The sequence below is a fragment of the Arvicanthis niloticus genome, chromosome 12 (genome assembly GCF_011762505.2).
Source record: "Arvicanthis niloticus isolate mArvNil1 chromosome 12, mArvNil1.pat.X, whole genome shotgun sequence".
Classification (NCBI taxonomy): domain Eukaryota; kingdom Metazoa; phylum Chordata; class Mammalia; order Rodentia; family Muridae; genus Arvicanthis; species Arvicanthis niloticus.
In genome coordinates this window covers 10,533,675-10,677,853 of record NC_047669.1, presented here as the reverse complement: position 1 = coordinate 10,677,853, position 144,179 = coordinate 10,533,675, and the positions used below count along the sequence as shown (strand labels likewise).

Below are 144,179 nucleotides of genomic sequence, written 5' to 3'. Positions count from 1 at the left end.
AACTGTCAGTGGAATCCATAGGAAGTTGAGAGAATGGAATAGAAATCCTCCATAATTCTATTTTAGATGGTGGGTTAATGTCAGGAATAAATAAAGAAGTGCAAAAAATAAAAATAAGAAAATCACAGATGAACTGAAAAGACTGTTCTTAAGACAAGAAAAATAGATGACAAATTATGTAAAAAATATGCAACATGTCTAACCATCAGGGTGATGCAAAATTCATCTACCTTACAATTCTGCCTCACCCTTGTCTGGATGTCTATCATCAGGAAAGCGAATGACAACACACTCTGGTGAGGCTGTACAAACGAGGAAGCCCCACTCGCTGCTGGTGGAATGTGAACTGTGCCATGGACAAAACGAACACACAAAAAGTTTTAAAAGAGCCACTCTTGGGCATGGACCCATAGGACTTATTATCCTATCAAAGAGATATTTGTGAATCCACGTTTACTGCTATTCTGTCTTAATGACAAGAAAATGGACTCAGCTTACAAGTCTATCAACTGATGGATGGATAATAAAAACGTGTTAGATATACGCTGGGAAGATTATTGAGCCACAGAGGAAAACAAAATAACGAGACGTGTGAAAATGGTTAGAACTGGAAAATAACATATCAAGTTAGTTAACCGGTGTGTTGTCAAGATTTATGTCAACTTGACATAAGCTAGAGTTGGAAAGAGGAAACCTCAATTGAAATAGCACCCCACCAGACTGGCCAGTGGGACATTTTCTTGCTTAGTGATTGGTGTGAGAAGGCCCAGCCCATTGTGTGTGGGTGGTGCTGCCCTTGTGCAGGTGGTCTTGTATAAGAAAGCAGGCTGAGCAACACACGAGGAGTAAGCCAGTAAGCAGCATTCCTCCATGGCTTCTGCATCAATTTCTCCAGGTTCTTGTCTTGACTTCCTGCCCTGACTTGCCTGGACAATGAACTACAAACTGTAAATAAAAATAAACCCTTTTTCTCCCCACGTTGCTTTTGGTCATGATCTTTTATGACAGCATTGGAAACAGCAACTAAGTCACTTAAGCTCAGAAGACCATGCCAGTGCTCTCTCTTTCATATATGAACCCTGGCTACACATTTTTATGTATGTTTATTTATTTTGGAGTGAGTGTGTGTTAAGTTTCATAAAACTAGAAGCAGACTATGGAAGGAGGAAAAGACTTCTGGGGAAAAGGGGGGGAGGCTTGGAAACATATCTAACGTAAACATAGAAAGAAAAATACTGGGTCATGTGTATGTGTGTGTGTACAACTAGGGAAGGGTAGAAAATGAGAAGAAAAGTATGAAGGATGATCTAATAACACAATGTATCAAAATGCCATGAGAAAACCTATTAATTTATATGCTAATTAAAAATAACATTAAATTTTAAAATGAAATATTTCTGAAACTATGTCTCTAGGCATTCAGATAATCAATTATAACTCTTGCAATTAAATCTTCAGGAAGGTTATTTTCAACTATAAAAACCACATGTTGCTGCATCTTCATATCTAAAGAGTTTCTTTTCTATCCTACTCTTTTCTTTCAAATCTTAACATTTTTAGTAAAACCTTAATCTTTTAACATAAATTTTGATAAATTTTATGCCTTGAAGGGACATATTTAAATATCAAAGTTTTAAATTTGTTAAACATTTCTTTGTTTTCTGTGTGTGTGGCACCAGGACAACTGATAGGAGTTGCCTCTTCCCTTCTACCGTGTGGGTTTCAGTTCCAAGCATCAAACTGAAGCAGAGGCTGGAGAGCAAGCATGCTGAGCCCTCTCCCCTACCATAAAACATGAGTCTTTGTTTTGCTTTGTTTTCCAACAATTGGCAGTTTTGAATGACATAAATCAACACAAAGTTTTTAAATCAGTATTCTGCTCAGTCCGAAAAATAAAATAAATACTCATGTACATTTATCTTCCTATTTCATCTGTTTAAACTTCACATTTTATCTCCGGATGTATCTGGAGTTTATCTTTGCAAAGGACTTGACCACAAATAAGTTAAATGCATGGCTTTTAAAATAGTTAATTATTTCTACAGTATTATGAAGCTCAGTATCTAACTCTTGTAATAAGGGGTCTTTTGGGGGTGGGGCACAATGCTTCCCATGGTCTCCACAGTGTGGAATAAAGCGGTAGGCTAGGACCACAGTAAATAAGCTAACCAAACCCAAGGACCCAAGTTCAGATCCCAGCACCCATGTAGAAAATGAGCAAGGCAATGCAAGCCTTAGACCCAGAGCTGACAGGCAGAGACAGAAGGGTCCTCAGACCTCATTCTCCAGTCAATTTAGTCCAGGCATCAATCTTAAGCTTCAGTGAAGACCATGTTTTAGAAGTAAGGTGGAGAAGGCAGAGAGCAAAATAATCCGATGTCTATGTCTACCTTCAGCATGTGCTTGCTTTCATATGTGATCGCAGACAGTGTGTGTGTGTGTGTGTGTGTGTGTGTGTGTGTGGAGAGGGAGAGGGAAAAAGAGGAAGGGAGGGAGGGAGGGAGGGAGGGAGGGAGAGAGAGAGAGAGAGAGAGAGAGAGAGAGAGAGAGAGAGAGAGAGAACATGTTCATTGCTGCCATCTTTAACTCTTGGCTTCATAGCCCAGATTCTCCTCCATCATGACTCCAGCACAGGTATCATAGAAACCATAGCAATCTCCCCACTGTTTTCCAGTGTGTGCCCTCCCAAAGAGCAGACAAACAATAGCTCCTCGTGTACACTTCCTCCCTAAAGTAACAACTCTTCCATGTTTAAAATTCTGGGGTTTCATCTAACTGAATCACAAATTGCACCGCCCTAAAGCTCGGTAGGAAGATTCTCCATTACTCATGTCTGAAATACTTGTGAGAACATCATGTTATAAAAGAATGTAATAGTTTCATCTTTATACATTTTCCCAAATGCTACTTCTGCCACGGTTAATGGCAGCAGGTACTTTTTACTGTTACTACATTTTTGGTGATCACCACATTCAGTTGTGTGACCCTGTATGGGGCAGCAAGGAACAGTTTAAGAAGCGTGCTTTCCTCACAAGGTAAGGCTGAAGACGAAGAGTGGATCCCTGTCATCAAACAGGGTCACCTGAACCTGAAGATTCAGTGTCTGGAAGAGATGTACTTGTTCTTCCTGCCCATCAAGGAACCTAGGATAATCACCTTTTTCTTGGGTGTAGCTGTAAAGGTTCTGAAAATCGTGCCAGTGTAGGAACAGACTCGAGCTGGCCAGAGGACAAGATTCAAGGCTTTTTTTTTTTTTTTTTTTTTTTTTGCTATTGGGGACTACAGTGGTCACATTGGGCTTAATGTTAAGTGTTCCAAGGAGGTAGCCACTGCCATTCAAAGTACTGTCACCTCAGCCAAGCTTTCCATCATCCCTGTGTAGAGAGGCTACTGTGGGAGCAAGAATGACAAGCCACACAATGCTCTATGCATGTGACAGGTCGCTGTGGCTCTGTGTTGGTGCATTTCATCCCTGCCCCAGGAGCACTGGCATCACCTTTGTTCCTGTGCCCAAGGAACCACTTCTGAGGGTCGGTCAGTACTGATGACTGCTGCACATCAGTCAGGAGCTGCATTGCCACCCTGAGCAGCTTTTTTAAGGCCACCTTTGATGCCATCTCTAAGACCTACAGATACCTGACCCCTGATCTCTGGAACGAGACTGTTCACCAAGTCTCATCAGGAATTTGCTGGCCATCTTGTGAAAACCCACATCAGAGTCTCCTTTCAGAGGACTTCAACTGTGGCTACCACATAATAGTCTCTATACAAGAAAAATAAGGTGAATTAAGTCTGTTAAAAAGAAAGGAGGATAAAAGCTATGTTTGTTGGTCTTGACAGCTCAGACCTTTAATTGCATGACTTAGGAGGCAGAGGAAGTAGATCTCTGTGAGTTTAAGGTCAACATGGAGATCCAGGTGAGTTGGGGCTACATAGTAAATGCTATCTTGGGGGGAGGCTATGTTCTAGTACAGTTGTTCTCAACCTATGGGTTGTGACCCATTTGAGAGTGAATGAGTCTTTCATAGGGGTCGCCTAAGACCACTGGAAAACACAGATGTTTATATTACAATTCATAACAGCAGCAAAATTACAATTATGAGGTAGTAATAAAAATATTATAGTTAGGGGTCACCATAACATGAGGAACTGTATTAAAGGGTCATAGCATTAAGAAGGTTGGGAGCCACTGTTCTAGCAAATGAATTAAGATACTGACTATGCTTGCCTCATGCCTTTCCCCTATCCTTTCCAGACCTTAGGAATACAGACAAGCAGCAGAAAACACTGTAAATTCAAATCTTGTCAGCCTTCCAATATATGGACAAAGGTAGCTAAAAGGTCAATAAATAATTCTTAAATGATCTAGACTTTCCCAGTGTCTGATACTGGAAAAGCGCAGATATCTAGAATCACAGTGACAGCATCCTATTGAAATAACATGTGTGTGTGTGTGTGTGTGTGTATTACTCTGATGAAACTCTAATGTGTGTGTATATATACATATGTGTGTGTGTATATATATATGTAAAATCACAGCAAGAGCATCCTATTGAAATTACCAATAATTCATGTATATATGTACATATATATTATTCTGAGAATATGAATATCTCTGTAAGAAAAAAATGCAGTTTTATACAGCAGTGTCTGAATACAGTGAATGCCACCCACAAAATACAAAAGAGGATATAGAAAAACAAAGCTGGAAATAACACATAAATTGTCTCTCAAGTGGGCTGAAAAGCTGCCAGGACATAAAAAAGAGAGGAGTGACTAGAGGTCTAAGAGAAAGGAACACAATGAAGAGAAACAATAAAATAAAGAAGTTGGGAGGGACTAGGTTTTAGTTTGAATGGATTTCGGAAAGCAAGTGGAATGATTTCAAAGAGGCACATCCATATACATTTGGATAATTGTCTTAAAATATGGACTATGGATGGGTGATGGAAAACCCCATGTGTAAGTAGGCAAAGGTGGCATGATACAGTTTACCTACAAAGAAATTGAAATGAGATGATTTCTTATTAAGTTCAGAAGAAAAGGATGTGTTTGCAGAGTTTGATGGAAAACTATGCAAGTGTGGAAAAGTTGCCAAGCCGAGTTCACTGCCCTGCAAGAGGGGAGAATTCTCATCACGCATTCTCCAAACTAGTTCCCCGGAAACATTGAAATGTGCTTTGAAGGATCATACAGAGGAAAACTCTGGAATCAGGAAGTCTTTATTTCTTTAACACTTAATATACGTTGTGCTATTAGCATCTAAAGTGTGTTACTATATTTAGGATATTGTAATATTCACTGTTAGACCAGTATATGCCTTTAATCCTACTACTGGGAAGGCAAGGCTCTGAAAGAGCTTTCTGAGTTTAATGTTAGCAGGCCATCCAGGCGATCCAGGGCTACATTGAGCTTTAGCTACTAATATGTGTACCCCACAAGGCAGAATGGCCCTGGTTACTGTTCTAGTCAACCTAGAAAACTGTCTAGAAGGAATTGGTCAGGAGATATTGTCAGAAGAGGAATCAATTAACTGAGCAGAGGCTGAATCCTCTCTCCCAGCACTGGTTTCTCGTTTTTGATAAATTTTTATTTGAATCTGAATTTTCTAATACTGAACCATTAATCCTTCCCTGGAGTCTACTGGGAGTACTTGGTTTCATGGTCACAGTAAATGGTCTAGTGATGCTGTAGGAGGCTAGTAGGGTCAGCGAGCCCCTCCCAGGACTTGAACTGGAGCTTCGTTCTACTGGAGCTCAAGCCAAAGGACACTCGCCCCTTTCTTGGCAGACCGCTTGCCAGAGCCAGGCTAAACTTGCTAGAGAACACAAGTGCACAGGGAAGCTTTAATAAGGACACCAAAGCCCCCTGCCATGTTTTCTAGTAACATGAGTAAGCAAACTCCTTTTCCTGAAGTTAGTTTGGCAGGATGGTTATAACCATCATTAATCAGAACTATCTCTGCCTTTGTCCTCTGTTCTCATTGAGTTTTAATACCAGGCTAAGCTAGCTCCACAAAACAATTTAGAAAGATTTTTCACGTCATCACACTCCAGAACATACTGGAAAGTTGTTATTCATGCCTCTGCCACCCATGTTCAGACATATTGACAAATAGATACCCAGCCCAGGAGGAAATTAAAAACAATATACTCTTTATTATTAAAAACAATATACTCTTTATTACTGCTGGCCTGGAGAACAACTTAGACGCCACAGGCACTGTTCTTTCCATGGAACTTGTAAGGGGTTGGAAGGTTCTGGAAAGTTGTGCCCCTCCACTACTTCCCCCACCTGCATGGAATGAGGTGGGGTCTGGAGGAGGCCTGGAGGATTTTCTTGAATTAACTTTGTTTATTTCACTTTCCTAAGGAATTGTATAGTCTACTTAGATTTTTCATCTAGTTATATCATTCTCATTCCTAAGGCTTTATGTTGTCATTTTCTTCTTTAATTCAAAACTCACATTTCTGGTATCTTGCACATACCATATACAAAAATCAGAACAGGTTAAAGACCAAAGCGTGTGAACCTGAACTTGTAAAACTTCAGAAGAAAACAGAGAAGCCTTGAAGCCCCAGAAGCACAGAGAACAAAGCCAAAGTTGGCTAGATGGGGCTGCATTTTGTATTGTCTACTGTGTACTTCTGCAAATTCGGCTTTCAACCTTTTGCCATGATGTGTGAATTTGTTGAAGTTGCCTATGTAGCCACCTTGCAGTCCTTCCACGAGCTAGCGTGTGCATGCGTGCGGCGTGTGAAGTCTGTGTACACCTTTGTGCATGTTCAGTACACACATTTGTACACAGGGATATATGTGCTAATGCATGTATGGACATGTATGTGGAGGACAAGGGTTGAGTCAGGTGTCTTTCTGGGTCACCCGCCACCTTATATTTTGAGATGGGGTTTTTCACTGAAGCTCATCAGTTAGATTTTACCAGGCTGGCTGGCCAAGAGTCTCAAGGGATCTTCCTCCTCGGGCCTTCCTGGTGCTGGGGATACAGGCATGCACCCTGCATTGGGGTTTCAAATGTGTGCCTTGACCTGCTCCGCATAGCTTGCTTTTCACTTCCCTCTTCTTACTTGTGGATTTGTTTCTCTCTTCTATGCACTTGGTTTTACTGATGGCTCCTTCTGAACATTTAACAAATGCAGCTCAACCTTTTTCAAAAACAGACATTAGATCCTTGCTTTAGGTTGCCTCAGCAGAAGACTGGGCGCTTGCCCTGTTTTGTTTTTCCAATTTGCCTCACTAAAGTAGGTCTTTTTGTACTTGTTTCTGATTTTGAGACACATTACTTAGTTGTCTCCTCTGCTGTGCTGCTCAGTGTTGGTGAACTTGACACAAACCAAGGTCATCTGGGAAGAGGGAACCTCAATTGAGAAAAGGCCTCCATCTGAGGTAAGTCTGTGGGAAATTTTCCTGATTAATGATTGATATGTGTGCATCAGTCTACAGCGGGTGACATAGTCCTGGAAGGTGACCTTTATCCTTTAAGAAAGGATGCTGAGTGAGCCATGAAGAGCATCTTGGGTTTTTCTGTAAACGCCATATATATATTCATAGTCTCCACTTACATGTTTGGAATATTGCCCAACTGTTGTAAATATAAACTCATGCTAAAAATCACATTTTTTCCCCCTTGGAAGTAACCTAGTCTTCCTTATGAAAGCTTACAAAACATTCTCTTTAATTTTTTTTGAAATGAAAATTTAACCACACATTTTCATTCCCTCTAAGGATATATATAATTTCAGATATTACTTCAAAATTATATTTTCTCATTTCTTAGAATTCCTTTTTAATATCGTCTTTCCTTCATGTAGTGTTTTCCTGACTCTGAGTCTCTTCATTACTGTGTTCTCATTTCTGCCTTTTTCTTCCTTTCATTTTGGTTAAACCAAACCTATTTTATTTTAATTTGCAAATATTAAGTCTCTCCCTTTAGGCCTCTCATTATTTCACATTTCCAGTATTTGCTACATAACATTTCAGTTTCATTTGTACAATCCTTCTCATAAACACAGATGTAGAGCCACCCATACCAACAGCAATGGATTTCAAGGGACTTCAAGGTTTTGCAGGCAGATGAACAGACTTGGAGATGGATAAACTTGGATGTCTCAACTTATTAGGTAAGACGTCATTGAATTAATGAACTGCCTTCAGCATATTGGGAGAAAAATGGGCCATGAAAAACAGCAGTGCCTACTCCACAGTTCTGATCTCAAGCAAGGGGACTGGCACCGGTCAGATCAAGTGCCTCTGGGGCTATTGATTACCACATACTGGAAAGCCAGGCTTTCTGCAGGCTCCATTGTTACCTTCTAAGATGCAAGCTGTCACACTCAGTCTAAAAGCAGATCCCAGGCTGTGGCCTGGATCATCTCCGTGAACTTGAGGCTACAGACAGGTAGGCACCTCTTCTTAACTCCTTTCTTCCTTGGGCGTTAGAGAGGTTTAGCGGTTTAGCTGCTTTCCAAGGACTGCTGACCAAATGAGATTTCACATAAAGAAGTTACTTTCTTTCCCCCATTTGCTGTGGTAGTGAAACGACCTCATATAAAAACTGAAAAGTAAAAGTTATCATTATTTTTAAAAGGGATACTATAGCTTAGAGCCAAACAGGCCTATGTTCCTCATCAAAAGCACAGGTTAAGCCCCCTTCCTTCCCAACAGCCTCATGAAAAACCAAGCAGTATTATGCAAAGATGCTTTCTGGAGCTCAGTTGCTGCAAGGATGAAAGTAATGCCACTATTAATACCAGTAAGAATTAGAGTTAGGACGCAAATGGAATGACGGCCTCACATAGATCCAATCCTCCTGCCACGGGAAGGACTCACAAAGTCATACAACCTCCTCTGGTGATGCATAGAGCGTTAGCATCATTAATCTCGGAGCCCCATTTCAATTTTTTTTTAAGTCTGTGATTCATCTAGCACTTGGAAATGTCATAAACCCGGGAACAAAATTTTCCCCAAACTTAAATTCAACTTTGTGAATTTGAAATCAAGTAGGAGCAGACATATAAAATGCAAACTGGGGTAAAAGATGGCCATGGTGTGCGGCTGATGTCTGCAGACTTCTTCACTAATGACAGAAAAAATACAGCGGGAATTCTTTCTGTGAAATAACAAGCTGCAGCCCATTGGCATCGCCCTGGCAGGCTGAGGGAGCAATGGATCCCAGGTTTAATTAGTAAAAGTTGCCAAATTATTTTTCTCTTGCCTTAGGCTGCAAACCCACCTGCACCTTTGCAGCATCAAAATTCAAAAGTCTCTAGTCCGTCCCTACATGTGGTATGACTTTACAAGCTACAAGTTATCAGGAAAATAGACCTACCCAGGTTCAAGTGAAATCTAAGCAAAAATGGCCTCTTTGTCACGCTTCAAGTGCAATTTGTCCCAAGTAGAAAGGAGTCCAGTGTGAAGACTTCCACTGGATGGTGAACAGAGCCCCTCCTCCTTTAGCCAAAGACCAGAGTCTCAGATAAATGGAGAATCAATTTGACTTTAAATGTCTGTTTAATTTACTTGAGTCAGTAATTCAATCAACATTAACCAAATGCCCTTTATATGTTGAAGCACTTGACCTAGATCCATAGAGGAGATCCAGAAGGGAACTGGTATTTTTTTTTTGCTGAAGATAGATAGATAGATAGATAGATAGATAGATAGATAGATAGATAATAAGGAGATGATAGATATATAGATATGAAATATAGATATATATGAGATATATGTAGATATGTAGATAGATATATGATATGAAATATATGAATATAGATAGATATGGGCTAAATTGATATGAGAGATAGTAAGTAGATGATAAATAGACATTAGATTGATGATAGATGAATGATAGATAGTAAGTAGATAATAGATATAAGATTGATAAATAGATGATGGATAGATAAAGATTAGATAGATAGATAGATAGATAGATAGATAGATAGACAGGCAGACAACACATAGATAGTTAGGTCAAGTGCCAACAAACTATGGAAGAGGAGAAAATAAATGCAATAAGCAAAAATAGGAGGTTCATCTAAGGGGCAAGTGAAACACACAAAGGCTCTTTCTTACTTTTAGTGAACACAGACCCTCCAACTTGAAGATAACCCACACACCTCATATAAAAGACAGGTTAATGTGTTAAATGTTCGTGGGACAAGGAGCCAACACTAGACATTTGTCAAATGCTTTACCAGATGTCAAGAACTATACAAGATGCCTTTTTTTAAAATTAGGAAAGATGAAGCATAAAGGGTAGGTTAAACTTTTTACTTGAAGTCACATAGTTTAGACATGAGATATAATATCAGGTGATGGTTATTGGAATGCAAACGGATGCACACGCACGTGCACACACACACACACACAGGCACTAAATCAAGAGGTGATTATTGACAAGCTCAGGAGGCAAGTGGGCCTATCTTACGAGTTATTCTTTGAAACATGTGTTGGCAAAAAGACTCATCATATCTCCTACTGGTTAACACTCATCAAATTGTTAGTCAACTTTCCATTACTTTAACAAAATATCTGAGACAATCATCTGAAGAAAAGATATTGTTTATTGGGTTCATAGTTATGGAGTCCTTACTGACTTGGGCCCATGGCGAGGCAGCAGCATGACAGCAACAAGTAGGAAAGCCCCTCACTTCATGGTCTCCAGGAAGCAACAAGAGGCTGGAAATACCTGGGTCCCCATATCCTCCTGCAGAGCATGCTCCAGTGACCAGACTTTCCCAAACTAGGTCTTAAAGTATCATTACCCCTGGTAGCACCAGGGTTGAGCATCAAGCCAACAACATAGGGGCCTTTGGTGGACTCTTACCCAAACCACACCACAGTGATTGGAAAACCTGGAAAGCACAGACTTGTCTGTGAGAGTGGAAGTGATCAGCCTTTGTCAATTTCTTCACCATACAGTCCTCATTTCTGAATTCAGCAGAATTCTGGGGCAATCTAAACAAAGCATGTTTTAGTTGGAAGCCCTCAACTGTGCAAAAGAGGGAAGTGTAAGGGGTTGGTCTGATGCTGCTATGTATTCAAATGCAACGCACCAGCTTTTGTTGTATAAACCTTGCCCTCCAAGTTATTCCTGGTTGGTTAATAAAGATGCCCACAGCCTGGGCTGGGCAGAAGAGAGGGGGTGGAACAAAGGCACACAGGCTTGGAGTCTCAGGCAGGGATGACAATGATAGGGAGGAAAAAGAAGGATGAGGAGGAAGAGGAGAAAGAGGGAAAGAAGGAAGAAAGAAAGAGAGAGAGAGAGAAGGGAGGGAGGAATAGAGGGAGGGAGGGAAAAGGAGAAAGAGGAAGAGATAGAGAGAGAGAGAGAGAGAGAGAGAGAGAGAGAGAGAGAGAAATCAATCAGTAAATCATTCAATTAATCCCCATGGGGTAGTGTGGATGGTGAGCACATGGCCATGAAGGATGGCCTGATGCTGCAGGAACAGCACAAACAAAATATGGCAAGTAATATCTCAAGGATTTTAACAGGAGTAAATAAAATAGCACAGAAGGTTGACTGCTCAGCTCGAATGCCTAAGGCTTATTAGAAATCTAAAGGTTTCTGTGTCTTTTATTTGGGAACTAAATGATTTAAGGTAGGGTAGAAACCCCAAATAATATTTACCACAACAGGGTAGAGGTGGGTAACTGGCTGACTTGGAATGGAGTCCCCACTATCTGTTTCAACCTGAGAAGAAGTTTAAGTCCTGTTTGCTGCGGCACAGTGAGGGAGTGGCGACTGTCCCTTTCTATTACCTATGTCGACTGGCCTGCTCCCTGTCCTGATGATCTTCCTCCCTCTCGGGCTTTTACAGTTCAGTGAGGGCAAGGGCAAGCATGACTCTAGGGGATACCGAAAGTAAATATAGAAAGGAGGTAACATGTTGGAAGATTCTCTAGGTCAAGTACCATACGGGAGGCAGAGACAGAGACAGAGACAGGGAGATAGAATAGGGAATATAAATGAGTTAGGGGTCACAAATCAATCAAATTTTTTTCAAATAGGGAAGATTTTGGAAATGGAAAAATGGTTTGGTTTTATTATCTAACAGTTACAAAATCTTGAAATTCAAATGTCAATTGTGGATCCTCACTGCCAGACTGAACCCAACACAGAACCTGCACCTGAGCACCTCATAGACACTCTGAGAAATCCTCCAGCTGCTTCACGTTGGTGTCTAGGAGTCGGGAGGAGGGTCGGGGCTACCTCCAGCTATCTCAGTTGCTAGACATTTCTTTATGTTAAGATAGACTAGTGGATTTTAGCTCTATCTCCACATATATAGAGTAAGTAAGTTTCTTTCCTTGTGTTGAGTCTTAGGGCACTTACCTAAGGCAGTCAGATAGGCTTCCCACTTTTCTCATAATGATGGAGCAGGGTAGATGGATAGAAAGCTGGGCACTGGGTCTTTCAGATGTGTACATGTATGTATGTGTTGGGATGTATGTGTGAGAGAGAACCAAAGCAGTGTGGAATTACAGTAGTGTTAGACACTAGGTACAAGAAGTGATGGAAAAGAGGCAGGATGTGTCATCTAGAACAGTGTGTGCCAAAATAACATGGTTGGCATTTGAGTAGCACAGTGACAAGTCTCTACTGAAGAGAAAGATTTCTCTGCTTATACAACAGAGGAGAACCCCACAGGACCAGTCGGGGGAGGTTCATTAGGGAAATGCTATAGAAGTCCAAATGAGAGCCAATGAGGACTGAGCAAAATCAGAGAACACAAAGATGGGAGAGAGAACTCTCCAGGAGGGAATGCTGGCTTGGTCTGATATCCAGTCTGATATCCCAGAGAGAAGCGTGGGATGACACTGAGGGCTTTGGCTTGTGGTGATGGGACAGCAAGCCGATGGACTGTCTCCAAGAGGTTGTCACTTGTAGAAACTTTTATTTCATGGCCTCTTTGGAGCCTGTTCCAACTAGTTCTCTGCAGGGAGAATTGCTGCATTGACTGTGGGAGCTGGCAGTGATAGAAGCAAAAGGAAGAGCTAATTACAGGCCAAGATAATTAACCAGCCCTGGGATCAGCTGCATGTAACCTCAGCTCATCTACTCCTGGAAATGGCCAAGGGAGGGCGGGAAGGAAAAGGGTGGGTGGGACATTTTGCAAATGCTAAGGGAGCAGCTGAGCTCAGACCTTGGTGACACTTGCGTTTGATGTGTTTGGCACTCTGGCTCTGGTGTCTGGAGTCCTTGGGGTGCCAAATGCACTGTAACCAGCAGGGCAGTTGTCCAAATGTCATTCATGCCTATGGGCTGCTAATTACTGGGGTCCCCTTTAGCCTTATTGCTACACTCCATTAGGGTGACAGACACAGGAAATGGATTGCAAGCCATTAGACCATCCAGGTTGACAAAAGGTCAGGTCTTGGCCCCTGGGAGAAAAGTCTAGGTTTCAGCTTTGTGATTTGGTGCTTAGAGCCGAAAGGTCTCGGGATTAGGAATGAAGAATAAGTTCCTGATGAGCTCAGACATCCAATCTTGGGGCTGCACATCATTTCGCTTCACACAACCTTCCATTGCTTCTCCATGGTTGTGAGGATCAGATGATGTTAGATGCATAGAAGGGACTTAGAGATGGTGAGGGAGCTTAAGGAGCTATTGTGACCATTAATGTCACTTCCTAATGTGAACATTTGGGTGTATTGGACTGTAAATGAATAACACATGGCTCAAATCTCCTTGGTGCCACTGATATTTCTATGACCTCAGGCAAGTCACTTTCTTTTGTGCCTTAGGATCCCCATCTGACATCCGAGAAGATCAGTGCAAAAGCCATTCTCACCAGTACTACACTGGAGATTTACTTGTAAGGTTTCATTAAAATGGATGCACCCTTGGTATGCTGGACTGAATCCTCAGGGAAATTAGACTTGCCTGGCTACAGAGAGCCACTGAAATTGAAGTTCAGGCCTTACCACCTCACCATTCTGCACACATGCTCACTCAGCACGTAGACACCCTTATCGCCACAAGCCCACGATAGAGCCAGCCAACCAGGGACTGAAATCTTTGCAAAAATGAGCCAAAAAAAACCCTCTTCTTCTTCAAGTTGTTTTTCTCTCACAATCAACATACAGCTAAGGAGCAAACCACCTACCAACTGAACCTTCTCTACCTTGTCCTTCAGCCTTAGGTCTCAGGCATTGCTCTGTGGTAGTTTGTAGTGGGCTGGTCTGATGCTGCTTGTATTCTAATGCTAAATAATGGCTTCTCAGACCATGGTTGCCCCTGATGAATAGATCCCCACATACATCAAATGATGTGATATAACCTTGCTCCTTAATTTGAAACTTGGCTAAACAAAGATGCCTAGAGCCTATAACTGGGCAGAAGAGAGGTAGGAGAAGCTTCAGTTCCCGGGCTTGGGGTCTGAGACAGAGACCATAAGGAGAGAGGAAAGGGAAGAGGATGCCATGGGGTAGGTGGATCATGAGAATATGGCCATGAGGGCTGGCCAGTTGGAATAGGAGCAGCCCAAGTAGGACATAGCAAGTTATATCTCAGGGTTAGTGACAGGGAAATAGACAAAATAGCACAGAGGGTTGATACCTACCCAGATTTAGTACTAATGAGGTTTATAATCATGGTTTGTGTCTTTTGTTTGGGAACTAAATGATCTAAGGAGGGTAACAACCCTCCAAAAAATATTTACCACAAGAGTAGTTCCCGCTTCAATATTCCATCACTACTATTCTGGGCTTCATGCTCACCTTCTGCATCACCTTATACTGTAATAAATTGTTCATTATTGGCTAAAAGTCTTTCTCCAGATCATAAGCTATATAAGGTATGAAACTGCTTTGTACATTACTATTGAATTTCTATGCCTGGGATATTAGACCTTATGGTCGTTTGAATAAAAATGGTCCCCATTTTTAGACTCATAGGGCATTGCACTATTAAAGGGTGTGGCCTTCTTGGAGTGGGTGTGGCCTTCTTGAAGGAAGTATGTCACTAGGGATGGGCTTTGAGGTTTCAGATGCTCAAGTCGGGCCCGGCATCAGTCTCTCTTCCTGCTTCCTGCCGATCCAGATGTAGAACTCTGAGCTACCTCTCCAATCCATGTCAGCCCAAGTGCCACCATACTTTCCACCATGACAATAATAGACCAAACCTCTGAGCTGTAGGCCAGCCCCAGTTAAATGCTTACCTTTATAAGAGTTGCCATGGTCCTGGCATCTCTTCCCAACAGAATCACTAACTAAAACAGGCCTTCGATATACACTGCTGGCAGTGAAATACAGGATTTCTTCAACATGCAGCAGCAGCCTCAGTGAACACTATTCTTTCCTTTCCACTCTTGGAGAGCACCAGTAAGCTGGTCCCAGGAGAAGAACGCCTAGCACAGGCAAGCACAGGGCAGACACCAGCAAGTGCTTGAAGCTCGTGCTAGCCCTCCTCTGGGCCCTATGCACTTTCCAACCCAAGCAGGAGCCACAGCAAGCAGACTCTGATGGCAATGGAGCTGGGCCAGCACTATGTAACTGCTGAGCCATCTCTCCAGCCACCTGCTAGGGCATCTTTTTAATGGATAATCTTTTTTAATGCTGAGCCCTGGACCTTAGAGATTTCATTGAATGGTCTTAAATACTTGTCTGGGTTTGGTGTTTTAAAATAATTCCTCTGGATGTTCCCAGTGTGCCGGCCTGGATGGGAGCTATCAATCTCCATTTTCAGATTCAAAGGCTGAAGCACTGGAGGGAAAAACATTAGCACAGAGCAGAAGCTTGGATTTAGCAGACCTGACTCCACCCACAGCTGTGTCCGCTGCACAGCAGTGCATGACGCTCTTGGTCCAGAGCAGAGGCTGCTTTCCTGGTATCAGACAAGGCTGGGGGCAGAGAACTAGCTCTTCCCACCCTAGAAAGTCTGTGATTAAAAGCCTGTTTACAGAAGAAAGGTATAGTTATAAGAGAGTGAGTATAATTCCTTTACCGTGATGAATATTAATTAAAAGGAAACACAGCGTCAGTATTCATTTGTAGGGAAAAATTGAAGCTAAAAGGAAGACTGCTCTTACTAGGGTTGTCACTCACGTTAGAAATTAATGAGCTGACAGACCCCCCCCCCCCAGCAAAATGTGGCTCTGTTTCCTCACTTCCTCTTGATTTAGAAATGAAGATCTCCTAATGGTAAGCCTGTGCGTCTGCTTGCCACTTGCTCAGGACATAACCTCCAAGGGCTTTAGGTCGTAAAGACTCTTCCTTACATAGGTATGGGACCCTGTGGGGAAGCTAGACTTTTCAGCCCTCCTAGAAGCAAAGATACCAAAGAGGTCCAGTCGTCTGTCCTGTTGTTCCAGACTAATGTCAAGGAGAGGGCAAAGGACTGACATTTCCAAGGCCCTGGAAAGAATGCACGTGCCTCAGCTTGAGAAGGTTAAACATTGCAGGTTGCAAGCCTTACCCTAACCCTGCTGACTCAGAATACCTGGAGCTGAAGTCTAGACTAGTATGATTTCTATTCTACCTCAAGGTTTGTTTGGCTGAGATGGTCAGCTGTCCTGGTTAGCCTTGCTTGTCGGTTTGACACAGCCTAGGGTCACCTGGAACCTTAACTGAGGAATTACCTAGATCAGATTAGGCTGCGGTCGTAACTGTGGGAGATTGTTTTATTATTATTAATTCATGTAAGAGGGCTCTGCCCACTATGGGTAGCACTATTTCCTAAACTGCATGGGAAAGCTAGCCAGGTGTGACCTTGTGAGAAAGACACCAAAGAATGTTCCTCCATGGCTTCTGTTTAGAGTTCTTGGTTGAATAACTGCCCAGACTTCCCTCAGTGATGAATTGTTTACTTGAATAAGTCAAATAAACCTTTTTTTCTGCTGCTTTTGATCATCGGAGTACCTTAGTACAGCAGCAGAAAAGATACTAGACAGGGATTTTATTGTACGTGGGCACTGTGCTGAAAACAGAGACCTGTCCTCTAGTTTGTTGCGGTCCATCTAGAGAAATGAACCTAAAGGAAATGGAATTGTATCACAAAGCGATGGCAACTGCACAGAGGCAGCAGTGCGAGGGAGCACAGCAAGGAGACACACTTAAATGTGGTCCAAGCAGCTAGGTGGAGATAACGAACAGAGAAATTGATGAGTAGCACCGCCTGTTGGCAGTGCAGGGGCAGAACCTTGGAAGAGAACTCTATTCATGTGGTACACTGAAAAAAGCAGCCATGGGATCTCATTTACCTTCCTTAGATTGGTCCTCAAGAACTGGCTCCTCTCTAGTGAGGCGCCATACCAATTCTCACAGAGACAGAGGCTGGCACAGGAGCTGGCGCTGTTATGGCCGCCTAACCCCCCGCTGTAACATAGCCTTCTTTCTTAAACTCCTGGCCTCTCCCCTGCTTGACAAAGTCCACTACACACCGGGATCACTTGGAGCATTTTAAAGTGGGGTGCGTGAGCCCCATCTCCAGAGAGTCTATGTTGAATAATCTGGAGCTGGGTGTTGAGAGGCCATTCTCACTCTGGGTTAGATGATCAGTGAGCAGGACAGGACTTAGAAAGAAATCAAGGAGTCATTCACTCAGATGTGGTGACACTTAACCGGAATCTGAGCTTAAGGCCAGACTGAAACACACGCTGAGCTCAGCATCAGGCGGGGCTATGTAGGCAAAGCCTATTTCTAAAGAAATTTAATCAAGAGTTATTCAGCAATTAAGGTTTCAGCTAACATGCGATTGTTTCCCCTTTAACAGGAGTCTTCTCTGTGTGAGCACATTTTGTCAGTTTCCTCTCACAGTCAGTCCATAGTTAACATTGCTGTAGCCCAAATCATGTGCTAAACTATGTTTGAATGCCCTAAAATTGAACTTTTATATCCATTTTATTACCTTTTTCTTTTAATTTGGACATTCATGTGACATTGGTCACCACACACATCTGAAGGCCTAGCATGTTGGCAGGAAATAATCAATAACTGAAATAAAATCCTTGTACCGCCATCTTTCAAAAACAAAATAAGCAATGCTGTTTAAGGTGGCTTTTAAAAAAAAAACACACATAAAAGTTAAATAATCTGTACATTTTCAAACTGAAAATCACAATTGAGTTGAAGTTTTAAAAGTACATTTTAGCTGCTAAAATATCTTACTGATGTCGTTAACACAGGGTTAAATACACTGACCTGACAGGATGCTGACAACAGCTTAGCGACTTCCAGGATATGTGGGCATGCCCACTCAGAGCCTGCCTCAGCTGTCCCCTCACACTGTCCCCTGTGGCTAGACTCTTCCTTTCTCTTCTCCAAGAGTAACTTCCCCAAACAAAGGGCTCCTCTAAGCTGGCCCACATGCTCTGCTCTGGGTCCAACCTGACTTAATTCATATCTGCAGAGAGGGAGGCAAGAGTCCTGTCTCCAAAGACTGACCTGTCTTAGTCCTTTGACCTCACAAGCAGAACACGAACCACACCGATTCTATTTTGTCAGACTTCTTTGGACAAACTGTCAATAACAAACAGCAAGCTTTTCAAACCTAAGGCTAAACGGTTTCTGGCAAGCAACCTGGGCTTGTTTTTTGGAAGGAAATGGGGAAGAGTTCAAGTGTTCCGGGAACGACTGGAGAGACAAGACAAAAGCAAGCTACGTCTCAGCACCTGCTCCCTGCAGCTCCAGGGTATTTTGAAATGAATTGACTTTGTGCATGCATGTGTGTAAGTATGGGACACGTATGCCGCAGTGCACATAAGGAGGTCAGAGGATAACTTTCAGGAATTGGTTTTCTCCTTCCACTGTGAGGGCCCTACGGGTTGAACTTGGGTCATCAGGCTTGGCAGAGAAACCCTTACCACTGAGCCACCTTGTCAGCCCCAGCCTCCAATTTGTTATACTGTGTAATTTTCTCACTCACCATAACAAGGAGGTTAGTCTCTGGCATGCCATGTCCCTCAAAAGGATCGCTTGGGTCTCAGATCTACCAACAATTGTTTTAGATTTCATCATAAGCTTCGCATTTTGCTTTTTATTCAGGGAAAGTTTCTCTGATGGTTTTCCCTTTTAGTCCCAGCTCCTTTTGACAGCTTCTGAAGCTCTGGTAATTAGCACTGCTGTCCCAACCTCATGTGTGTGAATTGCGCTCTCTTTGACCTCCCAATTCAGTGACCCTGTGGGTTAGTTCAGAATGATAGCTATTGCTCCATTGTCTCTGGTCTCTTATTGACCGCCAGAAGCCTGTAACTCATTGTCATTAGAGATGAAAACTCCTCAAGTTTTCTTTGCAGAAGTTTTTGAATTATTTTTCTCCTCTTTTTTTTTTTTTTGCAAGATTTTTCTCTAGGTTTGATCTCTCTCTCTGTCTCTCTCTGTCTGTCTGTCTCTCTGTCTCTCTCTGTCTCTGTCTCTCTGTCTCTCTGTCTCTGTCCCTCTGTTTCTGTCTTTCTCCCTCCCCCCCCTCTCTCTCCTTTTCTCTCTGTTTTTCTCTTTCTCTGTCTCTGTCTGTGTGCATGTGTGTGTGCAGGCGCATATGTGCATGCACTCACTTACACTCTTTTAATCTAAGTCTTAGACTATAAGAATTCCATGCTAGAGTATTTATTTATATTTTATCCATTTTCCCCTCCCTTTCTGTTTGTTTTTCTAACAATTGTTGTTTAGTCAAATTTTATCTTGGGTCTTGGGCACCTTGTTCAAAGAAGTGAGGAAGTACAGGCAAATATCAAAATAGCTAGGACTTTTATTAAGAACTGAAAATACAAGAGACACACACAGCAAGGGAGCCGTGAGTCAGACAGGGGTCAGCCTTGGGTCAGCCTTGGGTCAGATGTGCTACCCGATGTAGCACCAGCTTTCTCTGATGGTGCAGAGAAGAGCTGCTTGCTCTGTGGGCTATTGGTGGTTTTCTACTGATAAACTCTTGTTTGTCAGACAGAACAAATGGCTTCCGTGCAGGCATGGACCGAAGTTTCTAAGAGTTTCGGTCATATGTATGTCAGTCACACAAAGATGTAAAACAGTAGGTTGGGTTTTCCCAGAGGTCACTCTGAGGACACAGATGGCCTGGCTGGACATCAGGTCAGGCTGCATGGGCCCACTTCTAGTTCCAGACTATGTTTGACCACAAACCAGGCACACTGGCTTTTTCCGCCCTCACATCCAGTGTACTGTCAGCCATTTACTGAATTCTCTTTTGACCTTGCTTGCCTGCCCCATTTCTAGTATCTTTAACTGGAATATTCCTGATTGAAATTATTTCGAAGATGTAAATATCAGTTATATGTTACCCAACTCATTAAATGCTGCACCTTGCTCTCCTGCTGCCCACCCCTGCCTGTCTTCTGGTTTTTGTTTGTTCATTTGGTTGGTTGGTTTTGTTTGTTTGTTTCATAAGATCTCTTTATTATGTATTCCTGACTATCCTGGAATTCACAATATAGACCAGACTGGCCTCTACTTAGAGAAATTCTCCTGCTGCTGCCTCCTGAGTTCTGAGATTGACTGTGTCTGGCTGTTGTATACTTTACTTCCTGTATCTGTATTATTCTTGTAAATTTTGGCACTGAGATATAAAGGGATTAGAGAGTATTTGTTAAAGTTTCTATACCATTGTGTTTTAAGGTTAGTTGATGCATAAATGGTTTAATGTTACTAAGATTTTTACACACAGGCATGGTGGTACACACCTGTAATCTCTTAAATTTTTAAATTTTATTGTCTCATAGATTACATCCTGACCTCAGTTTCCTCTCCCTTCTCTTCTCCAAGTCCCCCACCCTCATTCATCTACTCCTTATCCATTTCCTTTCAGAACAGGAATCCCTCCCTGAAATATCAGTCAAACATGGAATGTCAGGTTGCAATAAGATTAGCACCTCCCCACATATTAAGGCTGGATGGGCCAGCACAGTGGGAGGAAAAAGGTCCCAAAGGCAGGCAAAAGTGCCAGAGACAGCCCCTGTTCCCACTGCTAAGCCAAGAGGATCAAGCTCTACAACCATAACATAAGTGCAGAGAACCTAGATCAGACCCATATAGGCTCCTTGATTATCAGTTCTGTTTCTCTGAACTCCTATGAGCACTGCTTCGTTGAGTCTGTGGGGTTTCTTGTGGTGTCCGTGACCCATCTGACGCCTTTAATCCTTCCTCTCCCTTTTCCACAGGATTTCAAGCTCCAACTAATGTTTGGCTTCGGGTCACTGCATCTGTTTCCATCGGTTGCTGGATGAAGCCTGTCTGGTGATGGTTATGTTAGGCTTCTGTCTATGAGCATAGCAGAATAGCATTAGGAACCCTTCTCTCTCTCTCTCTCTCTCTCTCTCTCTCTCTCTCTCTCTCTCTCTCCCTCCCTCCCTCCCTCCCTCCCTCCCTCCTCAGGAATGCTTGCTTCTCTCCTAGGTCTCTGAGCTCTCCAGCCTCTGATTCCTGGCCCTCCAGGCAGTGTCAGAAGTGGACCTGGATCTCATGCTGAACCAGTCATTGGTCATCCACACCCACAGTTTTGAGCATCTTTTCCCAGCACATCTTGCAGGCAGGACAAATTGTAGATGGAAGGTTTTGTGGTTGGGTTGATGCCCAAGTCCTTCCACTGGAAACTTTGTCTGCACACCAATAATCTTAGTACTCAGGAGATAGAGGTAGGAGACCTGAGTTTCAGGCCAGCCTGAGCTAGTTCCAGCTTGGAGTTACATAGTGAGATTTTTGACTCAAGTAAATAAAGGTAAACAACCAAACAAAAACTCCAACATACTCTTTGTAGAAGTTGTGAAAAGTACAGGAAACATAAAATAATATATTAAAGAAAATATATTAAAATATCCACAAACTCATAGGATAGAGACAACTAACATTATCAGTTCCACACACTGCTCTAAGCGGGATGTCCCAACAAAACCTCTCCCCTCACAGCTGAGAGACATATCCAGAAGAGGATCTTGAAAGATTGTTAAGAGCCAGAGGTGATGAATGACTCAAAGAAAGCAGTGTCTTCCAGACACAACAGGACTGATGCACACATGAACTTACAGAGAGTGTGCCAACACAAACAATACCTGTACATGTTCAACCAGAAGAAATCTATCTCAGCACCCAGGGGTAGTCTCTCATCCACAATCAAGAAATTATCATCTACAACTGACACTCACTTCAACGAGAAAAACAGCTTTCTCCAATGATGTCTCACTGGGTATATTAACCATACCTCAGGGCAGGCCTCATGCCTAGGAGTAGTTGGCCAATAGAAAACAAACTCGATAGTATTTTTGTACACATTTTGTCTTATTTGGTTTTGTTTGAGCATTTTTTTTTTGGTCTTATCAGTCTTTTGCTTACTTATTCTGACTTTCATTTTTTTTTATAGTTTTGTGGATAATTGTTTTATGTATTCATTTCTTGATTTTGTTTTGTTTTTTCATCTTAAAGAGAAAGCAAAGGCATAAGTTAGGTGGGTAGAGAGGTGGGAAGGACCTGGGAGGAACTGGGTAGAGGGAAATGTGGTCAAATATATTGTATAAAAATATTTGTGTTTTGTCTTCAATAAAAAGTTTTAAAAGAATGTAAAAATAATAACTTCATAACTTAGAAACTGAAGCTGAGGGAGGAGATGGTAGGCCAATAAGTGAGCAGGAGTAGAGAAGCTGGTATTTGATCACCTTCAAGTTAGTGTGACATTTGTTTGTTTGTCATTATAGAGGTGGGGTTCATGACAAAACCATTCTGGGACACAGAACTTTAAGAGTTAGGCAGATGCTATAAATCCTCTGTGCTGTAAAAGGCTTCCTCCATCCAGGAAATTTGTCCACCTCTCCTCAGTGCTTACTGGGTGGGCAGTAGTGAACCTCTCTCCTGCAATATTTATGGGTAGCTGTTGTTTATATACGGAACTGTCTTAGCTGATGGACTATGAATGTCCAACAGTAAAGACAGAGGGCCCACTCCCAGAATGATGGAACCATCAGAGGTTTGCTTTGTGAATATTTAAATGTTTGAATAATAAGTCTCACTAAGGCTATCTACCAAGTATTTCAGAAGTAGTTGCATTGATAGGGAAACATAGACCCTGGAATAAACAAGGCAGCTTGACCTACTGTATTAAGCATTATGTAAACAATTGTGTACACCATGGCTAAATCATCTTCCAGTTCTTCTGTTAGCACAGACACTCACTCCCTGGTGATTCTAGAGTAAAGGGTAGAAGGTATGTGGGCAGGGGAACGGGCTCAGCAGTTAAGTATTTGCTGTGAACGTATGACCAGAGTTGGGATTCCTTGAAACCCCTGCCAGGGGGGCATGATGACCTACCTGTTACTCCAGCCCAGGAAGGTGGAGACAGGGGGCTCTCCAGAGCAAGCTGGCTTGCAAGGCTCCATGTTGATGATCTCTGGGTTGGATTAACACACCTTCTTCAATGAGCAAGGTAGATGAATGACTGAGAATGATTCTGGATACGAACCCCAGGCCTTGAAACATTCATATGCACATGCATCTACACCTGTGTGCACTAACACGTAGGCATATATACATACATGTACACATATACCAAAAAATGAAAACAGAAAAAAAAAAGTGTAGAAGGTGTGTAGGTGGTCACTAACTTCAAAATCTCTGATTAAAAGCATTCTACAGAATCTCAGATCAGTGCTCACTCCAGGCTCTGAACTTCTGGATCAATATACAACTGCGCTCCAATCAGCCCAGTCTGAAGTAGAGGAGAACCCTCTTTCTAGAGAACTTTACACAACGGAAAGACAGTTGAATCTGACATTGGAGGGATAAATTGGAAGGTCAGACAAACCTATAGCTAACCAGTTGCTCAGTTCAGCTCTTCAAGATTCCGAGCCTGTCTTGAAAGTGTCTTGTAGCAAGGTAATTTCCTTGTGTGCTACTGCCACATTGTATATGCGGTGGAGCTTGATGATTGGGCAGTATGAAAGGTAGGTGGAAAGAGGAAGGGGAGGAGAGGAGAAGGAGGCTAGCAACCATGGAGGAAGACGGATGGTTCGAGAGCAGTCCTGGGTAGCTACTTATCAAAAGGTTAGATATTGGGTAACAATTCCATTTGTGTGGGCCTCTTGTTAATGGAGCATTTCCAAATATATAAATTCTTTGATTAATCTTTAAGCTTTAAGAGTCTCATTTCTATCGGATACCGCGGGCACAGTGGGAATAGTCTGGGCTCAGCCAAACATTGTGGACAGCGTGTTGGGTTGGTAGAGCCAGCCGCCACGCTGGCATCTTGTGTGTCTAGTTGTGGCACGCTTGGCTTCTGGCCGCTTCTAGTGAGGAACATGGCGGCCGGAGCTAAGCAGAGCCGCCCCTCCCATTAGATATATAGCCCGCACGGCGGCTTTTCTAAATATTTCCTGTTACATAGTCCTATCATGAAGTTAGGGAGAGCAACAGCTGACATGAAAAATGCTTAGCGAGACACACAGTGAGAGATGGGAATGAAAGAATTGGTTGGAGAATGAAACACTGGGTTTTTAAAAGCTAACAAGGAGAATGAGGATGTGAGTAAAGGAGAAAATATGCACAGGATCCTGGGACATCATCAGAGGGTATCTGGACTGAGTGACTTATAGACACATGGTAAATCAGTGTGAGCCAGTCGCTGCCCCAGTGTCTGTCCTTCTTGTTTCTGTTCTTTCATCTTCCCAATCCTATGTCTCTCTCAAAGATCCTGATCCTACATCTCTCTCACAGTGAGCCAAGGGCCTACATCTGAGCTACAATGCCTAAGGTTTGGAGTCTGTCTCTGGACCTCAGAGCATCTGGCTTTGTCTACGCACCACCTTCCTTATCAAAAAGCCAGAGGGACTGCAAGATCCTCACACGGGCATTTCTCTTCTTCCCTATTACTCACCTTTATGTCTGAGCAAGCATCATGAGTTTACTATATATACTCTCGACTGTTTTGCCTCGTGTTGGCTCCCACGAGCTGCCTTTACCTTGTAAGCTCGAAAGCTCTGTAATCATGATTTTCCTGCCCCTGTGTTGGCTGAGTGGGACTTGGAAATAACTTACGACTTGTGGTTTGAATGAAGAATGTTTCATACATTATCATGTGTTTGAACCCTTGGTCCACTACTAGCGTTACAAAACCTTTAGGAGGTACAGCATGGAAAGAGAAAGGTCACTGGGATCGGGCTCTGAGAGTTTATTGCTTTGCCCTGGTTCCAGTTTACAAGCCCCTCCCAACTGCTTTCCCTGTGAAGTCAAGATGTGACCGCTCAGCTTCCTGCTTCTGCTAACCATTGCTGTGCCTCCCCCACCATTATGGACTCTCCTGTAGGAATAATCTCTTGTGCATTGTGTAAAAGCATTCGCCTGCCATTAAAGAGATGAATGGCCAATAGAAAAGCAGGAGAGAATAGGCAGGACTTCCAGGAAGAGAGAGGAAAGCTAGGAAAGACTCAGGGTGGGAGGATTCACCACCAAGATGCAGAGAAAGTCTGACATGTGAAACTGAGGAGAGGTAAGCAGCCATGTGGCAGACATAGTCGAGTATACACAGGTAAATTGATTTACAAGCTAGTTGGGGAACAAACCTACCTTAGGGACTAGGCATTAATTCATAAATAAATAAGCTTTTGTGTGTTTATTTGGAAACCTGGAGAACATAAAAAAGCCCCATGGACTTTACACCCTCCTGAAACCATAAGCCACACTAGACTTTTCCTTCTGTAAGCTGTTTCGGGTCATGGTGTTTCAGCATAGCAATAGGAAAGTAATTGATACATCACCACAAATTGTTCTACCTACAAAATAAGCCCAAGTGTCATGAGTATGCCCTTCCTGCTGCCTGGCTGCCATGTTGCAATTCCTTACCTTGCCTACTCTCTCAGCCAGTAGAAACAGGGTCAGAACTTCCCTGTAACTGTTACTGCCACTACTCCCCACCTCCAGCTAAGGATCCTGCTTTTCAACACTGGGAGAAAATTGAAGCACTCAAAAGAATATGTTTAGGTCCTCTCACAAATATATCCATACACCTGCCCGTAGTTTCCAACAAATGCTCTGCCTTGCCATTTGTTGCTAATGATGGATTGTCCACTTGTTATCTAAAGCTGTTTCAGGAGGGGCAGTATCTTTACAGATAGGAACATAGGAGAAAGACATAGGAAGAGGAAAGCTCAGATCACAAGGATGTCCCTCATCTTACCTGTCTATTGCCTTCTCCCTCACCTCCAGCCATGAGGCTTCTTACCATCCTAGAGCATCAAGCTGTTCTCAAAGTCCTTGCACTGGCTGGTTCCTCTGCCTCAAACATTGTGCTACAGGCATCTCAAGAAGACTGACCTCGTGTCTCCATTCCAGTGTCATTTCTTCAATAAGGTTCACTGGGAATCAACTAATACTGCAGCCTCTGCTCGCAAACACTTCTTTTGCCACCTATCACCTCCCAAAACATAACTTGTTTATTCTCTATGTTTACCATTCATTTTCTGTCTCCCTGGGCCAGCATCAAGCTCTGGGTTTTCTGTTTTGTTTCTCTGAGGATGAAAGAAATACTATACAAACACATTCACATAGATGTGTATACACATCTATGTATGTGTATGTTTATATGTGAATGCATGTGTATATGCTACATATTCTATATATGTTGTATATATAGTACATGTATGCTGTACATGTGTATGTATATGTGTGTGTGATATGTATATATGTTTTTATGAGAGAACAGGTGAATGACTGACTATAAAAATGTTGAGAATAGTGTCTGCCACCAAGTGAATAACAATCATCGATATTAACTAAATGGCTAACAATCATTAGCCCCCATCGACATTACCTACATTCCTCAGACCAGAGTTTGCAGTGCAAGGCTCTAAGAATGTGTCTAGCAGATCATCCTGGAGTGGAGACCAGGGCTAAAGGAGAGCAGCAGGAACCGCTTGCAGTTTCATGACGCTTAGTCGGGACTCATTTCCAGTTGACTCTGTAGCGGCTCCTTGAGTTTTCAACCAACTGCTCTCTTGTGCCAGGCTTGGATGAATCCCTTGAACCCACTCTGGCAGGGTTCTGCTGAAATCACTGCTCTGTGCTGCTTGGGAGAACCACAGGCCTAATTTAGCTGGCAGGAAATAAAAATTAATAACCTCAAAGAAACCTCAGCCTGGTTTTGCTATTACTTCATTTTGAGGGTTTTTCGGTCATTAAGACCATATTAGAAAATTAATCCCAAACCTGAGAGCTGGTAGCGGTTATCACTTCTGAACAAGGTCAGGCAGGCTCAGGATTCCAGAGAGCAGCAGAGAATAAAAACAATTTTTAATATTTTGGGGGGTAGAAAACTGGCCTAATGGTAATGCTGTTTTACATAACATTTCTGTCTGTAATTTTTAAGCCTGGATTTAGAAGTCAAGGGTAAGAGTGAAGAGGCCTAAGAAGCACCGGCAGTCACCCCCACATGAGATGTGATGGTGGAGGTAAGCAACGGTTTGATTCCAGATACCTCTTAAAGGAGAGCCCACTGAGATCTTCAGGTGTGAGAGAAGCATGGGCTTCCCACACAGCACCTCAGCTTGGGGCCTAAGCTCCTGGAAGAGCTGAAGGCATGTAGATCAGATGGGAAAGAAATCCTATCACGTGACCTTGGCACTGTTGGTGTCTGGCAGTGTGTGGCTGAGGCAATGTAGGCTGCCCTAAACTGTTTTGTACATAAGTACATCCATTTCTGTTCTGTACTTTCCCCCATTGGTCTGGGAACAAGAAAAGTTCCAGCCTCTGAGTCCTTAGCCACTGGGTCCTCCCTGCCTTGCTGTTGGCTCTCTTCAGAATAAACGACTTTCCTGGATGATTTTTACAGAACTGAATCGCTCAAATCAACCACGTACGCACCTTCTGAGTGAATACGAACCCTCAACAGGAAGACCTTCTCTGAAAGTCCTGGTATCCATTTAATGGAGGAAGGGGAGAGTTTAATGACAGAAAGGGTTTAAGGAGTGCAGGAGGATGCCTGGTGCTCACTGGCACCCTGGCCACTAAGGTTTGCCCAAAGGAAGGGATTTGGTAAACAGAAAAGGGGTCAAGAAAAAGAACTATAAATTCAGGGACTCCAAGGGCATAATACTATTTTAATTTCGCTTTATATTTACAGTGACAAAAGCAGCATGGGCCAAAGAAACCTCATCTGGGTGGGGGAAGGGCTCCGCACACTGTGGAAAGGAACGCATGCCGCGCGGAAGCGTGACTGATGTCAGTACCCAGGAAGTCCAGACAGTCCAGTGACAGCCAGAAGGGAGACAGGACCTCCAGGATGGCCCTCTGGTCATTCTCACTAGGGAGCTGTGCTACGGTTTTCAAACAGCTGGAGTCTGTCCCTAGCATAGTGCGGTCAAGACCATTGGTTTACTGATGACGCCGTCACCCCTCCCTATTCACTTTCTTTAAAAACCAGTATTCACCTTTCAAGCTAGAAATGTTGGTGACCTAGGAATATCTGTGAGTCTTTTGTGGGCAGATGGGCACTGGTGGGATCTTTCAGGACAGCTGTGTCAGAACCCAAGTATCCACCTGCCTCTCAGAACAACAGCCATTTATTTAGGTCTGTCTTCCGGTACAATCAAGGGAAGAAGAGGGGACTGAGCCATGGGAGACGGCACAGTTTTCTAGAGGTGTCACTGGGGACCCCACCCCTTAGTCGTAGATTAGTTAGACCTTGTCCTTGAACAGGATCAGACAGCCTGGGCCTGAGTGAGCAGAGGCAGATACGATCTGGTGACCACATCGTGCAGTCAGGTAGGGCACTGGTGTGGAGCTGCTAAGGCAGCAGGGTAGCAGATGGCTGGGGGAGGTGGGAGACTCAGGGCTCTCGCTGTGCTTCTGGTGCTCAAACGCCCATCTTTCAACGGTATTCCCATATTGCATAGCTGATTTTTTTCCCCTTACTTTCCCCATTTTATAATTAAATTCTCTTTCCCAATGTCCTAATTAATCGATTGTGTTAAAGAAAACAAATAATCTGTGAGGTACCTAAAAAGAAACTGAGTAAGACAAAAATAAGAGTTATGATTTCTATTTCATATGTGAGACCAGTCCCGTGGTTAATAAGTGGCAGCCAGAACCAAACAGAGGCTTCTAATTCCAAGGCCATTGCTAGGTCCTTTGATCTATGCTGATTCTGGCTCTGGGATGCAGGGAATCCCTCGGGCATGCATGTATGGAGCAGATAAATGAAGCAGAGAGAAGAAGGTGCAGTGCCTGGAGCATCCTTGCAGAGGACACAGACAGAGACACAAATGCATAGCTGACAAGAAGCTGTGTCGGTCCCATGCAGGCTGGGTACCATTCCACCAGGCAACTGCTGGTTAAAGAGTAGGACTCTTGAGCTTCTGCTGCAGCACAGCTTCAAACCTCAGCATCTTTTCAGGGCTGGCATCCATCTGGGAATGCTCAATACAATCGGTGGCCTACTGGGTACCACCAAGGCAGTGGTGGGTCTCTTCACCTCCACAGCTTCTTCTTAGACAGTACGGTCTACTCTAGTTACAGTGAGGAAGCTGCTGAGGCACGCAGCCATCGCACGGTGTGACTGTCAGACATTAGGCCTTTAAGGCTGGCAAAAACATAAATACCTATATAATGTGTCTTCGGAGGTACTAAAACAGTATGGTTATAAAGAACATTCTGAATGGGAGAGTCTGTGACAGTCACCAGATTTCAGAGAGGGTTCTCAAACCCAGACTCACAATAGTCTAGAATTTCCTTTCCATGCCCTACCTTCGCTCTGAGCCCAGGAAGAGGGTGCAGACATCTGTATCAAGCCATGCCGTTTCTTGCCATTCATACCTGTCCTCTAGAACAAGGGGTATGCAAGAGGTCCCACTAGGACCACCTCAGAACATTCCCTTGCCTGTGTCCAGGATACGAAGGAGGTCTGAGCCAAAGCTTCCGGGAAAAGTACAGAGACAACCTCTAAACCTTTTGAAAGTGTGGAAGGGATTGATTTCTAAATTTGCATATTCAAAGGCAAGTAATGAATAGTTACATTGCATCCTCCAAAATGAGTATTTTCTCTAAATCTCTGAATTGCCTTCTTTAGAGATTAGGTGCAACACCCATGGCACTTAGGAGGGCACAGACAAAGCCTGCTTTGTGCTGAAGGAAATCCTCTAGTGTCATCTGGTGGCCAGTATATGTCACTGCACCCTTCACAACACTTTGGGCCCCTTCTTTCTTAAATTACTTTTAACCCCACCCATTTCTGCTAGCCTGTGTGTTGGCGCCCAGAGACTTTGTAATCTTTTAAAATGATGACAGAGACAGGGTCAGACCTCCTTTCTCACTGCCCAAATCTTTCCAATTCTGCACAGTGCCTTCCTATGACTCCCCATACTTTACCTTCTCCCTGTGACAGGAATATGTCATCCAACATAGAGAACGGGGACAAAGGCGACTTCTCTGCTGCTACTTTCCTGGGAATTTCTCTCTAAGTGGCCTCCTTTACTCAAAGTGGTCACTCTTGACTTTCTAGTGTCCTTTGCTCCCTAAGAGACTCTTGGAATCCCTGCTCACACTACATTCAAGGTTCACCCTGCACATGCATGCATGAGAGAAGAGCACCTCATCCAGAGAACAGCAAAGCATACATTGAAGCCAACAGTGTCCATCATGTCTGTCTGCACTGCTGACTGTCTGACTGTTTTCTGGATCCTGGGGAGAACAGGCTATGGTCCTGTGTGCTGAGCTCACACTCAGACCTGAGCCCGGCCTGTACCTTGCTAACTCCAGTGTTGAGGATGCTGCTTACACTGGGCACCTTAAGGACATAGAGAACCTTTGGACTCAAGCTGTGAAGCTCAATATAGCTTCCCAGATTTGAAGATGATGCCTTTGAGGGCGCTGTTCTCGTTGTTTGCTTTTTCAGTTGTTTGGTGCATTGAGACAAGGTCTCATTGTATGGTCTAGGTTGAACTGAAACTGTAGCATTTCTCCCTGACTTAGCCTACCAAGTGCTGGGTTATAAGCATGTGCCACCCTGCCCAGCTGTAAAGGGCTTTAGTGTAAAGCATGTTGGTAAAAAGAAACTGCCGTGCCCAGAAGTGTGTGTGTGTGTTTAGGGTGGACCTCGGGGTTACAGAGCACTCTGAGAGCCAATCCAAGAACTGCATAAGGGACAAATCACAACAGGCTATTTATGCCGTGATATCTAGGAATGACAGGAGTCTTGAGAGAACCGGGAGTGGAGGATGGTGGGCTGGGAAACATAAAAGAACATGATCCACGGAAAAGGCACAGAATCCCAGGAGAGGCCATCCACAGTACAGCTCTCTGGCCTGTCAGTTCAGCCAGTAGCAAGCTGTCTGCATGGTTCCCGAGCCACACTGAAGTAGCTGGAGGAAGCGAGGAAGAGAGACAGAGAGAAATGGCGTGGCATAGAAGGGACATGGAGGAGGTAGGAGCAGAAGGCAAAAGGAAGCAAACAGGTAAAGAAGGGGCGCTCTGAAACACACAGAAGCAGAGCCGACAAGTGAGGTTAAGTGCGGTGCCAACGATACGGTTAAGTAAGGCACAAGCAAAAGAAAGACTGAGTGGGCTTGGAAGCTCAGGATCCTTCAGGGTGTTTGGGACAAAAGCCAGAGAGCAGAGGGTACTCACCATCCAGGTGTGAGCAGTGGTTCTCAACCTGTGGGGCGTGTGTGCCCCCAAGGGGTGTTGAATGACTCTTTCACAGGGTTCCCCAGCAACCATCAGAAAATATAGATATTTACATTATGAGTCATAACAGCATCAAAATTACAGTTATTAAGTAGCAACAAAAATAATTTTATGGTTGGGGTCACCACAATATGAAGACTTGTATTAAGGGGTGGCAGGATCAGGAAAGTTGAGAACCACTGTTCCAGAGACTCCACTGAGGAAGAAAGTGGTGGGAGGCTGGGAGGCTGCTGGAAGGGGCCACACAGCGACAGAGGAGGATGATACGTTTGTGTCAGGAAGACTGAAGTCTCTGTGCAGTGGGGATGGGCAGCCACAGCGTTGTCTGCAGAGGGCAGAGAGGAAGAAGATGCCCTGGGCTGGAGCTGGACCAGGGACCCCGAACCTAAGGACAAGGGTCCTCCTTCAGTGAGCATGTATGGAAGAGGACAAGTGGGTGCACATGTCAATCTGAAGGTTAACTAAAGGTAGGGAAGAGTGAAAGACGCCAGACTGCAAAAGTTTACCTAGTGAGATTTGAGTTGATGCACCTCTTGTCGAAATCATGGGGGCCATTCAGTAACAGTGCAGACTCGAAGATGCTGGACCTCTAGAGCAGAGAGCTACACATTGGCTTCAACTATACGAAAGTGAATGATGTTGTGGGTTCAAAGTGCAAGAACAAGAGGGTTGACTTGGGTTGGCTAATAGCAGCCAAACAACTGCAGTGGATGGTAGTCTCTGCTGTGGTGTCATTCAACACCCCTAGTCATTCAACACGAGAGAGCCTCCAAAGGTTCATGTGCTATACTCTCGGTTCCCAGATTATGGCACAGTTGTGAAGTGTAGAGAGCATTTAGGAGCCCAGCTGTCTGTGTGTGTGTGTTTCTCTCTGTGTGACTTTCTGTGTGTATCTCTCTGTGTCTTTCTCTCTGTGTGTCTGTGTGTCTGTCTCTGTGGGTTTGGGTCTGTGTTTGTCTGTCTCTGTCTGTCTCTGTCTCTCTGTTTCTCTCTGTCTTTGTGTGTGAGTGTCTATGTGTGTGTCTGTCTCTGTGGATGTGTGTGTCTCTTTCTCTGTATCTATCTCTGCCTCTCTCTGCCTATCTATCTATCTATCTATCTATGTGTCTGTTTGTCTGTGTTTGTGTGTGTCCATCTCTGTGGGGGGTGTCTCTGTGTGTGTGTCTGTCTCTGTCTCTGTCTCTGTCTCTGTCTCTCTCTCTCTCTCTCTCTCTCCTATCTGTGTCTGTATGTCTCTCTCTGTGTGTATGTGTGTGTCTGTGTGTCTATATGTGAGTGCGCGTGCTGTCTATTTCCTGGTCCTATTTTGTAAGGCAGTTGATGTCTCTTACTCCTCCTACCATACACAGAGCCACACCCCTGCCAGCCTCCCCACCCTGATCAATTGAGATTTCTCTGAAATTATGCACTGAGGTAAATATCTCCTCCCTTAAGTTGCTTCTGAGCAAATCTCATCACAGCAATGGAAGAATAACAGAGACATTTTCCATTTTGCTAAAAGAGTCTGGGAGACTTAAAAGCAGAGGGATTGAGGTTATCAACACAGATTCTCAGAACTTTAGGTTCTCTGCCCTACCATCTACTATTTTAGCTGTCTGAAGCTTTGAAGCTATGAATACTGTGGTTACTGAAACAGAGTGCTATGCTCTCATGTATATATATATATATATATATATATATACACATATATATGAGTGATTGTATGCTAATGGCATTTTAATCATAAATTAGGGTCATGTACTGGTGATTTTGAGTGTCAACTTGACACAAGCTTGAGTTATCAGAGTGGAAGGAGCCTCTGTTGAGGAAATGCCTCCATGAGATCCAGCTGTAAGGCATTTTCTCAATTGGTGGTCAATGGGGAAGGGCTCAGCTCTTGGTAAGTGGTAAGATGGTAAGTGGTGCCATCCCTGGGTTGGTGGCTCTGGGTTCTATAAGAAAGCAGACTGAGCAAGCCAGGGAAAGCAAGCCAGTAAATGGCACTCCTCCATGGCTTCTGTATCAGCTTCTTCCTCTAGGTTCCTGCCCTGCTTGAGTTCCTGTCCTAACTTCCTTCAGTGATGAACAATGATGTGGACGTGTAAGCCAAATAAACCCATTCCTCCCCAACTTGCTTTTTTGGACAGCATAGAAACCCTGACTATTACAAGCCAGTTCTTTTCAATTGTGTTTTATAAAATGGCTGGTTGAGGGGAGGCCTCGGCTGGCCCTACCAAGGTGTCACCCTCAAGAATCAAGTCATGTGACAGGCCTAATATAAAAGGGAGTTTATTTGGGACCTGGAAAAGGGGGTAGAAGCAGCAGAAGGACAGAGAAGGATAGAAAGAGAGAGGAAGAAAGAAAAGGGGAAGAGATCAGCTGGAGACACGTGGGAAAGAGAGAGAGGAGGGAGGGGGAAGAAGAAGAAGAAGAGGAAGAGGAAGGGGAAGAGGAAGAAGAAGGAGGAGGAGGAGGAAGGAGAGGAAGGAGAAGGAAAAGAGGAGAAGAAGTAGAAAAGAAGGAGAAGAAGAAGAGGAGGAGGAGGAGGAGAGGGAGAGGAGGGGGAGGGGAGGAGGAGGGGGAGAAGAGGGAGAGGGAGAGGGAGAGGGAGAGGGAGAGGGAGAGGGAGAGGGAGAGGGAGAGGGAGAGGGAGAGGGAGAGGGAGAGGGAGAGGGAGAGGGAGAGGGAGAGGGAGAGGGAGAGGGAGAGGAGGAGGAGGAGGAGAGGAGGAGGGAGAGGGAGAGGGAGAGGGAGAGGGAGAGGGAGAGGGAGAGGGAGAAGCAGAAGAGGAGGAGGAGGAGGAGGAGGAGGAGGAGGAGGAGGAGGAGGAGGAGGAGGAGGAGGAGGAGGAGGAGGAGGAGGAGGAGTAGGAGGAGGAGGAGGAGTCATTTTATACATGAGTACCTGGCTGTTGCTAGGTAACTGTTGGGTGGAACCCAAAGGAAATGCTAACAGGAACTATTCTCAAAACTGAATGCCCAAAAGGTATGGTTGCAAATAAGACTCATAAATACCACTGACACTTGTAGATATTTAGTATTAATGGCACACTAAGATGCCGGAGAGGTTCTGCTTCTGCATGTTTGAGATGGAGGTCAGAGGATGCTCTTGATGGAACTGGAGCAAGACCAGAGCCACAGAGCTGCTTAGCACCCCAGGGAACTAAAACACAGGTGGCTAGTTCCAATCCTAAACCCTGAGGAGAAACTGCCTTCCCTGTGCTTCACGCATAGTCAGAACCAGCTGCAAACATGACAAATGTGTGTGCCCGAAACCACAGCTTGCTATGGTCTATTCACAGTTGTTGTATAGAAGCGTGTAGGCAGCTGGAGTCAATCCCAGCTCCCCCAGGAATCTAGGGGCACTTGAGTCCAAGAGTTCATCCTGGACAACACAGTGGGATCTTGCTCTTAAAAACAAATTACAAAATACAAACCAACAACTCTAAGATTTGCTTGGATTTCTAAAACTCCACTGCTTATAAAAAGAATTTAGTTTCCAAGATGAATCTAAGCAGTGTTCACCTATTCTCATGGTTCTCCACTGTTTATAAACCACGTGTGACTGATGCCATGGATGCCGTGTGAGGAGACAACGAAGTACTGAGAGGTTTGAACCAAACACAGCATGTCTGAAGAACACAATACAAATGAACAGAATCATCCGTCATCTCTATGTCAGGCTTGTTTTGTCAGTCCCTGTGCCTCCCATAGCCTCAGCCTTCCTATCCTGGGCTTACCCAGTGTACAGTGTGTTGGCTTTGCTAACTTTATGCAGATGGGTAGTCATCAGCATCACTGGTTTCAGAGCTCTCTCCCCTTACCCCACACAGCACCCCCTCCTTTGCGCATTCCTTTACCCCAGCAAACCTCTGGTCTGCTTCCTGTCTCTCTGTTGTTTTGCTTTTGTAGAAATTTCATATAAATGAAACCATAAAACATTTGCCTTTGATGTTAAGCTTCTTCACTTCAAATACTGGGATGCCTGGTCCTGTTTTACAAGTATGTGTAATTCATTCGTTATATTGAGATCTTCTTTTCAGGTGCAACCCATTTTTTTTTTTTTAACAAATTCTGCCTACCAATCCAAGTGCTGAAGCCTCCAGATTTGTTATTTGTGGGCTTATAATTCTCCCATTACAGCTTCTGTAGACTGTCTTTTCCGCAACGGAGCCTTGCAGGCTTTATTGGAAAGCCTATGCAATGTTTTACTGGCCTGTTCTGTGGAAAGAAAAAGTGTTGACCCATGACCTGTTCTTTCAGTCACTCAGTACCAGACTACTGTGTAAAATGTATTTCTCATTGAGCATGACAGTGAAAAATATTTCTTGGAAAAACATTTATTTAGGCAGTGCCAAATAATATTCATAATGAAACACTAAAGTCTCATTAAAATAAATTAATGGTCTATTTGGGTCCACAGAGATCATGGTTTCCAGTAAGGCACTCTGCAGAAGAGGTGGATGAGGCCCTGGGGAGAAAGTTAACTTACCAAGACTGAACAAGAAGCAAGCCTGGTGTTCACTGTTGACCCCCATTTTCCTCTGCACCAGAAACTTTGCAGCTCCTCTGCAACCCCAAGCTGTTTCCACCTCTCCCAGGTCCTGCCAGCTGGCATGGTGGAGCTGGTAGCTCGTTACCTCCTCCTCGTTACCTCCTCTCGCAGGACGCTTTAGTACTCTGACAGACACCTCCCTCAGACACTGTGCCCTTTGCTCTTGCTCACTGTCCTGTAATGGACCAGCTGGCTTTCCATCAGGACTGGACTGCAAATGGAACAAAGAAACCATTACCACTACCATCCAGTGGCTCATACACAACTGTGGTGTTTTGCTGACAATCAAGTAAATTGTCCGGAAACACATAAATTGAATTCCTCTCAACTCACTCAGGAATACAGTAAGTCAGGGCTGTGAGGACAGGTTGTCACAGAGCCCCAGGACTCAGAAAACTTAAATGAGTTACCATTACCCCAGTTCCAGAGACTTGCTCTGGCATACTCCTCCCCTGTCAGCTTTTAGGGGCTCTTTCCCTCAGCAAGGCACATACTTCTTGGCTTTGTTTCTGATTGGCCAGCCCTGGCTATCCTTGTGTCCTAACAACGAAGCTGTTCTTTTAATGAAGATTGTCTCTGTGACACACACCTGCCTGGAGTTCAGTCATTCAGCCATGTCCTTAGTTGCTGAAGTGAAAACCTACTGGGAGGAACACAGCATCAAACAAGGGAGCACAAAGACCATTCTGGTGCTCGGCTCAGCAGCGTAGACAGGATGAGTTTCCGTAGAGATTGGCTCTGGACTCTGGCTCCCTCCCAAGAACAATCTCACATTTTCCTGTTCCTACAACCCTATGTGTATAAGCTTCTCACCTCCTTCTACTTGTACAATAGATGGCAGCACCTGTTTGATTGACGTGTGGGGGTCCCAGACCAGCTGTCCGGTTGATGTGTGCCTGGGGGGCTAGGGCCACTCGGGGAAGACAGAGGCACGGGAAGTTTGACAGTGCTCTCCCCACAACCGCGCTGGTCAGGCATCAGGCTATGTGAAGCCGCCGGACCCTGCTTCAGAGGTGGAGGAACACAGTCTGAGGTCCTGCAGGGAGTCGGAGCTAGCTCTTCTGGTTCTCAGGTTCTTGGGCACCCATGTCGTACTATGGGAGCCACAGAAGGGCTGAGAACAAAGTGGGGGCATATGGGTAGATTGGGCCGAGGCCAAAGGGAGAGAAAGGGAGAGAAGCTCTAGCTGTGTCCAGCAGGGATGAGAGTCTCTCGGCTTGCTTGTTTGGGTTGGTGGTCGCCAGTGGCTGGGAATGCAGAGAGGTCTTCTGCGAGAGATAAGGCGGCGGCTCTGTAGGTGAAAACCTTCTCCGTTGTTCTCCATAGCAGATTCTGTTAAAAGAGAGATGGTCCATGGTTTTAAGATGTTTATTGTCATGGCAGAAAGTAGATAAAAACTGTACCCCCATTTTCTCAGGATGGGCCTGAGGTTAAATACCTTTTTCAAGGAGGGATGTCTGGGAAGAAGTGTTTAATTGGCTATGCCCCTCTGGCCTTTAAGTACCTCATTAATATGGAGATCTGTCTTGAGGCTCCGTGATCTGTGGTCATGCCCTCTACCTGTGGAGGGGTGCTGTCCCATGTGACTAAATGACCCAAATCTATGGAGGACTGTGGCCTCCTGTCAGGATCCTGGAATCTAAGATCATGGCGAACCACATGCTGTTCCTTAAGATCACCTGGGGCCTCGGCCGGTTTCCAGCCTGTGCTCGACCAGAGACCAGCCTGGAGGCTTAGAAAATTCTTGCAGAAAGATCCAAGTGTTTCATCAGAGGAGAGCTGAGAACGAGAACGTCGGCTTGTGTGAGGTTGAGCCTGAATATAAAGAGAGAAAGGGAGGGGAGGAGAAATGCTTAAACAACCATATAAGTTCTGCATAAGATATTCCTGTGAGGCAAAATACCCCTATGTTGCGGGAGATATTTAAAATGGCCGCATTCGACTAGCCTAGGCCTGAGGCCATGAGTTGCTGCGGCAGCAGAGCCACTCGGCTCAGGCCGCCCGCTCAGGTAGCCAGAGACACCATCCCTGCCACCCATGAGACGCCAGTGTGGGAGACGGCCTGTCAATCTTCCATGCGCTCTACAAGGCTGGAATGCCCAGACCATCCCACCATCCATGCGGGCCCAGTAGAAATAAGACTCTAATGCTTAGATTATCCAAAGGCTTTATATGTTTGGTAGTGCTCAATAACAAGATGCCCACACAATCAGAAGTGTAACCCAATACCCAACCTAGATATATCAATTACCTTTGACTGCTAGAGACAGGCACACATCCGCTTCCATGTTCCCCTCTCTCTGGTCCTCTCTCCCCTCACTCCTCCTCTTCCTTCCCCTCTTCCTCTCCTTACTCCTCCTACCTTAGCTCCTCCCAACTTTCGGGGAAAATTTCCCACTACACCCCTAAGGCTACACCGGGAGTGTCTGTAATATTTCTTATAACTGAGAGTAAGCCCACAGTTACTCAGAATGCAGAATTTAAGCATCTCCTTTATGGCCTTAAAGATAGTAAGGGAGAAAAGGCAGGAAGAAGAGTCGGAGAATGCTCTTGTTGCAACTTTTCTTTAAACTCGAATTTATCTTAACATACAAAATTCAAAACAGTTTTAAAATGCAAGCAATTGCTTGCCGATAAGGCACAAGCAGAGTATGCCATTAGCATTGGTAGACACTGGTTTTCTGCATGACCTTGGGCAAGCCCTTTCTCCCTTCTAATCCTTAGTTTTCCCTGCAGCATAATGAGTCAGTAAGTGAGCTGTACTTTATGGAGAGTCTGTGTCCTCTGGGGTCCTGTATCAGCCCCACTTCCTCTATCTTCTTTCTAACTTTCTCAAAGCACAGCTCCAAATATCTCCAACTATACAGATAAATTCTCTTTCAAAAATGTTAAAATAGAAATTAAACAAAACAGTGAGTGCCAAGTGCATAGCCCATGGTCAGCCCTCGGGAAATAGCAGCCTCTTTAGACCCCTGCCTGTCCGACAAAGCAAAAGTTAGCTAGTTAAGTACTTCCATCCCCAGGCCCCAGTCTCTGGGGCCAGCGTACAGCCTTTGAGAAAAGCCTGCAGGGTCAGCACAAGGCTCAGCAAGGATCAAAGTGGAATGTTCAGGCTCTCTGCTTTCTTTCACATTCTTTCTTTAAAGCTGTGGTTTTCAGATCTGAGCACACATCGGAACTGCCCACAGAACTCCTAAGAGTACAAAGTGCCTGTCGCTCCACATCTGCACTCTTGTTCTGTGGGCGAGTGCGGAAGACAAGCGAATGTGTGTTCCTGTCAACTTCCCTGATGGTAGAATCTGACTGAGCCCACAGGACAAGTACTGCCCTAGGTCCAGGGCAAAGGCTACTCCAGGGGGTCTCGGCCAGGGTGACGGAAGCAGAGGCTCTAAGTGAAGGAGAGAAAGCTCAAGAAGGATGAGCAGCATTTCCTTGTGAGGTTGCAGCTCTTTCTCTTCCTCCCTGATACAATCTAACATCACCCCCCCCAACACACACACACACACACACACACACACACACACACACACACACACACACACGCCCCCATAGCCACCTGCCACTTCCGGAGGTTCCAGAGCTGGGGTGAGACAAAGGGATAAAACATTGGCTCCCAGGCCAGAGAGAGGGGAAGAAAGAGTGGAGAAAAGTCCCCAACACCCAGGGCACACAAGATGGGAGAGAAGTGACTATGCAGTCAGTTTCTGGGTTCTGAGGAGTATGTTCCTGGGTTTGGAGAAATGCATAAATTGTAAGCTGCCTGTGGCTGTGTTTGTCAACACCCAAGTGCTCCAGAGGAAAATGAAGTGGAAGATGAAGAATACCCAAGTTCATTACGTGTCAGTGCCTAATCCCACGCTAAGCGCCGTGCAGAGCCTATCTCCGTGAAGTAGGCCTGACTCCCACTTATATGTGCTGACTGTTTGTAGTGATGGAGCCCACACAGCATAAGTTCTGGCAGCAGAGCCTTGCCCTGAACCCTGGGTTGCTTCATAGCTTCCCGGGCTTTGTTATTTCCTGTGAGTGCTGGGATTTAAAGCAAACAAACGTCTTTGATTCTCAGTTCCTCTGCCAGTAAAAGGAGCTATAGCAAAAATCCCCAGAGGAATTGTGAGGCTCAATCATAATAGCAAGGAGAAACTCCTACACAAAACATAAATTGTTCCATGTATCTCAGCCACCAATCTAATGAGTACTAGTAACGGTTGCGGCCTCTGGATAGCTGCTTAAAGACATTTCCTTAGTCCTGGGAGACACTGAATTAACACTTCATCTTATTTTAAATAAAGCCATTATCCACCAGTGTAACTAATGTTTTATTATTACTAATTCCGGAGCCATTCTACCATGGAGCCTGAGTTTTAAAAGAATTTAATTGAAGACCAAAACATACGTAGGAACAAACCCTACTTTATAAATAATATCTGTTTCAAACTCTAAGTTGGTGTAAAAAAAAAAAAAGTTATTTTGGTGTAATTGTTTTTTCAGTGTTTTGTGTAAAATGTTTTGGTTACAGTTCTGTGTAGAGTCTTCTAACACTTATAAGACACCAATAAGCATCCACTCCCTTTATACAGTGCCAAATGGCAGGCTGGGGAGGAACCAACTCCCTTATTACAGATTTAAGAAACAAACCTAGGCAAGTTACATAAAATGTTCCTATCTATGATTCTGAAGGGCGAGGGCTATGACCACTCTCCAGGCCCAGGTCTCTGCAGACCCTACAAGTGATGTCCACAGGGCATCTGAGAGAAGACCTCGCCGTCCAGCTTCCCCGGCATCTCTTGTCTCACATAAGCATGTATTTGCAAAGACTGTATCAAAGTTGGGAGGGGCCCTGCAGATCCTAGTGATCCAAAGCACACACATTTTGATATGTCAAAGTACCCACTAAACAACCAGAAGGGACTGGGATCCTGAGTCTCTTGTCAAAGTTCTACAGAGGATGTCTTTATCTAGTTGGGCCCAGGGCTTCTGTCAGAAGAGACAGGAGGACTAAAAGGCACTTGGGAGTCAACTGTCAAAGTTTGGGAGGTATTTCTGGAGCATCAGAATGTGAAACCATGTATAAATTTTTATGGTGAGTCCCAAGCCTAAATTATAGTTTGACCCTTGAATTAATGTCAAGTATTAGAGCTGAATTCTATCATATTCCACGTACATGGAAAACAGTATAGTTTAAAGACAAGATGTGATGTGTGAAAAGCCATATACATTTCATTGTGACAGAGATAGGAAGTAGTATAAAAGCAATATTTAAGGGCTAAGCCAGGATCCAGGTTTGGTGGCAGGGTTTCCTCAGCCAGCTCATGTAAAGCTCACAGTTGATGAGGTAAGGACTGAGTTTCCATGAGGGGAAGACTCTTCCGTAAGACTAAGCATCTCAGAAATGCTAGACTCTAGATTCCCAACCGACTATGTTGGGCCTTGGGCCCATGTCTCCAACTTTTATCAGTAATTACATCCCAATATGTATTTAAGGATTGCTGGTGGGAATAGATGTATTAGAGCATGAGAATCATGTAAACTTGTTAAGGACATTTCAGTAATGATTTTTACCTGAGTCCCAGAGGGTCTTTTTGAAGTGTTCAAGCTATTATTTTCCCCCAACAGTATTCATGCAGACATTCTGCATAATGTCATTTTAGTGATATGACATAACGTCATTTTAGTGACATGACAGTTTACAGGCTGTGAAGAACTGCAGAATGTGAAACATTAAAAAGTCTCCCCATGGGGTCCAGACACAAGGTAGTCATAGGTACATCCTTCAAACAGCTTGCCAGAAGGTGCAATGCTGAAACATAATTGATTGTAACAATGATGGACAGAGATGAACAAATTTAAGACAAAACAAATGCAAGATGGTTCTGAGATGTCAAAGCAGATTCTTATAGCTGGAGAGGCTGAGGAAGAAGAAGCCCAGCAGGCTTACTGGGGAAGATAACAAACCACAAAGTGGCCTAGAGAGTATTTAGAAATGTTCACTTCACAGAGGAGTGGGCAAAGCAAAGGGTTGTTTGGGAAGGTGCTGTTATCATCATACATGAAAGGTGACCCTGTCTATAAACCCTCATAGCAGCACAGAGAGGACCAAAGACAAGACCTCATTCTAAGCCTCTGCTCCTTCTTATTATTGGTTTGGTCATGACCTGACACCATTTATAATAGTAAATATGAAAGTACCCTTCAAATTTATTTGGGTGAATTGAGACTGCAGGGGTCACATGCATGTATACTGAAATCGTATCGGAGAAATCAAGTATACGAACTTATCAGAAACACTAGACCAAGGAAAGGGTATAACCCTAGACCCCATAAAGAAGTGGACAGTCACCACTACAGTGGCAATGGCCCCAATAGCCTGTCATCTGACACCTGGTGTGTGCTCCTAATACCAGCAGGCATTTAGCTCTGCTTGGTTCATAATATTGACACAGCCTACTCAACTGCTGTCTGTCTGTCTGTCTTCCTGCTTGTCCATCAAGATCCCCACCCATCACTCTGCCCCTTCAATGCCTGAACCTAGCCTGCAATTGGACCTCTTAGATGGAATCATCTAGGTTGCAATGCCCTCAACATGTGCTCCACAGCCTGACTATGGAGCAGCAGCTTCTTTTCTGCAGGGGACGTGGATCCCATAACTTATCAATATAGATTTGCATGTCTACCAACTCCTTTTAACCTCCTAAAATACTACTGTGGCCACTTTAATCCTTTGTATCCAGTCTATAGCCCGCATAGACATCCATATCTACCTAGCTAACTGTCTATGTGTATAGATGAGATAGATAGATAGATAGATAGATAGATAGATAGATAGATAGATAGATAGATGATAGATAGATAGATAGATTTACTATGTAATATGTCATATGAGGGTTATAGTAGTAATTAAGTTTGAATTTAAAAAAAAATGCATTTGCCTCAGCCAAATTACCAAGGAAAGTGAGATATATCAGGCAAATTCAGCTTTTGAAACTGCCATTTTTGTGAATTTATTGTTATTCAACAAATTCTGGGAAGTCACAAGCACTCTGTTTCTTTCTGATATAGGGCTCCCCATATACTACATAATGTAACTTTTTAAAAAATCTTATTCTAAGTATATTTGGGGAAAGCTGTATGGCATCACAGGCTACCAAAATTTCTCTTTAACACTAGTGTCCTGGACCAGGCACTGTGGCTCAGGCCTGTTATTCTAGCCCTGGGGGATTTAAAGCAGTTTGAGTTCAAGGCCAGTCTGAGCTTCTTTCAGCCTTGGTCTCTACAGTACAAATATTACTTACAGTTTAACATATGTAGGCTGTTATTTAATTATGCCTTTTCTAGTCCTAAAAATTATACAGAATCTTTTGCTTTTAGTAAAAATATCTTTTAAAAAGGATTTCTTTATGTATAAAATTTGAAAAAAAATTCTACCAGCAATCTCATATTAAAATAAATATGGAAGAGAGTGATTCAGACAAAGAAATACAATATCTAAAGAAATAAGCAGCATACAGAAACACAGACACCTAGAATAAGAGCTATATAGTTAAATAGCTAAGATCGACTTCATCATTATTTCTGCTTTTAAAAATATGGATGGCTCCTTACTTAAATAAAACCAGTGGTATGTGGGATTATAATGTATACTCAAGAGATAATGACCACAGTAATAAAGAGATGTGGAACAAGAAAATGAAAATCGTTAAAAGTTTCTTATAATACACAGGAAGAAGCTACATAATGATAAGTTAAACCATAAAATAAACAGTGAAATAACAAACCAGTTACAGCAATGGATATGCTAGTTCTAATTTAATTTAATCTAAAAGTTAAGAAAAAGAAAAACCAGAACAGAACAGACAAAGGATAGAACAGATAGAATGAAAGGAATATTATGACATGTAAAATCTGGTCATGGTAATATTCATCTTAAAGGTAAATGTCTGGGTTGGCAAGTGAAAGAACAGGAAGCCCCTTGCTCATAACCCCACAGTTCTAAGAATAGGCAGTGTGTCTTAACCAGGAGTACTGAAACCTACAGATGCAACTGCAGATTCAGTAACAGCTATGTGACTCAGTTCCACTCAACTGACCTTTAGACTATCCTCTAAAGCCAACAAGGAGCCAAAGGGAAAGGAGCTTTAGCTGCTGAAACCAGTCTTCAAAGAAGAAAAAAGGTTTTAACTTCAGAAATGCACAGATACCAACTCAAGACTATGGGAATAGTAAGGAGCCAGGCAAGGAAGATGCTATAAACAGCTAAAACCAAAGAAATAGTGCAAAGCCAGAAGTTAAAAAAAGAAATAGAAATCCTAGAAAAGAACATAACCACAGAACTGAAAGATACAGAGTGAAACCAGTGAGGATGAGTCAGAAACCAGTCAGGAGAAAGAGAAGTAACATTTTTCTAATTTTTCAAACAATTTCAAGTGTAATTATGCAATTAGAGAAACCAAAAATAAAAAGTGAAAAATCATAATGTATCTATAGGATGACATTAAGTAAGTAGATACATGAATTATAGGGGGTTTTGGAAGAGAGGAGAAGGAGAAAAAGGCACTATGGTTATATTTTAAGTTTTAAAAAAAATTTGAAAAAAGAAGAATAGATAAAAATTTCTACATTGTGCGAGAGATATGTACAACCAGATTCACGAAGCTTAAACATCTCTAAGGAAAGAAAAAGAAGTCAAATAATGATATCATGAGACACAGAACAAATTGTCAAAAGAGAGAAGAGGGCATCTTGAAACCAGAAAAAGAAAAGAAATCTATGAAAGAATCTTAGTTTATCAGCTAAAACTTTAAAAGATGCAATGGGATGATCCATTCAAAGTACTAAAAGCCAAATGGCAAAAACAAAAACAACACCCACCCCAAAAGCCAAACAAGAATTCTATACCCAGTAAAACTATCCTTTATAAATTAATAAAGGCAGGGAGAAAGACATAAAAGACATTCACAGACTAACAAAATGTGGGTGAGTTTATAACTATTGTATGTGACTCACAAGAATCGCATCTAACCTGCAAGAAATTATGTTATGTTATGTGAAATTCTTAGAGCTGTTATGAAATGAAAGTAAATAGCAACATGAAAACTGAAAATAGAAAACTCCCTGATAAAGTATATGGGAACCAACCAACATACCAAAAGAAAAGATTCTGAGTTTCATAACCTCTCGGACCTTGAAATCCTGAGACCTAAACCTCTCTTAAAGATAAAAATCCCAGATCAAAATAGTAAAATATTTAATGTTTCAAATGTTGAAGCTCAGAAAGCCTGAAGTCTGAAAACAGCCATGCCCATGAAAAATAAAAATGCTATGTAAAAGGAAAGAAAGCTAAGTTCTGGTGAAGAACTGATGCTTTCTTTGGTTCTGGCAAATCATTCAATCATGTATTGTCTGCATTTCTTTAGTACATCATGTCATGCCCTTTGTCAGGAAATAGCACCCATTTGGCTCAAAGACATTTACTAATTGGGGTTTCTTCCCATGTTACAAAACAGATTGAGTAGTGAGTATAGTCTTGGTTAATGATTTGGTTGTTGAAAGAGACAGACTTCTTACAGTAACCATAACATAGACAAATTGTTGCATGTTTTATTTTCAAAATTGCTCCCACTATGTATAAGTCATATATAATGCATACCCCACCAGGGAAAATCATAAGTCCGAGCCATTCACTTCTGTTTTCAAAAGGAAAGTAAAGAATCCTGGATGGCTATTTAAATATTTTGCAAGCTTTGGATGAGAAAACAAATTCTGTCTGATTCCCTGGTTATAACGACACATATGGAATCAGATACAAGCAAGGACTCTAAAGGTGAATCTCAATGTGTTACCAATCGGGTTTTTTTTTCCATTCAACTCAGTGCATTTGGTGGAAATTTTCAATGACTGGATTGGCCACATGATAGAGTAATGACAAAAATTTTAATGTCAAAATGCGTCATTTGTCTACATTGCCATTCCTTCCAGCTGATGAAAATCCAGGAGCTCTTAATGAATCCAAGCCACATTTACAAGAAGCCAGCAGAGTTACTGGCCAGTTTGAAAGTAATTATGTGCAGGGTAGGGCAAGAAGGCACTTACGCAATGGTGTTGTTTGGTCACCAGTATTGTTTCCACAAAATGTGAGCTCTGTGTGTGAGTAAATAGGGAAGGATGTCTCTGTGTACCCAAAGCAACAAAAGGTGGCCCCAACAATGGAAAAATTACATAGGGGATGTGCACATTGGTGGATATCCGCTCACAGAGAAATACCAAGTAGAGCAGCCTTGTACAATGAGATTGACTATGTTCTTTGAGGACAGCCGTGGCCTTAAAGAGCAGTCAGTAGTGCATGCACCATGATGTAGGACTACTGATCAGTGGCCATGGGTAGTGGGACCACTTTATTGAACGGCCCACAATTTATGACTCTACTTTTTATTATGCATTTCTACTTAGTTCTTTATCTTACTTCATAGTTTTTCCACTATTTTCAATAAGAAACATTTCTTACAATTCTTTGTGCTGTGTGTTTTATCCATCCATTTTTTTCTAATATGGGACTATAAATTGTAAAGACTTCTAGAAAGTTCTAATTCATTTCATGCCCATTTTTATGGGGAAAGGGGATGATTTAATTCCATAAAAATACATTATCACAAAGTTGGCTTTGTGTGTAAGAATTCTGCATGTTTATAAAAAAATTGAAATCTGTTCAATAAACAAAGAAAGGCCCTTTTTGTATATCTACATTTGTGAACCATAAAATTTCTGGCGATCACATCTTGTCTGAGTTCACATTCGGTGATGAACAACCATGAGTTTATTTCAGAGACTGAGCTGCCTTTTATTGGTTCCAGGCAATTTTGTGAAAGAAGGAGACAATTTTGTGCAAGTGCCAACAAGCCAAGTGAAGTTGTGTGGGCTCATTCACATGTCCAAAATGTGGTTGATATTCCAAACATTACCCAAAAGAAGTTGAAACCTTACGCCCAAACCAAGAGATACTCCAGAGACGTTGCAGACCTCAACCAAATGCTACATGGAGGCCAGAGGAGCTACAGTTCTGAGACACTAGAGAGTTGGTAGAGAACACAGAAAAGCCCCATTTCTGGACTGAGGCCCTAACTGGCTCCAATAGGCATGAATATCGCTAATGGTCATCTGTAGTGGGATATCTTCCACTGCATTCGTATAAAGCTCAGCAATTGGGCTGTATGAGAAGTAGGCGGAGTGAGGAGTCGGAAGGGGAAGGAAGAGGAGGAGCTAGGATGGCAGAGACGTAGGTGCCATGGAGAACCACGTGTATATTGAGAGAAGTCCTGGTTAACAACTGATATCTGGGTTAGTTATTTGGGTAACACCTCCAATTCTGTGGGCATTTTGTTAATTGAGCATTTCTAATTATATAAAGCCTTTGGATAATCTTTAAGCCTTAGAGTCTCATTTCTACTGGGTTCCACATGGATGACAGGATAGTCTGGGCTCATCCAAGCCTTGTGGAGACAGCATGGGAGACTGGCAGAGCCAGTCTGGTAGGTGCCAGGGCCAGTGTTTCTGGCTGGCCATTTCTAGCTGTGGCACGCAAGTGGCCTCTGGCTGCGGAACATGGCAGCAGAGCTAAGCAAAGCTGCCGCCGCTTAGATAGTCAACCCAAGAAAACACCATTCTAAATATTAACCGCAGCAGTCATCCATTATTACTGTCAGTGCAAAAGCATGTTGCCCCAACCACCAGTTCCTTTAGCCTTCAATGCCATAAATCTCTACTGTGTTTCTTAACCTGAGGAAGGGTCTGAAGGATTTGCTATCTTTGCTGTATTCATTGTCTAAGTATGCAACAGGGTGTGGGAACAGGATCAAGAATAGGGGATGAGAGGCAACTTAGTCACATGACGAATCCTGGGAAATCAGACTCCAGAGACCAGCATCGGGGTGCAGATCTGAGTTTATTGCCCAGCACAACAATGTATATATACAATGTTTGAGTCAATCCTAAACCCCTAAATCCTCTGCCAATCGTATCTCACTACACCATCACCAGGCCACAGTAAGAGCCCTGCCTGATGAGGTAACTCAGAAAGGCAGGGGAGGGAGAACGTGCAGCATTGTCACCTATTTAGACTTTCCTTGAAGATGGGGGAAGCAGCCACCACCCTGGCCTTCGTTCCTTTTTGCTGGCTCATCCATGTTCCGGGAGCCATCTTAGAACTGATGCACATCAGGACTCTTCGAGGAGTCACAGGAGCCTGGGCGGCTTGCTCTCCATCCCACTTTTTCCTTCACCAGATTGACTTCCACATCCCCGACACCAGGGGAGAAACCAGAAGTTTATATAGTCTAGGGTCAGCCATCTTTCTGTTCTTTAAAGTGCCTGAGTTGTGTGCTGGCTGACCTTGTGATCAAGGGTCACTGTTTTCAACACATCTCCTGATTTAGGATACCCACTAGGACATTATAGAAGACTGCGCATACAACCTGGTGAGCACAGTTACCAGTCATAGTGATTTTCGTTCACACATGTCACTTCCGAGCCGTTTTCTCCGTGGCTGTGATTTCACTGTTGTTAATCGTTATGCTTTGATACTGACATCAGAGTACCTGAGCAGGATGCTTGTAACATCACATCTTTCCCTATTGCTTATTTTATTGTTTAAGGTTTTGTGTGTTTTGTAAATCTTTTAAAACGTGAATCTCTCTTAACAAATTTTAAGTCATACTTTGAGGATCTTGATCTTTGGGGATTCCAATATTCAGGATTATTGTATTCAGAACTGAATAGTTTAGAATTATGGCCCAATCTCAAAGATAAATGTAAAAATCAAGTTGAAATATGGATACTCAACAACTTATAATAGTTTGATTTCAGACTTTAAACTTCATGATGACATAAAATAATATCCACACAGTAGGATAAAAAAAAATCTAGAGAGAGAAAGACTGAAGTACAATAATACTCGGTAAATTCAGCGCCTCCTTTCCGACAATGGGTAGATCATCCAGACAGAAAGAGAAATCATAGAACGAGTGACTTGAATAATTCCATCATCCAAAGAGTCCAGACAGACATAAAATATTTCACAAAGGAACAACATATGCATTTTATTCAAGTGAATCTGTTGTATTCTCCACAATACTGTAAAACTTAGAGAAGACATAATTTTTTTAAAGGAAGCTTGGGGAGACTGAAGCAATGGATAAGCAATAAAGAACACTTACTGCTATTGTAGAGAACTGGAGTTCCTTCCCAGAATCCACATCGGGATCTACGACCACCAGCCCCAGTAGATCTGATGGCCTTTCCAGGTTTCCAATGGCACCTACACACATGGTACACACAAAGCCCATTTTACATGTACATACATACATACATACACATACATACATGCATACACACAGAAATAAAAATAGAAATATTTTTAAAAGAAAAAAGACAGTAGACCAGGCATTTTTTTCAAACACAATAGTATGTAACTATAAATTAATAATAGAAGTAACTTAAAAATTCAAAAACAGGTGGAAATTAAACAATGAAAAATTCAGTGCATTAAGGAAGGAAAAGAGCAAAGGAGAATTTTTTTAAAAGCATCTAAAAAGTGAAGATAAAACCAAAACACGCCCAATGCTATGAAAACCAACAAAAACAATCATAAGATGAAATTTTGAAACAATAAATGTTCACATTCGCATGAATAATTGACTTCAAGGATCCAAACCAGTGCAACAAGAATGGCAATAAGCTAATTTCAAGGTTATCAGAAGGAAATAAATAAAAAAAATACTAAAGAAGAATAATTGAAATAAAAAGACCCTTCCAAAAAAAACCTAAGAATTATCTTTAAAAAAGACAAGTGAACAAATCATAAATATCCATCTAGGGAGAAAAACCTTTAAATAAATAAAAGTATGGATGACAAGACACTTCTGATACTATAAAACCATGAAAGATCATAAGACACTGCTATGAAGAATGTATACCATCAGTTAACATAAAACAAATAGGTAAACAATCTACCAAGAATTAATGCCAAAAAATAGAAACTTTGAACACATATCAATAATACATAAAGAGATTCAAAGAATAATTAAAAACTACCCAACAAATAAAAAACAAAGCCAGTGATTCATGACTGAAACACTAATATCTATCCTTCTCAAACTCTTAACAAGTTGAAAAGGAGGGGAAACATCTAGACTCATATTATAGGGCCAGCATAATTATGATCAAAGTCAGACAATGATAGTATAAGAAAAAATGTATATGCCCAATATTAATGATAGACACGGGATCAACTCCTCAACAGGACACTAACAAACTAAATTCAGCCATTTTTTAAAAGACCATTCAACATGACAGAGTGGAATTTCTCTTTGGAATGCATAAATGGTGTGATTTGAATGTGAAATGTACCCATAGGCTCAGGTAAGTTGAACACTTGGTCCCCAGGTCTTGGCACTGTTTGGAAAGCTGAGAAACACTGGGAGATGAAGCTTCACAGAAAAAAGTGTGGTGGTGGACTTTATGGTTTTATAGCCCAGGCTCCCTTCCTGTTTGTTCTTTACTTCCTGGCTTCAGATAAAATGTAGCAGGCTATGCAGTTCTTCCCTCAATGGCTGTAACCCTCAAATTGTAAGCCAAGGTAAACTCTTCATTCTTTAAGGTACTTCTTGTATTTCTTGTAAGATATTTAATCATGACAACAAGAAAAGTAACTTATGCAGAAGTTGGTGTCAGGAGTGGGGTTACTGCTGTGGTAAACCTGACCATAAGGTTTTTTGACCTTTGAAAATGGTTTAGGAGGAGTCAGAAAGATCTGAAAGGAGTCAGGAAGGTCTTGGAACTGAAGGCTAGAAGAGCTCTAGAATGTTATAAAGAAAAGCTTAATGTTCCATTCTGATAGGCATTCGAGAGATGTGAATTCTGAGAGAAACATGACAGAGGAGTTCTGGCTCATGAGGCTTCAAAGATGAATAGGTGTTTAATAGGGAACTGGGCTAGAGCTGAATCATGCTACATTGTATCAACAAATCTGGGTTCATCTTGGCCAATTTCTGAGAACTTAAATGAGGCTGGATTCAAAAGTCGCAACCTATTTGTTCAATAACAGTCAGTTTTAGGCTGTGGCATAGTTATTACTCACCACTCTTCTCCAGGTGTACAGTGAAAAAGACTAATAGGTAGAGCAGAAAAATACATAAAACATGTAACTTTATGAAGAGAAGAGCAGGAGCAAATTAAAGCTACAGAAGGGGCAGGTGCTGAGAAACATATTGCTCTGTCCCAGGACAGTAAAAAAAAGCTCTCTGAGGCCAAAACCACATCCACCACAGCTTCCGCATTTGAAGGAAGAGAACTTTAGAGTGAACCTTCAGACTTAGAGGTGGACCCCCTTACCTACATGTGGCAATGTCACAAGTCACCTAGAAAGTTCCCTGCACTACAGAGCACCACCTTCCATGTTCCTCATGAAACCATCAATGGATTTTTATATGTCAGGCATTTTCTTTGAGAAGATATATATGTTAATTCATTGCGTTCAAACATCCCACATATCTAATTATATTTATTTCTAATTGAATTATATTGTATATAATAAATATATAAAATTCTGTACTATGGTACAATAATTGAAAGTGATAATAATTTTCATGATAATGGCCATTCTGACTGAGGTGAGACAGAATGAGCCTCAATACCATTTTAATATGCATCCCCTTGATGGCTAACAATGCTGAATATTTTTCCACTTGTTCTTGGCTGTTTGTGAAATGCCTGTTTATTTTATTGATTACTTTGGATATTTGACTTCAGAGCATTTAGGACTTTCAGTTCTTTATGTAGTCTAGGTATTAAACTTCTGTCAGACAAGTAACTGGTAAAGATTTCCTCCTGTTCTCTCTGTTGTCTCCTTACATTATGTCCTTTGCTGTGAAGATGCCTTTAATTTCACAAAATAATGCATCAATTTATATTTTACTTTCTGAGCTGCTAGAGGCCTTTTTGGAAAGTCTTTCCCTGTATCTATATCTTGACACACCTTTCTTATGCTTTTCTTTAACAGAAGCAGAGTTCCAAGTCTTACATGAAGTCTTGTTGGACACATTTTCTATTGATTTTTATACAGCACGGGAGATGAAAATCTAGTTCCATTTTCCTACATGTGGATACCTAGTTTTCCTGGAACTACTTGTTGAAAAACAAACATTTTTAGCATATCTATAAACAAACAATGTCTTTTATGTGTGAAAGACACTGAACCCTTTGTCAGAAAACCCTTAAAACTGAAAAACACAGCAAAGTAACAGGATCCAAAATCAACATAAAAATCAGTACCTTTCCTATATGTGTTGATAAAGGAATCAGAAAAAAGAAATAATTTCACTTATAATAATGGCACAATCGTGCCAGGCAGGGTTTCACAATTTCGGATTCGGCAACCACACTAAAGTGAATTTGAATTTCCCTGGATGAAGCATGGGCGTTCTTTTAATTTCCCACATTATTGTGATGATGGGAGGTCTGGAGTTGACGGTATTGGGTATACTTCTGCTCAGGGTACTGAGCGACTTAACACTGAAGTTTTATTTTGCATTGGTTTTTGATTCAGGTGTCAATGCAGCCTAGACCAGCCTTGAATTTGCTGTCTTCTTGCCTCTCTTTTGGGAACAGGGATTATAGCCATGTTCTACCACATCTGTAATTCTAAACTGCCTCAAGTTCTTTATTTGTCATTTCTTAGATATTCAGGAGGAAGCCTGAGTTTCAAGCTTTGACCCCTCTGCCCTACAAAAGAACAACCCACTGACCAAATTCTTTACATTTTCTGACACATTCGTAGCGTTCCAGAAACTTTCACTCAGACACTACAAAATAAATACTTTGGTAGAAAATGTAAACCCCAGTGTTCCAGGGTAGGACAACTGTAGGACTCATTCTCACAGATGCGGCCTTTCTGATAGGGCTTCCTGACTGTAATGTGAGGGCGAGGGCTCTGAGCCCACCCCTGTGGTCCCCATTTCTTTGCTTAGAACTAAGAACTATTGGTTCCTTGTGTGCATTTTAAGCCAATTTTTGTCATACTTTTAAAGAGACTAATTGAGTCTTTCCAGGCATGATTTTTCTTAATATCCATGATAGGATTCTGAGTAATGAATGACGACACTGTCACAGACCACAGAGGAAGCATGTGACACTATTGTGGGGCTCCTTTGACCTCCCGCCTCCATGCAGACAAGCAGCCTCCCATCCGTGCATCTTCTCAAGCCCACATTATGTTCTGTGTGCTCACACTCAATGACCTGATGCCTTCCTAAACTGTAGGTGCCTGAAGCCTGAGACTACAGACCATGAGCCTAGTCCTCCAAACCCCAGAGCAGCAGGGCCATCCTCCCACACCTGGATCTCATGGGGACACCTCAGGGAGCCTTCATTAAAAAACATATTGCAAGCCAGTGGGCAGCTGCAGGAGTCACATCCAGAGCTTCCTCTGCACCTCAGTGACTGTGTGCATCCCAGCAGCTCCAACTGAGCCTTGGCTGACTCCTGAGGAGGGCACATACCAGATCTCCTGAGAACTGCCAGAATGTTAGCTCAGAATACCCTTCAAATGTCTCCCATTGATCATTGGCAGTCTTTAAAAAGTGAGAGCAGGAAGCTATTCCTGGAGGTCTAATTGCTCTCTGTGACACTTTACAAGGGGCAGCTTATGGCTTTCCCTCTCAAGCCCGTCCCTCTGTGCCCAGATCCAGAATGAAAGCCTTTCCTAAACATACCTAACTCCAGGGAGGGTGGGCTCGGCTGCAGGGAGGACTGCCAGACTCCTTCAGCTGCAGGGAGGACTGCCGGACTCCTTCCCCGGGCAAGGCCAGTGCGCACTCTGTACATCTTGCCAAGTTCTTTCTCCTTTGGTTTGAAAACCCTTGTGTATTCCAAAAGAAATGCAGCCCATGTGTTTCTGATTCATTTACACTTAAATCATTAAAATGTTGTTTTGTGAGAGTTATTTGATGTCTGAAGAGCCTGACAGTCTGCTTAATGGAGATTTTACGGGGTTTTCTTTCTTGTCCTGCCTGAAACAGAGAACGTTTCTCTCAGGCAGTCCCTGAGTTCAAACCTCCCTCCTCACCACACACACTTACATTATCAGCCAGAGCCTCGTCATCATGCCAATCACACAGGCTGGCACTCAGGAGAGCTAAAACGGAGAGCTTGGAAGAAAGACAGGAATTACAGGAAATGTCAAGTCTTTGCTCCCCCAAAAATATGGCAAGGAGAACTATCTCGGGGTGGAGAATGTGTTTGGCACCTTGGTTCAGGTGGCAGGTAGCCTTCTGACTGACTGAAGAGAGCACCTCACACTCAAATCCTCACTTGTGCCTCGCCACGGCTTCCGCTTCCGTTCAACAAACAAGGAACTGGGATCAGAAGCAGTGCTGCACACAGCCAGGTTGGTCAGAAAACACAGGTCACAGCTAAAGTCTGGGTCTGTGTCTAAAACTCTTGAAATGGTTCAGAACTGAGTTTCTCTGTTGGTGGATATATGTGGTTTGCAAACACCACATGCGCTGTGATATATTGCCGAGACGTGGTATCATGGAGCTTACAAGGGATGGGTTTCTTCCTCCCTTCCTAGGTGTATGATCATCTCCTCTGGGTAGTTTCTTTATTGGAAGGTGGAGTTATAATGCTACCACTGACTGGAACCAGGTGCTAGAGAGAACGAGCGGGGAGAGGGTTAGTGAACAGTGGCCATTCTAACAGCTGGCTTGAAGTGGCAATGGCCTCAGAAGTGATAGTGGGATTCTGGATGCCTTGGCCAGTCATGTAATCTTGTTAAGTCATCCTCTCCCTACCTGTTAAAGATACATCACAGAGAACCATCAGAAGTTTGTGAAAGTAATTTAGATAACGTTTGTGCCTGGCACTGAAATGATGCTCAGTGATCCCACCCACCCCCCTCACACTCTCTGCAATGCTGGCTGCCATTTTTGTGTGTTGGGGTTATTACTGTGCAGGGAGCCATGTCCCGCAGAGAAGTCAGAGTACAGAAGATATATAGTGGTAGGAGTCACCTTAGGGGTTAATTGTGGAGAGGGTTACATGTGCTGCTGTCTTTATGAAAAGGGCTCTCTTATTACTCAACTCAGCATAGATCGGCTGCACCATTTCTCCATGGGGCCTGGGCACTGACATCCCACAGGCACAGGTCTTTCTAGACACATGGGTCACCTGGCTGTCTCTCTGACTTTGCTGAAGCCTTCCCCCCCCCCCGCGCCCCCACTGGGTAAATTAGATCTCTGCATGCTTGCAGTTCAACAGCGCCATGAGGCATCCTTTCAAGTGGGGAGAGTAAGTAGCCAACTGCAGAAACTGGTGCTCCCTCACCATCAGGGCCAGCCACAAGGTTTTCAGGAAAAAAAAAGAAAAAAGAAAAAAGAAAAAGAAAAAAAAAAAGAAACCTGCGGATGTCCACAGACAGGCTGAGGCTTGGGATCTGCATTCATTTTTATAATCTCCTAGAATTGCCTTTTTAGTTGGCTGTTTCTGGTTAATTGTTCTTTTGCTGGGGTCCTGAAGTAGAACAATTATAGCCATCAGGCAAGGAAGGCTGAAGAGAAATTATTCTCTCTCTCTCTCTCTCTCTCTCTCTCTCTCTCTCTCTCTCTCTCTCTGTGTGTGTGTGTGTGTGTGTGTGTGTGTGTGTGTGTGTTTCTCTCTGTGTATCTGTCAGTCTCTGTGTCTCTGTCTCTGTTACCCTGTCTCTGTCTCCCCCCACCCCCCTCCACACACACACCTCTAAGTCTTTCGGATTTTTTTCTCAAGAGCTGCAGTCCCTCCCAAGGAGGGGACTGGCTAGCAGATCTTCCAAGGAAACAGTCTGTCAGGTCCCTCAGAGTGTACATAAGCTCAGTCAGTCAGAGAGGAGAGAGGGAACGCCAGAGGGAGAGGGGGAGAGGGGATCTGTTGCAGGCAGGGGAAGGCGTGACCTGAATGGAGAATGCCAGCCAATTCCAGAGACACACAGGGACCTCAGAACAAAGATAAGGCATCGCTGACACCACACCGGGGACTGAGAGGAGCTCACAGACAAGTCGGGCAGAGGGACCAAAGCCAGGAGCACACCAGGCAGGAAAAATGAGGTGAGTGCCCGGTCATGGGAAGACACCGGTTCCCACTCCAAGACCAAGAGTAGAGCAGCCTGCTGGGTCTGACCTTGTCTCTAGGCAGACTCACCTGCTTATCCTCTGGATGGCTGGGGATGGGGGGATTCTCATCAATCCTCGGGGCCCTGCAAAGGAAGTCCTGTCCCTGGGGCACCTTCCCAGGGACTCCGGAGACTCACAACTTGAAACCAGATAGTTTGTGCGAAGCCTGCTCCTGGCGCAGCTGAGGCTCAGATTTCTCTCTCTGCCAGCACAGGGTGCTGCCTACTGGCCAGTGCGCTCCTCCTCCTCCTCCTCCTGCCCACAAGGCTGATTCTTCCTTTTGCTACTCCACAAAGAGCAGTGATTTCTTTCTCTTACCACTTTGAGAGTTAGATAATGTGTTTGTGTGTTTATATGGGTTTTTTTTTTTTTCTGACCGGAAAAGAAAACAGTTCCCCACAGTCTCGCTTGTGGTTTCTTGAGCCTTCAGAAGTTTGCCAGTTAAACCTCAATTTAGAAAACTAGAAACCTGTCCCCGTTTTACAGTTCCCTATAAATTCTGCATTTCTCACTAAAATCAGAGGCAGCTGGTGACATGAATCGGGCTAGGAAATGCACCAAATGGCTCTTAAAGAGACACCACAGTTTTCTAAAGGAGCATTTGGGGTTTGGAAACCTATCACTTTAAATTCTAATGGGCTTGAAGCTCTTCAACCTTTCCTGTTTCTTGTGTTACTTGACGCTCCTTACCAGGCATTTCTTACAAGCTTTTCCTAAGTCTTAAACCCCAACTATCCTAATTATTTTTATCTCTTGTAAGTGTCAAGGCTGCTAGAAACATTCAAAAAGGGCAAGAAAAAAACACTCTGTCGATGTGTTAAGCCCCTGCACACCTATTCCCCATACATTTTCCTTTAAATCAGGAAAGTTCTTATTGTTTCTATTTTTAAGTCACCTGGTAACTTTGCTGGGTCCAGGGACAATAGGGGCTTCAATCTGTGTAACTCTGAATTCCATTTACCTATGGCTGAGAGGAAGAGCTAAGTCTCTAAAAGTTAATTCCATCATTCTGTTCTTTGTAAAGTTGTCACTTTGTTTTGTTTTTAAACCTGCCAGAAAATTCCATTTTTTCCTTTCTTCTGAAACAATGGCTTTTCTTCGTTTGTATGTGGAAATGGTATTCTGCCTTACCTGTGCCTCAGCCATTTCAAAGCATACCCTTGAGTATGCCTAACCCCTAGCATAGGACAACCCTCCCAGGTATTTCCCACCTAGAATTGACTGGGCAGACTCAACATTGTGTCCTCATTTCTGATCTCCATCCCCCAGACATGGCATCTCTTCTTTTGTTCTCATCTGTGGCCATATTTCTTATCATCTTTGGCATAGCTACTTATTTAAATGCCCACTTCCCCTTCCAAGGGGTGTAATCACTGTCTTCATCTTTATAGAAGGTCTTCACAATCATGTGATCAGCACCTAACATAATGTCCCTTTCATAATAAAAATTCAGTAACTATGACTGAGTTGAATTCAATTACTGAATATCAAAAAGGAGTTCTAGTTAAGTGTTCCACTGTCTGTCTGTCTGTCTGTCTGTAAGGAGTCTGGACTCCTAGGCACACAGAGTTTGCAAGACACTTTCATGAGCATTGCTTCATCTTGGCTTCCGGTTTTGCGTGACATAAGGATTAATGGGTACATGAGATAGAAGCAGTTAAGAAACTTGCCCGGGGCCACATTGATGATCTGGAAAAGGCCCAGACTCATTCTTGTGTCTTTGAGCTCCAATTATTTTTTTCCTGACATATTCTATGAGGCTCTCAATCCCAGCTGCAGATTACAATGGTCTATGGTACTCGAGGAATGCCAGTCCCCCAGGAGATAGAACAGAGATTCATGTACAGGGAAAGGGTTCAAACATTAGTATTTTTAAAATTTCCACATAAAGCTATGGGTTTTTTTTTTTAATTATTTTTCACAGGATTAATTGCTTTGGCCAGATGCCTGGGCATGATACGGGCACAAACCCAACTTCTTCTCTTAGCTTTTGTTATTCTTTTCTTCTGTTGGAGTTAATTCACCATATGGTATTTGGCATGATGTGCCATCTCTTAGGATATACTTTTCATCGTCTGTCAAGTGAGGCTGGTGGGTAAGGGAGCTCTGTAGTCTCTTCCAATTCTGAATCTTAAAAATGGAGTGTTGGTGGTGTGTACATTGAAATGAGGGGAGCGAATGGAGAAGCTAGGGAGTGCCACTCACTCCACAATCTGACTCATATGGCTTCTTTCCGTGTCCCTGGTAGCCCGCTCTTACCACAGAGACTGAAATCTCAGCTCTCTGTATCACTTTTGACATTTCAAACAAATACAGCTCAACTTTTTTGGATCAGCTGGAGGATAGATAACAGGTGTCAGGACTTGTACAGCCGGTGCCTGGTGCAGAAGAAGCCAAAACAGGATTGCGACGAGAAGCCAATGCTGCCGTGTGCATCTTTTGATTCACAGCCCCTAAGGCAAGCAAGCAAGCATATGTTTCAGCTTCTCACATGAATGGAGATATCTGCTTTATGCATCTCAGTCTGTTTTGAGATGCAAAAAACAGAACACTCCACAGACTTCTCGTGTGCTCACATTCACCACATACAGCTCTGGCGCCCGGGCTGAGGGCTCAGTCAGCTGTCAGCCTCAGCAGAACTGGCCTGAGGAGGCTTTCTCCTCTGTGTGTTCTGGAAAAGGCACAGAGGGAGAAAGTCGACCTTTCAGCCTTGTGTAATTCAGTTGTCGCTATTGCAGGGAAGCTGGGCTTGCAAGCCAAAGCTCATGCCTTTGCGTATGTGGCATGGTAGTGTCATCAGAACAAGCCCTTTGATACATAGAGCTCATTCTAATGCCCCTGGGCAGCACAATCCTGTGGAAAGTCATTATTATTACCATGGATGAGCTGAGGAAACAAATACAGAGTTCCCTTAACTTTCCCAAACTGGGTAGGAGTAAAAATAGAATAAAGTCAAGGTCTAGGAGTTGAATCTATCCTTCCATGCTGGTCACTTTCAGCCCAGGTAACAAAAGTACATTTCCTCATTCAGAAATGGGGTACCTGGGCCCTGAAAGTTAGCCCCTGAATTCCCTTTTTCTAAAAATTCACTAGGTAACTTGGACCTGTGCCTTCTCCTTCCTCTACCTCCAAAGGCCTTCCTTTACAGATTGCTTTAGAATAATATTGACTTTGGCCCTTGGAGTAAAACATGTTTTTTTCCTACCAGACTCCCACATGTTGCAATTGTAGAGGCCTTCGGGAAAAATTTTTAAATGATGTTATTTTGTGTGTGTGTGTGTGTGTGTGTGTGTGTGTGTGTGTGTGTGTAATACATGATCAATGTATTTTCTTTTTAAATTTTTATTGACGGGTATGCCCTCTGCCTGCCTATCTGCTTGTCTGTATGTGTCCAGTGCGTGCAGGTACTCATGGAGGCCGGAGGAGAGCATACACTCTGCTCCCCTGATCATGAGTTACAAATGCTTGTGAGCCATCTGATGTAGGTGCTGAGAACTGAACCCAGGTCCTCTGCAAGAGCAGCAAGCGCTCTGATCCACCGAGCCATCTTTGCAGTCCCTCAATGTAAAATTTCACTCACACAAAAATGAGAACACTTGCATTTCCACTTTACAGAGAGCCGTGCTAATCCTTCTAGACCTTTCTACATGTATCTGTTTACCTTTTATGTATCTATCACATAAAACAGCTAGATAATCTGGATATGTGCTTAGTCACTGTTTGCACACTGAAAAATTCTTAAGTACACATACACGCACCTACATCTGAGTGCAGGGCAAGGAGGTCTTGGCACAGAATTGACTTCCTGATTAACAAAGACATAACTATTAATCCAAAATCTTGGCCGAGTTTTCTAGCTTTGACTTTCTAGGTTATTTAAGACTCTCTCTCCGTGGCCCTTCTTTTACTTGTTCATTGGCATCTGTTACATGCCAGACTCTCTCCTAAACACTTCACATGCATCAGCTTTAACAATGACGGGAACCCTACAAATAAGGAATTATAGCCCCATCTATGTATGAAGGGACCAGAGCACAGGGAAGCAAGTTATCCAGGTTGTTACAATGGATGGACTGGGATTTGTACCCAGGAGCATCCAACCTCAGGGGCTGTGTGTGAAGCAAAACAGTGTGCTAGCTGCCCCAACAGAGGCTGTAGGGGCTGGAGGGATGAAAGGACATTCATTACTAGGGGAAATCAGAAAAAGTTAGAAGTGATTGTCAAGGACGGGTGGCGCATGCGTATTGTGAGTCCCAGGTGTGGGAAAAAGCACAAGTGGTCTTGAGAGTGATGAGAGAGGAAGATCAGCATAAAATGGCAAAAGGTCTGGTCAGCCGCCTCAGGAGCAGATGCCGTGCCTAGGCAGCAGGGTTACATCTGTGTTAGAAAACCAACTTGAGTAGAAGACTTAGCCAGGAGGAAAGGGACAGAAAGATCACTTAGGTCACGGTAACAGTTTAAATGACGTAATTGACTGGAGACAGATGAGATGGGTTTCTAAGCAAAGGAAGCAGAGTGAATAGGCCTTGGTGACTATCGAGGAGTGCATCAGGCTTAGAGAACTGGCAGGCAGCCACAGCAGTAAAGGAACTCAGAAATGGAGCTGGAGGGATGCCAGAGTCCAGAGTGCTTACCATGCAAATAGGAGGAGGACCTGAGTTCCATCCCCAGAGCCCACATAATAAGACAGGCAAAGACACTGGCTTGTAACGTCACAGGCAAAGATGGGAGGACGCTTGAGGCTCATTGGCTGCCAGCCTAATGTAATTGGTGCACCACTAATCCCAGTGAGAGATGCTGTCTCTGGAAAGCAAAGTAGGTGGCTCCTGAGGGACAATACCTTTGGTTGATCTCTGGCCTCCACACTCAAGCACACACACACCCACAGGAATTAAAAATATCAAAAATGATCACAGGAACCTGTTAGAAGAGAGGCTATGGAGTGGTGTTTGAGATGTTTGAGTTCAAGGTCCTTGGGTCTTGCTGGGAAAGTGCTCTGCTGTGACCTTACCGTCTCTGTATTATGTCATCCATGTTTGATGCTGTGTTTCCCATAACCCCCTTCTGTTGCAACTCTCTCTTAGCAGTCCATTATATTTTATTTCTCCAAAAATGAATTATAAACTTTTGATTGTTATAAAAAAACAGAAAAAAAAAAAAAAAAACACATTCCCCAAGACGTATTTTCTTCATCCTGTCTTTATCCAAGGTTCTGGATACATTTACTGGCTTTGTAGTAAACAACTTTTTCTTTGCAGAATACTAAGTGTGTTCAATGTCTGTAGACTCCACCACTGAGTTTGGGATTTATCCCAATAGTACAATTATTAATTATCGTTTCAAAGCTACATAAAGAATTTATGGTTCCTAAGTGAGGTGCAGCTGAAGAAGTAATACCAATTATCACCTAATTGCAACAGTTATGCTTTCCAAAGTAAGGAAGACAGCATGTTTCAGCAACCCAAATGTGCAGAAATGTGTTTCTAGAAAACTTAAACATGCTTACTTTTCAAAAGAGCAAAGCTAAAAGCAGTCTTAGAAATCATCTAGTTACTTTCTCCAAACATCCTGCCAACCAGGTGAGCAAGGCCTGGAGAAGAAAAAAACAGCAGGTATTTAGCTCAGTGTCGGGAATCTGCAGTTATGGATGTGAGCGAAACCTCCTTCGTGTCTTTCAGGTTCCTGTCTTTCAGGCGGCTCCTTCTCTACCATGCTCTGTGCCTCGCCCTGTCAGAGGTTTCAGCCCATACCGTGGAGCTGAATGAAATGTTTGGACAGATCCAGTCACCTGGCTATCCAGATTCCTACCCAAGTGACTCTGAGGTGACGTGGAATATCACTGTCCCGGAGGGGTTTCGGATCAAGCTTTACTTCATGCACTTCAACTTGGAATCCTCCTATCTTTGTGAATATGACTATGTGAAGGTGAGCCCCCCCAACACTCTCTAACTGGGAATACGTACCATTCTTCTTCATGGCTTGCATCTAGTGAGGGAGACTCACAGGAACACAATGCAATGAAGGGCGTAATGGAAGGAGTTAGCCAAGTTTAAGACTATACAAGCTGGTGGGATGACTCAACATCTTTCTCCCTCCTCTAATCTCAATGTCCGTAATGTATCCAATAACTACTGCTCCAACATCCCAAGAAAGAGTGTAGACCCAGTAATAAGCAAATCACAGAGAATGATAATTATGTCAGACACTAAGGTATCCTAAAAGCACTGCCAAATTTCTTAAATAATAACCAAATGTTTAGGATTACAGGCAGTCTACATTAAGAGGTAAGATTTGAAGAAGGAAGGCTAGTGTGTGATTCTGAAGGCCTTGAATATTGTGTCAAAAGTTTATATTTTATTAGCAAAGTACATGGCCATGGAAGGGAAGTGACTTCATGGGAAATATTAAAAATGCATACTGAAAGCAGGGGAGTATCACAACATACAGATAATGGGAGTTGCCATAGGAGAGAAGTTTTGGTTTTAAAGTGGGTCTAAACTAGACAAGCATGGCTATAACTATAGGATATAGAAGCTAAGGTCAGGACAATGATGAGGGCAAAATCTTTGAACTAACTAAAGTTGTGTCTTCAAAAAATTTAATGATAATAAAGTGGATCTGAAAAGGCTTGAAATATTCTAAGAGATCAGGTCTATTAAGGTAGTGCCTACTTCAAAAAGTTAATATAACTAGAAAATTTTACTTTTTTATGCATGTATGTATGTATGCATCTTAATGTATGTGAGTATTTTGTATATAAATACATTACATGTGTGCAGTGCCCACAGAGGCCAAAGAAAGTTTTAGAGTCCCTAATACTACAGTTACAGGTAACTGTGAACTACTGTGTGGATGCTAGCCCCAGGGCTTCCAGAAGAGCATCTCTCCGGCCCTATGTAGCACATACTAAGCTCTCTGACTTCCTGCAAAGGGTTCTCACCAAATAACCCAAAACTCATCTTACTATGTTTTAATCTCTAGTCTACTCTTACCATTCCTCAGCCTGTTATTCAGCAACAGTTAACCTTGTATTAACGAGACTATTTGATCAGCAGCAGAGTAGTGAATTTTCAAGACCCCTTTATATTTATCACCTCATTCAAACCTCAGAAAAGTTTTATGAGACATGAATGCTATCATTTCTCACACCAGAAAGTTTAAGTGACTTGAGGCAATGCACCTGGAAGATGGTAGGTCATGATCCCAACCCATGTCATGTGAATTTGAACCCCATGTTTGTTTGGCTACACTGAACAGTTCACAAGCTATGCTCCCCTGAGTCCCAGGATACAAAAGATCACAAGAGGCTCAGAAAATGCTGAGTGCCGCTGTGGACCCCTCCTCTGACTCACATTGTTTTATATGTAGAGCATTAGCATGGCATCAAATGATCACATGGTATTTCATGTCCAGGTTTTCAATCTCAGCATCGTTGATGTCTGGAACCCCATAGTCATTGCTGAGAAACAGGGTGTTCAACACTGAAGGGGTTTTAGCAGATTCCCTGGCCTCTACTTGTTCAAAGTCAATGGCTATTCCACCTGGTTGTCCTAACCAAGAGTATCTACAGATACTGATACCATCCCAGAACCATTCCTGTTTGGGGTGTTGCCATTGTCTGGGTGCCCCATTTTATGAACAATAGGACTATTAGGATGCAAAAGATCAAACATCCAAGAAGAAATATAAACCTAAAAGACATGGGCTCTGGGCAGTTTGAAGTGTACTTGAGGAAACCTGAAAAATGAGCTGCTGAGCTAAAGTCTTTGTGAAATAGACACATTTGTCTAATTCTGACAGGGAAAGGGATTCATGGGGGGAGAGAGTTTGCATGGCTGACCGTCTAGAATACCCTCCTAGCATCCAGCTGCCTGTAGAGGTTCTGGCAGCCATGAGACAGGAATAGGCCTCCCATTGCAAGATGCTGCCACATCTGCAGGCGGCTGGCACTCAGATAGAGACAGAGCCTTGTGTGCCATCCACATAAATGCAATAGAGTTGTCCTCCAAGGTAAGAACTCACGAAAGTTAAGCTTCAGGGCCTGTAGAGGTCCATATCCTCATATTTTACAGGATTATGGTAAATGTTGCATGGTTTAAGTATTTTTTCTTCTGATAAACATGATCTATTAAGTTACAGAAAACACAGATATGGAACTGTTTGGGTTTGGGTGAGCCTTAAAGCTCCCCTACTTGCTCACTGTCACCCTACAGCACTTTGAGGCCCAGTACTTGAATTTGCAGCTCTAGCCAAGTTCTCATTGGCTGGAAGAAGAGACTGAATCAGAATTCAAAGGGAAATCTAACACTCTGCCTTTGAGCTCTTGAGTCCAGAAGTATCACACAGAGTTGAAAACAGTTCTGCTTTCCTAGTTGCCTTTACAACCCCAGCCTCCAGTATATCCAGTATATCCTTTATTTTTTAAACTTTTAATGAGACAGGATCTCTTCTCTTTTGATATGAATGCAAGCACAAACATGCCCTGTGACTCCAGGATAAGTCAACACCACTCTCCCAAATTCTATTTGTTCATCTGTTCAATGAAGGATTGCATCACTTTCCCTAGGGATGCATGAACAAATGTCTACTCTCCCTGCTAGGAACCCTTAACCAACCAAAGGAATAACTCTACCAATGTCCAAGTTGGTGAAGCAGGGAGTTCATTGGGGTTACATACAGGATGGTGGAGAAGCAGTTACAATGGTTCAAAGGCAGCTGAGCCACCCCAAACCTACCATGGCCTGGGAAATAACTCATGACAGCTCCGTCCTGGGTCCCTGTGTGACTTGAAGACTGTTGGAGACAAGCTGGAGAGACTTTTGAAGGTAGCTCAGAAGATAGGATGTTCTCTTCTGCTCAGCAAGGCCTAGTGAATCTTGTTAGTTTCAGTAACTTCCTGAACCTTGTGTACTTGTTTGAATCTTAAGGAGCTTCCTCCAGGAGAGAGTGTTGCAGCCTGGATGAAACTGATGGAACAAGAAGTAGGAGGAGATGATCCCTAAACCTCCCAATCTTACTTGCCAGAATTTTCCAGATGACCCCTCCAAGTCTTTATTATCCTATTTAGCTAGTTCTCAAAGTTCCATGGCCATTATTAGCACACAAGTATAGCCTGCAATTTTCAAAGGAATGTTTTTAGTGAGACGCTATCTGAATTGAACTTGTAAAGATAGCACACCATTGCTTTTATTTACCAAGTAACTTAAAATATTTTCAGTTTCCTTTGGCAGGATAACATCTCAGACTACTTGAGGCTTTTTTACTCCATAGCTGAATATTCCTTGTAGCCAAGGGGTTGGTTTAAAGGACCACCCAACTCACAGGAACACTTTCCAATCTAACCCACATCTGTGGTGCTCCCTTGCCACTCATGTCCAGCACCAGTAGAGTGACCATGAGGGAACTGCTGACACGGAGTATCATCACTCCAAAGCCAGACCTCAGAGCTGTGGGCCGGATGCTCACAGTTACGGGAATTCCTTGCCAGCCTGCTTTCCCGCAATTCTCAGTCTTCAAGACACATGCACATCTGCACAGCAGCATCTGCTTCCTTGGAATGTGCTGTCACTGTGGAGTCCTGCAGAGCACAGATGAGGCATATGAATCACAGCTGGTGGGTGCTGCAGACGAAGGGCCAGGCAGAGATGCTGAGCATTGAGGTTGGAAGCCTCAGTTCTGCTTATCATTCTACACTAAGACATTAGCCCTAAGCAGGTAGCTTCTTCTAGAAGAAATCTCTTAGGTCTATCCTCCCTTCCCTTGTCAAACAGAGAGTTGATTTGCACAATCCATAAGCCCACTTAAGCTCAGTATTCAAAGACCTTAGGAACCAAAATCTAACTCCATCATCATCATCATCATCATGTCAAAAGAGTGAGGAAGAGTAATTCATTGGCTCATATCAGGCCTGGGGCAGAATTGACATCTGAAAATTGTCGATCTTTTCTAAAGTTGTGTTACACAACTTTGAGCCCACTATGTGGAAGGCAGAGACAGGTGGATCACTGTGAGTTTGAGACCAGCCTTGTATATCCGGTTCCAGGTCAGCCCAAGATTAGACATACAGACCCTGTTAAAAATATTATATTTTCTTCTTTTAAATTAATCAATCTATAGGAGTATCCGATCTAATGAATAGCTACGTTTTAAGTTGCAATATATAGCAAATGTTGCCTGTATTCAAATTGTTACAACTCTCTTGCAGTTGAATTCTATTATATAGCCAGAAAATACAGGGTTTTCCCAGAAATTACAACAAATTAAGTTTAACTGAGCATCAGGTCAAATAATTAACTTATAAAGGAGACATGAGGTGAGAGTTGTGGAAATGCAAACCTTCAGGCACAGAAGTTCCCACCATTTACACATTCAATTCCAAGTTCACTCATACCAACTGCTTGTTACGAAGAAGGCATGCAGCAATCCAGTTCAGCATCTGTCTGTCTATCTATCTATCTATCTATCTATCTATCTATATCTCTCTCTGTATATGTTTCTCTGCCCATTGCTTTCTCTCAATTTCCACACCCAAAGCTCAGTGAGTAGCTACTAAGTGTCCAAAAGACACAGTGCCCCATTCTCCTGTTAACCCCACATCCCTTATATAACGAATAGTTCTTGTATCCTTTGCACTGTGAGCCCCTTAGCTTCCGGTCCTTAGTCAGCTTGCTCAATACAGTGCAATGTTCTCCTAAATACCTGCCAAATATCAGCCTCTCTCATAAGTCTGCCCTCTGCAGATATTCAGAGGAATCATCTTCAGTATTTCTCTGCTGGTGCTAGTCTCACCATCTTTCCGTACCTACTCACCTTCTTATGAAGCCCAAGGATTCCGTAGATAACCCGTCCCTAAGATGAGCACTGCCAAACCTGGGTACCCAAAGACAAGCAGTACAGTCCTGCCCACCAGAAACTCACAATTTCAAAGGATGTAACAAGGCAATTACATAAGTACAATTTTACAACCTGCATGAGAAACTCAAGGCAACACACGTGTCTGCTAATGATCACTTCTGTGTAGTCAGATCTCGGTGTTTGAAATAATGCTTTAAGGGTAAGCAAAGAGCCAGCATGGTGATTCCTGGACTGGAATGTGTCAACAGTTAGCCACAGCTCAGGGACTGAAAAGGATGTACCAGTGGAGGCAGGGAGAGTGGTCAGAGTTGATGTTTCTTAAGAAGAGACACAAGAAAAGTCTAGAACAATGATGTAGGGAGGGACTAAGAAAATGTCTAGCAAATTTGGCTTTAAACATGGCCATTCAAAGTGATAGACAAAAGACTAACTGGTTGAATTGATTTGGGGGTTTAAGCAGGCACATCATGGTCAACGTGATTCTTCAGTATATTGTGTTTGCCGGTTTTCTATGAGCTCGCTCTGTTTGAAAAGAAAAATTAGTAACGACAACAAAAATAGAAATAATATCAACATAAACCTTGTGATCTCACACAAAAATCGCCATTTCCCTTAGAAATTCTGGCAATATTGAGAGACAAGCAGCTGGCACCTTATAGAGTTGACCATGTAGCCAGGGCTCCCCACTCCAGTGCTGAAGTATTCTCATATCTTGCTTGAACTCCTTGTAGTAAAGAATGTGAAACTTTCCCCTCCAGCGAGTCTACCAAAAAAAGAAAAAAGAAAAAAGAAAAAAGAAAAAAGAAAAAGAGGAAACAGAGAAGTTCCTGAGAAGGCGTCTATTTCAAGGAAAATTATTTGAAAACATTCTTTGTGGAATGAAGAATGTCTGTCTGCATTTAATGTGCAAAATATGTTTCTGTCTAAAGAAAGTCCTTTGTGCTTTCAGTGTGGCATCGTGTGGCATCATCTGGTATCTGAGTGTAGGATTTTCAACAGGAAGCTACAAAGTGGGGACAGGGGACATGGAGGTGACATAGTCAGCAACATGTTTAAGTAAGTTTGATCTAGATACACAAATACAATACAGGACTTAGGCACAGGCCATGGCGGGAACCTACTGAGTGTGTTAGTTGAATAGAACGTGTGTCTGGAGGAAGCTCCCAGCCCCCTACAGAAAGCTTTGGAAGCTCAAGCAGTACATCACAGGAAATGGGGCACAAGGGAGAGGAAGGAGAAATGAGAGCTTCTAAAGGTTTTGACAGCCTGGTGACTACTTTCCCTGGGCATGGAGATCGGGAGCATGCACAGGCCAGCAGGTTTAGAAGGCACAGGGCATGTTTTGAGTCTGGAACACAACTGGAAGTGCTAATCCCGATTTTAGGATGGGGCTTAACCAGACATAAGGATAAGATTAACTGAGTCACTATGCATGAGACCCCTTGGCCAAGCTTCTTCATCTCCCTTAGCTCAGACTTGTTGTCAGCATTTTTTAAAATCTAGAATGGGCACAGTGTCTTCCTCAAAGCTTAAGGCAGAGTAGTCTTATGTGGAATGGGCTAAAAATGGCAGACTCAGTGGTCTGAGTCGAAGTTTTAGAAACTGTGAGACCCAGGAGCAGATGCTTCCTGCATGGTGCCTTGTTAAATGGAGATACCATGATCCCTTTCTCATGGGCTCGCTGGGAATGTGAATGGGGAAAAAGCCTTTAAAGACCTATGTCCAATGAACATTAGCTAAGTAAGGCAGGGATGGTCGTGGTGTAAGATGGATGCTAAGGACTCATCTGGCATCAGCTGCTGCTCTGTGAATAGAATCATCCTCTTCTATTCTCACTGCCTTGCTGAATCACCCAGGGATTTCTGGGAAATTCCTACTAAGTGTTTTGAAAGTACCATTTAAAGGCAAGGGGGCTGTGTTTTACTACCAATATTTTGAAAACAGTTTCCAATCTACTGCCACGTGTGATTCTTCTCATGAAATAGAAGGACCCAGTTATTATTATTCCTAGCCCACAAAGAAGGAAACTGAGCCACGAACAAGTCCCTCTGGGCAAGTTCTTTGTATGCCCAAGATGTGGTTCTGTTTCTCTTGGGACACCTCTCAGGCCTCTGTTTGCCTCTCAGCCATGCATTTATTCCTAAGGTCACAGTTTGCCTGTTAAGGTATTTTAGTGAAATTTTTAAAATGGCATCGAGGGATATGAGGGTTCTTGTTTTGTCCAGATTCTGTTAAATAACTTTCTCTTTTATCCCTGACCTTTAGAGGACAATCCTTTTAAGAAATAATAAGGAACGGAGTCTGCAGCACAAAGGCTAGGAATGCTTGGTTGATATGGCTGTGGTCCTTACATATCTCAAGTCATTCCCACTAGACTGACAGCCCCAGAAGTTCAAGGTTTGGTCTGTGTTTTCTCTAGTAGCAGTCAGTGTCCTGGGTAGGACAGAAAAAGGCAGAAGTCTCCAGGAAGTTGTGCCGAAGAAAGAACACCATTCTAGACATCACCCATTGGCTCAGAATAAGACCATGGGCAAGTCACCACTGCATTCTGGGTGCAGCTTTCTAAGTAATGGAAGTATACCCACTGGCTTTGCAGTGTCCTCACTGTTTTCGCTGCTCTGAGACCCAGTCCAATGCCTTTTCCCCCAAGTCACATGGGTCAGCCTGCATCCTGCAGCATAATTGAGATAGAAGGTCCGCTGACCCTGTAATGACTTCATTACAGCTCTGTGTTTACTTAGAATATGGCCATGACCTTCAAGCTGTGCTGGCCCCAGCTACTGCAGTGGCTCTGCTCATTCTCTGGGAGTGGACAGGAGATCTTGACCTCAGAAGGAAATGAGAAATGGATGGCGGTTTCTCTTGAGTGATAATTGCAGTCCGGGCATGATTCTTCCCGCTGGGGTGCTGGGCCCCAAACACCAATGCCTGTTAACTGAAGAGAACTAGGAAGTGAAAATGAGCTTCAGAAAGTGTGACCAGATCTTATTTTAAGCAGGAAATGCAAACAGCACAGGCTCTGGGGTGGTGAGAAGAAACAGAAGGAAGAGCCTCATGCTTGGTCCAGGAAAGCAAGTGAATGTGGATGGAGCCGTGTGAGATAGACGTTCTCTCTGGGGCACTGTGTACAGAGTGCACATCCACGTGCTCGCATATCCACAGGAAACTGCTTGGTAAAAAGGTAGAACTGAAGCTTTTCTTACAGGAGAGGAGAAAAGGTGGGAAAGATGTTCAATCAGGAAATGCTGTGTAGCTACAATTTTAAGGTTCAGGATCCAGGCTTCTGTATTTTACCTACTGAGTAATGAGCAGACGGGCAAGAAGACAAAATAGAGGTAGTGTAAGGGTCCTGCAGAAGTTGAGGCATGTGCCGTGACTTGACTATGGCAGGCAGGGAAGCCTTATTGAGAAGGGAATATTTGATCAAAGATAACAAAGAAGACCTTAATCTTGTGTTTCCTGGAAAGAAAGCCTCCCAAGCAGAGGGAACAAGCAGCACAAAGACCCAGGAAGGGAGATGTCTGGGATGTATGAAGATGAAATTAGAAATGTCGCATGGCAAGAGGGTACAGATAGGGCCAGGGAGGGAGGCTAGGGAATAGAGCTCCTTTAAGATGCAGCGGGGGATGAAAACACTTTGACAGCTGCTTTCTGCACCTCGTGTCTCCTTTGCCCTGACTCTTGGCAGACAATATTAATACTAGATTGAATGTTCTAGAAAGCTGAGGCCTAGGAACAGTGATATGTGCATTCATAAATGAAGGAAAATAGGGGACGTGGGACCCACAAGAGATGGATCTTGGCACATCATTCTCCTTTTGAATACAAAAGACATTAAAACCCCAGAAACAATGGTGGAACAATGTTAAAATAAATGAGAAATGATGGGTTTTCACAGAATTTATTTATTTACAATATGGTTTGTTTAATTGTCATCTGGGGGGAACTTAACAATTAAAGATGGTTGTGTGACTGTTTAACAATTCGAGCAAAATCCTAGAAAAGTTGGCAGTTGGCTTTTGTAAGCTAATAGGTATTTCCCTATTCATAGCACAACATGACAAAATTAAAGTAGCAAGAATATGTGACAAAGACCTAGAGCCCGTGGATCTGTATTTCCAGTCCCCGTGAAGGATTTCTATGCAAGGATTTGAGGATATAAACAGGGTTAGTTGGGATAGGGTTCTGAGCTGTAGCACTGAAGACAAGAGCTCATACATTCCTGCAAACTTCTGGGGATGTTACTCAAAGCGCGCCTCCCCCCTCCCACCCTCCCACTCCCACCCCACTCCCCCAGTCCAGACCGGGACATACCTTGAGCCTGGCAGCCTGTGCTATCAAACACAGCCATCCTTTGTTTTATTTAGTCTGCAAGCTATTTTCTTGCACTGAGCTGTGGGGCCCAGTCTCCCTCCACTAAAGGGATTTGCATGTGAATGAGCAGCCCCCAATCCCGGAAGAGATGAGATGGAGAATTCTGAGCCGTTCACAATCTAGAGGGATTGTAAATCCACCCTGGCTCTCCTCCCCAGCTACAGTACCAGGAACCTCCTTGCTGCCCTACTGCTGCTGGGCTCCAGCTGAGATGTGGGGCTCTGCTGACTCCCACCTGCAGGATGCCTGGATGCCTGGATGCCAATTCCCAGGCTCTGGGCCAGACACCTCCCCTGCCAGTCCTTTCTTCTCTCCCTGCACATGCTGGTCTCTTCAGTTCACCATCATCCCTGGCACCAGTGGCAGCCACAGACTCTCAGGACCTGGCAGCTCTTTCTCAGGCCCCCTCATTCTTTACGGTGTCTGCCCTTTGCACAGAGACAGGACCTTCTCGTGGTGTTGTCAAGCTCCATTAAGAGGTTTTACTGTGGTTAGCTGAAAAGATGAAGTAAGAGAAGACCACTATCCTGGGGAGATCAGTACACCTGGGCCGTTATGATGTAACTTAAAGCCAGACTCAGTTTCCCCACCTAAAAAATAAAAAGTAAAAATAAAAATACACTTCAATTGTTAGTTGTTTAGAAGTCTGACCGCAGTTCAGAACAGACCACTCCAGACCACACCGTTCCAAGGGGGAAGAGGTTTATTCAGGAGATAGGACAAAAGGTGGGGAGAAGAAGGTGGAAAGGTAAGAGAGAAGAGAAGTAGAGGCTGGCCATGACCACATGGAGAGAGAGGAAGGTGGGGGAGGGGACAGAGAGGCAAGAGGGTAAGAGAGAGAGTAAGAGAATAAGAGTAAGAGAGTGAGGAGGGGGCAAGCAGCCCCTTTTATAGCGGATCAGGCCTACCTGGCAGTTGCCAGGTAACTGTAGGGAGGAGCATACCTGGCTGTTGCCAGGTAACTGGGGAGGTAGAGTTTAGACAGAATACTAACATCAATTATCTTTTCCAACTCTAACCATTGATATAGTTGTCTGATTCTAATTATTTGACCAGAGTTGGAAATCAAGACATGTGAATTTTATCTCAGGTTTCCTACTCATAGGCTGTGTAGTCTTTGAGGAATTCATATGACTTCTCTATGCTCGAAACTGTGATGTCTCTCTGAGTTACACTCATTACATGCTCAAGACTAGAAGCAAGTAACACAGAGCGAAAATGTTGCTCAGGAATAAAGATGAATCATCATCTTGTTTATTTGTTTTTATTCAGTTAGTTGTTTATTCATTGAGACAAGGTGGTCTCACTATGTGGCTCTCTCATCCTGGAACTCACAGTATGACTCCAGGCCTGGAACTCACAGAGATCCTGCTGCATGAGCTGCCACTCCTGGCTATTCATCATTTGTTTTTCAAGGCCACATGGTGTGGTCCAGGACTGAAGCACTGACACCCTTGCCCCCACCCCCAGCACATCTAGCTGAAGTCATCTTGCATCTTCCAGCTATGTGATTTCGCAGGGCTGGCTTTCAAGAGCCTTTTAAAGATTGCTCACAGAGTGAGTTCCAGGACAGCCCGGGCTACACAGAGAAACCCTGTCTCGAAAAACCAAAAAAAAAAAAAAAAAGATTGCTCACATTCAGCATACGCTGAGCCACTGCTTTCTCTTCAGGCTCAGGTTCTTGTCTGGAGTCTGATATACTTAATTTTATTCCACCTATACTCTTTAACTGAAATGTGAAGCCACCTGCTAAAGTTGCAAGACTGGAGTGTCATCCACTGGCCTGGACCCTGCAGGTGAACGTGGTTCGCTTCTTACCAAATGCCCCAGTATATTTTTGTGTCCATTGGGGTGGGTGAGTGTGTGTGTGTGTGTGTGTGTGTGTATTCTGCCTATTTAAAGGAAATATATTAAATATTTTTCATTCAAGTTTGGCTTATTAGAGCAATGAATCTTTAAGTCCAGGTTTCTTTTTAAGTCTAAAAGCAAATAAGAATTACCTATAGTTTGACAATAAAACCTTCTACTTTGTACTCCCATTATGTGTAATCAGTGTGTGTACGTATGTACACACGTATGTATGTATGTAACTAAGGTTACATCCCCATGTGTAAGACCAAGGAATAACTTTGTAAATGTAATCCCAAATGGTCTGATCAGTCTTAGAAGGTACTAAAGTTACTTATTTCTTCAGATGCTAATGCAGAGGTGATTATTGTTTTTATGGCTAAAAGTATAAAAAAGGCTAAAGACTTTAAGGTGGGTGACTTTTAAGACTCCAAGAATCTATTAGATTGTCGGACTCGAAATATCTACTCACAAATGTCAGACTTATACATTGTCCCCAAACACTTCTTTCACAACCATGTCCCCACAAGTTCTCTTTCACTGTGCAATAAACCACTCCTGCCTTTCATAGTTAAATAGTATCATTCTATTTGTTTAAAATTCTGTGGTCAGGACTTTGATCTGGATGAAGTGGAATGGTGCTTTCCTGGGACAGCTTAGAGTCAACTGTGCACCAACAATGTTCTGAGATTCACTGAAGTTCAATGGTAGAAAATGATCTCACATACCTACCTGGTGGTTAAATGGTGAGTGTCAACTAGACAGGGTAGAAATCTCATGTAGAAAACAAATCTCTATCCTACATCACTTTGATACTTCAGTGGGCTTCCTAAGGCTTCTTCTCGTTGTTAACCTCAGAGTAGGATTTCACATGTGAGATAGTGTTAAGGGAAGAGTCAATTAACAAATAAAAATATTATGCCAGGCAGTGGTGGTGCACGCCTTTAATACCAGCACTTGGAGGCAGAGGCAGGTGGATTTCTGTGAGTTGGAGGCCAGCCTGGTCTACAGAGTGAGAACCAGGACATCCAGGGCTACACAGAGAAGAATCCTTGTCTCAAAAACAAACAAACAAAAAAGAATAGCATGGAAAGAATAGCATGCAGGCTGTACTCAGGAGCGTCACCCCCATCAAAGGACTGCAGCAACAGGGGTTTCCTTCTCTAAAAATTTTCTAAGAATATTTCTAGGGTTTTGCAAATTCTCAGTTAATGTGACACCAAAAGGGCCCCCCCGTGTTTCCTAAGTTCACATCAATTTAACTATTGTTTCTAGTTCTATTATTAGAATCTGTACCCTGTTCCAAATACAGCCCAGGCAGGTAGGAACTCACAGGATAGAAAATTGGTTAGAAACATCAAGGTTAGTAAGTCTTGTGGATAATCTGATCTAACGAGCTGTTTAGTGAAGACAGGCCAGGGTGCTGAAACATCACTGGAGAACACTAGAGGCTGAGAAAACGCATCAGGTACCTAGGAGCATGGACAGATAAGTACTTTCCAAACTGCCTTGGCAGGGCTCCTTGCTAATAGTGGATTTTGCACGCATGAGTGTAACAGAAAACTCAGAAGCTTTACTAAAGCTGAGACAAGCCAAGAATCTTTGTCAATAGCTACAAACCTGTGCAGCCTAAGTTTAGAAAAGGCATGTCCCTTCAAACATACAATGTCCTTTTGTCAGCACAAGACACCAGCTCAGTCCAGGAGCAGCAAAGTCACATGGCAGAAGGCTCTGTATACAGGAAGGGAAGAGCCAGCTGCAGGTACTTTGGGAAACAATATGCCACAGTTTCAGAACAAAATCGCTCATGCTTTTTCCAGACACTGAACACAATTTCACCCTGTCACCAAAGTGTTGTGAGATCAGGCTTGAAGTTCAGGGTCTCGTGATCTAAACCATGTCTGTATACAGATGAGACACTCACAGCAGGCGGTTGTGTGCACTCTCTTTACCATAGATCTCTGAACCTGTAGGGAAAGTTACTTGGGCCACAATGCCCAGTGCCTGATTCTTTTGTGATGTAAGAATAAGATGAACACAGTAAAGCCTTTACTGAAAAGTAGGAGGGATGAAAATAACACAGCAATCAACTCTGTGTTGTTTGCTCAAGAGCTTGGGGACGTTCCCTGGATAGAGCCCAGTTCTGCTCACTGAACAGATAGATTCCCAGTCCAAAGTTCTCTGTGGCTCTGGATTAGTGCCTTGGTTCTGCTTCTGGCTTCATAACTTCACCTTCAGAGACAACCTTTCCTTCCCCTAAGGCAGAGCTCACATTTTCAGCCAAGAGCTCTCATCCCATTTGATCCAAGACCTCATCTCATTTGAAATATCTTGTCATTTCTACTTGAAGCTGGCACATCCCCACTAACATCTCTTTTGAGTCTTCTAGATGTGAGAATATAGTTCTTTGTACAAAACAACGGCAAACAATACCAAGCAGAGTTGTTTTCCTAGTTGGCTTTTGTGCTTAGAAGAGCCCTTCAGAGTCTGTAAGAGACATATCTGACTTCTGGTTTGGGTGATAAGAAGTTCCAAGCTCTGCCTCAAGTCCTTCGGAGCTCAACACACAGGTCATACACAACCTTCGACCTCACCCTTCCCTTGCAGCTAGTTTTTCTTTCTAGTGAAAGGACCAATTTGCAACCCCATCCAAGACCTCTGTAAGTTATCACACTTCTGACAGCTCAGTGCTTCTTCTTGATAACTAGGATGTGCACAGCCAACAGCGCATACCCACACACAATGCTCCATGGATGTCTTCTTAGCCAGAGTACCAGCCCGCTGTGCTAATGGTCCATCTTCTAAGCTACCACAGCTGGATTCCCAATTGATTCACCACTACAGAGTTCACATGTGCTTTTTTTGCAAGAGTCCAACAGTGGCTACCTTACCATTCTTCTAGAGTTTGTCATATGAGCCAATTCACCAAACCAAGGGCCAGGACATTGTTTTCTGAGAGTTCAACATTCTACTGCCATTCACCAATCAACCAGGAGAGTTGAATCAGGGTCTCTGTGACCATGTAAGATCATGAATGTTAGAGCCCCCACCATTTTTAGGAAGAATTAGAGGAGGTAATGTTGAGAGTGGAAAGTTTGAGGGCCACAAGGGGGAAGCTATCAAGCAATTCTTCTAAAGCCCGGGCGTCAGTGGGAAGAACATCTACAAAAGAATCTAACTAAAGAGGTCTCTAGGAGCTCAAAGACAACAGCACCTTTAAGGGTCCACACTTACATGTCTGATGGCAGTTACAGGTTCCTGCCAGTCCTCAGAGCCTGTAGTGGGAGGGGAGACCTGGGTGTAAAGTAGAGGAAGAAGAAGACAAGTTAGAACTTACTAGGTCTTCTCCATCTGCCCAAAACAACCTTTACAGGGTAATGTCTACCGCCTTCCAGACTTGCACAAGCTCTTCTTTGGGACAACCCTAGAATTGTACAGGAAGGAAATCCCAGGGCTCCAGATCAGATAAACCGTTAATAAAGTATTCCAGCATGAATGCTGACGTCTGCCTAAAATAATCATGAAATGTTCTTCACGGGCCCAGAGTAGGTTTCAGAAGGGTTTTGGTGTGGCTTGTGAATGACGCTGGGCACGTGCTCTACAGCTGAACTATGTCCTCTAGCTCCTGAAGATTTCCTGGACCCTCTCAGCTGGAGACATGTTTTCCTTCCTTAAAGCCTAAGGCTGCCCATTTTCATTGCAGTTATTATACCCTGGCAAAATCATAGGGCACACATTTGAGCATTTCTATTATTTTCCTACTAAATTTCACATCCCCAAAGGCAGGGCACATGCTTCTTAGCTCATGCCACAGAACAAGTAATTTTTAGCAGTTTTCATACTATAGTCCAGACAGAAATCAGGACAATTGAGTTAAAAGAAAGCAAACTGATGACATGCAGCCACAAGCTGATGCCTAAATAACAATAGCTTACAACAACATGGTTGCCATCGTAGCAAATGGGAAGTGCAGAGTCTGTGATCCTCAATCACAGGGGCTTCTAGTTATAAATTCTATGTTTTCACATAAGTTACCTCCACCACATTGATATAATGAGTCCAGATACAAGGACAGTCAAAACAGAAGCCACAGTTGAATCTTGCTCTACTCAGAAGCAAATGATCTTGCTGCACTCTATAAAAGTGGGATATAAATGTTTACCAGGGTCACCAAGCCTTCTATCTAGGTTATGGCTCAAGCTGTCACTGAGCCACATTCCCTCTAGGAGAAAAAAAAAATGTGACTCCAAGATAAGTTTGCAAGTGGCTCTTGAGCCAGTAAAGTTCTTAGGCTGAGTGTGTGTCCTTTGTCACACTCTGTGTCACACTCCCTGTGTTGGTACCTCTTCCCTGAATCCCAGAACTGTCTCAAAAGCAAAAAATGATATCAGAAGTGCTCATGTTATCTCTCTGCTTGTCTGAAGTCACTTCTCCTCTGGGTCTCAGCTTTCTCTGGAAGAAGAGAAACTGAATCTCTTGCGGGTCCTCCTCAGCAGCGTGATCTGCTACTATTCTGGGCTGCCGGCTGAATTCTTGGGACCTCAGACTGCCTCTTGTCTGCTTCTACAAATATCTATGACTCACTTTTCTTGGCTTTCTGCTTGAGCATGCATCCCTGTTCTCTAGACTGGGGTAGCCCTCAGGTGGTTATTGCTTACCGCCATGAAGATAGCCTTAATCCCAGAAGTTACAAGGAGGGAGGAAACTCATTCTAGGTCCCTAGTAGATCTCTATTCCAGATTATCTATGGCTGATTTTGCTTGAAAAAGCCTGTGCCCTGCACACTGCAAAACCCAAGAGGCTGCAGGACTGCCAGGCTACTGAAAGGCTTCTGTGCTGGAGTCCTTATTGCTTAAGTCCTGACAGTTCATTGGTTTTCAATTTTCATCTGTATCAATATACTTCTTAAATAATTTTACCTTCACCAGCCATCCTAGATCTGTGTATTGAGATGTCTACAGGCCTACAGGTCTATCCTCTTACTGTACTAGAAACCACTGACACCAAGTTAGAACACTGAGGTTTTTGCAGTTACCCACTGAAGAATCTCTTCCCTACGTCCTTCTTCTAAAGCTATTAAATCTCCTTTTTATTAAATTCCAACACGAACAGTGCAAATAGGTTCTAATTTATAACATATTAAAAAAAATAGGCAGACAGAAAGTAAGGCTACTGGCTACTACTGAACACAAAGTAGACCACTTCCAAAAAAACAAAAACAAAAAACAAAAAACCAGATGTAAGAACTGCAGAGGCGTACGGCTGAGCAGTGTCCACATAGGGCAAACGGTAGATGGTCTCAGTATTCCCCAGAATCCCACTCTAATATAGTATAATGACATTGACATTTGTGATGTTTGAGCTCACCAAGGAAAGCTTAGTGTATTTTACTTAAGAAAGTAGTTATTCATATAGACACTTTTTTTTAGAAGGAAGTTCTCTACCTAATAGAAAAGAATTTTAAGAATTACTGTTAGAAAACCTTCAGTTATCTAGAATCCCCCACTAGCCACAATAGCATAGCAGCTGGGAGGCCAAGGGGTGGCAGCTCAGTTGTGTAAAGAAAGGCACATTCTGCAGCCAGAGTCTGTGGGAGACGCTACTATCTGCACAGAGAGAACAAATAGCAAAGCCATGAGCTCATCTTCTGTTTACACTTCAGTTCCCGACATTAGTGATTAATTGTCCTTGTGTTTTGTTGCCAGGGCAAATTGCTTTCCTTCTTATTTTAAATAAATAAACCATTAGTTTCAAAACAGAAGTGTCAGATGTCAAGATATTCTGCCATAGTAGGCTTAGGAACAGAACCATGGACTCATTAGAAGCCACTCAAGACAGACAGCTTTTTGTGAACTTCCTTTTAGTGACAGAAACCATTCTCCATAGGATCTTCTCCTGTAGGTTGGTTACAACATCAGTGCAGACGTTAACAAGCAGAAATACAAGCTTAAAGGAATCAAGTGACCTGTAAGTTGCTCAGGTAGGAATAAGAAAGCAGGTTAAATGTGCATAGTCAAATAACAACACCAAACAGCTGTTTCCCCCGAACCAGACATGTAAAGTCAGTGTTAGGCAAACAATAGATTACTTCTACTTCATTATCCAGATTGTCACAGAGTCCCTGGCCCTTCCAAAGTAAGGAATTCTTTTATCAAGTAGGGAAATATTGAGTCTGATTTTATCATGTGTACATGCATGCAATTTCTGGATACCTCCAAAGAGCAGTTTCTAAATGTTTCAGGACTACCTATTAAATATAGTTATGAGTACATGACTTCTCACTCAAAAATGTTAATGTCTTCCACTCACAGCATTGGCGTCACCAAAGGTCAACCACAACAGACTGCAATGTCCTTTCAAACACAGTTTCCTCCTGCAATTTTCACCGACTCTCTGGCTCCTCCGAGTCCCCATAATGTGTCTTGAAGTTTTAGTTCTTGTTAGTAAATATTTATTGGATAAATAACTGTGTGCCAGGTTCTAGTCTGTGGGCTGGAGACATGGCTACTGAAAACAAAACACTCTTAACATCCTGGTCCTGTAGCTTTGTGATGCACTGGGGACTCTTCAAGTCCTGACTGCTTCTGTGAATTCGCTCATCACACTGTTCCAGCCCCACTTGTGTCTGTTCGACTGAACACCGCTGTCCCACAGTGCTTTGCTCGTCTTTCATCACCCCATCTCCTCGAGCTTTGTTCAGTGGCAGGCTCACACTGGGTGCCCTGTGAATGACTTTATTGTGTATAGTGTTTCTTTTCCCTGGAAGCTTGGTTAGGTTCCTGCTGCATAGAGAATCCGCTTGTAAGGGTATCTAGCTCTTTTCAAGTTTTCTGTGAATTGTTTTCAAGGAATAACTCATCCGGACGGCAGTGAGGATGCACACATCAAGTGCCTGCTGAGGGAATCGAACCGAACAAATGGAACTGATCACATGGCCACATTCACGACACAAGTCCCATGCCATCTGTAGATCTGACCATTCCTAGCTCCCTCCCTTTGAGTTTCCAACTCTGCCTCATCTGCTTGTGCAGCCCTGTCCTCTGTCTTCTCGAAGATCCAGAGAGAGGCTGATGTGGGAAGGCACTCATTTTAATCCTTTTCACTTCGACCCCAAAGGTAGAAACAGAAGACCAGGTACTGGCAACCTTTTGTGGCAGGGAGACCACTGATACCGAGCAGACCCCCGGACAGGAAGTGGTTCTTTCACCTGGCTCCTTTATGTCCGTCACTTTCCGGTCAGATTTCTCCAATGAGGAACGATTTACAGGCTTTGATGCCCACTACATGGCTGTAGGTAAGTCATCTCATCGTCAGGTCTCCCCTTGTCTCTAGAGGTAAAAATTGCCTTGTGCCCTTTCCTTGACTGACATCCACGCCATGGATTCTGCCTGCAGTGGCTTCCTGCCTCTTAAGCATCACAGATCCACCCATCTAGCTAGCTACCACTCAACCAATAATTAATCTTTATTGATATATTCCAAAGTAACGGCAGACATCATTATATCGCTTCCTAGTTCAATACCTATTAACAATGTTTTGTTTTGCTGTAGAACATACATATAATAAAATGTATAAATCTTACATATACACTTCTTGTATTTAGGATATATGTATATACATATACATCATATACATATACATATACATATATATATTCCTTCCTCTTCTTCCTCCTCCTTCTCTTCTCTCTCCTCTTCATATGTAGATTAGTTTTGCTTCCAAAATGTCACATAAATGAACACACCACACGGAAAATGCAGTTGGGGACAGTGTAAAGTTGCTAAGATCCCTCTATGTTGTTGTAGCCCCCTGGACAGAACAGTGTTTCTTGTGTTAATGAATATACTGTAATGCTTTCGTGCATTTCCCATTGAGGGATACCTAGGCTTCACTTATTTTTTTTTTTACATTCCTTATCAGATAAAGGTTGCTTCAGCCTTTTGGTGAATATATGTTTCCCTTTTTATTGTGAATATTTTGACATATAGTCACTGGTTTGAAGACAGATATGTTTAGTCTCATAAAAATTGCCAGATTTTCTCCAAATAGTCATGTAATTTGTATATCTGTGTATGATGTTCATGGTGGCTCCGTGTCCTCGTCAACATTAAATGTTATCAATCGTTTCCCCTCATTCTCATTTACTGTGGTGAATATGTGTTACTTAAATTGTATCCTTTGATGACTAATAATGGTGAGCATCTTGTTTTTATATTTAGTGGCCACTTATATGCCTATAAGAGAAATGGATGTTCAGACATCTAGGACAGGGCTCAATCTATATCAGGGATAGAAGGGATGGGAGTATGGTGGTGAGCCACGCTCTGCAAAAAACCCGTTTCCTCCCCCCCCCCCACACGGAGTTTTCTGTCTTAGTTTTATCATTCATAGGGTAAGGATGGTGACTCAGTGTGGTAATTATCAATTATCATAACCAAGATGTGGTAATTACCTCCACCAAGACTTGGATTGGCAAGGTTCAAACCCAGCTCTCTGCAATCTTGGGCAAGTTGCCTAACTTTTCTGTGCTCTGCTTACCTCATCTGATGAATGGAGACAATGGTCACCTCTGGACTTTACACAGGATCAAATGAAAGAAAAGTGTAACCCTTCCCAAATGATGAGTGACCTTAAGTGTTTTATAAGTATGACATAATCATTACACATGTGGCAACTGACAAGAGACTCTGCCTGCCCCACAGATGTGGATGAGTGCAAGGAGAGGGAAGATGAGGAGCTGTCCTGTGACCACTACTGCCACAACTACATTGGCGGCTACTACTGCTCCTGCCGCTTTGGCTACATCCTCCACACAGACAACAGGACCTGCCGAGGTAAGACCTAGGGATGATTCCATGCTGTGACATGATATGTGGCATGCTCCAATAAGATCAGATGAGACACAGATATTTATACTTAGTGCAAACCATTAAAAAAAAAAAAAAAAAAAAAAAGTAAGCCAGGGCTGGAGAGACAGATCACTGGGTAAAGACCTAGCCAGAGAAGCATGAAAATTTACCTCAGCACTCATGTAGAAGCTGGCCTGATTGATGCATATCTCTGGGGAACAGAGACAAGTAGACTCCCAAGAGCTTGCTGGCCCCCCAATCTAACAGAAATAGAACAGTGAGCTCTAGGTTCAGTGAGAAACCCTCTTTCAAACTTAGGTGGAGAGCAAGAGAGAAAGACAGCCGACATTGAACTCTGGTCTCTGTATCATATGCTCGGGTATGCATACCAGCATTTACACACACACACACACACACACACACACACACACACACACACACAGAGAGAGAGAGAGAGAGACAGAGACAGAGACAGAGACAGAGACAGAGACAGACAGAGACAGACAGAGACAGACAGAGACAGAAAGACAACTTTTTTTTAAAGTCAAAGATACATACACATATCATATAGGTAGATGCTGCACTAATAACCCCATTAAGAGCCTGGAATCCACTGTCAGAGGAACATATGACAAGCTCTGAAGTTGAGCTGTCTTTCCTGGGCAGAAAGTCTGTTCCACACATTTCTGTCTCCTCTCCTATTGCACGTAACCAACCTGTGCCAGAAATGAGAAACATGGGTTGTCCAGCCCATTCTCTCCGAGCCATAAATCCAGCCAAAGTTTCCTTTCTCGTCTTTGTTTCAGCAGCCCCTCTGTCCCTCTCTAACAGAGAGAACCACAGACCAAAAGACAGAGGAGGAAAGGTGATAAAGGCAGCAAGTGGCTCCTCCACTCTCTCGCTGTATCATCTTCCAGTATCGTGGCTTCTTCTTTGCCAGCTGAGGTTGGGGCTGAGATGCCGATCCTGGAGCGGTCCTCAGGCCAGCTGTGTAACAGCCACACTAGTGTTTACACAAAGTGAATGCTATGTCTGTTATGCTTACATGAAGGAAGCACGCGCACAGACTTATCAGATCTGTGCTGACCTGTAGGAGTGACAATTGCTTCCCTTGACACAAATGAAGGACTAAGAAAGATCACTCAACACAGGGAGAACAAATTCTAAAATGATTCAGAGTTGTGGTAGAACTTAGAACGTTTAGGGGACTTGCCCGTGGGTTAGTACAACCCTGGGTAAGGGCTGCACTTGTGAGCCCACTTGGAGAGAGTTCACTGGAGGAAGTCAAGGCCACAGACAAGAGTTCTGTACTTCCTCTTTCAAAACTTGCTGAATAAAGCCGAATGCCTCCTGTGTAAGCCCATTATCATAAAGTAGTATCTCAAAAAGGAATTTTCACGTACAGAATTATGAAAGCTCGGGGTCGAGGATTCTCACTTTTCTTTTTCATCCTGACCCCAAAAACCTTTAAAAAAATTCTACAGGTGTCCAGTCTATGCTTATGAACCACATATCCGCACAGAGAATAAGGAGAGTAAGGTGTCCCAAAAACCATTTCTAACCCCCAGGAGGGTGACACTTCTCCATGAAGATGTTTTAGGTAGAAAGTGAAAACAGATGGAGATTCAAGCGGCCTGGTTTCTGCAGTTCTTGTTGGAACTTCACATTAGTCATGCTTGCCCTTCTGGGCTACTGTTTCTTCACTTGCAAAATGAACTGAATGAACAAAGGCTTACAAAGCAGAACACACCCAGGCTTGGACCTTTAGCTAAACCAAAGGACCAAGGTTCCGAAGCCTAGAGGGGGCTAAGTCATGGACAGGCTCCCAAGATGTTGGATAGTAGGAAAAAAGCAGAAGGCAGTAAAAGAATGTATGATGTGATATCAGACAGGATGAAGCTATCCAACCAACAGGGGCTGGGCATTGAAGGTGTGGAGGCAGAGGGGAGTCAGGACGAGGGAGGGAATTGGGAAAGAGAGTGGAGGGTAGTGGGGAGTGGGAAGAACTTTTCTTACATAAGGACCAAGAATGACTTGGAGCAGAAATCTGAAAGAAGTGTGGGCAAAGGAGGAAGCAAGACCCAAAGGGTTCCAGCACCTGACCCCCTCATCTCAAAACCGTTCTTTCTCAGAGTGCCTGCCTGCTCACCCCTGCCAGAGAATCCCATGGCAAGGGTCATCATCCATGATAAACCCAGCTAGAGAGAGACTTAGAAAGTCTGTGATTGAGTCTTGACTGCAGATTTTTCCACAGGTGATGACGGATGAACCGTTATCTTCCTCAGAGATTCATTGTCTCAGTAAAATAGGGATTGTTTCTCTGCCTGACTCCTGGAAACCCTGAAAAGATTACACAGTGGCAGAGAAGCAAGGTGTGAGTGTGTGTGTGTGTGTGTGTGTGTGTGTGTGTGTGTGTGTGTGAATAGTGTGCCATTTTCCCTATTGTGTTTTCCACAGTGGAATGCAGTGGCAATCTCTTTACACAGAGGACAGGCACAATTACCAGCCCAGATTACCCCAACCCTTACCCCAAGAGCTCTGAATGTTCCTATACCATTGATCTGGAGGAGGGCTTCATGATCAGCCTGCAGTTTGAGGACATTTTTGACATTGAAGACCACCCTGAGGTGCCCTGCCCCTATGATTTCATTAAGGTAAGTGTGCTACGGCTGCTTGTCCCAAGAGTGCATCTTGGCTCAATTAGGAAAAATCAGAATCCCAGGCTTTTGGCTTTTCAGCTTCTCTTCGGTCTGGACGCTAAGCTGCTAGCTTCCCGGAATATCACTTTTTAAAATGATATCTTGGTTTCATTAGATCCAGATTGGGATATCCTCCGGTTCCAAACAGGCTCCCTGGCGTAGGGTAGTATGAGGTAGAGAATCACAAAGTCAAATTCCAAATTTCATAGTTTAGGAATTTCCCCTGAGCCACATTCAGCTACACTTGACTCACAGGGCATGGAGAAGGCAAGCAGGTCCTGACCTAGTATTTTCTTTCCTTTTGGCTAGCTTTCATGGTACCTCTGGTACCACAGAAGCTGCTGAGGGAGCACAGTCACCAACAGGCATACCCAGGTGTGAGCCTTGTGATCTATAATAGTAGTCTTGCAAGATATGCCCTAGGGTGCAATAGTGGCATAAACGTTATGGGGTGAGCTGTTGCCCTAACCCTCAGTCCCCCAACCCCTAGACGATCCTTGGGGTAGGGAGTAAGAAGATGCAGGAATCAATGACACAGGTAAGAAGCAAACTGTTTTAATGAAATATTGATGGTGCCTATATACCCTCCGCCTGCCTCCCCTTGGTCCACAACTGTTTGTCCCGCCCAGCTGGCACCAGCTGATTGGCTGCCCCAGTCACATGATCTGTCTTTGTCTCTGGGTGTCAGACAGATTCCCGGGTTAGTGAATGTGGAAACCTGCAGCGAATGCGTGGGCCATTGCCGGCTGCTAGTCAGAACTTGCTGACTCACTTCTCCTACAGTGACCAACTGCCTTTTAATTGAATTTAAAGTCCACACCACAGGATAATATTCGTGTAGATTATTTGGCAAAAGATCTATGCTTGGGAAGGTCATAGACCTCAGGAAAGAACCCAGTGCTATCATTTTGTTAAATGAGTGTACCGTCAAACTGTCTTCTCAACACTTACCTCTACACCTATAGATAAATAAAGCTCTCAACCTGTATCAGAGAAGCTTCGTTTTATAATGGGCTGTGGTTAATAAACAGACTCACATCCGGCCAGACTGCAGAAAATGAGGAGCGGTCCTCAGCCCTAAATGGTCATCCACATCACACCCCTCCTCACGGAGTTCAAGGAACCCTGCAGAAAAGGTGATGGAAGGGTTGTGAGAACAGAGGTCTGGAAGGACTCCTGCCAAACAGTGTCTTTCAGATATTCCTAGGCTGTTTCCCTCTCTGCAGCTGTAGGTGCCTCCAGAAGAACTGTCCAAGATCAGGCCAATCAAAAGCTCAGCACAGACGAGGGAGGGGCTCACAAAGTCCCCAATTCCATCTGAGGAGCTTTGGCAGCTGAAGGCTAATGAGATACAATGATAAAACATTCTTCAGGGAAGTGGCCCCTGATAGGTTGCCATGCACCAGGAAATGGTCTCATAGCAATGCACAGATGAAGGCACTGAGGTGACTCAGTAGATTATGGAAAGAAGACATTCACCATGTTGGGAGATGTGATAGGGGGTCTGGGAGGAGTCGAAGGGGATATGAAGGGCAATTATAATCAAAACACATTGTATGTATGTGAAATTTTCTAAGAATGAAAAAACCCCTTAACATTTCAAAGTCCCCCTAGTCACAAAGAACCACTTAAGGAGCAGGATATGCTGACCCTTTTGGATTACCACACACTGAGTTCTAGGAGCTCTGCATGGGTCTATATCAAGGTCCTGAGTGTCTTGAAGTATCATGTCCTCTGTCCCCAGCAAAATGATGTCACCAGGATTATAGACATTACCAAATGCTAAAACTGGAGTTTTGGCTCTCAGAGGCAGAAGGAAAGGGGTTAAGTGCACAGGACTGGGAGGTGGCGAGTCTGAGTCACTTGATGGCAATCATCTATCCTGCCATCTCTCCTGCTCTACCGCCTCCATTACAGTCCAAGCCCTCTCACCTCTGCCCTGCCCATCTGCAGCTTTCCCAACTGGGACTCGTGCTTCCTTCTTGCTCCTACATCATCTATTTTCCCCACAACATAGAGGGTTATAGCAAGGGAATCAGACCAAGACTATGCAGGGAATTAAGCTAAATTCCTAATGGAAGGAAGACCCTTGTCACTCTGTCCAATCTCATGCCATGCCACTCCCTCTGTTCCTGCCACATTGGCTTCTCCTGGTCCTCATGCCTGCCAAGATGTTTCCCACAGCTGACTCTGCTTTTTACGTATGCTAGGTTTCGTCTGCCTGGAAAGTGATTTCTTCTTCTTTTTTTTTTTCTACTCATCCTATGTGTCAGATGCTGCTTTATATAGGATCTTCCTTATCAGCTAACATAAGTTACTATGTTTCTATTACACAAATGATGACTTCAATAGATTATAGAGTTTATATATGTATATATAGATTGTATACAGTTTAATATTAAATTGTAAAATGTGGTACATGTTCCTACCACATATATATGTATGTATTTATATGTGTATTTATGTATATGTGTGTGCATATATATATGTATATTTGCTTATAATAATTTTGTTTATTTATTGTTAATCCCCCCTGTAAACTACAGACTCTCTGAGAGTGGGAACCTCTCCTGGTTTGTGTACTGTTCAGGACCACCCACAAAGTGTTTATCTTTAATCACAGCAATATTAATTTGCTTTGTTAACTCCAAAGGCCACTGAAATTATGACAAAAATAGACCAAAAAAACCATTTGGTAACTGGAAAGCTTACTGGAAAGACCATATACTATGGATTCACATTAAGACTTCCAGAAAATTCCGGAACTAATTTGCTTGAAGCCGGACCATGCACCAGTCAGATGTGACGTGTCTCTTTCTACATGTATGTTGCCTCTTTTAGATTAAAGCGGGTTCAAAAGTATGGGGGCCCATCTGTGGAGAGAAATCCCCAGAACCAATCAACACCCAGAGTCACAGCGTCCAGATCCTATTCCGCAGTGACAACTCAGGAGAGAACCGAGGCTGGAGGCTCTCCTACAGGGCAGCAGGTAACCTCTCCTCCTTCCCAGGTCATACTAAGCCACTGGGCTCTGTGCTCACAAGGAGGGTTGTTTGGGGGTTGGCAATTCTAGCTAGAGGCCCACTCCTCTGGGGACCTAGTGGAACTCTGCCTGAGAACCTGGGAGCAAAGATACATCTCCTGATTGAGTTTCCCATCTATATAAATGGGGAATGGGCAGCAAAGAGATTGAACTCAAGATTGGCTATGCTTCATCATGTAGAGACTGAAGACAGATTGTGCTTCTCTTTTTCCCTAACGTGGAGATTCATTAGGCTAAAGAGACCTCCCAACCCTGGATGTCTACAAGTGTGAGATTGGAGCTTGTGGGCCAGAAGTTCTGGAGCTCTGAAGATTTCACTATAAATTTTCACATGGAGAGATCTGTCTCTATGCGGGCCCCTGGCATGCCACAGCCTTTCTAAGTGCTCCATGGCAGCTAGGCCTCACACAAACCCAGAGGGAACGATATGACTTAATAAATCTGTAATGATTCAAGGAAAATGAGGTTAGACCCCAACCAGGAGTGACCAATCATCTTCATAGGATCAAGAGGCCTGGCACTGCCTGCATTGTCATGTCCAGGGCACCCTGGGGAGAGGTGTGTGACAGAAAACTAACAAAAGAAAGTTTGTCCCTGAGAAAGTCACTGAGATACTTGTCACGAGCAGCCTTCTGAAGAAAAGCAGAAGCATTCGACCATAGTCCCTTGGTGTCTTGGGAAGAATATGAGACTGCAGTCATCCTGAGTAGCCAATGAGTGAAAAATGGCAGGGTACAAATTTCAACTGAATAGGAAGACCTCGCTTATTAAACCAGGATAGGGATATGCCTGAGTGCAGGCCTGGGGGTGAGCTCCCTGTTGCTGGGGGACAATGGCCAGTCTCTGGGGGCTCATGAAACTGTTTGGCTGACTCCTTCACTTTACCAATGAAGACATGAAAGTCCTCGTTAGAAAGTGACTCACGCCTACTTTCAAAATTCTTCTTCTAGTCACCCAGCCATGCTGTTTCTGCCTCATTCCTGGCCTCGTTTACTCAGTGCGGGCCCTTTGCTGTCATTTCTTCTTGGTTTTCTCACCTGCTGTCTTTTCATTTGCTTCCTGCCAGGAAACGAATGCCCAAAGCTACAGCCTCCTGCGTATGGGAAAATCGAGCCCTCGCAGGCCGTGTATTCCTTCAAAGACCAAGTGCTCGTCAGCTGTGACACAGGCTACAAAGTGCTAAAGGTGCAGAATGAACGCTGCCTGGGAAGAGGAGCAAGTGGGTCGGAAAAACACTGCCAGCCAAGCGTTTTCTAACATCCTGTTAAGCTTGCTAAAGACTCCAGAAATTCAAAAATGATACATTCCGGCCACCTCTCACTTCAGGACATGACACAGAAGTTGTTTATCAGGGCATGAGTTGTCCTGAATTTTTAAATAGGGTTTCATATGGCTCAGTAATTAGGGACTACAACCTTAACAAAGTTCCTCAGTGGTGGACGGGGCTGGTGCTGAAAGAGAAGCAGATATAAAGGTGGCAGACTGGCACTCCTCTTGTTCCCTCCAAAGTGGCAGTCTACCTAGCCACCCTTCAGAGTAAGAAAGCAAAATTGCCACTTGCCGGCGCTTGGGGCTGGAGCCAGTGGTTGGTATTGTTATGTTCCCAGATGAACCCAATGTACAGCCAAGCTAGAGGCCCACTGCTCTGCAGGGATCGACCTCTGGAAGGGGCCAGATCAGCAGCAGCAACATTACCTGGGAGCTCGTAAGAACTATAGCTCCTTGGGTAGGTCAGAAGGACTGAACTGGAATCTTGGGACAAGCAGTCTGTCTCCGCTAGCCCTCTCTAGGTGATGCTGACCACTTGCTCTAGTTGGGGAACCACTACTCTACAGCTAGAGTCAAAACTAGTTTTTCCTCTAGAGAAATTGCCCTTGCTTAGAGTGTAAATGGGGGTAACAATGTGGCATGTGACACATTTATGGGCAAGTTTGCCTTTGTGACTCATCGAGCTAATTCCCAGTTGAAGGTAGCCAGGTTTCAAGTTTGAGTTGTCTTCGTTAGGAAATATGTTCTAACCCCCTCCCTCCTTCTTCCCACACCCTTCTGGCTTCTTCTCAGGATAACGAGGTGATGGACACATTCCAAATTGAGTGTCTGAAGGACGGTGCATGGAGTAACAAGATCCCCACCTGTAAAAGTAAGAAAACCAAACCGATTGATTACAATGATGCATTTCTTCATGGTAGGCTTGAAGCAGTGAGCATCAGGGGTTAAAAGCTTTAACAGTGCTCTCTAAGAGGGCTGGGCAGAAATCCATAACTCTGTAATAGCTAGACCAAGGAATACAAGAGCCCATTTCAGAAATAAGATTTTGGAATCACATACACACACACACACACACACACACACACACACACACGCACATGAGCACGCTCTTCAGACAGGGTACAAATGTGGCTAAGAAATATAAGTATATCTCAGTGTCTGAAATGAGCTTGAACTTGGGAACTGCTAGTTCGAGAACCTAGTTTGGCGCTCATGCCCAGACCTCAGTGGTCTTGAATGTCTGAGTGCCAATCACTCACTTCCTAAGTCTTCTGGGTCAGCTGATGACTTAGGGCTATGTGAGGAGGGCTATGGGGTTAACACAGAGAACCCCACTAGCTCTGGTGACCTGGAGTTCTTGCCTTGTGTGCCCCTAACATATTACATGACCGTGGACAAGACCTTTTACTGTGACTGTAAAATAGAGACTTTAGAGTAGCTTTAATTCTAGAACATGTGCCACTGGTTCTAGAGAGAAATAATCCACATAAATAAGCTATTGAGTGCCGTAGATAGAGAGAGAGATAGATAGATTGATTGATGATAGGTAGATAGATAGATAAATAGATAGTTGATAGGTAGATAGATAGGTAGATAGATAGATAGATAATGGATGGATAGATAGATAATGGATGGATAGATAGATAGATGATAGCTAGATGATAGGTAGGTAGATAGATAGATAGATAGATAGATAGATAGATAGATAATGGATGGATAGATAGCTAGATGATAGATAGATAGATAGATAGATAATAGGTAGATAGATGATAGGTAGGTAGGTAGACAGACAGATAGATAGACAGACAGATAAATGATAGGTAGGTAGGTAGATAGATAGATGATAGGTAGATAGATAATAGATAGATAGATTGATTGATTGATAGATAGATAGATAGATAGATAGATAAATTTCCAGCTCCTACTCTATTACTCTCATACCCAAGTAATTTCAAATGTAAAATGTTTAAGGCTTATGATTTTAGCAGCTATATATAGTAACAGTGTACTGGCAGAGCCAGGGAGGGAAGACTCAGAATAGAGAATAAAATAGATAATGAGAAGTCAAGATATTATAGTCAGCCCCCTCATGCCCATTTTATGACTTTGGGCTTTCCCTTTCTTTTCTCATAAATAGCTGCTATCCAGCATTCGGCCAGATCCTTTCCCACTGCGCCCAAGGAATCCTAGTAAGAGGAGTCCCTGGAGGCAAAACCCAGGCAGCAAACACAATCAGAATGGGCTTGGTTTATATATATATATATATGGTGATGGGCTGTGGTCAGGGCCCTGTGAGGGGAAAGGACTACCGTTTTATAGCTTCAGTAATAAGCTTAGCACTTGCTGGATGCCAATGCATTCTGTAGAGAATTCAGATGGAGAAGACAATGTCCAACCCTGAGGACCTCATAGGCCCCTGCAGTAGGTGGCCCAGTGTGCAGTGTGCCTGGACCCTAGAGAGGTCTGTGCAGGGCAAAGCAAGGGTCATTCTGAAGAAGGTCAAGGGACTTTTTCAGTGTTCAGGACCGAACCAGACTCTGTAGTTGGGAAGTTGTGGCTTTAAATGTAGATTCTAGCCATAGGTAATTTGCTCACATTCTTTCGGCCTCATCCTCCCTGGTTAAGATTGTTGTGACAACTAACTTAGTTCCTACACCCACCGTGCCTGTAAAAAGCCGGAAATACATTCAAGGGTAGTAAGCGCTTAGTTAAACTCAGCCAATCATCGTCAGTGGGAGGGGCTTGGTATCTTTGTCTTATATTTTTGGAAAGCAGAAAGTGCTATTAATACTTTTTTCCTGGTAAATTATAATGGGCACCTTGACAAAGGAAGACACTACCACATCAGACAGTATTTTTAAATAATAGTTTATTTAATTTTATTTTATTCATGAAGTATGAGGGTGTCAGATCCCTTGGAACTGAAATAACAGACAGTTGTGAGCTGCCATGTGGGTGCTAGGAACTGAACTCAGACCGTCTGAAAGAACAACCAGTGTTCTTAAATGCTAGTCCCTCTCTCCAGCCCCCAGATAGTATTATTTTATATAACCTATGCTAGACAGTCACAGAACATGTTAACATTTTATACTGAAAATTCCACCCAATGTATTTGCATTAAGCTATGTTAGGACTGCTTCAGCTCTTGTTAACACACAGCCAGCATCTTTGAGCTTCTGTGGGTACCTTGTAGTCTGCTAGGTCCTAGGGAAGACAAACAGATAAGAATGACAAGCTGAGTCCTCTGGAATGTGAAAGGAGGCGTTAGAGACAGACAGGAAGTATGCAAGGTTGGACTATGCAGCAGAGAGACAGGGGATAGCATGCTTGCCTAGAGTGCACAAGGCCCTGGATCCAGCCCCCAGCATTGAATGTGCTACCACACATAGTAGTGCAAGCTTGTAACCCCAGCACTTCAGCGATAAGTGTGTGGAGACAAGATTAGAAATGCAAGGTCAACTTCAGCTATATAGTGAGTTCAAAGCCAGCCTAGGCCACATGATACCCTGTCTCAAAAGGAAAGAAAGAAAGAAAAAAAGAAAGAAAGAAAGGAAGGAAGGAAGGAAGGAAGGAAGGAAGGAAGAAAGAAAGAAAGAAAGAAAGAAAGAAAGAAAGAAAGAAAGAAGAGAGAAAGGAAAAAAGAGAAAGAGTGAAAGGGAGGCACACAGAGAAAGACAGAAAGACAAGGAGAGGGATGGATGGATGGAGGGAAGGAGGGAGGGAGAGAGAGAGAGAGAGAGAGAGAGAGAGAGAGAGAGAGAGAGATGATTTAAAAAATGTAAAGACAAACAGGAAGTGGGAATTATGGGAATCCTGGTCCTGTCACCACAAGGTAGTGACAAATCCTGCTATACTCTGAATGCCATCTGTCAAATAAGCATTTAGGCTGGAAGGATGCAAAGCTCCCAGCCAGAGGCAGAATTTTATCTTCCTCAGAAGCCAGGATGTAAGACTATGTAAATTCTCAGAATGATACAAATTCAGCCATCCCAAACTGTCCTTCACACTGGCTGTGCCTAAACTTCATTCTTAATCGGTTCTGGTGGAATGGTTTCTGTGTTTCCTGCATGAACTATCTCTGCTTTGCTTGCTAATTTTTCTTTCTCTTCCTTTTCTCTCTCTTTCTCTCCCTCCCTCTCCCTCTCTCTGTTCTCTTCCTTTTGCCTCCTGATCCTCCTTTGCCTTCACCATGGTGACAGAAAGCGAGATCGATTTGGAGAACGAGCTGGAGTCAGAGCAAGTGACAGAGTGAATGATTGGCATTGGCGGGAACCCCACACAGTGCAGACATCTGACAATGGATTACTTACAGAGAACCCCATCCCAGAGCTACCCCACCCTGCCCCACCCACCAACACTCCATTGCCCACTTCAGTGTGGACTAGAATGGATGCTGAGCTAGGCAGCAAGCCTCATCAGCAGAAAGAGCTGCCTGCCTGAGAACAAATTCTCTCTCCTCACGATTTACTCACAACTCAAACTTATTCCAAAAAGCAATGACAAGACAATGGGTGATTATTTTAATCTCTAAGTGAACTGTACTCTTCTCAAAGGAAAATATGTCCTTGGGTTGAAACCCACAAATTTAATATACAATTGTGTGACCTAGAACATGAATCGTGATGACTGATCCACTCCATATAAGTTTAAATGGGTCAGGGTGGCAACCACTTAATGACTTTCAGATATCTGGCTTCTGCTACTGTCTTACAAACATGGGTTTATAAAATGAATAATAACACAAAGTGTGGATGTTGGCGAATCTGGATGTTTTCTTATTCAAAAAGTGCATGTATGTCCCACCCACACTTCTTGGGATGAAGTTCTACTATCTGAGGTTCTTTACTGCTGGGGCTTACAAGTTTTGTTTTTTAAAACCTCACTACTAAAATCCGTAAAGAAGTGAGCATCATGTCTGGAAGCAGCAGTCCTCAGGTTGGGGTCATGGCTATAACTAGTTAATTAACTATGGTGAAGAAAGTGCTGGAGAACAGCAGTGGGCATGCTGGTATCTAAAGAGCAATGTCTGAGTTCACACATGAGCGAGGGGGCCACCTCTTAGTGACAGCACAATTTGATGTTCATTGGTCACTTGGTGAGGGCAGAATCCCATGAGTGTGGGTGGGGAGCACATGACTGTGAGTCTGGAGCCCGAGGTGCTGTCTTGGGGTAAAGATGCCCTTGATAGAGAAGATGAGCTGGACACTAAAGACAAATGCCATCTGGGCAAACGTTTGTTTGCCAGCCCACAGAGTACTCAGAATCACTCTGTTCAAGGTGATAGAGGGATTCACAGCTTAAGGAGATTTGATGTGTGTCCAAACAATTGTAAAAAAACAAACAACATAAGGTGCACATCACCTAAGAGTTGTGAGTGAAGATTTCAAGGACATGAGAACATGACCTGCCCAATTGGCTGTGTTGCAAATGGTTTAGGAAGAAGCTCAAGGCCTCCAGAGGTGGTGGTATGGATACAAAGTACCCAGATATCAGGGTTGGTCCAGGCAATGCCTGTAAGAGGGGAGTGACATGCTGAAGAATCTGATGACATTGGAGTACAGATAACCAGAGGGAAAGAGAATGAGGCCAGGATGGTCATAGGGTCTCATCCTTGGTCCTGAGTACTGGGTCAGAAGCCACATATGGTTCTGTAAGAAGCCCTTGATTTAGAGAACAGTGTGTTTAGAGCTCATGCCAAGAAAGATGTTTTGGAAGAAATGTAAATTGCAGTAAGAAATGGCCAGAGAAACAAGGTATGGGGCAATATAGCTCATTGCAGAGAGTGGTATGCAGAGATGGCTCCAGGAAGAGAGAGGAGAAGAGCATCCTGACTTTAGAGTGTAGGAGGGGCCTAAGACAAACATAGAACAAATTATATACCCTTAGTCAACTGGGGACAATTTCTCACACACACACACACACTGATTGGGTCACCCAAGACTGTCCTTGGGAAAGTTGTCTCCTCTCAGAGACATGACTTTCTCCCTGTCATTCTGCACATGGAAAGAAGAATGTTCCTTCCACACTAACTACAAACAAGTTGATATGGCCTTTTGTTTTCTGTTTGTCACTCCCTTTCTCTGGCAGCCAAATCAGTGACCAGAGTGACTTATCTGGGTGACAAGAAAGCATGCCGTCTATTTAGAAAATATCTTCTACTACCATCCACCATTCAAGGCCAGGACCAAACATTCAATTCTTCCACTAGGGACAGGAGAGTTGGGTCATGAGGATTATTGAGGACAAAGGAATTTCCAGAAGGTTCAGGGAGCAACAGTAGTACCAGTATCTTGTCTAGAGGATTGTCTTAAGGTAGAACAAACATCTGCTTTTGGTCTCACCAGGAGAGTACATTTAAGTCTACTTACAGTTTTAAATAGCAACTACTATCTTGCATTATTCCAGTCTTAAACTTCATGTTAGGGCTAGGGTTAGAGTTAGGGTTAGATTTAGGATTAGCATTAGGATTATAATTAGGGTGAGGATTAAGGGTTAGGCTTGGTTTACTTCACAAACTCCAAGAGCATCTATATTCTGGGTTAGCAATGCAAATTAAGTGATTTGTTCAAGGAACTTGAAAGCCAGGACCCCTTTGCAAGAAGTACTCACATGATCTTCCTTCCTTCACCCCTCTTCTTCTAATCTGGAAGATTCTGAAATCAGACAAATTGTAAGTTAGATAACTCCAGTCAGTCTGCAAGGTGAGTTTGAAGTCCTAGGTCAACGATCTGAATGTCTGACTGGCTCTGAGGAGTTAACTGCCCCTGCATGTCTCAAGAGGATTCAGTAAAATTCAGGGGAAGGGAGAGATTTTGAAAACTCTACCAGGATTCTGGAAATATTGACTACTAATGTCCACATTAGCCATGGAATGTTTACTGTCTAACTGGAAAACACATTAAAAAACAAAACAGGAACAGCTAGTACCATTTACTGAAAGAACACTGAAATCAAGGTCAGGTCTAGTTCTCACACTAACAATAATTCACTAGGTAACTTTAGACCAATTGAGTCTCCTCTTTGAGCTTATCTGTAACAAAAAGAGCAAATCTACATGCTCTGCTTTGGTGTCTTTTCCAATGGAATTTCATCTCTCCAATTCGTTGACTGTTATATGTAAGATTAGCATTTCCTTAAAAGCCAGCATCATTTCCTAACAGAAATAGAAACCAATAGATTGGCTCCTCAGCCTCTGATGCAGCACCCATGAAAGATACACCAATTAAGGTCATGCTGGACTCCATCCATGCCAGCAACTCACCTAAGACATGGCTAAACAAACAAGCTTCCTAATGTCTGTCCTAAGGAGAAGGCATCTTTGGTCATGTCCTATTCTAAGAATATAACCAGCTCCAGTATCCAGCCACTATCAAAAGAGAAAAAGAGCAGGTGGAGACTGGACATCAGTCCACCCCTGACTCTCCCTGCATTCTGTAGTCAGATGAGCTGCCGGTAGGAAGGCAGCAGGGCGGGGTGGGGCTGTATGCTCACGTAAGAACTGGGGAGTCTTTGTTTGGTTGGTTCTGTTATTTTAGTTCTAAGCTCCAATGTGAGCACATTAAATGTTCTTATTCAGTCTGTGGTTGAGACTGGAAAAATGGAAGGATATTTGCTTCAGGTCAGCCAGAATTTTCTCATTGAGCTATGGGCTTCATGCCTGGACAACAGAACCAGAGGAGATTGCAAAACAAACTCCAAGTCAAAGAAAGAAGCTGTAGTGCGGGAGAAACTTAGGTCTCCATAAATCTCGTCAAGTCCGTCCTTGCCCTGAAATTGACACCAGGGTAGGTAAGTTAAAAGCCAGCTTTATAAGTGGCACACTGTGCAGTTGCAAGGACCTCAGTTAAATAGACAATATTATTTCTCTCTGGAGTTTTGCATAATGTATAAATTGTACATCTGGGGAAGACCGATCCCTTGGTGGCCCTGAGAGGAAGGACAAAAATTAGCTAAGGGGTCTCACTTCTCTCTCAGTTGTAGACTGTGGGGTTCCAGCAGGACTGAAACATGGGCTGGTGACCTTCTCCACAAGAAACAACCTCACCACATACAAATCCGAGATAAGGTACTCCTGCCAGCAGCCTTATTACAAGATGCTTCACAATACCACAGGTAAGCTCTCTGTACTAATGGTAACTCATACTTACTGGGTCTCAGAGCTGGAGCCTGAAGCAGCTCTAGAAGTGGCTTCCCATACATGTACAAAGTCTTATGATGCAAAGTGTTCTCTCATAAGGCACTTACAATTTAAAATCATTTGATCCTTGCTCCCAATATGCTCAAGTTAGTAGGTTTATTAGACACTAAATTGTCCCAAAACCAAAGCAAAAGTGCTTTTTTCCCCTTTTAACTCAAAATTCTGAAAAAATTCTAGTAAATACAGAGCCTATTGGTAGAACATGAAAGATATGCACACCACAGAACTAAGAGAAGAACTGAGACTCTCAGGGAAGTCTGAATTCTCCTGCAATAAATCCCTTCATACATCTGAGGTAGAGCTAGTGTTTCTAGAAAACAGCCACTATGGCCAACCCCATCAATTTCAGTCTCCTGGTTGACCAGACCAAACCCACAGAGTAGAGCTGCAGGGCTTCTTTCAGAGGCATATTCTCATATTCTCAGAGGTCAGGTGGACTGAGAGAATGAGGAACAGATGACATGGCTCAGCAGGAAATCCAACATATCCCAGACCAAGACCCAAACACAGCTACAGCTGTTGCTGTCCAGGTCGCTCCACAGTTTCTGGATGAGTTTCCAGGCTTCCTCTGGGGTCAAGTGGTAGCATGTAGGCCCAGGTTAAAGCATTAGGAACAGCCAGTCTGTTGGTCACAGTGAAGATGTGGGAGGAAATAAGAAGAAAGTTCATTAGAAACTTATTCCACTTCTCCTGTGAGTGAGGCCTTGTGGCCTTAAATAGTCAATAACTCTCAAAAATACTCATGGTCTCCCTCAGAAAAGCAACCCAGCAGAAAGCCTACCCTCTGCACATGCACAATAGGAACAGTCCCATAGTCTCTCTGTGTCTTCAAATCTCGTCTCTAAACAAGAGAGTATGCTCTAGCTCTCAGGGCTATCCTCATGGCCACAGTGAGCAGGGGACATGGATGTAGCTTACTGAAGAGTTTAAAGAAAGGAGAGAAACGCATGTGTCCTGCACAGAGCTTTATTAACAAAGGTTCTGGGTCCCATGAGAAGGAGACACCTACCAGGGCTGGGGAATGTTAGAATGGGCAGACTCCCCCCAGGTAAGCAAAGGCAGACTTAGAAGACCTAAGGAGTAGTGCCAAAGAGTGTGGTGTTTATTTCTGGGGACAGTAACTCATCGCTGAAGAGAAGGACTTTTAGGATGCGGAGATGACCAGCTCAGAGAAGATGACGGCAGAGAGACCCTGAAAAAGCTACAGCAATCATGAGTGTCCCATGCCATCACTTTCTTTCCCCTCTCCCACGTTTTCACTCAGGTGTGTATACGTGTTCTGCTCATGGGACCTGGACGAACGAAGTGCTCAAGCGAAGCCTGCCCACCTGCCTTCCAGGTACCTCACCTACCATGTCCTCTGTCTCACAGTCTCCCACCCCAGGTCTGTTAACTAGAGAAGGAAATGCTTTGCTTTGGGAATGTTATCATCAAGAAGGTGAAAGGTCAGGAAGGTCTAGCCTGGCCTCTTCTCAAACTAACCAGTGTCTTAACTCAGCCTACTTTAGAATCCCAGAAGCTCTCCCCCATCTCTTTGCTGTTCAACAATAATCCTTTCCATGAGGTTTTTCATCTAAAACACTTTGTGTACACATCTGACATTGTGCCAGGAAAGTCAAGAAAATGGATACTCTGTCCTTAGGCACACACCAAATCCCTAAAAAGAGGTCGTGTATGAATGATAACTATAATGTGCTATTGAACCCCAAAGCGTTATATGCACAAATAGCCCTGATTCTGCCTCCTGCATTCATCATCCTACTGTCTCCACTTCAAAGTGAAGGGAAGATTTCTGTGGGAGCAGGAGGTGCTTGAATGCACATAGATGTTGGGGAATTTGCTTTGACACTAAAAGTGTAGATGCTTTGCTTTGCACCCAGCAATGCATCCATGCACAATTAGAGAGTCACAGCCCAAGATGACTCCCCAAAGAGCTAAACACAACCCACAGACATTAACTTCAGCATGCACAGTGCTGTAATGTATACATTTCAATTGTCTAAAACTCAGGAGTAGCAGCAGTTAAAATGGCGTGGCACTTACGACAGCAGCGGAAGGACATTGAGATGTTATTGTCCTTTCTGAGTCTGTCTGCACTACATCCCATGGCCTTTTCATTTGATGAATGAAAATGTTGGGCAAGCTGAGAAATCATATCGTATGAATGGCACGGGTTAGCAGCCCTTGGTATTCACTTAGTAGGTGTCTAAATATTAGGTTACACATTCAATTGCTAGGCTGGGAGGTTCCTGAGATTGATCCTCATGACACGAAGAGGGAAACAGTGTTTGAGTCAATTCTATCATGAGTGACTTGGGCAGCCTAGAAAGGGGAAGTTGAGGTATATGCTTGTGCAGGAATGGAGCGGGGAACACCAGAAAGGGACTGGCAAGGTGGGACAAGGAAGACGCCATACTGTGGACACCTAACAATTTTGCTCACCTAAATTGGGCTTGGCCACCAGCACATTCAAAGACTCAAAGTGGGAAGGACTTTAAAAAAGAACAGAAGAGTGGATCTGTGGCAAGCTGGAGGTTCAGATGTCCATATGCCTAAAATATTATGTGTTTCAAAAAACAAAGCTCAGTCCCCACCCTGGGACCCTACAATGCAATGTGTAGATGGAGAACACATGCCAAGAGGGGAGTTGGGAGCCTGAATGCTTGTAGGCGGCATCTTTGGTAAGTGATGGTGTTATCTGTGGTTGGGATTCCATACCTCAGAAGTAAGTGAGCATGACCAAGAAACAGCTCACATGCTGTGTTTCCTCGTGGTCATCGGCCTCACTGTGTAAAGAGCAGCTTGGCTACACTGAGTCATGAAACTCGTTTACCACGCAGAGATGGGCAGAACTGTGATGCATCATTGAAGCACACTAGAACTTTCCAAATTCATTCCTTCTGAAAGCCCAAGCAGCAAACCAGAATACACAAACCCATTTCATTCAGCTCCACATGTCTCCCTTATTGGGGCGGAGGGTCATAAGCTGACAGGACTCACCATTTTATTTCACTGATATGAAAGCTAAGGATTAGAATAGTATGGTGGTTTGGTTTTTGGGTTTTGGTTTTTGGTTTTTGGTTTTTGGTTTTTGGTTTTTGGTTTTTGGTTTTTGGTTTTTGGTTTTTGGTTTTTGGTTTTTGGTTTTTGGTTTTGGCAAGGCTGAACTGCAAGATAATATTGCTGTCTAACGCACTGTGCTGCCCTTTTCTTAATAGGTCATATTTTATTTCAACTAAAGGTATGCAGAATCCTACAACACAACCTTTGTGTTTTAAGGCACCTACTTCTTTTGGTACCTGCCGGTTAAAAAAAAAAAAATCTGGCTTCAGCATAGCCAAAGCTTTGAACATTCTAAAACCATTCTCTGTCTAAAAGAACACTATCAGAAGAGTAGTGGTGAGCGACATGGACGATCCCAAGCATGGAATCTGAGGTCATCCTCACCAACTGCTGCATCTCCCTGAGCTCAGTGATATACACCTAGGGCTCCACCCACTGGGGAAGCTGAAGCAAAATCAAGAGAGGAGGGGAGGAAGGCCAGGTTAGAGGATGAGGAGGACAGTCCTGTCTCAGTGAACTTCCCCCAAAACCAGTCAAAATGAATCATTTTGACCCCTTGAAAAACCAAAGGTAAATCAGAAGTGAAACATTGTAATGGGCACATGAAACTAGTTCAGAGAAGTGAGATGCTTTTTTTCCCCCTTACTATAAAGACTCTGAGTAAGTGAATTGCCTTCTCTGAAACCGTGTTTCTCCACACATAAATGAGCTGTTCTCTAATATTCTCTGGGCTCTGTCCTTCTGTGACCTCAGGATGTACTGACACCTTGGTTGGGGAGAGGTATCATTCGTTGCTGGACAGGAGCTTTCTTGTGACTTCATCGAGTTGTCACTCATCGTGGATTAAGGCCTTTTTCTGCTAGATGGGTTTTTACATAGAGCATGTCACAGATCTGCTTTGACATGTCACCTCCTTGTCTGCTCTTTGTAATGAGAAACTGGCACTCAACATCAAAGACCAGGCCAAAAAGTTAGAAGGTCTGTGTACATGAGCCTTAAAGTAAATGACAGGGCAGCCCAGGATCCTGGAAGAAGCATTTGGTACTGGGAAGAAGAGCATCCGAAAAGCATTAGCCTGTCGTGACCCTCCCAAGGTCACAAGGAAACCCAAATGCCTCTTGATCTCTAAAGAATTGGTCTAAGTGCTTGGAACCAAAGAGGATAGCCTGAGCGTTACAATAGGAGGTGCAAACTCACACTGACTTCTCAGGGAAGGTCCGTATGGGTCTCTTCATAGCCAGTAAGGGGTTGTTGCTACTGAAGATTTTCTGCTCATAAGCCAGAGGAGTTTGCCTGTGGGAGCCTGGTGACGAGTGTGTGCTCAGGGTGTGGCTCAGATGAGCGAAGTTTTCTCTCTTAAAGGTACTAAAGGACCCCTGGGTGCAATGATGGGTGATCCTGAGCAGGGCTCATGCATCATTGCCTGTGAATTATGCCACCATTCCCGTGTCCTGTAGACACTGAGCCATAATGCATGAGTTCCAGCAAGACCTTTAGGACAGAGAACTACCATTATCTTGACCTGTGATAAGGCAATGTGGGATACAATGAAACATCAATCTCATGATGTGGTTTAGGCTCTGCCACCTGACTTGATGGCCATGTCACCTGGAGCTAACCTCACCTTCTAGATAATGGCAATCGTATAACCTCTGGACACAGCAAAAAGAGAAATAATTCAGGAAACTTAAAATTTGTGCATTATCTTTCAGAAGTTGAAGCCCAGAAACAGGAGCTCTGACTCAGTTCCCCTAGAAAGTGGAAAAGTTAAGTCAAGAACCTGAATGTCCCAGTCTGGCATGAAATCTGCAAAATTATCACCTAACTCAGTAACTGTGTCACGTGCTGCATACATCATAAACACTAGATAACACACCCATTCTACAGATAAGGAAACTGAGTTTCTGGAAGTCACACAACATGCCTAAGGCCCTCTAGCTCATAATGGGGGTTGGAAACTTGACATCTAACTGCTATAGACTGATAGATGGCCTTTTAGGTTCTCTTAATTTCTCTGTGGACATCTGGAGAAAACTCCAGGTGTTTCTCTGAGTACTTGAAGGGCAGATGGCTTCTGAGAGATAAGATATCTTTCTAGAGAAAAAAAGGATATAAGGTGTCCTCTGCTAATGATGCTAAATATGGTCCAGTCCAAAAGTGACTTAGCCACAAGTGGCTCAGGTTGGACAAGACCAAAACATAAAATGATCTGGTGCTGGAATGGTTCTGATTATGAAGTTCCAACCTAGACATAGGCCAACTCAGAGAGACTTAGATGCAACTGAATCCCAGCTGAGCTTTCCCGAACCAGCAGGACTCAGACAAGTGAGGGTTCCACGGTGGCATAATCCACAGTGGGAGCGGTGTGAATTTCTCTTGGTTTTTCTCACATGGTTGACTCTGTCCCTGTCTCTTGTTTCCACTTCTCCCTCCTCACAGTGTGTGGGCAGCCCTCCCGCGCCCTGCCAAACCTGGTGAAGAGAATCATCGGAGGTCGGAACGCTGAGCCTGGCCTCTTCCCGTGGCAGGCCCTCATAGTGGTGGAAGACACGTCAAGGATACCTAACGACAAGTGGTTTGGGAGTGGGGCCCTGCTCTCTGAGTCCTGGGTACTCACGGCAGCCCACGTGCTGCGTTCCCAACGCAGAGACAACACAGTCATACCTGTCTCGAAGGAACATGTCACTGTCTACCTGGGCCTTCACGATGTTCGGGACAAATCAGGAGCTGTCAATAGCTCTGCTGCCAGAGTGGTACTCCATCCAGACTTCAACATCCAGAACTACAACCATGACATAGCTCTGGTACAGCTGCAGGAGCCTGTGCCCTTGGGAGCCCACGTCATGCCCATCTGTCTACCCAGACCTGAGCCTGAAGGTCCAGTTCCTCACATGTTGGGACTAGTGGCTGGCTGGGGCATCTCCAATCCTAATGTGACGGTGGATGAAATCATTATCAGTGGCACACGAACCCTGTCAGATGTCCTACAGTATGTCAAATTACCTGTGGTGTCACATGCTGAATGCAAAGCCAGCTATGAGTCTCGTTCGGGCAACTACAGTGTCACAGAGAACATGTTTTGTGCTGGCTACTACGAGGGTGGCAAGGATACATGCCTTGGGGATAGTGGTGGGGCCTTTGTCATCTTTGATGAGATGAGCCAGCACTGGGTAGCCCAAGGCCTGGTGTCCTGGGGAGGACCTGAAGAATGTGGTAGCAAGCAGGTATACGGAGTCTACACGAAAGTCTCCAACTATGTGGACTGGCTATGGGAGGAGATGAGCTCCCCGAGGGGTGTCAGGGAGCTCCAGGTGGAACGGTGAAGGCAAGTACTTCCTCGGGGCCTGCTACCCTGCCCCAGTTCAAGTGAGGTCGCACCACACACTGCCAGCAGCATATTCCATGTTACTTACCAGACCAAATAAACTGCAGCACACTCCTGCTCCTGAGATAGCCCCAACCCCCAAGACTGGGGTTAGTAATATGCGGGGAAATCTCTAGGCAAGAGAATTCAGTCCAAAGCTTCAACCAAGCCCCTTCCTCTCTCTTAGCCTCTCCTCTCCAGTGGGGTGGGGCTTCCAGAAGGCTTGGATCCTCTCTAAGTGTCAATCACTCCTAATCACTGGCCATGAAGCCCAGTGTTGATTTGAGAAAACTTGGTCCTGATCATTAGCTAAAGTCTGTATCCGTGTATATGTCCAGCTCTGGTTTCTAGGCTTGAGCTAAGCCTGGTTTTTCATCTAGGAAATAACAGTTCATGTTTAGGGGACTAAGAGCTGAACCTGAGCTGTCCCCTAGAGAACAGTATCTAGGAGCACTTTTGTTCCTGGGACTTCTCTTAAAAGCTTCCTTCAGTACAAGGCTTGGGCCTTGTGCCCTCCGTTAGTTTCAGACAACTGAGAGGATGATGTTACGAGGGCCCTGCTGACGCAGGGAGGAGAGCAGCAGCAGCTCTCCCAAGCATTGAAACACCTGCTGTCCACTCGCATCACATCAGGCCCACGTGCCAATCAAATACCAATGATCACCATGAGGTGTCGACACCTGCCACTCCACACAGGCACACAGAGCAACCTTCCAGTCCTGGAAACTGTCATCCACAGATGACCTTCCCCCAGTCACATGCAAGGAGACTGGTGACTACTTGAAGAAAGAGAAGATTGCCCTACTGTGCCCCACTGTGCTCCACTGTGCTCCACTGCTTCTCAGCATGAAAACGGAAGAAGATACGGACACAAGACTTGATGGGTCACTCCAATATTTGAGACCATACTCAACCCAGAGCCTGAGCTCAGTGGAGAATCTACCACGTGGCATGCTCCAACCCATCTAACCCTCAGTGTTCTGGGGGTCAAGGTCAAGGGACAGAGTCTCACTCACTGGATATTGTCCCTAGCTCCACCTTCCTGTGGCCCATATGACCTTTGCCATCATTTTCTCCTGTGGCCCATATGACCTTTGCCATCATTTTTTCCTGTGAGCCTCAGTCTCCTCATCTGGAAGATGAAATCAGAAGATCCCATTGGGTCTGTCCAGCACTCTCAATGGGCACTTCCCTGATTGTTAGCAGCATCTATGGCTTTCACAGGCTGGGTGCTCACTGTCCCAGGAATCTCTATCAGATAAAAGCAGCTGGAAAGGAAATGTGGGGGGAACCAGGAAGGGCCGTCAAAACACACTCCAATATCTACAAATGGCACATGTAAAGGATACTGTATTTTGTATATTTAATACCACAAACTCAGCTACTCTATAAGGGCCTCTGCACTCCGTTTCTCTTGTCAGGAGTCTGGTGGCAATAAATCTGTGGATAACCAACAACCCTGGTTTGAGAGTTTGTTGCGAAATATGTTCTTCATTTTGATCTTTTAAAAAGACATGTGCTTTTGTTAAGTTCCCACCTCCATTGTAGGCACAGCTGCTGGCATCTGGGCACCATCTAAAATGGAGTAAGGACGAAATGTCAGTGCTTATTGGCTATTGACATATTTCTTTCTCAGAAGTAAGGCTGTAACTCACATCACTTAAGTGCCTACAATTTACACCCATGGCTCCAAAGAGCTCGCATTAGCAGACAAAACAGGGCAATGTGCATACAGATGTTAACAGAAGTCAAGCGAACTGTCACCAAAAGAATAAGATCTAAGTACTATGAGGACGAAATTAAAAGAGTGTGTAACTACAGAGACTCAGAATGGCTTAACAGAGAGACCAGAGAAGGGGCACGGTGGACAAGAGAGAAAAAGTAGGCAGGAGCAGACCTTGGCTGAAGATGCAGAGGGCACTGACGTAAAAGCCCTTCTCCACACTGTCTTCTAGCCAAATATTCTCTGAGTGCATCCTGTTAGATTCATGTTGTAGTACTAGTTGTCAAACACTGCAAACTGCCGAATCTTTCCCCCAGGAAATTCTGAGTTCAGCAGATCTGAGTACAGTTAGCTAGTGTGTCAGGAAAAATAGCAGGAGAAGACTGGGCTACTGAGTGTCTTAGTGAGACATGGTGAATCCCCACCATGCATAAGGCAGACAAGGTAGCTTAGGTCCAGGTAAGTGGAGCAGCAGCAGAGCTTGGGCCATAGGCATCTCCTGAGACCCTGCACAAATGAGGCTGCAAGGCCAGCATCGTGTACTCTGAGAGCCCTGCTTCTTCATGGGGTACACACATGGTTTGCCTTTGTTTGGGGTTTGGATCATACTTTTGGGTGTGTGTCATGCTTTATATGCTGTTGAGAACTAAAACAATTCTAAACTAGCCTTTGAAAGCTTTACACACTGCTGGTCTTGAATTTAACTACGTTTCTGATTTGTATTTTCCATTAGCTATGTTGACTTTGTATTGTGGCTGGTGGGTTATTTGGAGTGCATGCTGGGACGTGGAGCAGGGAGACAGATTAGCCTACATCTAGTAGTTTTCCATCAGCATAATGACTGGTAAGATACAGATGGGAAAGACAAGGAAGGTGACAAGAAGGTGACCAGTTCAGATATCAGAAGAGGTCTGGAATAACCAGGGAGGAATGCTTGTGGACGATAAGGATGAGGGCTCAACTTCGCTGTGTTTGAAGGGCTCTCTAGCAACCCAGCTGAAAATGTACATCACCAGTAAGGAATCATGAACTTCAGAAGAGAGGGCACTTTGAAGTCAAGAATTGATACTCACCAGCAGTAAGTAAGATAAGGCCTAGAGATAAATGGTATTGGCTGGTGAAAGATTGCAGAATACAAAGAGATGCCAAGAGTTTCAAAGAGAACACCAAGGCAGAGGATTAAAGGCAAGGATTAACATGCTTCAATAGCCAAGGAGAGAGACTGGAGAGCTGTGAAGTAGTTATTCATGTGGTATGGCCTAAGGGGCTTGGCAAAGGCCTCTGGGGTGGTCATTTATCAAGGTAGGATCCAAACTGCCAGTGTCCTTTCTTAGGTAGTGTCAGGGTGCAAGCTGCCTGTGTTTGAACTGCCTACCACCTGTCTCCCTATATCCTCCCTTTCCCTCTTAGGGAACTCCTCTCCTTCCCTCCAGCCTGAAAAGCTTTCAACTGGCAGGAAGCTGCAGTAGTATCACCTCCCTGTGGCATCCAGGAAAAAATCTTGTTCAGTTCCCAGGCGCTGCTTCCTTCAAACACACAAATCTTTTATTCTTACCATAATTCCTAACTTCAAACAAAAGTCTGTTTTCCCCTGCCTGTTTCTGCTTTGTTCTTTGAAGTTGAAGTCCTTCACTTAAAAGGATGGCCAGCTTCAGTGGTTGGGGAGCCATGGGACAAGAAGAGGTTGTAAGAACAGAGAGAACACATCAGACAATTTCAAAACCAGCGTTCTCCCATATATGGAAATATCAGTGTTGAGATTCCATTTAGGACCCACAGCTACCAGAGTATATGTCTAAGGATATTCTAATGGCTGCCTTATTTCTAAATGTGATCAGTAAATAGTACTTTCATCTAAATCCAAGTCTAAAGAGAGGAAAGAATATGAAGGGTTTGTGTTCTGTCTTCTTGAGAGAGGCTTCATTGCAAGAGAAAAGAGATACCGTGGGATGAAAGAGAGGTTGATCCTGTGTGTGCTTGTGCTCATGTGTGAATGCATGTGTGCATGTGTGTATGTGTGTGCTTGCATGCTTGTGTGGGTGTGTGAGTGTGTGTGTGCGTGCACGTGCGTGTATACGTGAGGTCACATATAAAAAGCCTTGACCCTGTTTTCTAAAGAAGAAGAGATGAAAAATATAGAAGGGCATTCATCCCCAGGGCCCTTAGTGTCTGCTGGGATGGACCCATATGTTGGCTGGGGCCAGTGCTAAACTGCTTGCAACAGCATCGGGAGATGCTAAGGTGCAGCGTTTTTGCCAGCGATTCAGTCTTTGCTTTGAAAGTGGCACATGGCCGGGCGGTGGTGGCGCACGCCTTTAATCCCAGCACTTGGGAGGCAGAGGCAGGCGGATTTCTGAGTTCGAGGCCAGCCTGGTCTACAAAGTGAGTTCCAGGACAGCCAGGGCTACACAGAGAAACCCTGTTTCGAAAAAACCAAAAAAAAAAAAAAAAAAAAAAAAAAGAAAAATAAAAAAAAAAAAAAAAAGAAAGAAAGAAAGTGGCACGTGGCTGCCTGGATCCGGAGAGTTTTAAGGGTCCTGGAAGCCATATTGCTCAGACTTAATGATGCTGGCTGGACAGGAGCAAGCCCAGGGTTAGGGTCAGGTGAACCAGAATTGTATTCTTGCCATTTCCCTGTAGAGTGACTTTTGTCAAGCCAGAGACTTTCTGTAGACTTTGACTTCTTGAGGTGTATGATAGGAGGAACATACTTGATTATTTCTAACGACATTCAGCCATAGGTTTGTCTATGAATCCACAGCAAGGAAGGCAGAAGATGAGGAGATTATGCAGAAAGACCTTCTTTGTGGCAGTGTGAGACTCCACAGACCTGGAGGAAGGCTTTGAGGATAAGAGCCCCAGTGATGGAGCATGAAGCTTCCTTATTAGAAATCTAACATTTTTGAGTCACAGAAAACCGACATCAATAAGGAGAGGGAAGGAAAAAGAAAGGGGGGATGTGCAGGCTCACGTGACTGAAAAAACATGACCAAACCAGAGCTCAGCACTGGGATGTGACACTGACCTCAGCCCCTAACCTTCCATTCCACTCTTCTAACAGAATGATAAGCCTGGTAACCCCAATGGGTAAGGTGCAATACAGATGTGTGACCTGTTCTTCCCTCCCTTGGCTACAGTGTGTGGTCTCCCCAAGTTCTCTCGGAAGCAGATCTCCAGGATCTTCAATGGACAACCAGCCCAGAAGGGTACCACTCCATGGATTGCCATGCTGTCACAACTGAATGGACAACCCTTCTGTGGGGGTAGCCTTTTAGGTAAGGAGAAGGTAAAGGGGGCAAAAGACCCAGGGCTGGGAACAGGGTGGAAGCTAAGGACCAACCTTCCCTTGAAGACTGACCAATTCTTCATTGAGAATCACTGCCTCACAAGTGTGGACAAGGGAGGCTCCAGCCAGACAGGGCAAGCATGCTCCTGTTCTAATTCCTTGACCTGTGGAGCACTTCCTGGTTCTGGTCAGTCTCCTGACAGACTGTTGAAACTAGGTTGCAAGGGAAGGCATAACTGTGACACAGAGCTGGAATATGCCAGGGCTGCTGGATCAGGGAGAACCAGAACATGTCACTCCCCCCCCCCCTCCAACCATCACTACCAGTAGCAGCCTTGGAAATCAAGGAAATGGACTTTAAAGGGCCTTGGATGTGTACTTGAGAATTCCTATCAGATCCTGGAAACAGAAGCAGATTCTAGGCACATTCTGACCAGTTCAGAGGGGATCGGGGCACAGGACTGGACCAAGAAAGAAAAGGGAAAGGCAGATGATCAGAGAACACCAGTGACAGACTGAGACAAAAGAGCAGCAGACATGGAACCTAGAACATAAGAGGGAGATAACTGAAGCCAGAATAAGACAGCATAGAGGTGACAAATGACAACGAGAAGAGAGACTGGTAGGCCCCAAGACACGCAAGGGAGAGGAAACATCAGAAAAGAAGAAAGGGAGGGCAGAATCCTGTTGAAGGACTAGAAGAGGCAGAGAGATGGAAAGGAAGAGTCATGGGTGGTGGAAGGAAGGGAGACCATTTGTCATGTTTTCAACTTTTTTAGAAGGAGTGAAAAATGGACTTCACCCATTGCTTTAAGACTTTGAAGTTGTTTTTCAAACACTGACTTTTTAAATGTCAATAATGTCCATCCAGTGTCGAAACTGGTTGCATGTTTATGTTTGGAAACTGAAATTCATGTTACCATCGACCCAGCTAAAAGCTCTCCCCACAGATGTGAAGATCTGTAATCTTGCTGCTGCTATTCTTTGTGATAGAGGTGGGGTGGAGAAGAGAGAGCAAAGACATCAGGAGGGTTCTAATAGACCGAGGAAGAGGCAAAACACTATTGCTGTGTCCACACTGAGGGTCAAAGGGGGTGGGGAGCAGGCAGAGTTCAAAGGTGAAGTTAAGCTCTGGGCAAGTCAGAGCATACACACAGACTCATCCAGAATGCCCTGCTCTGAAGCAGGATTTCCTAACCTGGGTACCTCAGCCCACCTTACCCACTGCTCCAATAATCCCTAGCCATGAGCAGGTTCCCGATGTGTCTGGGGAAAAGAACCTTCTGGGCTGAGATTTGTCCAGAATCAGGAACCAAAACATGTGGCTCCTTCTGAGAGGGACAAGTAGATTCTGGGAGCTGCTCCGGAAACAACCTTCTGCCTTCGACTCTGAACTGTAACCTAGACACCTGATCCTTCCTCCCCAGCCCAGCCCAGCCCTGTGTACAATGTTTGTTGTTGTTGTTGCTGTTGTTGCTGTTGTTGTTGTTGCTTTGCTCAAACTAGATGTGTCCAGGCCTCAGCTATTGCTGTTAGGTCCATTGAAGGAAGGCTAAAAGCTTGACTCTGCATTAGACAAACATTAAGAACGTATTCATCCAGGGCAAAATGGCAAGAAATATACTAGGACACTAATCACTGTCACTCCAGCCACACCACTGTTCAGAAGGCCTGTGGTTGTAATGACAAAGCCTGACAAGCTCTGAACAGTGGTCCTCAGCCCTGACTGCAGTCAAATTACCAGAGGATCCTTTCATATGGCTCTGCTGGGCCTAACCCTCTAGGTCCAATGGCCTGGATGCAGGTCACAATGCTGATAGCTTTCCTAATTCCCCAGGTAATTCCAATACCAGTCACCTAGCCGGCTGCTAACTATAGTCCTCAGTACTTGCCAGGTTCTCGTGTGTACAGGAACTACTTTCCTCATTTCTCGGGAACCTCCAGGTGCTGCTAATACTGACATCAGAGCCACACCCAAACAAGGAAAGCCAGGGACAAAGGCAGTCCTCACTGGATTTTTATTATTATTAATTGGTTATTTTATTTATTTACATTTTAAATGTTGTCCTCCTTCCTGGGCTCCCCTCTACAAAGCCCCCATTCCAACTCCCCTCTCATTTGCCTCTAAGAGAGTGCTTCCCCACCCACCCACTCCCACCTCACTCCTCTAGCATCCCCCTATGCTGGGGCAACAAGCCTCCACAGGACGAAAGGCCTCCCCTCCCACTGATGTCTGACAAGGCAGTCCTCTGCTACATATGTAGCTGGAGTCATTGACCCATTCGTGTGTACTCTTTGGTTGGTGGGTGGTTTAGTCCCTGAGAGCTCTGGGGCATCCAGTTAGTTGATATTGTTGTTCTTTATATGGGGTTGCAATTCCCTTCAGCTCCTTCAGTCTTTCCCCTAACTCTTTCATTAGGGAGGCTCAGTCCGATGGTTGGCTATAAACTGTCTTAGTCATCTGCTTGTAGAGCCTCTCACAGGACAGCCATACTAGACTTCTGTCTGCAAGCACATCCTGGCCATCAGTAATAGTGTCAGGATTTGATGTCTGCAGATGGAATGGATACAAGGTGGGACAGTCTCTAGATGGCCTTTCCTTCAATCTATGCTCAATATTTTTGTCCCTTCATTTCCTTTAGACAGGAACAATTCTGGGTTGAAAATTTTGAGATGGGGAGGTGGCCCCATCCTCAACTGAGTGCCATGTCTATCTACTGAAGGTGATCTCTCCAGATTCTATCTCCCCACCATAGGGTATTTCAGCTAATGTCATCCTTGTTGGGTCTTGGGAGCCTGTTGAGGCTTGTTTTGTGTCTAATTATATGATTGATTTTGGAGATTTCATGAGGTGCTGAGAAGAAGTTATATATATATATATATTTTTTTGTTTTAGCGTAAAATGTTCTGAAGATATCTGTTAAATCCATTTGGTTCATAACTTCTGTTAGTTTCACTGTGTCTCTATTGAGTTTCTCTTTCTGTGATCTATTGGTGAGTGTGGGGTGCTGAAGTTGCCCACTGTTATTGCGTGAGGTTCAGTGCATGTTTTGAGCTTTAGTAACATTTCTTTGACATATGTGGGTGTCCTTGCAATTGGAGATGTTCAGAATTGAGAGATCATTTTGGTGGATTTTTCCTTTGATGAGTATGATGTGTCCTTCCCCATCTTTTTTGATAAATTTTGGTTGAAAGTCTATTTTATTTGATATTAAAATGGCTACTCCAACTTGTTTCTTGGGACCATTTGCTTGGAATTTTTTTTTCCATCCTTCTACTCTGAGGTACTGTCTGTCTTTGTCACTGAGGTGTGTTTTCTGTATGCAGCAAAATGCTGGATCCTGTTTATGTATCCAGTCTGTTAGCCTGTGTCTTTTTAATGGGGAATTGAGTCCATTAATGTTGAGAGGTATTAAAGATCAATGATTGTTACTTCCTGTTATCTTTGTTGTTAGAGGTGGAATTATGTTTGTGTAGTTCTCTTCTTTTGAGTTTGTTGTGAGAAAATTAATTTCTTGGTTTTTCTTGGGTGTAGTTTCCCTCCTCTTGTTGGAGTTTTCTATCTATTATTCTTTGTAGGTCTGGATTTATGGAAAGATATTGTGTAAATTTGTTTTTGTCATGGAATATCTTGGTTTCCCCATCTATGGTAATTGAGAGTTTTGCTGGGTATAGTAGCCTGGGCTGGCATCTTGTGTTCTCTCTACCCAGGATCTTCTTGTTTTTAGAGTCTCTGTTGAGGAGTCTGGTGTAATTCTGATCGGTTTGCCTTTATATATTACTTGACCTTTTCCCCTTACTGCTTTTAATATTCTTTCTTTGTTCTGTGCATTTGGTGTTTTGATTATTATGTGACAGGAAGAATTTCTTTTCTAATCCAAGCTATTTGGCATTCTGTAGGCTTCTTGTACGTTTCTTCTTCTCTATGGGCCTCTCTTTCTTTAGGTTAGGGAAGTTTTCTTCTATGATTTTCTTGAAGATGTCTACTGGCTCTTTGAACTTCACTCTCTTCTATACCAATTTTTGTTAGATTTCGTCTTTTCATTGTGTCCTGAATTTCCTGTATGTTTTAGGTTAGAAGATTTTTGTGCTTTGTATTTTCTTTGACTGTTGTGTCAATATCTTCTATTGTATTTCCTAAGCCTGAGATTCTCTTTTCTATCTCTTGTATTCTGTTAGTGATGCTTGCATCTGTGACTCCTGATCTCTTTCTTAAGTTTTCCATCTCCAGGGTTCTCTTCCTTTGTGATTTCTTTATTGTTTCTATTTCCATTTTTAGATCCTGGATGGTTTTGTTCAATCCCTTTACCTGTTTGATTGTGTTTTCCTGTATTTCTTTAAGGGAATTATGTGTTTCCTCTTTAAGGGCTTCTACCTGTTTACCTGTATTCTTCTTTATTTCTTTAAGAGAGTTAATTATGTCCTTCTTAAAGTCCTCTATCATCGTCATGAGATGGAATTTTAGATCAGAATCTTGCTTTTCAGGTATTTTAGGGTACCCAGGGCTTGCTGTGGTAGGAGAGCTGGGTTCTGATGCTGCCAAGTGGCATTGGTTTCTGTTGCTTATGTTCTTACTATTGCCTCTAGCCAACTGGTTATCTCTGGTGTTAACTGGCCTTGCTGTCTCTGACTGGAGCCTGTCTCTCCTATGAGCCTGGTTATGTTGGCCCTTCTTGGGTCAGGCTGTCTCTGAGTGTGGGAGGGGTCTGTAGTACCTAATCTGTGAGCCTGGCTGTGCCAGACCTCTAGGAGTCAAGCTGACTCTGGGTGTGGGCAGAGTAGTGGGTGCTGGAGTAAATGATCTGATCCTGGGTGAAGTTGCAGACCAGAAGGAAGATGTGTCTCCAGCAGGGCAGGAAGTCCTGTGTCCTCTGGGCGCTTGGGTGGGTGGGAGAAGTCCCAGTTAGGCCACGGATTGGGGCAGGGGAGTGTGGAGTGTGGGACTCACCCGTGAGCCTGGTGGTGTTAGAACTCCTGGGGCTCAAGCTGTCTCTGGGTGTGGATAGGGTGGGGGACTGGAGCACATGATCTCCTCCCAGGCACAGTTGCAAACTGCCCTCACCAGATTTTTGAGAACCCACTTATGGCTAGCTGATACTCATTCATGCCATGGGCCTTAAGAAAGCCCAGAAAACTTCTTTAAAATGTCTAGTCCTAGCCCAGATTGAAATGTGGAGTTAGAATCACAGAGTCAACCATTCATCTTCAAGTAAGGATCATGTGAGTGTCTGGCTTGGGGCCATGACCACAATGGAGGTGAGTTTCGACATTTGCAGGGTCTTAGACAGCACTCTTGAGTAGCAGTGAGGACCTTAGCCTGAGTCCATGGGAAGCAGGATGGGACCGTGCAGGCCATAGCATGTGTGTGCTCTATTCTTCAGGTTCTGACTGGGTTTTGACAGCTGCTCACTGCCTCCACTATCCACTTGATCCAGAAGAGCCAACACTACACAGCTCACACTTGCTCAGTCCTTCTGACTTCAAAATCATCATGGGTAAGTCCGGGGCAAGGCTTCTAAAGCCAGCTGTAGTTCTCGGAACAGAGTCCCACTGCTACAATTTCCAAGACACTCCTTTATGAAATAAAGACCACCTGATGGCTCAATTCAGTTTAATGTTCTGCCAGGATCCAATTAAGAACTAATGCTACACATAGCAGCAGCCTGTAAACTTTATAAAGAGAGCGGAGTCTTTTGCAAAAGGGAAGCAGGGATTTTTTGAGCCTTGAGAGTTTGTAGAGGTGAATTAGGTAAACCACTTTTGCTCCCAGCCTGTTGCGCACACGCACTACACCCACTCAAGAGCTCTCTGGATTAGTGAAGGAGACAGACAGACAGACACACACACACACATGCACACGCACACACACCAGCTATTTGATATGCCTTGACTAGCTCAATGACTGGGCATTTTTAATCCTCCCCACTGCTAGCACGCATTCTCCCATCCAACTTTCCTGAGTCAATTTGCTAAATTAACATTTCATGTCTGCTACCCCAGACCCAATTGGGGGAGTGGCTCTTTTGGCCCCTTTCCCAAGTTCTTGCATGGCTGGTGGCCTTCTTTCCTGCAGCTTTTAAATCTGATTCCTCTCCCTCCAAGTTGTGGAGATTCTCCTCTCTCCTCTCTCTGTTCCTTGCCCTTGAAATCTGAAAGTCCTGCCTCTTTCATCCTGCCCAGCCATTGGCTGTTGGCAACTTTATTTCCCAATCAGAGCCAACTGGGGGCAGGCGTCATTTAGTGTCTGAACAGATTCCCATGTGATTCTGGTTGCTGAACTACGACAAAGCATTAGAACCAATCTCCAACAGGAAAATATCTTTTTTAATGTACATCAAGATCTTTAGTAATTAAAACTTTGTTTTTGGAATTTAAAATTTTTTCCTTTTGTGACCTAACTTGCACTACACATTAGTCTCAGAGGACCAGAAAGATGGCTCAGCACCTGCCCTTGCAGGGTACCAGAGTTCTTTTTCCATATCAGCAGCTCATGACTCCCATCATCCCAGCTTCAGAACACCTAACACCCTCTTCTGACCTCCACAGGTACTCATGTGCAGGTGAATATCACACATGTACACACACACACACACACACACACTAAAATTTAAAAAATCTTTATTTTTTAAAAGATCTTTAGCATCATGAATAAATAGCTCAGAGGTATTTTCAATATTTTTATTTATTTATTATTCTATCTTAAAATTAGTTTACAAAGCAATACATATATATATATATGTATATATATGTATACACATATATATACATATATAATTTTGGTTAGTTCTCGCCCTTCTATCTCCCTGCCATGCTTTTTTACTCCCAACATTCCTCTATTCCACTTTGCTCTATTGCCTCTCCTACCCCAACCCCCTTAGAGACTTTTTTCTGACCACGTGGGTCCCATTCTAGTTTCTTGGTCTTTGCTCATATATTTTCTTATCTACACATGCATATGTAATAGTCCCCTAGGACCAGGGTTATAAGTGTGAGATATACATGTCAGAGAGAATATACAGTAGCTCTCTTTCTTAACCTGGGTTATCACATAGGGAAAGCCTGTAACTGAAGTACTCGAGAGGCTTCATTAAACAGGCAACGTATGACCCAGACAAAAAAGAGTGATTATTATCAACTAGACACTCTGGTTGACAATAACATCAGAGGTGGGACCATCAGCATATGAGGGGTATGGAAGGCAGGACAGGATGGCTGAGAGAGTGGTAACAGAAAGAAGGACTTAAGGCTGGACCAGGTACTAGATGGAGCTGGGGCTGACGGGGAGCAAGCATCCATTGCACTCCTGCCTCACACACCTTCCGTGGCCCAGGAAAGCACTGGAGACGCCGCTCAGATGAAGATGAACAGCATCTCCGTGTAAAGCGCATCATGCTCCACCCACTGTACGACCCCAGCACATTTGAGAATGACCTGGGTCTGGTTGAACTGTCAGAGAGCCCAAGGCTGAACGACCTTGTGATGCCTGTCTGTCTGCCGGAGCACCCTTCCACTGAAGGTACCTGTCTTAGTCAGGGTTACTATTGCTGTGTTAAAACACCATGACCAAAAGCAGCCTGGGGAGGAGAGGGTTTATTTGGCTTGCACTTCCATATCACTGGTCTTCACTGAAGGAAGTCAGGACAGGAACTCTAGCAGGGCAGGAACCTGGAGGCAGGAGCCAATGTAGAGGCCCAGAGGAGTACTGCTTACTGGCTTGCTCCCCGTGGCTTGCTCAGTCTGCTTTCTTATAGACCCCAGGACCAAGGCAGGGATGACACCACCCACAAGTGGGCTGGGCCTTCCCCCCTCAATCACTAATTAAGAAAACACCCTAAAGATTTGCCTATAGCTCAGTCTTATAGAGGATATTTCTTTCTCTTTTTTTTTTGAAAGATAATTTTGTAATTATATTTATGTACAGAAAACTTAGTATACATTTTTTAACCCAGTTTAGTGGCGAGTTCTTTAGCCTTTGCGTTTTCCAGCTTAGCAATGCAAGCCACAGACTTAGGACCCAGGACGTTGTCTCCCCAGTGGCGGCGGATCTCGTCATATCTGTCTTATAATTGGTCCTAATGGCTTCCACCAGCTTAGCCAGAGCACCCTTGTCTTGTCTAAACTGTGTGAAGGCAACAGTGGTGCATATCTTCCTGTGACCAGGCGCCCCAGCCTGGCCTTTCCCTTGATGATGCAGTAGGGCACCCCCATCTTTGACACAGGGCAGGCAGGAAAACCACCAGCTCAATGGGGTCTGCATCATGGACAATCACCATCAGCTGAGCCTTCTTGTTCTCCACCAAGGTGGTGACTGTATTGACCCCTGCTCGGAGGACAGGTGGTCTCTTAGTTGGGACATCTCCTTTGCCAGCAGCCTTCTTCTCAGCACGGGCCAGTAGCCTTTGCTTCTTCTCTTGCTTTGTCTCTGGCCTGTACTTGTGGGCAAGCTTAAGCAGCGGAGTAGCTGTTTGCCTGTCCAGGGCCTGGGTGACCTGGTTAATGACAGGAGGGACTTTGAGCCACTTATAGAGAATGGTTCTTTGCTGCTGCAGCCTGAGGTAGCAGGGCCATTTGACGAAGTGTGTTAGATCTCTTTTGGGATGCATGTCCTGCCCACCGCCGAAGTTCTTGGCCCTTTTCTCAAGCGAAGGATTGACCATGTTTTTAGCCTCCTGTTTTTTGATGACAGCGGGGGCCCAGGCCTCCTTCTTCCCCTTGGCCTTCTTTCCTTTGGGCATCTTGCTCAGCTGGAGGAAAGGGCTAGAGGATGTTTCTCAACCGAGATTCCCTCCCCTCTGGTAAGTCTAGCTTATATCGGGTTGACATAAAGACTAGCCAGCACAGTGTCTCTCCCCTGACAGCTTCCTGTACTACAGCTGTGGCAACAACATGGTGTTCTTCTCCAGAGTTGCTGAGGTTGAAGTAGGACACCTCATCTCAGAGAGTGTGTGTCATTTCCCATTGTTTTTCCTACCACAACAACAGTGGAACTAATTCCATGGTGATTCAAGTTGTATTAGGCACAGGGTAAACAAGCATGCATGCTTTCTGTATAGGAACACAAACCCAGCCTAATGGTTATACTAGAGGAGTTAACATCAAGTATTGGTGAGCTAAGTAAGTAAAGGGGAAATTCTGAAAACGGAAAGATGTGCCTGCAGGAAGAAACTATTGCAGGTAGCCTGGGGGGAGGGTAAGTAGAAGGCTGGAGTTAAGAAGCATAGAAGAGTAGAAAGTGTCTCCCTTTTCTCAAAATTCCGTTAGTCAAGAAAATCTGCCATTCTACACTGTCACCCCCAGCATGATGAAGTAGCACACAGAGAGAAGGATGGCTGGGGTGTGGCGCAGGCTGACAACAGTAGCATGCTTGCCTTGTATGCTCTGGGCTCAAGCTTCAATCCCCAGTACTACACAACCAATAAACGGTAGCAGGATAAGCTGCAGCTAAGGGACAGTAGTTGATCACCAGCACAGTTTCAATCACAGTCCTGGCTTTCCTGGTGAGTCATCTTGAGGATGCCACCAGCCTCAATAAGCCTAAGTCCTTCACCTCTAAACTGGACACAAAACCCCAGAAGGCTGCCTGTGTTATTAAAATGAAATCCCATAAACAGAACATGTCTCACAGAGAGCGGGCGGCCAATCCAGGCCAGCTGGCCGCCTTTTCCTTGGAATTCAGTGTGTCATATCCTCACTCATTTCCTGAGGCTTAAAGATCACACACACACACACACACACACTCAGCTGGAATCTGAGAAGTGTTTAAGAGAAGTGAGCTGGCAGGAAATGTGTAGGTAAAGCTGGCTCTGATTAACCAGGCACTGTGTACTTTACATGTACCAGCTCCTGGCACTCACTACTTTATTTACACTCCCTGGAAGCCTTGTAGAACATTTTTGGCATGGCTTACCCCTATGCTCATAGATTACTGCACCTCTCAGCTTGAGCTAGAAAAACTTCTTTCTTCAGAAAACAGAGATTAACCCAAAGACCCACAACTGGTCAAGTTGCAGAGAATAAGAGGTTGCAGAATGCTCCGGCCTAAATGAGACATCAAGTCAGAAGTGATAGATGTCTACAAGGAAGCTGTCTTCTGGACCTACAGGGCAGCTGCACACATGACATCACAGCAGTTGTGATAGCATACATAAGACCTCAAGCCAGACAAAATCCCATCATAGGGAGGGGAGGTAGTCACAAAGACTCTCCCCTAACTGAGGAGATATTGGCAATTGATAGCTTTTGCGAAAGGGAGAGTCAGTTTAATTTCGGGGTGTGGCCTCTGGAGGGTCAACCACACTCCAGTGTAAGGTCACATACTCAAGAGGAACATAGACGAAACAGAATGGATTTGTCGGGTTTAAGAAAGGAAGGAAAGAAAGAAAAAAGGGAGGAAGGAAAAGGAAAGGAGAAAAGGGAGGGGAAAAGAATCAAAGAAAAGAGAAGTCACAGAGTTGAGTGGGCAAGGACGAAAGTAGATAGACCTGTGAGAAGTTAGGGGAGAGATAAATATGATCAAAATACATTGTAAAAAATTATAAAAAGAACTAAAAATGCAAAGGGGAAAGAGAGAGAGAGAGAGAAGGGAGAGGGAGGGAGGGAGGGAGGGAGGGAGGAAAGCAGGGAGAAAGGCTGAGGCACAGCATGTCTTAGGAGCAGATGTGGAAATAGTGTTGAGGTCTCAGAACTTAAATGTAGTACTGTTTTCCATATCCAAGGCTCCTTATTAAATAAGAATGCAATGACTTTCTCTACCCTTAGCCCGGTTCCACATTGTCCCCACATCTGTGATTTTATAAACTTATAGGATGTCATGGCTAGTTTTAGGGATTACCAAGTCCAGCCTCTTAGTGTCACGGATGTGGAGTCTGAGGCTTTAAGCGAGGCAAGGGCAGGAAATGTAGCCTGCCCTGCTGCTGACTATGCTGGGCTTCTTGCTTATTCATAGTTGCTGACCAGGCACCTCTGTCCTACACCTGAACTCTACTGTAGACATGAGGATGCCACAGGGAGCAGGGTGGGTAAAATTACAGCTCTCACAAGGCCTCCGTGCCTTTCCAGCTTCCCGGGTGACATAGATCAACAAAGAAACCAGGTAACTTATCACAGGAGCAAATGCCCTCCACATACATGCCCTCCTCATCAGCTCTCCCATACTCTTCCTTCTTGCCTGCTGCCTTTCTCTGAGGTAGCTGATTCAGCCCTTTCTCCTCCAGCAGAGGGTAATGCAGTTTGCAGGGCAATCTTCAGCACACTCACCTCAGCCTCTCTCCTCACACTGTCTCTTCCAGGAACCATGGTCATCGTCAGCGGCTGGGGGAAGCAGTTCTTACAGAGGTTTCCAGAGAACCTGATGGAGGTGGGGTTTAATTTATATCCTACAAGCAGTCATTCCCTGGCCATGCATAGGGCCTCCTGCTGTATACTGCCTGCTCTGGGATCTGGAGGCTTGGAGGAAGGAGACAATAAAAGACACGGGCCGGACTCAACTCCAAAATGTAGTGGGACTCAAAGTCCCAGAAAGTTTGATATGTTTGTTTAGCTGGTCATGGGCTCCGGTCTCTAAATACCACTTTATGTGTCTGGCAGCTTGTAAAAACCTCAGAATACAGAAATACTCCCAGAACACAGCAATTGTGGGTACCCAGCAGGCTCATGATTCATCTGTACACCATGAAGATTGCATACCAAATTAGCAAGAACAGGCCAGGCTCCAAAAAGCATAGTCCTTGCAGAAGTGAATTTGACCACTGCACTTAAAAGCCATACCCCTACAATTTCAGAAATGAATTCCGAACTTGGCCTAAGGAGCCATGGCTCCAAATCTGAGGCCCTAGTAACTTCCTTAGCCCATGAAAGAGTCTTTTTACCCTTCTTGGTGAAAGGGATTAGAGATATCATCAAACTTACTAAATTTTCTCTAATAACTGCCTGGCTCTGACATTCCTGGGTTCTATTACGGGCTTGGGTTCTAAAACCTTCACCATATTTAAATCCTTGAACATACATTATTTTCAACACAGTTTAAAATTTTGAACATGTAGCAGTCTTCATGCTTCACCCATGAGCTCCCAAGTGGTTACTCGCTATCTCCTGTGACTAGCTACAAGGTTTGCCAGGGAAAAGAGAGGGCAAAGGGAGTGACCAAGCTACTGGGCTCCTTGTGTTTGCAAGTCACATGGGACAGACAGAAGTAGTTATGTTAAGATGAAGGTGATGAAGAGGTGCAAGTTGCTCTGAGATATACAAGGGAGATCTGACATCATCTTGAAGGTTCAAGACGGATTCCCAAAGGATGATCCCAAAGGACATCATGTTCTCATGACATGGCTTCCTGTCCCCATTTTCCTAGGAAGGCCAGCCCAAGAAGAATCTTCATGGACTATAGTTCCCTTGTAACAAGAGCACACAGAGGGTATGTGCTTAGGATACATGTTCCATTCAGTTCTTGTAGTGAGGGAAAGTAATAAATGAGACTTGGCTACAGAGCAAGTGTGATAGGCTGTCAAAGTACTTGGGGGATGGGCAGATGAAACAGCTGTGAAAAACACTGCTTACTCATGCAGAGGACCCAGGTTCAATTCTCAATATCCACCTGTTGGCTCACAGCTGTCTATAAATCCAGTTCCAGAGAATCTAATGTCCTCTTTTGTCCTCCAAAGGTACCCAGTATGCGTGTGACACGCAAGCATACATGCAGGCAAAACCACATATGTGTTAAAAACAAAATAACATTGTTAATTTTCAAAAATACCTAGTACAGTACTTAACACCTATACACTGTCAAAGCCCTTGATTGTTCATTTCCTTTGAGAAACCGCTTGTGATTAGGTAATTAGTTTGTCAAAAAAAAAAAAAAAAAAACCGCAAGGCCCATCTTTAAGATAAATTATGGGAGTCTCAGTGGTCTAAGAAAGATCTCTCTTTTTTTAAAGTCACATGCACCAGGTTCCAGAGCAGAGATGGAGGAAACACATAGGAACTGACATGAATTTTCTATCCGTTGTCATGTTTGAAGTTGGTATATGCCAGGCAAGTATTAGCTCCATATTACAGATAAGATAAATGAATTTTATTCAGGCAAACCTTCTAACGCAAGGCTGTAGCTGAGACTGTAACAGAAGATGACTCTCCAGTTCTCCACTCAGCCATGCCTTCACCTGTACCATACAGCAGTTCCTGAAACCAAGTGTGAGGTAGCAGGAGGCCCACTCGGGGCTGTCGGAACAGCCAGGTGTGAGGGCCAACCACAGCTTTGTGTTCCAGATTGAAATCCCAATTGTAAACCATGACACCTGCCAGGAGGCCTATATCCCATTGAGGAAGAAAGTGACCAAGGACATGATCTGTGCAGGAGAAAAGGAAGGTAAGACAAGAACCGCACAGCCATTCACACATGGTGAACCTGGGGTGGACACAGACAGCAGGAGTAGGAGTGGGAGAAAAGAAGTGGGGAGGAAGAGGGAGGAGGAAAGGGAAGGGGAGGGAGAAGGAGAGTGAAGGGGGAGAGAAGAGGTTGGGGAAATACAGAACTTTTGCCACTTCTTCCTGGACCAGCACTTTTTGGAATATCTTGCCTGATCTACAGAGCTGAGTTTGGATCCAATGGTCTGCTGCACCCTCCAGTGGCTGTTTGTCTGAATGACAAGTCAGACACAGGTTTGCACTGGGAAAGGGCTCTTTGTATTTTATCTGTATCTCCCTTTCATCTAGGGGGGAAAGATGCCTGTGCTGGTGACTCTGGGGGCCCTATGGTGACCAAAGATGCAGAGAGAGATCAATGGTACCTGGTGGGCGTGGTGTCCTGGGGTGAAGATTGCGGAAAAAAGGATCGCTATGGAGTTTATTCTTACATCTATCCCAACAAGGATTGGATCCAGAGGGTTACTGGGGTGAGAAACTGAGTTCAAATCCCAACCCAACAACTGCTCTACAGTCAGTCACCAACAGAAGATCAGAAAATGCAAGCAAACTTTCCTCCCCAGTCCTCGGTCTTCACTGCTCATTCCTGGGTGATACTGGGGTTTGTTGAGTCCCACTTCCCTGCTCTTTATAGAGGCAGAATACCAGAGCTGGTCAGAGCAGGCCGGATCCAGGCTCCATCACTTACAATTTTCGTAATGACGGACAGCTGACTGACTCTTTGAGCCTGTTCTTCAACCATGAGAAGCAAGTGCCAGACCTTACCTACCTCACAAAAGCATGTTGAAGAGAAAGTTAATATATACATAGTACTTACCTGTTGTTTGACCTAAACTATGTTTTCTAAAAATGTGACTGGCAAAAAAAACATCTGTGCCCACAAGGCAGGTAGAGGTCCCTTATAAACTCTTGGTAGGGTCCTAGGGGTGACTAATGCCACCCCTCCACTCACCCTCAGCCATTGCTTTAATCTGCCCCCTGAAGTCTAAGCGTCTTCACCAAATACCATCCTCCCAAGCCCAGCCCCAGCCCCCATAAACATGTAAAAGAAATAAAGTTCTTAGTCCTGTGGCATGACCCCAGTCACATTCCCAGCAACATCATTTGGCACTTGAGCTCAGTACCAAATGATGAGAGAGGCTAAGGGAAGCAAGGGTTGGGAGGAAATGGAGGGTTGTGAAATCACATGGTCCTGTGTCTCATCGGACCCTCACTACAAGTCTTTTCTTCTTGTTTTGGAGATGTCTGTAAACACTGACATTCAAGACTCCAATGGAGCCTCGTCCCCTATGATGAGTTAAATTCAAAGTCATCCAAAAGGAAAATGTTTGTTAGGTCCAAAAGACAAAATTCTCCTGCTGACCCTGAAATACCCACAGTGACCTGCCATACTCAAGTCCCAAAGAGCATAACCAAGACCCAGTGCAGCCCAGGATCTTCCCCTTGCTCTAAGCAGACTGCCTCTCCTGAGCCCCATCCTCCTCGCCTGTAAGTATGAGCTGCACAAGGCAGGACCTGGGCGGCTCAGCCTTGGACACTTGCTCTTCCTCTCCTCTCCTCTCCTCTCCTCCTCTCCTCTCCTCTCCTCTCCTCTCCTCTCCTCTCCTCTCCTCTCCTCTCCTCTCCTCTCCTCTCCTCTCCTCTCCTCTCCTCTTCTCTTCTCTTTCTCTCCCCTCCCCTCCCCTCCCTTCCCCTCCCCTCCCCTCCTCTCCTCTTCTCTTCTTCTCCTTCTCTGTCTCCCTCCCTCCCTCCCTCCCTCCCTCTCCTTCTCCACATCCTAGCTGAGTTTAGGCTGCCCATTTCTCTGATTCCTGCTCTTTTGTCTCACCCACCTGAGAACCCTTGTCTTTGAAGAAGCTTCTAGAGACCTCATCCAAGACAAGATTTTCAAACAAACTGAGGCCCAGCCCTGAGTTTCTGTGTATGAGAATTGTTCCTCATAGAAGACTTGGACCCTTGACCCGCATTGCAGCTGGTAGAGTCCAGAAGAATCTCTGGTAAGTGAGGAAGACAATGGGGAATAGGGACTTGTGGGCGCTAAGCCCAAGGCTGCACACTCAGGGACTACAGTTCGCCCCTCTACCCCTCTGAGCAGGGCACTCTATTCCTATCCACTTGACTCTGTAGTATGCAAAGAGATGGCTCGGGCCCAAGAATCAGATACTTCTCAAGCAAGTTGCTGCTCTATTTTAGTTCCTGAGGAAGAATTTTGATGTAGCTTGGAAACTGCTTCGAGGCAATGAGCCTACCCATTGCCAACACTTCCTGAACAGTCTGCTGCTCCAGGCCATGCTGACTGCTGCTGTAGTCTTCTGCAGTGAGGAGTATATGGGCCGCGGCTTCCAGACGCTCCTGGTGAAACTGTAACACACTTGTAACTTTCATAGCGGGATGACCCCTAACAAGTCTATTTTAGAGAGGCATGGAGACAGAAGAAAGCCCTATGTTGTTGTATGTAATTGAGGGAGGGCAATGCCAAGAACCAGCCTAGAGGGAGATGACCTTCAGAAAGTGTGCATTTCCACAAGTGACGTCAAGAAAACTCTTCCAGAACAGAAGTCCACCTCCACTCAGACACCACCAGATCCTCCCATAGTAATGATCTTCCCAGGAAACCAACATTCAAGTATGAGAATCAATATCTAAACAGGCCTCTCTCCAAAATTCTTCTCAGGAACTAAAATAGATTAAATAAATATGCTTATCAGAATACTCGGCACTTTAAATGCCTCAGGATTCCCATGCAGCTACCAACTTCTGGCTGGGCCCAGTTTAACCTATTTATCCTCCAAACTATGACTTCATCTTTATCTTTAGAAAATGACTAAATGTCCCATGAAACTTGAGCCGTTGTCCTTCAAGTACCTGTTACATGATGCAGTGGTTTGTATAAGAATGGTCCCCATCAGCTCATATATTTGAATGCTTGGTCACCAGAAAGTATTGCTATTTAAAAGGATTAGGAGATGTCACCGTGTTGGAGTAGGAGTGGCCTTGTGGAGGACATGTGTCACTGGAAGTGGGCTTTAAGGTTTTCAAAAGCCCAAGCCAGGCTCAGGGGCTGTCTCTTCCTGCCACCTGTGGATCAAGATGTAGAAGTCTTGGTCACTTCTCCAGCACCGTGTCTGTCTGCATGCCACCACATTACCTGACATTATAAAAATGGACAAAACCTCTGAAACTGTAAGCCAGCCCCGTTCAAATGCCTTCTTTTGTGAGAGTTGTGTGGTCAGTGTCTCTTCACAGCAATAGAACACTAAGACAGAAGTCTAGTTGCTGGTATGGTCCAAGAAACCTGATCACCTAAAACTAGAGTCACAGAAGGATAGTATGGAACCATGGAGACTACCTTGTCTAAGTTCATAGCCTAATGCTAACCAACTGACTACCTTCAAATCCAGCCAGTTTCTAACCAACTCTAAAATGTGCAGCCCATAAAAAGACCTGTCTTCAAGCCAACGGAAATCTACCTCCCGAGAAATTAATTTGTATAATGGAAGCTGTGATTTTATGCTGTGAGCACTGGTATTAGCAGTGATGATCATGCCTGGCATTCATTAGTCAAAGAAGTTGTTGTTCTTATGGGAAACTACACATTCGTTCCAATAAACATCTGCATTGAGTCAAAGAGCTCTGCTTGGGTTGTGTACTTTTTCATGCACTGATGGGTCTGGTAAGTTGTTTACATGTTTCAAAAATTTGTTCTATTCGATTAGGATCAGTGTACCATGAAAAGAGAAAAACTGATGGGAAGGTTGACTTGTAGATGCAAAAGCATGTCTCTGGTTTTATTGATTCATTCTTTCTAAAACCAAACAAAAAACCCCCACCATTGTCCCAGCAAATTTATCAGGATACCATAAAGCTGATGTCTCAGCACATAAATTATATTTCTCAAATACCACCCACATGCAGATTAGAAAGGGTTTTTGTTTTTTAGTTTGTATGTTCAATGTCTGTCTGTCTACCCTGGTATAATCAACATTGTGGAATATGTACCTTCTTTCTGCTGTAAGTTAATCTATTCTACAAAAGCATGACTTTTTTGATTGATCAATCAATCAAACAAACAAACAAAAAACCGTATCACCCCTAAGATGTTTTTCAAACAAGAGGTAAGCTAGATATGGAGAGAGGAAATCAGGATTGCTCACAACAAAGGCACAGTGAATCTCAGTCTAGAATGGGTCTTTAAATCAAGAGACAAGCTCTGAAGCAGCAAAGGCTGACTTCAGTCTATTCATTGAACTGAAAAAAAAAATAAATGCTTCCCTTCTCTCATTTGAGATTATTAAATCCATGAGTCAGCAGAGAAGAAAAATATTGAGAAATTATAAACTTAGTCCACATATAAAAGTTGTTTTGGAAATAATCATAGGTGGTTTTTAGTATACAGTGAGCTCATTGATACGGAAACTCCTACATGTACATTCTCTAGTTAAACTCCAACAATAACCAGAGATGAAATTACTCCTCTGATCCCCATTTTGCAGTGGTCCAACTGAAGCACCACAAACTTATTGTGACTGGGCCTAGAAGCAGAAACTTGCACACCTACAAACAAACCAAAGCCCTAGATCTCAGTGTATTGTATAATCCTCCAGTAAACAAGGCCCCTTTGAAGTTGATTCTAGAACTTGGGCATGAAATACACAAGACAAGCCTGGAGTGCCTTTGTAGTGCCAAAAAGTAAGGAAGCGTTCAAAAATGTCCTCAATGGTGGGGACGTCTCCAAATGGCAAAGACCCAACTGAAAGAGCCCCAGTGGACAAAGCTGGAACAATTTGAGCCACAAAACAAAGCTGTATTGAATAATAAACCAAAATATAAAACAAGTAACCACGGGCACATACTTTATAAATAAATTGTTTAATGAACACATAAACTGTTGAGAGTAGACAAGGCTGCTGTGAAGAAACTTGTCCATCCCTTAAGAGTGAGCAGTATATAATAGTTTTTTTCCCAGAAAGCATAATATGGGGCTTGGTGTAGCTCAGGGGAAGAGCACTTACCTACCATATACAAGACATCAGGTCCAATACCTCACCATTCACATGGGAAAAAAAGAACAGTATGAGAAGAGAACGTAGTTACTCCATAGTGCAGTTAGGAAGTGAAGGTTGATATCAACAGTAAGCATCCATAGAGAGACTGAACAGGGCTCTGCATCTCTCTGTTCTTCTTCACACACTCTGTAACTCATATCAGACCAATTGCAGCTGAAGATTATTCTGCAAAGTATCTGACCAATGTGCCCCTAAATTTAGGTTATCAAAAGAAAATCAGGGATGTCATTTTAAAAATATCACAGCCAACAGAAGCTTAGAATGGGTTGTATTGTGCCCTACCCCCTCACAAGATATTGACTCTATAAACTCCAATTCTTCCACATGTGAATTATTTTGAAATAGCACCATTACCAATGTGGTTAATTAAGAAGAGGTAATCCTAGAGACAGAACAACTATTATCCTCATAAGAGAAGAAGACACAAACACAGAGAGGAAAACATGTCAGTAGGTACAGAATCCTGCAGGAACAATTCAGAGAGTGCCAGGATTGCCACCAAGACCCCAGCAAACAGGAACAGGTAAGGACAGGCAGCACTTGATTTTAGGCCTCTGGATTCATCACGCTACCTTAAAGGTCTGTCACTTTAAAATACTTGGTTTAAGACAATAATATAGGAGACCTCACAGACAATTGCGTCTGGTGTGGGATCCTGGAATGTAGGGGTGGGGAATCAAGCACTAAGGAGATTCAAACAAAGTATAGATTTGATCATAACCAATCTATCTGTGTTGACTCATTTATTATAGCAAAACCTCTGCTCTAAAGGATAGACAGCATGTCAGAAACAGATATGATTAGTATGGGAGACACCATAACTCTCTGCACCATCGTCACAACCTTTATAAATGAAAACAATTCTAAAACTCCCAGACTCCTTCTATTCTAAAACTCATAACTCTCAGGTCCTTCTCTGGTCTAGTGTGAGTTCTGAGCATTGGTGCCTCTTAGAAGATCCCTAGATGATTTTAACACCCATTCAGTCTGAGAATCGACATTCTGAGTTATCCTGCCCATATGACATGCCCCTCCCAGAAGAATATGAGAGCCACTATTTCCCAGGCTTCAGCCTTTGATTTCATTTACTTAGCTGGTAGGAAACAGAGATAGGACAAGGTCCCTTGGTGTTCTAGCCTGTGATCCAGAATGTTACTGTGACTCAGTAGCAATGCCATTGCTAGGGTACTCCTGCTGTAGTGTTTCCTAAACAGAACTCTTTTACAGTAAGAAACTAAGACAAGGAAAGCACCCCAGAAACTGGAGAGCAGCATATTTGGGCACAAGGAGTTGTAAGGACCCTGGATATCTGGGGGAAGCTGTGTCTGAAAAGACAGACAAGTCAGAAGACAGAACACTACACTATCTGGGGAGACTCGGGGCTGTGGGACTCGTTCTATGAATGGCCCTAGAAGCTTTGAGTTTGGGGGGAAAGAAAGATTTAAGCTTTCAGAACCAAGGAGGTATATGGTCAGGTCATTCTTCAAATGAGGTGTCAGTGTAGAGAATGAACTCAGAGAGATTTAAGATGACTTCAGAACATCAGGCAAGAGACCTATTGTTCCTCATTGAAGAAAAAAATCCATTGGAAGGAGAGTTTTGGGCATCTGGAGTGCTGAGAACCAAGGGCCAGGCCCAAAGAAGATGTCTTTAGCTAATCTCACCCTCTGTGAATACTTCAGAAAGAATTAGCAAAAGAAGAAATGAAGCATGGACCAAACCCCAAAAGGAGTGCTGCTTTTCCAGGTCTCTGGTCTTTCTCTGCCTACTGGCATCATGCTAGAAAGGAAGCGTGGGCTACTCTGAGCCTGAGACAAGGAGACAAACAGCGCCTTTGTAGTGCTCTCCTGCATCTGGTATGCATTGGTCTTTTTTTCCCAAAGAGATCAAGAAAATGTCATTTGGATGCAAAAACACAAGCTCAATTCCCAGCAATGGGCTTCTGATCACAAGGAAGAAGAGCCAGGGCTGTTTCAACATCAAGGCAGATTACAAAGACTCCAAGGGAGTTCCCCCAGAGAAATTGGGGACAAAGCATGTCATGACAAAGAGAAGGTGTGTACAGTCCAAGTGGTGCCCAAGGCGTACATGATGAGTGACAAACAGGTCAGAACAGGCAGCAATGCCCTTCCCCTGTTGCTTCTGCTAGTCCTGTGCTAGCCCTTACAAAATAAGAAGTTTCTGTGGAGTGGATCTGGGTAGAATCCCCTGGTCATATGCTCACCCCTGGAGTGGCTGGCGTAAGGCCTAAACACTGGAGCTTTCTAAAGATGTCCATGTGGCTCTAATGAACATCATTTGAGCGCCACTGTTCTAGACTCTTCTGCCAGAATGTAACCTCTGAAGAATGTGGGAGCCTGTTTGTCCCAGACTTATGATTTGGATTGAGGTTACTCAGTTAGTAAAAAACAGAAAGACAGAAGAGGTAGCAGGGTAGCATTGTTCAGAAGATAGGTCTTAGTGAGAGATGCTTTGGTCAGCGGGGCTGTGCCCTCAAAAGATTGAAAGATCCCCTTTCCATGTTTCCTGATTTAAGATACTTGTGGTCGCTTTAACACACATGTTCTACCGTTAACAGCCACTGCCTCCAGAGAACTGAGTCAAAGGTAGAGCCATGCCTTTGAGCCTCTAGAACCTTAAGCAAAACAGGCCTTTCTTTTCTAAGTATCCTGCATCAGATAGTTTATTACAGTAATGTGAAGCTAACTGATGCAAAAGTTACGATCTTCTGTCTATAGTGATAATCCAGCACCAGTCAGAGCAAGCCCTGGAGTCGTCAGGTTCCACATAGACTCAGCCCAGGTTCAAGGTCTCTGAAGATGCTGACCCAGTTAGCAATGAGGACTTTCATCTTCCTTGGGTTATTTATCACGTGACATTATCTTTCCCAACTCCTACAACCATGTGGCTTATTTAATCCATGTCCTTGGAATGCCATACGTGCTTAAGGCCTGCCAATAGGACTCATAACAACTGAATTTGTTCCTTTAAACAACTCCACAGCATTTCTGTCTTGGTGTGACCTTGTGTGCTAAATTCCTAATTGGCAGTCTAGGCCTTTTTATTTCAGTACATTTTTAAATTATGAAACACTTCAAACGCGCTGGGAAAAAAATAGACACAAGCCCATGTCCCACTCAGATGTGATGAAATAGTGTTCTGTGTGAGGAATCCCAGCAGAATTCCAGGCCAAGCTCCATCACCAAGTAAGATGGTGCCATGAGGGGAGGTGGCCTGGGGCAGGAGTGGACACCTGGAGTCCAGTCCTAGCTCTATTTCTGGGCTCAGACGTTCTATCATGTATGCTCTTTGCACCCCCATCTTCACAGTCTCCCCCATGAGTTCCCCCATCTTTTCCACCTGTGTCTGGAGAGCCCAAGTTCCAGTCCTCAGGACTCTTCCCTATCTGCATGCTGTCACTTTGTCTCTGGATATTTAGAACCATCTAAACACAGATGACTCCGATTTTTCCCTAGCTTGGGCCTCCCTTCTGATATGCTACTGCTAACTTCCCGTTTCTTTTTTTCCTTTTTCCAATATAATATTTTTATTGATTATTTGGGAATTTCACATAGTGCAGCCCAACCTCTATTCTCCCAGGTCTGCTCCCCACCTTGTAGCCACCCCTCCCCACCTAAAAACAGAAAGAAAAGAGTTCAATCTGTGTTGCCCATAGACTCACTGAAACATGGTCAAACTCACAGTGGCCAGCCCCTTAATGAAAACTGAGTCCGTCCCCACCCCCACCAGAAGCCATCAACTGTGGACAGAGTCACTTCAGCATCCTTAGCATGCTTTTTAATAGTTCTCTTCAATGGCTTTCTGTCTAGCCTGCCACTTTTGTGAGGGGAGGGATGGGGAGGAGTATGGGGTTCACAGAACTTTCTATGTCTGTCTTTCTCATATTTGAGGCTACAGTATTCGATACCTCTGCAGAAGTCCCCTTGCCCTCTACAGCCAGCAGGTGCATGGATCGTGGATCTCCACATGATTTCTGGTAACAGCACAGACCACAAGCATAAACATGTGCTACAGACCTCAGCATGGTCTCTGGTGATAGTACATACTTTGGACATCAATACTGCCCTCTACCACAGCATGAGCCACGGACACTATCCTAGCCCTTGGTGGCAGCACAGGCCACAGACATTAACATGGCCTCCGGGACAACATAGGCCATGGAGACCAATATGGTGCCTGGAGGAAGCCAGGCCCATGAACATCAACTTAGCCTCCTGTGGGAGCTCATACCGTGAACATGTACGTGCCCTTCAGTGGTAATGTGTACGGACCATGGGCATCAGCAGTGCCTCTAAGGGGAGCACTAACCATGGGCATCCACACAGCTGCCAGATGCAAGATTGACCACGGACATCAACATGGCCTCAGGTGGCAACACAGGCAATGGACATCCTTCAGTGGTAACTTGGGCCACAGACATCAACATGGCCCCTCCTGCAGCAGGACCAGCTGGTTCTGCTATCCCACTTCCTCGTTATGATGGTGACACCCTCATCCCTCTGGAACTGTAAGCCCCAAATCAACCCTTTCTTCTATAAGTTTCTTTGGTCATGGCGTTTAATCGCAACAATAGAAAGCTAACACACATACCAATTGCTAAACTCCCTGGGCTTCCTGTCTGTCATGTCAGCAGTGACCCGGGGCTGTGATCTGTGATTTATACACTCAGAGCTCTGCTCCTGGTTCTTTCATCACCCAGTCACAATGAGCATTTGAGGTTGCTCTGTTTCAAGGCCTTGGTACAAGCCATTGTTCTCCGTCCCTCCATCTTTTTTCTTTTGAATGTTTCTTTGTTTCTGAGACTCTCCCTAGCTAGCCAACCTAAATTGGTAGCTCCATCCTCTTCTCCTTCTTTTCATAATACTTAATTATCCTTTTAATTATTTTTCAAAAAGGAAACTATTTAATATGCTGTACATCTTATATTGTTTATCATCTAATTAGTCTACTAGCAACAACAGGGGCTACTTAGTCTGGTAGTCCTCTGTTATGTACTGCATGCCTAGAACAATGTCTAGCTCATTAAAATATTTACTCAGTAGGGATGTGTTAAGTAAATAAATCCTACAGAAAAAATATAATATTACATCTCAGAATATTTCTACATCCATGGGGGTAGGGGGGACAAAGTAAAGGCTTACCAGGCACTCTTGCCTGGTTAAAACTGCCACTTTCCTAAACGACTATGCTTTCTAACTGCATTCTAAATACTTATTCCTTCAGATAAGTGCCACTCTCAACTCTCATTAAGGAAGTTTCTTTTTTCAGCAGAGACCATACCAAATATCCACAGCTAGTCAAATTGCAGAGAACAACAACCACAGGTTTCCCGGCCCCAGCTGAAATATCTGCAACACAATCCCTCACCTTAGTTCAGGGACCATTGCAGGAGAGGCAAGACAAAGATTGTCAGATACAGAGAACCAGGATGTCTGCGTGAGACATAGCATCTTCTATGTAAGACAGGGAAGTTGCAAGCATGAAATCTCAGCAATATAGTCGCCAAAACAAGGCCTGCACTAGTAGGCATGGCAACTGTGGTGATTTGAATAGAAGTGGTCCCCATAGACTCGTGTGTTTAAAATTTGGCCATAGGAAGTGGCACTATTAGTGGATGTGGCCTTGTTGGAAGAAGTGTGTCACTGTGGAAGCAGGCTTTTATGGCTCATATGCTCAAGCTATGCCCAGTGTGGCACACAGTCTTCTTTTTGCTGCCTGTGGACCAAGATATAGAACTCTCAGCTTCTTCTCCAGCACTATGTCTGCCTGCACATCACCGTGTTTCCAGCCATGACGATAATGGACTAAGCCTCTGAAATTGTAGGCCAGTCCCAATTCAATGTTTTTCTTTATAAGAGTTGCTATGGTCATGATGTCTCTTCACAACAATAAAACCCTAACTAAAACAAACAACATAGATGTAGGAAATCTCACAAGGTCCTCCCCCTACATGAAGAGCCACACCAATTGAATGGCTGCTGAGAGAGGCAGAATCAGTCTTCTCTAGGGGTGAGCTCCCTAATAGGGTTTCCATTCATAAGCAGTCAGTCCTAAGTGCATATGAGTCACATTAAATGGACTCATCAAGCTATCTTTAAACATTCATGTGTGTGTGACTGTAATGGGAAAAGAGAGAGAGAATTTGAATGGGAGTGGAGAAGACATGGGAGGAGTTGGGGACAGGAGAGGGTGGGGTGGAAATGTCATAAACACAGCACTCAAGTATAAAATTCTAAATTGTTTTTAATGTCCTAAAGAAAAAAGAGAAGGAAACACAAGCTAAAACTTCATCATCATCACCCAAGTCTTTGCATAAGGCCAAGCCTTCCAAGGGAGGTGCCTTTCAAAATAGGCATCTTTAGAAGAAGCAGAGACATTGGGTCGATGAGTCTGCTTCAGAAGAATAAAGGGAAGGAAGAGGCTAAAGATTTATCCGGTAAGAAGAGCAAACTCCAAACTGACAAAGGCATAAGGAAATCCTGGGATAACAGTTCTATAGCCCATTGGAGAGATCGGGGTCAAGATGCCCCTGGAAATGGCCAAGGACAGAGATGGTTGAACAGAGCAGAAGCAAGGCCACCATGTGTAGGATTCTTCAATTACTGCCTGCCTCAGAAACTTTATGCAAGAGAAAACCCAGGTCAGCTGAGGCCAGCAGCCCAGGTAACAATGAGCTAGAACTAGAGCAAAGGTGTCTGTCTAACTTGCAAACCAGTGAGATTTCTGCACCACAAACACACGTTCACCTGCTTTGCACGCAAAAAGAATCAGCTTCTATCTCCTTCCTGCATGTCCTAGGATATAGACAATGCCAGAAATGACTCCAGAGGAAATGCTTAGTTGGGAGTCCTACAGAGAGACAGATGAGACTTGGAAAAGAATTAAATTCCTCCTGGTATATTCTAGCCAGAAGGAATGGGGACCGAAAACCACTGATGTTTTCTGTTTAAGATTTTTTAAAATAGCCATCTTTGAAGAATGAAGTATAGTCACCATGCTTCTGGAAAGGCAAAGTCATGGCTGTGAAATTTATTTATAGAAAGACAAGGAAAGAAGCCTCTGTGGATGCACAAAAACAAGCCAGTTCAAACCCCAGGCTTGGGCATGGATCCCTGTTGCTCTCTTTTCCCATAAGCATTGACCAAAAGCATTTGTCTGAAGTCACATGGCAGAAATAATGTCAAGGCTCAAAAGAGAGGAGTTTAATTGAAGGGAGAAAAAGCATGAGCATTTAGTAAGCCATGTGACATGTGACAGGCATGTCCCGAGCAATACTGAATGATATAACGTTATCCCCATTTGATGGAAGGAAGGGTGAGACTCAAAGCACTCAGGCACTGGCTGGTAAGAGGCAGGATTAGCCTCAAGTGATTCCCAGTCAGGTGTTTCCTAACCTCCTATGAACCCTTGGTGCACTGTGCTGGTCAGACTGTTAATCAGTCTATACTCTGGGTCTTCATCTATATAATACAAGTCCTGTATCTTTAATTTATTTTACAGGTGCTTTAATTTTCTTTCTGTTAGATTTCTTGGATCTCAAGACTTAGGGGCGTTCTCCAGACGGCTAGTGCCCTGTCCCCCAGTGGGTTTTGGTATGCAATCAAAGTATTAGGTCTTGCTGACCCAGCATTAAGGATCCCTCTAGAGCTGCCTGTGGTGCCTGTAGGTCTCCTCTTGGTGTGAGCACCAGAATCAGTGTGCTCCAACACTCCAGTGAGAGAAGGGCCATGTTTCTGGAATGTCCCTTGAGGATTTTATTTATCATACTTTGAGTACATCTAACAAGTTCATAATGTTGTATGTGGCATGTGGAGCCACCCTGGAGAGTTCTGCAGAGACAAACATTCCACAAGCAAGTCTGAAATTCCTTATCTGTCACAAGTACAGGGGACAATAGGGGAGACAGATGAGGGCTGAATAAGAAAATCAGAAGCATCTCCTATGGTGGGAAGAGTCCTAGAAAAGTTCCAGACTAAAGCCGTAGGTAAGGGCTGGACTCTGTTGTATAGTAGTTTTGTCCTAACTCCAACATTTTCTCTAGGAGTTGAGAGCCATGAAACTCACGAAAGAAACGAAAATTACAAGTTTGAGAAGTAGACTAAACCTTTCAAATTTCAGGAAATTTTTTAAACTGCCAAGATGCACAAGGCTCCTCATCAAGTTGGTGAGCAGTAATAATTGCTGCAGAGATGGCTTGTCCCCTCCTGCCAATGGGCCTCCAAGTGGTGCTAAGGTGGCTGCATTTGTGAGTCCTCGTCCTCATGGGGCAGCAGGCTTCTCAGAGCTGCAGCTGCCCTTCCCACTTCGTAAGGATTCCCCAGTAAACTCAGTTCTTCACTGAGCTAGCCTTCGGTGGCTATGTTCCTTCAGTCTGCTCTCAGTGCCATCTCTGGGCTGAATAGATGTTTGTCTGTGTGTCTCTCCAGGAAAAAGACACAATCTCCTTGCTCTGCATCTCTTCACATATTTAGAAATAAGAGACTTCTACAGCCGGATGACATTTGGTTGTCTGGTTAATAAAGTGATTGCGTCTCTAATGAGTCTTACAACTCTCATAGACATGACTTTCTGAATGTTTACTTCCCTAAATGTAGTCTGCAAAGACTGGTAGAGTTATTTTTCTAAATGTTGATTTCATCACTTTATTTATGTATTATTTCGTTGTTTGTTATTTATTCAGTGCGTATGAATGTGTGTGAAGGCACATGCACACGTCACTGTACATATATGGAGGTCTGTCCTAGTTTTCTTTCTATGGCTGCGGTAAGCACCGTGACCAACAGCAACTTAGAGATTTATTTGGCTTACACATCCCAGGTCACATTTCATTACTGAGGGGATTGAGGAAAAGACCTCAAGCAGGAACTGAAGCAGAGACACCATGGAGGGACATTCCTTCCTGGCTTGCACTCCATGGCTCACGCAATGTGCTTTCTTATATAATTCAGAACCCCCTGGCACTGGGCTGGGCCCTCCCATATGATCATTAATCAAGAAAATTCCCCTTATACTTACCCCCTTCTCATTTCCCCACACCTCCTGGATCATCTCACCTCTTCTGAGACTTTCGTTGACTTGAGGCCTGTACAACTCTTACACTGACATTTCTTGGGTGTCATCTCCATTTGACAGTTTCACATACACTTTCAGAGCCAACATATTCAAATGGATTGCTAATTCATTTTCCTTTCTGGAAGTCTGTGAAGTCTACCATTCTGACTACTTTCAGTTGTACCATTTAGCGGTGGTGAGTACATTGACTTTCCTGTTTAATCCCTGTCACTATCTTTCCCTAGAACTTTTTTAATGATCCCAAACTGAAACTCTGTCCCATCAAAAGCTCCTTGCTATATCCTATTCTCAGAGATGTCACGTAGCATTCCACGGGGGATACGCCCGGTGCCCTTGTCAGAGTCTTTTAGTCGGAATGCACAGAGCAGCTGATCAAAGGATAAAGAGGAATATATTTAGAAAGTTTGTGCATACACACATACACACACACACACTCACACACAGTCACAGTGCTGGGTGTGTGAATAAAGGAACTCTTAAAGTCACGCTGGGAGGCCACTACTGGAATAAATAAACTCTTGTTTTCAAGTTTTTTAATCCATCTAAATGTTACTGAAATACCAATCACTTTCTGTCTGTCCTCGTGTTCCTCAGTTGAGAGACAAAGATACAAACCTCCTTAATATCATTAGCGCCATATTCCATATGGGACAAATTACCCCTAAAAACACAAGTCAGAGTGCTAGCTGGACCCAATCCATAAAGAGGTGTGACATGATTGGGACTTTTTAAAAAAATTTCAGAAACGAGAATTTTTACCTCAAAGTCAGAGAAAGAACACAAGCCTTGTTTGAAGATCTCTTCAGCACCTATTGTCTCAGGATGCCATAGCCTAGAGTGAACTAACTCTCCACGGAGTACTGCTCAGCCAAAGAGATCAGAGCTAGTAGAAACGCCTGGTCACCTTTGCTTCAAATAATGCTGAGTTGCCTACCCACTGGCTTTACAAGAGCCTCTGTGGAGCTGCTGTGGCTTAATATAAAATGCCTGTCAACAGCAAATGTGTCAACTGCTTGACTCGCAGCTAGTGGCGCTATTTGGGAATGTTTCAGAAACAACGGGAGATAGGATCTAACCAGAGCAAGCTGGTTAGTAACGATGGTCCTTAAGGTGTCCTTGTATCGTCTTGTCTCACTCTGTGTTTCCTGTCTTCCTTAGGTGGGAGCGTCTCTCCCTAGTTACCTGGACCCATAGCTGTACTGTAGTCCCCAGTTGCATAGGGCTGAGAGACTGTGGGCTGGTTCCCCTTAAATTCAAAGGCAAAACAAGTAGTTTTTCCGTTATTCTTTTCTCTGAGGTATTTTGATCATGGTGTCCAGAATGTAACTAACGGAAAAGCTAGCTGAGGAACCGAGACCATAGATGTGTCTAGCCTGACCATATGCTGTGGAATTGAGCCTTTGGAATTTTTGTGCAGGAAAAAAAAAGATGATGTGCATTCCTAATGTTAGAATTAAATAAAACACAATTTTCGTTGTGAGATGGACATGAACCTTTAGGGGTCGAGGGTTGGAATGCCGACTTGAAGATGAACTGTCTCCACAGGCTCACATGGGAAGCACCTGATATCTACTTGGTGAAGCCAATTGGAAAGATCTGGAAACTTTCAGGAGTGGGGCCTGCTGGAATGAGTCGGTCACCGGTGGATGGGGGGGTGGGTAGGCTCATGAAAGGGTGTAGCCCTTTTTTGTTATATTCTGTTTGTTTCCATCATGAGGAAGCTCCTTCTGCCCCCATGACATTCTGTCCAAGCATATGGAGGCAAGCACCACAGAGTGACAGCCTCAAAGCTCTGAGGTAAAACAAATCTGTCCACCCTGACATTGCACTCTGAGGTATTTTGGTCACAATTACAGGAGGCAACTGATCGAGAGACTGATCAAACAGACATCAATTTAGGCTACTAATTTAATAGCAGCCCCTTCTATTGTCTTTCCCCCCTAATCTCCTATACTGGTTATTTGTCAGTTTGACACAAGCTAGAGTTTTCTGGGAAGAGGAACCTCGATTGAGAAAATTCCCCCATCCGATCACCTGTAGACAAGCCCGTGAGGCATTTTCTTGATTAATGATTATGTGAGAGGGCTTAGCCCACTGAGGGTGGTGTCAACCTGGGCATGTGGTTCTGGGTTGTATAAGACAGTAGACTGAGCAAGCCAATAAGCAGCACTCCTCTGTGGGTGCAGCTTCAACTCCTGCCTCCAGGTTCCTGCCCTGCTTGAGTTCCTGCCCCGATTTCCCTTGGTGATCCTCTGGAATTGTAAGGTGAAATAAATGTTTTCCTCTCCAGTTTGCTTTTGGCCATAGTGTTTATCACATGGTGCTTTGTAAGAAGCAAACTAAGAAACTTGCTTCCCCCTCCTGTTCTTCCTAAGCTCTGCTTCCTTGGGCCATATTCCTTATAAAGCACCAACAGATAAGTTCCTGTCTTAGCTTCAGAGTTCTGGGGGGGTCCAGACAAAAGTACAGGCAAATATGGTCTGGAGAGATGGCTCAGCGGTTAAGAGCACTGACTGCTCTTCCAGAGGTTCTGAGTTCAATTCCCAGCAACCACATGGTGGCTCACAACCATCTGTAATAGGATCTGATGCCCTCTTCTGGTGTGTCTGAAGACAGTTACAGTGTACTCATATATATAAAGTAAATAAATAATTCTTCAAAAAACAAAAAGTACAGGCAAATAGATCATGAATGGAGTGTGAGGTGCAGATGCAGGTTGTGTCATAAAATGCCATATCAAAGGAGTCCTAACTAAGGGTGACACTCACAAAACTCCTGAGAGAGGTCAGAGAGTTAGCCAGGTGCTTTTCTGGAGAATATTCCTAGCAGAGGAACGGAGAACAGGCCCTAGGGAAGGGGATTTCCAGCCTGTATGAAGAACAGCACGGAAGTCAGTGTAACCTTGGAAGGAAGAGTACTAAAAGGGGTTATAAGACCATTCGAGCCATACTATTTCTGGCTTTTACTGAGTGGGAAGGAGAGCAGAGGGATGGCAGAGCCTGACTCGGATTAAAAGGATGCCCTAGCTGCAGTGCTGAGAAAACCCAGGTTAGGAAATGGAAGAAGGCTTCCCTGTGCCCTTCCACCTGTGAACTGGTGACTGCAAAACAAATCCTTTGGAGGAGGCTCAAAAGGAGTGGGCTTCTTTACCAGGCAGAGCTAGCCAAAGACGATGTAAGCTGCCTTGACCAATGATGATCTCTCTGTTATCCAGGGTGCTTGGAAACAGGCTGGGTAGCCCAGCACTGGGATATGTGAAGAACTAGGCTTCATGTGGATAAGTCCAGGGTGGGACCAGGTAAGAACTAGAGATGTTTTAACCCCCAAGAAAGGGCACCTGAGGTAGAGACCAAATGAGCAGCTGAAAGTCTGAGGGCAATCAGTCCAGAGTTCCAATAGAACCTATAGCTTCCAGGGCCTAGAGAGCTCAGCATCCCTTGTCTAAATCCATGTCACCATCTTAAACAAACCAATTCTATCCTCTTTAAATGCTTTGGTTTAAATGTTTTATTTGGGGTTTATGGGTACAAGATCTAGGAAAAATAGGTGGTGCTATGAAAAGGGGACTATACATATTATTATGAACAAAGAGTACACAGAAGCAAAGATCTGGCTGGGGATAGCCTAGCTATCAATTTACTTAGTCATTCAACAAAATCTTACTGAGCTCTTGTTCTGTGCTCAATAGGGGTAAATACAATACAGGGAGTCTGTGCTGGCTGGAATTTACATTCTAATGGGGAATACATCCAAAACTAAGAGATTACAGTGGGTCTGATGGGTAGGTATTCTAGCAAGGCAAGAAAGACTCAGTAAATGGAGACCAGAGAGCAGGGTAGAGACAGATCTCCATGGTGGGAAAGGATGGGGAGGATTGTATTCCCAGGGCACAGGGTGAGAGGTAAGGCAACTGAGGAGGGAAAACGAGCCCTTGAGTTCTGGAAAAGCCAGGGGAGGTTCATCAGGGGAGATTGCCAAGCTCCCCCTTTCTTAGAGGTGTTATACCAGGAGCAGAGGTTTGTCCTAACTCAGACGTTTAGGTCACTACTATTGCTTTCCAAGTTCCCCAGGGATCCCCTAAAACGCGGCCAGGGCTGAGAAGTCCTGAAGTGAGCAGATGACTGACGGACTGAACCTGGCTCAAGGTGCCTACTGTATTGACCCAGAGCAGAACTTACTAGAGAGTGGGGCCCAGGATGTGTGGCTGACTAAAGAACTTAATACTGTGAAGGAAGAGGTCACAGCCGGTTGCTACTGTCAGGGCAAGGGTCATGGTGACACCTGTCTGTCAGGGCAAGGGTCATGGTGACACCTGTCAGGGCAAGGGTCATGGTGACACCTGTCAGGGCAAGGGTCATGGTGACACCTTGTGCTGATCTTCTTGGCCCAGAGCAGTAGCTGGACAGAGTCTCAGTAAGAGAGAAGACAGGACACTGAAAGGGTACATTAAGGGCCCGGTGGACATCAAGGACCATGTGGGGAATCTCAAAGGTGCACTAATGACACCCTGAAGGTCTTTATGTATCCCACCTTTATGTAAGTGTTTTAGACATTGTGACTTTCTATAGACTGGGTAACCTCTACCAACAAGTTATTTGTATATTTAATGCACCCTTTATTGCTAAGAGGTCCCATCACTGTGATCCAGGTAGAAAGCCTTTTTGGCAAGAAAGTCAATGTGGGAAACCAGTCGACTACCTTTTCAGCAAAATCATAGGCGACCAGGCCCCTGCTTGCCTGTTCTCGACATCAGCAACCTGACAGTCTGAACCCTGAAAACTCTCCACTATGGTGGGGAATCAGTCCGTGTGGCTTTTACCTTCCAAACCTCTCTCAATTGTGCCACTTCACAAGCACTGGGTGCGAGTGTGATGCCTCACCCTGGGACTCTACCCCAACTGTCACTCCTCTGAGGCAGACCTTGGGATCCACCTGAAGGACAAGATGCCAGAAGCTTCAGGTCTGGTGAACACCTGCACAGTGCAGTGGAGCCAGCAGCCCAGAGGTCCCACCTCTCTACCTTTAGGGGAAACTTTTGTGTGTGCCCAAGGCAGGCTCATATTGAAGGCAAAGAGATTCTTTAAAAAGCTACAGCTAGATGCTGTGGTTAAAAATGAGGACTGGGTGAGAATACCAAGAGAGCAAAGTCAAGCTCCTTGGCTTTAAGATCTTTTAAGATAACCTAATCCTATAATTTCCAAGCTTGTTTTCTTTTTCAGTCAGTTAAGCATATATATACATATATGTGTGTATATACAAATACATATATGTATATGTAAGCTTATATATATATACACATGTATGTATATATGTACACACACACACATATTGTATATGTGTATATACAAAAAGCCCTACATAAAACGCCATGGAAAGTAGTTCTCTTCTGATTGCCGCAAGAGAGAAGGCAGAAGTTAGGGGAGGAGGGTGGATATTAAGTTAGGAGAAAGCAACTCACTAATTGTCTACTTCCCAAATCAAACATCCCTGAGGTACCTAGAAGGACTTTGGAATCCTGGATTTCTTTTGAGAAATCAACCGTCCAGCCCAAACCCTTAATTTTACAGAAACATTATTCGGGGTTACCACTGAATCAATAACTGCATCACATTAGAATGTGACCCGTTCCCAAGCCAGGTCTCACCTCACCCCTTCCCACCAACTGACTCCCCACCCCAAGCCACACGGGAATCTTAGACAGAACTACGGAAGGAGAATTGCAGGTAGATGATGAGGAGCAGGACCGTGGCCCAAAATAAGCACCAGGGAATGGAGCAGAAGTTGCAGCCTGAGCCTGCTTCAGCCTGCGGCTTGGTGGGACTGGGAGCACGGGAGAAGGTGTAGGTGGTCGCCTCCTCCTCCAGCAGCTTCTCGCTGGGCTTCCAGTGCACGATGCCCTCCTGGCAGGCCTCGCAGAACTCTCCGCGGTGTCGCCGGTTGTCCTGCCGGCTGGCCACATGGATGCGGTAGTGGCCACCGCGCTCTCCGTAGCACTGCTCTCGCAAACTGGTGATGAGGTTGTCCACCAGGCTTTCGATGTTCTCCTCCAGCATGCTGGACTCATCCAGCCTCGCTGTGCCGCACTCGTAGCAAAGCTGTTTGAACACGCGCATGCGCACCGAACCAGCACGCTGAGCCTTGTCCAGGTACATGTGGAAGAGGATGACCACATGAGGCGACTGCCAGGTGTGCCAGCACCATGAACAGTGGAACCTACCAGTGATGGAAAGAGAAAGAAGAGAGGGCCATGTGAAGGGAGGAAACAGGCCAGGAAAGGGTGAGGAAATGTGGAGGCTGGCAGAAGCAGAGCCCGAAGGTAGGGCGGTGTGCTGACACTCCCCCAGGTCCATTAGTCTCCCCAGGACACCATGCTTCTTGTTCTGTGTGAGTGCTCAAGGGAGAAGCGCAGTCTCCCAGACTTGCCACCGGGCATCTAGTAATGGTCTGCTCCCTGGTTGCTTTCCAGAGTGCGTGTCTCCCTTCAGCCTGGCTCCTTCAGGCTTTGTCCCTCATCCCAACTCTGATGAACTTATTCTTCATCTATAAAATGCTCTGGGTCCATTAAATGAGACCTCTGCCCGCACCATGTGGAAGTCCGATAGCAAATCTGAATTTTGCAGGCTAAGAGATACACAAGCCTATCTGTCGACATCGAACAGGCTACCACAGGCCCAGAGCGAATGCATTCCCTCGTCCTGGAAGTAGAGGCAGTGTAAGCCCAACATGCTCCTCCTTCTCCAAGGGGCCAGAATCTCCCGCTGACTGAGGCTAGCAGGGGATCACAAGTCAGCAACCAAGTCTGAGTTAGCCACAAAACCCTCCCAGTCTACTCCATGCTTCCTCCGGGAAGCAGCACCCTCCTAATGTCTGATCCAGGCGGCCCCCCACCACACACACACACACACACACACACACACACACACACACACTTTCATTTTAGCCTTTAGGTTTATTCAGATCTTTAACAGCTATTTCCTGCACTCGGGCCACACTTGGATTTAAAAATGTCAGAACTGGAGGGGCCACAGAAATCACTATCATTCATTTTGGTTCAAGACACAGCAAAAGAGCCTTCTCATAGCTAGTGAGAGTCGGAATCAACATCCAGGAATGCTGGCTGAGATGACTTGAGAAAGAGCCAAGCTAAGCAGGGAGGACTTCACTTCTGAACCAGACACCTGCACTGTACCTTTCTGCCATCACTCAAGTCCCCAGAGTGAAGTCTTAGCATAGACCCATCCACTGGACCCAAGGACTAGAACGTACCTATGCTCAGGTATCTTTGCCTTCTAAAATTTGGGTACTTAGGTGAATCTGGAAAGGACCCAATGGTCAGCAGCTATAATAAATTCTAGATGATCTCACTGTCATTCATCCTTGGAGCACAAGGTGAAGCTCTAGGCTAGCCCTTCATTCAGCAAGGGAAAGCATAGCGCAAAGAGGAGAGCGGATTGGTCAAGCATCATGGGACCAACAGCAGAGTCAGCTTCTAGCATAATTCCTGTGTTCACTGTTTTAAACCAGATGGAGCTGAAATGACCAGATGTAACCTGAACTTTCCTAATACAAGATCACAGACCCCTGACCCCTGGGGAGCCTAAGCCTCTTTTCTTTCAGTTCACAGCTACTTTTAAAGACATTGTTAAAATCTAAAAATGTGTACGTTGTCAGAGTCAGAAACTAA

At 44.0% G+C, this 144,179-nt stretch overlaps 3 protein-coding genes across 14 annotated transcripts in view; 1 reads left to right on the top strand and 2 right to left on the bottom strand.

The window, feature by feature from the left end:
* Positions 1-35,928: 35,928 nt before the first annotated feature.
* On the bottom strand, positions 35,929-56,651 carry LOC117717906 (uncharacterized). Of its 9 annotated transcripts, XR_013113495.1 has the most exons (7): positions 56,377-56,651; positions 53,916-54,061; positions 49,362-49,462; positions 37,664-37,974; positions 36,749-37,491; positions 36,259-36,370; positions 35,929-36,075 (listed from the first exon to the last, which is right to left on the bottom strand). XR_013113495.1 is itself a non-coding variant. In XM_076942731.1 (5 exons), the coding sequence occupies exons 1-5, from the start codon at positions 56,415-56,417 to the stop codon at positions 37,254-37,256; spliced, it is 837 nt and encodes a 278-aa protein (XP_076798846.1). In that variant the 5' UTR covers positions 56,418-56,651; the 3' UTR covers positions 35,929-37,253. The 9 variants fall into 9 exon arrangements, 2 of the variants coding, with proteins under 2 accessions (XP_076798846.1, XP_076798847.1); XR_013113493.1 differs by having other exon boundaries at positions 36,245-37,491; XR_013113494.1 differs by having other exon boundaries at positions 36,259-37,491.
* Positions 55,992-125,966, top strand: Masp1 (MBL associated serine protease 1). 3 transcript variants are annotated; one of them, XM_034515396.2, is made up of 16 exons: positions 55,992-56,282; positions 62,027-62,273; positions 80,541-80,718; positions 82,127-82,258; positions 84,731-84,927; positions 87,814-87,961; positions 89,082-89,200; positions 90,077-90,155; positions 97,259-97,396; positions 98,746-98,820; positions 108,769-108,906; positions 114,299-114,412; positions 116,248-116,433; positions 120,206-120,273; positions 122,181-122,280; positions 122,628-125,966. In XM_034515396.2, the coding sequence occupies exons 1-16, from the start codon at positions 56,278-56,280 to the stop codon at positions 122,816-122,818; spliced, it is 2,115 nt and encodes a 704-aa protein (XP_034371287.1). In that variant the 5' UTR covers positions 55,992-56,277; the 3' UTR covers positions 122,819-125,966. The 3 variants fall into 3 exon arrangements, with proteins under 3 accessions (XP_034371287.1, XP_034371286.1, XP_034371288.1); XM_034515395.2 differs by lacking the exons at positions 108,769-108,906; positions 114,299-114,412; positions 116,248-116,433; ... (1 more) ...; positions 122,181-122,280; positions 122,628-125,966 and adding an exon at positions 102,984-105,365 and having other exon boundaries at positions 55,999-56,282; XM_034515397.2 differs by lacking the exons at positions 97,259-97,396; positions 98,746-98,820; positions 108,769-108,906; ... (3 more) ...; positions 122,181-122,280; positions 122,628-125,966 and adding an exon at positions 93,484-94,038 and having other exon boundaries at positions 56,023-56,282.
* A 14,021-nt stretch (positions 125,967-139,987) lies between these two features.
* Positions 139,988-144,179, bottom strand: part of Rtp1 (receptor transporter protein 1) — a 4,971-nt gene continuing 779 nt past the window's right edge. Inside the window, exons 2-3 of one of the 2 annotated variants that reach the window (XR_013113491.1) lie at positions 140,835-142,708; positions 139,988-140,776 (exon numbers count right to left, since the gene is read on the bottom strand). Coding sequence is in view for 1 of the 2 variants with exons in the window: in XM_034515759.2 (XP_034371650.1) it covers positions 142,189-142,708 (520 nt within the window). In the remaining variant the exon portion in view is untranslated. Of the gene's footprint in view, positions 142,709-144,179 lie in introns of both variants that reach the window. The other variant, XM_034515759.2, reaches the window with a different exon arrangement.

What these genes read in the sequence shown, in the direction of transcription:
- Masp1 (XM_034515395.2), top strand. An exon ending in GATGCTTCACAATACCACAG is followed by an intron (nt 97,397 to 98,745) that starts GTAAGCTCTCTG and finishes GTTTTCACTCAG; the next exon opens with GTGTGTATACGTGTTCTGCT. An exon ending in CCTGCCCACCTGCCTTCCAG is followed by an intron (nt 98,821 to 102,983) that starts GTACCTCACCTA and finishes CCCTCCTCACAG; the next exon opens with TGTGTGGGCAGCCCTCCCGC.
- LOC117717906 (XM_076942731.1), bottom strand. Translation starts at nt 56,417, where the DNA reads ATGAGAATCCCCCCATCCCCAGCCATCCAGAGGATAAGCAG. An exon ending in GCCATCCAGAGGATAAGCAG is followed by an intron (nt 54,062 to 56,376) that starts GTGAGTCTGCCT and finishes GGAATACACAAG; the next exon opens with GGTTTTCAAACCAAAGGAGA. An exon ending in CAGATCTCCATATTAATGAG is followed by an intron (nt 37,492 to 37,663) that starts GTACTTAAAGGC and finishes CTCTTTTAACAG; the next exon opens with AATCTGCTATGGAGAACAAC.